Source organism: Camelina sativa, chromosome 1 (genome assembly GCF_030686135.1).
Source record: "Camelina sativa cultivar CO46 ecotype springtype chromosome 1, ASM3068613v1".
Taxonomy (NCBI): domain Eukaryota; kingdom Viridiplantae; phylum Streptophyta; class Magnoliopsida; order Brassicales; family Brassicaceae; genus Camelina; species Camelina sativa.
Genome location: NC_141880.1, coordinates 16,858,513 through 17,002,691, shown reverse-complemented (window position 1 = coordinate 17,002,691; position 144,179 = coordinate 16,858,513). Strand labels below are relative to the sequence as shown.

The 144,179-nt window shown below is 39.3% G+C and overlaps 9 protein-coding genes and 2 non-coding genes across 20 annotated transcripts; 2 read left to right on the top strand and 9 right to left on the bottom strand.

Moving 5' to 3' along the window:
* Positions 1 to 15,379: 15,379 nt before the first annotated feature.
* LOC147950025 (small nucleolar RNA R71) lies at positions 15,380 to 15,486 on the top strand. Its single transcript, XR_015565283.1, has one exon. It is a non-coding gene; the product is annotated as a small nucleolar RNA R71 (small nucleolar RNA).
* A 30,517-nt stretch (positions 15,487 to 46,003) lies between these two features.
* On the bottom strand, positions 46,004 to 46,110 carry LOC147950024 (small nucleolar RNA R71). Its single transcript, XR_015565414.1, has one exon. It is a non-coding gene; the product is annotated as a small nucleolar RNA R71 (small nucleolar RNA).
* A 21,344-nt stretch (positions 46,111 to 67,454) lies between these two features.
* LOC147950023 (glutelin type-A 3-like) lies at positions 67,455 to 68,822 on the bottom strand. The gene is made up of 2 exons (XM_087509174.1): positions 67,852 to 68,822; positions 67,455 to 67,763 (listed from the first exon to the last, which is right to left on the bottom strand). Exons 1-2 carry the CDS (start codon positions 68,238 to 68,240, stop codon positions 67,610 to 67,612), a joined length of 543 nt encoding a protein of 180 aa, XP_087365300.1. The 5' UTR covers positions 68,241 to 68,822; the 3' UTR covers positions 67,455 to 67,609.
* A 6,675-nt stretch (positions 68,823 to 75,497) lies between these two features.
* Positions 75,498 to 75,926, bottom strand: LOC147950022 (uncharacterized). The gene has a single exon (XM_087511942.1). The coding sequence runs from the start codon at positions 75,924 to 75,926 to the stop codon at positions 75,498 to 75,500; it is 429 nt and encodes a 142-aa protein (XP_087368068.1).
* A 7,803-nt stretch (positions 75,927 to 83,729) lies between these two features.
* On the top strand, positions 83,730 to 85,483 carry LOC104793814 (uncharacterized). Its single transcript, XM_010520245.3, has 2 exons — positions 83,730 to 84,017; positions 84,244 to 85,483. The coding sequence occupies exon 2, from the start codon at positions 84,300 to 84,302 to the stop codon at positions 85,386 to 85,388; it is 1,089 nt and encodes a 362-aa protein (XP_010518547.2). The 5' UTR covers positions 83,730 to 84,017; positions 84,244 to 84,299; the 3' UTR covers positions 85,389 to 85,483.
* A 428-nt stretch (positions 85,484 to 85,911) lies between these two features.
* Positions 85,912 to 86,559, bottom strand: LOC147950021 (uncharacterized). Its single transcript, XM_087460232.1, has 2 exons — positions 86,171 to 86,559; positions 85,912 to 86,080 (listed from the first exon to the last, which is right to left on the bottom strand). Exons 1-2 carry the CDS (start codon positions 86,487 to 86,489, stop codon positions 86,022 to 86,024), a joined length of 378 nt encoding a protein of 125 aa, XP_087316358.1. The 5' UTR covers positions 86,490 to 86,559; the 3' UTR covers positions 85,912 to 86,021.
* Positions 86,560 to 87,205: 646 nt separating this feature from the next.
* Positions 87,206 to 89,132, bottom strand: LOC104793798 (uncharacterized). Its single transcript, XM_010520231.3, has one exon. The coding sequence runs from the start codon at positions 88,657 to 88,659 to the stop codon at positions 87,445 to 87,447; it is 1,215 nt and encodes a 404-aa protein (XP_010518533.1). The 5' UTR covers positions 88,660 to 89,132; the 3' UTR covers positions 87,206 to 87,444.
* Positions 89,133 to 89,655: 523 nt separating this feature from the next.
* On the bottom strand, positions 89,656 to 92,407 carry LOC104793777 (serine--glyoxylate aminotransferase). 4 transcript variants are annotated; one of them, XM_010520214.2, is made up of 5 exons: positions 91,759 to 92,407; positions 90,875 to 91,394; positions 90,426 to 90,792; positions 90,041 to 90,251; positions 89,656 to 89,948 (listed from the first exon to the last, which is right to left on the bottom strand). In XM_010520214.2, the coding sequence occupies exons 2-5, from the start codon at positions 91,362 to 91,364 to the stop codon at positions 89,811 to 89,813; spliced, it is 1,206 nt and encodes a 401-aa protein (XP_010518516.1). In that variant the 5' UTR covers positions 91,365 to 91,394; positions 91,759 to 92,407; the 3' UTR covers positions 89,656 to 89,810. The 4 variants fall into 4 exon arrangements, with proteins under 4 accessions (XP_010518516.1, XP_010518509.1, XP_087316347.1 ...); XM_010520207.2 differs by having other exon boundaries at positions 90,875 to 91,399; positions 91,759 to 92,053; XM_087460221.1 differs by having other exon boundaries at positions 90,875 to 91,399; positions 91,672 to 91,773.
* Positions 92,408 to 94,600: 2,193 nt separating this feature from the next.
* Positions 94,601 to 106,601, bottom strand: LOC104709447 (protein CHROMATIN REMODELING 5). Of its 6 annotated transcripts, none has more exons than XR_015562797.1 (31): positions 106,249 to 106,590; positions 104,779 to 105,614; positions 104,568 to 104,635; positions 103,942 to 104,361; positions 103,634 to 103,858; positions 103,443 to 103,526; positions 103,090 to 103,149; positions 102,859 to 102,962; positions 102,638 to 102,689; positions 102,208 to 102,271; positions 101,665 to 101,758; positions 101,492 to 101,579; positions 101,247 to 101,381; positions 100,838 to 101,029; positions 100,683 to 100,750; positions 100,228 to 100,321; positions 100,006 to 100,130; positions 99,865 to 99,928; positions 99,490 to 99,696; positions 98,667 to 98,909; positions 98,474 to 98,584; positions 98,148 to 98,234; positions 97,878 to 98,057; positions 97,487 to 97,567; positions 97,137 to 97,378; positions 96,752 to 96,907; positions 96,477 to 96,654; positions 96,208 to 96,389; positions 95,772 to 96,113; positions 95,578 to 95,671; positions 94,601 to 95,397 (listed from the first exon to the last, which is right to left on the bottom strand). XR_015562797.1 is itself a non-coding variant. In XM_087460197.1 (31 exons), exons 2-31 carry the CDS (start codon positions 105,506 to 105,508, stop codon positions 95,006 to 95,008), a joined length of 5,166 nt encoding a protein of 1,721 aa, XP_087316323.1. In that variant the 5' UTR covers positions 105,509 to 105,614; positions 106,249 to 106,601; the 3' UTR covers positions 94,601 to 95,005. The 6 variants fall into 6 exon arrangements, 4 of the variants coding, with proteins under 4 accessions (XP_087316323.1, XP_087316329.1, XP_087316330.1 ...); XM_087460197.1 differs by having other exon boundaries at positions 97,137 to 97,382; positions 106,249 to 106,601; XM_087460203.1 differs by having other exon boundaries at positions 97,137 to 97,382; positions 103,634 to 103,845.
* Positions 106,602 to 111,477: 4,876 nt separating this feature from the next.
* LOC104747268 (pentatricopeptide repeat-containing protein At2g13420, mitochondrial) lies at positions 111,478 to 113,163 on the bottom strand. The gene has a single exon (XM_087460195.1). It carries the CDS (start codon positions 113,119 to 113,121, stop codon positions 111,598 to 111,600), a length of 1,524 nt encoding a protein of 507 aa, XP_087316321.1. The 5' UTR covers positions 113,122 to 113,163; the 3' UTR covers positions 111,478 to 111,597.
* A 317-nt stretch (positions 113,164 to 113,480) lies between these two features.
* On the bottom strand, positions 113,481 to 118,912 carry LOC104793756 (uncharacterized). Of its 2 annotated transcripts, XM_087460190.1 has the most exons (13): positions 118,551 to 118,912; positions 118,329 to 118,459; positions 118,160 to 118,251; positions 117,672 to 117,785; positions 117,096 to 117,426; positions 116,677 to 116,856; positions 115,834 to 115,914; positions 115,307 to 115,525; positions 115,076 to 115,218; positions 114,633 to 114,799; positions 114,133 to 114,356; positions 113,948 to 114,040; positions 113,481 to 113,862 (listed from the first exon to the last, which is right to left on the bottom strand). In XM_087460190.1, exons 1-13 carry the CDS (start codon positions 118,753 to 118,755, stop codon positions 113,668 to 113,670), a joined length of 2,175 nt encoding a protein of 724 aa, XP_087316316.1. In that variant the 5' UTR covers positions 118,756 to 118,912; the 3' UTR covers positions 113,481 to 113,667. The 2 variants fall into 2 exon arrangements, with proteins under 2 accessions (XP_087316316.1, XP_087316318.1); XM_087460192.1 differs by lacking the exons at positions 118,329 to 118,459; positions 118,551 to 118,912 and having other exon boundaries at positions 117,672 to 117,790.
* Positions 118,913 to 144,179: the final 25,267 nt, after the last annotated feature.

Here is a 144,179-nt window from a genome sequence, read left to right as displayed (position 1 = left end):
GGGTTACTGGAATCTATAATTGATTTTGGTCGTCTGATTACATTTCACATGTGAAATTATTTTAGATATGAAGCTATCATCTTGAAGCTAAGGCAAAACCATAATATATGATAATCATATAATTTTATCAAAAAATATTATAAACACTAAAATTAAATGTATAACTTTAAATATTCAAATGGAAATTTTTTATTTGACTGCTGTTATTAAATTATTTATTTGATTAATACAATCCTCTCTTATTCAGTTAGAAAGGATTTTAAAGTGTTTTTTCGTCTAAAAAACACTATATAATCTTTAATCATAAGATTATTACTTTTTTAAAATATACACTCTTAATATCATCGCAAATATATTAATGTTTATGCAATTAATTTCAATTCTAAACAAGTGCATTAAATTTTGATTAAAATTCCAGTCTATCTATGGTGTTATGATGAGAAATATTTAACTGCTTAAACGATTTTCAAAAAAATGTTAACTGTTTTGAGACAGGTATTTTGAGATTTTTTGATATTTTTGAAAATATTTTGAGAGCTTTTGAAAATTATAATTTCTACTAACAATATAAATTAAACATTCAAATGGAGCCATACCGATCTCACTCTCAGACTCTTAGGTCGCAACCTTCGAGCCATACCGATCGCTCCCAACTCTTCCACTCTTAGGTCGCAACCTTCGAGCCATACCGATCTCACTCTCAGACCAGCGTCTTCGAGGTATTCCGTCTCACTCTTGGACTACAATCCTCAAGATCTCGGTATCAAGGGAACTACTCATCCCCTTAGGATAACATCATCCCCTCTGCCACTCTCGGAGCCCTCAGCCCCTCGAGCTATCGGTATTCAGGGGAATCACCATCCCCTCAGGAGCAACAATCCTTAACGACTATAAACATCTCTCAACACAAAGTACCTCTTGCGGTCCGAGTATAACATTGCAATGTCAAACCTGCCCACTCAACTTCTAATATCCAACTGGATTAACAACCAAGCTGCAAAATATCTGCTCCAACTGCATATATCCACCTATCTGCCTCTCTAGGCTTGATACCTCTCGAAATAATCTCATACCGGTCATCTACAACCGCTTTATCCTCTTATCATAGGATGAAAACTCCTCAACATCCGCAGCCCTCGGCTGCACCCCGCCACATGCGGCACAACTGGAGCCTACACTGGTACCCCTCTCGGTAACTGCTCCGACAGCACGCCAACAGATCCGCCACCTGGGTTCCCAGCACCTCCGGCACGCTCACCGGCTAACCTTCTCTGGTCCCTCCTGATACGCTTGCAACCCTCTGACGTACCTCCTCGTGGAACTCTGGACCACCCACTCTCTGGCCTAGGGACCCGCCCGAACATGACCACAACCACGTCCCCGTCCACGGCCATCAACTCAACACCTTTAACCACTGCACTTCCAAGAACTGAGGCTAACAAGCAATCTTAACATAACACAAAAATACAACAACACAAACTCACCATGGAATCACACTGTAGGCTCAAAGAGGATGTTCTAGGACTCCATGCCACACACAATTGACTAACTCACATGATCAATCAAAGCATGCAAATCCCAAACATCTACAGCACAAAGCCTAGTGAACCCAAACCTAGAACCGTAAGGGCACTGATACCAAACTGAAACGACCCGACCCGTTTTTTTTTTTTTTTTAAATAATAAATAATAAATAATAATATAATAATAAATAAACTACAGCTAGTGGTCCCATACCCACTAGCCACCTAACCACAATCACAATCATCAGCGAAATAACCGATATCAATATCCAATAATATCCAATAGTATAACCAATAAATATGACGTCAACAATATCCAATAATCAAACAACAGGAAACATAGAACCAGCAACCTAGCAATGTTCTACTGACCCAACTATAGCAACCTAGCAATGCCAGACAACATCAAACCGAGTCCCTAGAACATCCTCCTCTTCATTGCCTTGATTCCATGATCACACTTTGCCTTTACCTGCACCACAAACACATATTGCAATGCATGAGTACTTAATAAACACTCAGTAAGGCAATTCTCTCATCTACTGGGTTATACACTCAATAGAGTCATCTCTAATCCTCAAACAACAATCAACAAACAACAAACGACAAACCATGACTCCGCATCGACCGACACTCGCACTGCATCGATCGACGCATGCTCGACATAACACGAAAACCCTAAAGTTTTACGCGCCTTCCTCGCACTTGCATCGACCGACGCAAGATATGCATCGACCGATGCAATGCCAAGCATCGTGTTTTCCCCGAAGCTTCTCGCCAGATCTTCGCTCCTGTAACCACAAGACTCGATCCCAAGCCACAAGAAAGTTTCCTAACGTCCCAAATAACGATCTAACAAGTCTAACAACACACAACAAGCAGATTAAAGAGTTCTCTAGCTTAGATAAGCCATGGTCCTGCACTTACCTTTGCCAAGACGAATCTGAACCTCAAACAAGCAAGAAAACACTTCCAGGAAGCTCCTACAACGATCCCAGCTACAGATCTCTACATGAACAGCCTCAAATCACCCAAAAACCTCAAGAACACTCAAGAACCTTTTCTCTCTTTCGTTTTCTCTCAAAAATGGCCAAATCCGTCGAATGAAACAAAACTCGAGGTAAGGGTTTCCTAACCCAAAAAGCAGAGTTTAACTTAAGTCAAAACGCAGACAATTGAACCTGCATCGACCGATGCACCATCTACATCGACCGATGCAACTCCCAAACCGGGATTACAGTTCACGGGTGTTACATTTCTCCCCCACCAATCTAGATTCGTCCTCGAATCTCGAACAACCATCAGCCAAGGACTCCCGCGCAACCGTGTCCACGGCCCACACTCCCCCGACCGATCTATAGAAGGTCACCTCTAGGCGATAGACTCACGCTCCAGGCATTATTTGCTCTCGACTTTTGGACTTTCCTTTTACTCATACCTAAGTCTGAATGCCATAATGTTGGCTCCTCATCGGGCCTAAACCCGCATACCATAATATATAAGTAAAATCCAATACTCGTCTCTCGGGTCGATATACCAACCATATTCCCAAGCCACAAAGTCTCGGAATATGGCAATTCTAGGAGAACCTAAGTCCCCCAAGAGCCGCGAGCAAACAATTCTGAACACGTCTGAGTCCTATCCCTATCCAGGTTTCTTTCCCGTGGTTCGCGTAAAACATCTCAATGTCCCACCAACCACATATTCCCTCGCTGGAATACGTCATGACCACACAAGGATTATATACATGCCACAAGGGCCAAACAAATGTCCTAAACAGGACCACCACCAAGGCCAAACAATCTGTCCTAAACAGGACCACCACCAAGGCCAAACAATCTGTCCTAAACAGGACCGTCACAAAGACCAAACAATCTGTCCTAAACAGGACCGCCTAAACAGTCACTCTGGCTAAACAGCCCGCCACAAAGGCCATCTGTCCCGAAGGACCGCCTAAATAGGCACTCTGGCTAAACAGCCCGCCACAAAGGCCATCTGTCCCGAAGGACCATCTTTCCCGAAGGACCATCTGTCCTGAAGGACCGTCTAAACAGGCACTCTGGCTAAACAGCCCGCCACAAAGGCCATCTGTCCCGAAGGACCGTCACAAAGACCATCTATCCTGAAGGACCGCCTAAACAGGCACTCTGGCTATACAGCCCGCCACAAAGGCCACACATCTGGCTAAACAGCCCGTCACAAAGGCCACACATCTGGCTAAACAGCCCGCCACAAAGGCCACACAACTAGCTAAACAACCTGCCACAAGGGCCACATAATGTCTAAAAAGACTGCCACACACAGGCACAATGACTCAAAAGTCCACCACGAAGGCCACACAATGTCTTAAAAGACCGCCACGCCCGACACAATGACTCAAAAGTCCGCCACGAAAGCCACACAATGTCTAAAAAGACCGCCACACCCAGGCACAATGACTCAAAAGTCCGCCATGAAGGCCACACTAGTCCCTTCAACGCTCACAACCACTAAAAATGAACAATTCTACCTCCCATAAAACGTTCAATTTTTAGAACTTTCCACTTTTAGAATATTCTATTTCAGGAAACTTTTTCCTCAATACCATCACAGTCCCAAAGGACTCTTATCAAAGGAATCTTCTTCTTCCAAAGTTCCTTGATCCTCCTCCCGAGAACCCTCACTAGTCTCGCCTCCAAAGTCATGTTAGGCTGAAGATCTTCAGGAATATTAGCCAACAACCGATCATCCTCACGGAGACACTTCCTCAACATAGAAACATTGAAGACCTTGTGGAACGCACACATAACCTCAGGCAACTCTAGCCTAAATGCTGACGGTCCCCGCAACATGGCCATCTTGAGGTATATTCTATCTCCTACCTGAAACTCAAGATCTCTCCTCTTCCTATCAGCATAACTCCTTTGCCTATCCTGAGCCTCTTTCATGTTCAGCTTGAGAACCCGAATCTTCTCTGAGGTATCCTGAACAAAATCCGCCCCGAACATGCTTCTCTTTCCTACCTGAGTCCAGCATAATGGTGTACGGCATGGTCTCCCATATAAAGCCTCATAAGGAGCCATCTTAATACTCGCCTGATAGCTATTGTTGTAAGCAAACACTACCAGGTTCAGGTGATCTGCCCAATGGACACTCCAATCCAACATACACATCCTCAGCAAATCCTCCAGCGTCTGGCTCGTCCTCTCTGACTGTCCATCAGTCTGGATATGATAAGCTGTACTCATATGCACCTTAGTGCCCATCTCTGCCTGAAATGCCTTCCTGAACACCGAGGTCAACTTAGAATCCCTATCAGACACAATGCTCGCTGGCGCCCCATGCAATCTGACTATCTCTCTCACATACTTCTTAACCAAGACCGCTGCTCCATCAGTCTTCTTAATGGCCAGAAAATGTGCTGACTTAGTCAACCGGTCCACAATGACCCAAATAGCTACATCCTTCTTCATCCCAACCCAGTGATAGTACCTCTTGAGATCACGGTACATCTTAGTCGCTCCTAGATGAATAGAAAACTTGCTCGCATGAGCCTCTCTCAGAATCTCCTATCTCAACTCCTCATCATTGGGCACACAAATCCGACCGTGCACCAAGATAGTACCATTATCTGAGACCTGATACTCTGAATCCACATCCTTTGAGGCATTCACCAGCCTTAAATCCTTCTCCTGAGCCAACCGCACCCTGCTCAGAAGATCCGCTCTATCAGCCGCCTCTAAACCCAACGGTTTTTGAGAAACCGCACACAAGCTCAATGCACTGATCTCTCCTACCAGAGACTTCATCTCCTGCTCCTGTAGTAACCTGCCGAACCAAAGAAACTCCTGATCTCCGTGGCATCCTGCCGTCTAGGCCAACCCCTGATAGCCTGAATCTTCTCCGGATCTACAGAAACCCCCTCTACAGAACAATGTGACTCAGAAAACCCATCTCACGCTGCCATAGACTATACTTGCTCAACTTAGCAAACAACTTCTGCTCCCGCAGCTTCTCCAGTGCTGCCCTCAAATGTACTACATGCTCCTCAAGACGCTTAGAAAAAAAATACTAGGATATCATTGATGAAAATGATGACAGACACCTCGAGAACTCCTGAAACATACTGTTCCTCAATCTCATAAACGCTGCTGGCGCGTTAGTCAACCCGAAAGACATCACCACAAACTCATAATGCCCATACCTCGTCCTGAAAGCCGTCTTCCTCACATCTGCCTTATCTATTGGTATCTGATGATAACCCGACGCTAGATCTACCTTGAAGAACCAAGTAGCACCCCTCAACTAATCCAATAACTCATCAATCCTGGGAGGAGGGTACTTTTTCTTCACTATAATCCGGTTCAAACCCCGGTAATCGATACACAATCTGAAACTCCCATCCTTCTTCTTCACAAATAACACTGGTATTCCCCACGGTGATACGCTAGGATGAATGAATCCTTGCTCTATAAATCCTATAGTTACTTCCTCAGCTCTACCAAACAAATACTCAAGTATGCCGACATCAACTCGCCGCCAACTGAATATCAACCCTCTTATTCGACCAAGAACCTCTAGTAACTTGCCTCTTAGGAAAACTTCCACAAGATAGCTTATTCCAAAAATAGATTTCCGCTTGGCAATTCTCCACAGAAAATCATCAATACGAGCGTTATAAAACAAACAAGTACCATACGTTCGCATATTCTGATTCACCGCTTCGAATGCCTTGCAGGCCGCTAACTCAAACCACTTGACTTATTTTCCCCCATCAAGCTTACCAAAACCTTGAACCTCTCAACCTTGTCCATCTCCAATGAACTTCATCCACCATCATCGCAACGATTAGTTTATCCTGCCATGAAGGCTTCTCATAAATCTTATATACCTGGCAACCATGCCCTTGCCGGCTCATACCTGCTGCAGCTCTCCTTCCCGGGATTCCATCACCACCGGCCACCCAATCCTAACACATCAGCCACACATTCTTGACCGCACCAGTCATAAAACCGTGGCCCACCGGCCAATCATAATCCTAAAATTCAAGATTAAACCACCATCACTCTCGAGGTCTACATTCCGGTGTTATGTTTATACTCACGTTCTATACATTGCTTGCTCCCAACTCTTCCACTCTTAGGTCGCAACCTTCGAGCCATACCGATCTCACTCTCAGACCAGCATCTTCGAGTTATATTGTCTCACTCTTGGACCACAATCCTCAAGATCTCGGTATTAGGGGAACTACTCATCCCCTCAGGAGAACATCATCCCCTCTGCCACTCTCGGAGCCCTCAGCCCCTCGAGCTATCAGTATTCAGGGGAATCACCATCCCCTCAGGAGCAACAATCCTTAACGACTATAAACATCTCTCAACACAAAGTACCTCATGTGGTCCGAGTATAACAATGCAATGTTACACCTGCCCACTCAACTTCTAATATCCAACTGGATTAACCACCAAGCTGCAAAATATCTGCTCCAACTACATATATCCACCTATCCGCCTCTCTAGGCTCGATACCTCTCGAAATAATCTCATACCAGTCATCTATAACCGCTCCATCCTCTTAACATAGGATGAAAACTCCTCAACATCCGCAGCCCTCGGCTGCCGCCACATGCGGTACAACTGGAGCCTACACTAGTACCCCTCTCGGTAACCGCTCCGACAGCACGCCAACAGATCCGCCAAGCGATCATATGGACCCTAAGCTCCACCTGCGGCAACCCCACACCTGGTTACCCAGCACCTCCGACACGCTCACCGGCTAACCCTCTCTTGTCCCTCCTGATACGCTTGCGACCCTCTGACGTACCTCCTCGTGAAACTCTGGACCACCCACTCTCTGGCCTCGGGACCCTCCTGAACATGACCACAACCACGTCCCCTTCCACGACCATCAACTCAACACCTTTAACCACTGCACTTCCAAGAACAGAGGCTAACAAGCAATCTTAACATAACAAAAAAATACAACAACACAAACTCACCATGGAATCACACTGTATGCTCAAAGAGGATGTTCTAGGACTCCATGCCACACACAATTGACTAACTCACATGATCAATCAAAGCATGCAAATCCCAAACATCTACAGCACAAAGCCTAGTGAACCCAAACCTAGAACCGTAAGGGCAATGATACCAAACTGAAACAACCCGACCCGTTTTTTTTTTAAATAATAAATAATAAATAATAATATAATAATAAATAAACTACAGCTAGTGGTCCCATACCCACTAGCCGCCTAACCACAATCACAATCATCAGCGGAATAACCAATATCAATATCCAATAATATCCAATAGTATAACCAATATATATGACGTCAACAATATCCAATAATCAAACAACAGGAAACATAGAACCAGCAACCTAGCAATGCTCTAATGACCCAACTCTAGCAACCTAGCAATGCCAGACAACATCAAACCGAGTCCCTAGAACATCCTCCACTTCATTGCCTTGATTCCATGATCACACTTTACCTTTACTTGCACCACAAACACATATTGCAATGCATGAGTATTTAATAAACACTCAGTAAGGCAATCCTCCCATCTACTGGGCTATACACACAAGCAATAGAGTCATCTCTAATCCTCAAACAACAATCAACAAACAACAAACCAGGACTCCGCATCGACCGACACCAACATGCATCAACCGACACCAACATGGGGATGCATCGACCGACACAAAGGTTGCATCGAACGATGCAAGTCACATTTGCATCGACCGACACTCACACTGCATTGACCGACGCGTCTCGACATAACACGAAAACCCTAAAGTTTTACGCGCCGTCCTCGCACTTGCATCGACCGACGCAAGATATGCATCGACCGATGCAATGCCAAGCATCATGTTTTCCCCAAAGCTTCTCACCGGATCTTCGTTCCTGCAACCACAAGCCACAAGAAAGCTTCCTAACGTCCCAAATAACGATCTAACAAGTCTAACAACACACAACAAGCAGATTAAAGAGTTCTCTAGCTTAGATAAGCCATGGTCTTGCACTTACTTTTGCCAAGACGAATCTAATGGGTAGACTCTCCATAGAGTATTTATAGGATTCTGTCTTGGATTAGGGTTTGTAAGGTTAGAAATGTCTTTTCTTCTTGAGTGCAGGACAAGGGGCGGCGAAATAGGCTTCTGGACCATGGAGGAGGCTTGGATAGGGCCGCCGTGACGACCGCTGGTCATGCCTTGGACAAAAGCCCATCCGTAGGTCGGTTCTTCTCATGTCGGTTTATAACTTGTCTTGATAAATCGGGCATAACTTTCGGATGAATGCATTGATTGACTTGGTTCTACTTCGAGGAGAAATATGACTCTTCCAGCTTTACATAGACACCAAGCATGACATATTTTGAGTTCTGGAAGCTCTTCAAAAGTTACTCGTACGGTAAAGCTCTGAAACTTTCCTAAAACGTATTTTCCTTCCCTTTTGGTCCAAAGTGCTATAAAACCTGTAAAACCTTGTTGAATCCTGAAATACTTGATAATATACCTTTTATACTTGAAATCTCATCAAAATCTTCCTAAATGCATATGATAACTATAGATAATATGAGTAAATGATGTTATCTTTGGGGCTTGTCCTCAAGCAAATAATCAGAATAAATCATGAAAAAAGAGGTTTTGAAAAATACTGGGAATTCACTTATCTTTGGGGATATTGTCTTTGCACTCTTCATCGCCTTGACATTAGGAACTTGCATTTGTAATCCACCATGAGAGTCATCAACTCTCCTTGATCCAACTTTCCAGAATCTCCCTTGTCATCTCTTTACATAGATTAAGCAATAATAAAAAATGAAATCTTACCAAGGGAAAATCGATCAATGGCTTGCAGACTCTCTTCAAGCCAAGACTTTCTTCATATGATTCCTTTCCTCTCCCTTTCCTCACTTCTCTTTTTTTTTAAATTCAAAGGTGTAGGCGAATACCGGGGTCATCGGTAATTTACCTACCCCTCGCTTCCAAACTTTGTGTGATCATTTGACTCAAGAGTAGAATAATGAGGTCACAGGTAATTTACCTACCTCTCTAAACTTATCAAAATCATCTCATCTTTTATTCTCTTTTTTTTTTTTATAGTATTGAAGGGAAGAGAGAGGGGAACATACTCTTGAAGAAGTGCAATGTCTTGTGTGGCTTGAATGTAGAGATCTAGTCGAATGTATACCAATTCCCAGGGCTTGATAATTAAGTCCGGTTTAGGTCCTATAAAAGTTAGAGACAACGTTAGATCATCTGAATATCCATCAAATAGGGACTTGGGGGATTGTTGAGTCGGCTCACAGTCTTTCCAAACTTTGGTTCTGTTGTCAATAATAATCAAGAGTCATAAGAGTGTTAATCCAAATCAAATAAACCTTTAGAATAATATCATAATCCCCTACTAGTCCAATGTATTAAAATGTCAAAATTATTGATGTAAAAAGTGGAAAAAGATCTCAAGTCAACAAAATAGAAAGTAGCATTAGTATAGGATGAACATCCTTCCCCCCAGACTTAAATCACATCGTCCTCGGTGGAAAAAAAGAAAGAGATGAGGATTAAAAATCATAAGGAAAAGTGTAGGGTTTAAGAACAATGTCACCTTGATGGAATGATGTTTGTGTCAACTCTTAGACATTTTATGGTTGCCCAAAATTTTGTCTTAGAGTTCGGCTATGGTATGAAAATGTGGTGACTAACCATTTTGTACTTCCTTTGGTGGCTTGACATCGAGTGTGAACTAGGCTAAGTTCATTCGAATTCTGTTTTATATATCTCTAAATGCATCCTCCTTGAAACAAAAACCTAAAACCATCAATAATAATGAGAAAATAAAAATAACAAAAATATACTTACTAGCTTGGGTTGCCTCCCAAGAAGCGCTCTTGTTTAACGTCGTTGGCTGTCCATTTATGGTAAACGGTTCACCTTTGTTGTTGAGTAGAATGACGGCTCCGTATGGTTTAACTTCCTTTATTTTAAATGGTCCGGACCACCGAGAACGTAGCTTTCCTGGAAAAAGCTTAAGTTGAGAATTGAAAAGTAAAACCTGATCATTTGGGGCGAATGATTTGGGTATGATCTTCTTGTCGTGGTATGCTTTAGTCCTCTCTTTGTAAATCCTTGCGTTCTCAAAGGCGTTGTGGCAGATTTCATCCAACTCGTTTAATTGAATCAAACATTTCTCGGCTGCGCTTTTTATGTCATAGTTCAACTCCTTTACTGCCCAATGTGCCTTGTACTCCAGTTCAACGGGTAGGTGGCAAGCTTTTCCATAAACAATATGAAAAGGTGTACTAGCTAACGGGGTCTTGAACGCGGTTCTGTATGCCCATAGAGCGTCATCCTGTTTGGTGGACCAATCCTTCCTTGATTTTGATGTAGTCTTTTGTAAGATAGACTTGATCTCTCTGTTTAAAATTTCGACTTGGCCGCTTGTCTGTGGATGATAAGGAGATGCGACTTTGTGGAGAACTCCATTCTTCTTGAAACGGTTAGCAAGGTTTCGATTTATGAAATGCTTACCTCCGTCACTTATCACCACTCTTGGTACTCCGAATCTTGGAAATATAATGGTCTTGAACATCTTGACCACCATGCTTGAGTCATTCGTAGCACTTGCTATAGCTTCCACCCATTTAGAAACGTAATCAACAGCAACAAGAATGTATTCGTAGCCGTTAGAGGTAGGAAAAGGGCCCATGAAATCAATCCCCCATACGTCGAAAACTTCCACTTCAAGTATGAAATTTTGGGGCATCTCATTTCTCTTACTTATATTACCCATCCTCTGGCAAGCGTCACATCTTTTAATGAAACTTTGGGCGTCTTGAAACATGGTTGGCCACCAAAAACCTGCTTGCAAAATCTTAGAAACAGTTTTAAAGGTGGCGAAATGACCTGCATAATAGGAGCCATGGCATCCAAATATAACTCCTTTGACTTCTTCTTCAGAAATGCATCTTCGGAATAAACCATCGGAGCACTTCTGTAAAGATAGGGTTCATCCCAGTAGTATCTCATTACTTCTCGCAAAAACTTCTTTTTTATATAACCATATAATTGTGGTTGCTCAACGTCGGCTGCTAAATAATTATCATAGTGTCTAAACCAAGGTGTATCATAAGCTTGTGAACGTAGTGCTTGTGGTGGTACTGGTTTGTTAGTCATAAAGACAGCTTCAATGACGTAGACATTTTCTTCGGGTAGACTATCGTCTAGAGGCATTGGTTCCTCCATTCCCATTCGTGAAAGATGGTCGGCGACCCCATTCTCTACTCCTTTTCTATCTATAACTTCAATATCAAACTCTTGTAGCAAGAGAATCCACCTTATGAGATGCGGTTTGGCATCTTTCTTAGACATTAGATATCTAATAGCTGCATGGTCGGTGTGAACAATTACCTTTGATCCTACAAGGTATGATCGAAACTTCTCAAAAGCAAACACAATAGCTAGAAGCTCCTTCTCCGTAGTCGCGTAGTTGCATTGTGCTTCATCCAGGGTTCGACTAGCATAATAGATACCATTCAGTTTCTTATCTTTTCTTTGTCCTAGTACAGCTCCTACTGCATAATCACTGGCATCACACATAATTTCAAAGGGTAGCTCCCAATCTGGTTGTTGCACAAACGGAGCTGAGACAAGTGCGTCTTTAATCTTGTGGAATGCATCAAGGCAATCTTTGTCAAACTCAAAGTCCACATCTTCGCAAAGTAGGCGTGTGAGTGGTCTTGCGGTCTTGGAGAAATCTTGAATAAAACGTCTATAAAACCTGACATGTCCAAGGAAACTTCTTATTCCTTTAACATTCTTCGGCGGTTGTAGATTCATCATGACTTTAATCTTTGCTTTACCAACTTCAATTCCCTTCTCAGAAACTCTATGATCGAGAACTATGCCGTCTCTCACCATAAAGTGGCATTTCTCCCAATTAAGAACTAGATGTATTTCCTCACATCTTTGTAGAACTTTTCCGAGATTGGCTAAACATGCTTTGAATGATGAACCGTAGACTGAAAAATCGTCCATGAAGACTTCCATGAAATCCTCAATATATTCCATGAAGATGGACATCATACAGCGTTGGAAAGTAGCCGGAGCATTGCATAGACCAAAGGGCATTCTTCGATAGGCGAACGTTCCACAGGGACAGGTGAATGTCGTCTTCTCTTGATCATCCGGATGGATTGGAATCTGGAAGAAACCTGAATAACCATCTAAAAAACAATATTATTGGTGATTTGCTAACCTTTCTAGCATTTGATCGATGAATGGTAAGGGGAAATGATCCTTTCTGGTTGCAGCGTTAAGCTTCCGGTAGTCAATACACATGCGGTGGCTGGTGATTGTCCTTGTTGCGATCAGTTCGTCGGTCTCGGTTTTAATAACGATCACTCCTCCTTTCTTGGGAACCACGTGAACAGGACTGACCCATGCACTATCTTAAATAGAGTATATAACTCCTGCATCCAAAAGCTTCATGATTTCTTTCTTGACAACTTCCTTAAGGTTTGGGTTCAACCTCCTTTGATGCTCAATAGAATTTTTGGATCCTTCTTCCAAATGGATCCTATGCATACAAAGGTCGGGAGATATTCCAGGAATGTCTTCAAGTGAATAACCTAGTGCTTTCTTATGCTTTCTCAGCTCAGCGAGAAGCATGGCTGTCTCAACATCATTTAAACCAGAGTTAATAATAACAGGGTAAGTAAGAGCTTGCCCAACACAAACATAAAAGAAAAACACCAAAAAGAAAAAAACATTAAACTTATATACAAAGATACCTTAGGGACTTCCTCCATAGTGAGCTTGTTTATAGTCACTAAGCTTGACTTTTGGTGCCTTCTCAGGCTTGGTTTGGAGACCAGAGAGGTGTTGAGGTCCCCCCGGTTCAAATTGATCACCATGAACTTTGTTCTTGGTCAAAACAATCATAACACCTGAATCTTGCTTATTCTTCATCTTGAGGTTTGGCCTTCCTTTCTTAATAGACTTCTTATTGAGTTGCACTTGGAGATCCTTCACCAGATCAGTCAAATCTTGAACGGAATTCTTGAGGTTTTGAACAGCCACCTCATTGTTTGTAACCTTGACCTTGGAGTCCATTTCTTCCTTAAAAGACTCATCAGCTGCTTTATCTTCTATAACAAAGGGTTGGCCTCCAGTGGTGGGTTGGTTTGTTGCATTATTGATATTAAACCTCAAAGTCAACCCATCAGCAATGTCCAGGCTGTTCATACCCTTTTTAACATCAATGACAGCTCCAGCAGTGGCCAAAAATGGTCTTCCTAGGATAATAGGATCATCAAGATCCTGTTCCATCTCTATGATGATGAAATCAGTTGGTATCCTGGCCTTACCTATCTTGACTGGAAAGTTCTCCAGCTTGCCAACAACATCTTTCCTAGCCCCATCAGCAAGACTTATGTAGAGGTTTCTTGGCTTGAACTCTTCATATCCTATCTTCTGTGTTATTGAGAAGGGCATCAGACTAACAAAGGCTCCAAGGTCACACAAACACTTGTTGAATTGCATATAGTTCAGTAAGCATAGTAGGTTGAATGAGCCTGGATCCTCAAGCTTAGTTGGAATCACAGCAGTTCCAATGTCTTCTAAATCTTTCTTGGCATGAATCTTAGCCTTCTGCTTTGATATGTTCGGTAACATGCCTTTATAGAGAGGATATGGTTCATACTGCACCAAAGCTGGTCCTCTGTCCTCTTTCTTCTCCTCAACAGTCACTTCATGTTGAATGGCCATCAATTCCTGCTTCTCAATCTTTTCTTTGAGCTTCCTAATCATTTCTTCCTTAAAACGTCCTGGGCATGGCAAAGGTGGTTTATATGCTGGAGGAATGTACTTTGTGGGCTTATCAGACTCAGAGGGGACCACTCGATCTAGGACTCGATCATGCACTCGATCGAGTGCATGATCATGTGCTTGGTCGAGCACACTGTCGATTTTCTTCTCTGCTTGATCCTCTACATCATTCTGAGCTGAAATTTGTTGAACATCCTCCCCATCTTGAACTTCACTGTCCCCAGTGACATACTCCTCAGTAACAAAGATAGCCTTGGCAGTAAACTCCCTTGGGTTTTGAATTGCTTTTCCAGGTAGTTGATTAGGCTTAGGAGCAGAAGTTGAAGCCATACTGCTTTCCATGAACTTAACCTTTGAGTTTAAGCTCTCAAACTTGATATTGAGGTCATTATAGGTTGAATTTATCCTCTGGTTAACTTCTTTGTGGTTTCCATCTGACCAGTGGCTTGGTTAAGCAACAGCTGCTGCATCAATGCTCTTAAGTCAGGTTCCTGGGCTTGGTTGGTCTGAAACCCTGGTGGGGGACACATTTGACCCTGGTAACCTTGGTTCTAATGTTTAGGCACATAATTGTGCTTCTGCTGTGCTTGTTGTGGTGGATAGACTTGGTCTTGTGGGTTGCCACATTTGTACTCCTATAAGACAAATTGTTTGGCTTGAATTGGTTGTAGGGCTTGAAACCACCTTGGTTCTGCACATAACACAGCTCAACTGCTTCATTCTCCCCATCTTGATTTGTTGTATCTTCCTCACCAAGAAAATGAATGTTCTTCTGTGGACTAAGCATAATCTTGTCTAACTTGTCATTAACTATCTTTAAGTCCTTCTTATACTTCTCATCTCGTGCAGAATCAAAAAACCTTACTATTCTATCATAGTCCTCATTGTAGTTCCCATCAGATTGAGCCAAGTTCTCCACTGGTTCCCAGCCTTCATCTACATGCTTGTTGAGGAAGTTTCCATTTGATGTTGTGTCTAACAACATCCTTATCTTGGGCAGCACTCCTCTGTACAGTGTGCTAAGCAGTGAATCATTACTGAACCCATGGTGTGGACACTGTGTTTGGTAGCCCTTGAACCTCTCCCAAGCCTCACAAAAGGTCTCATTGTTCTTCTGTGCAAAACCTGAAATCTCATTCCTCAATCTGGCTGTTCTGGCATTTGAAAAGTGAAACGACCCAATCCGTTTTTTTTTATACTAATAAATAATAAATATATTAATATAATATAATAATAAAAAAACTAAGCTAGTGATCCCATACCCACTAGCCACCTAACCACAATCACACCAAACAGCGGAAATAATAAAACCAATAAATAACCAATAACCAGTATCAAATAAACCGTAATAATTCCAAAGTCATAAACCATATCTCCAATCAATATAAACCAAAGAACCAGCAATCCTAGACAACATTCTAGGACTCAACTCTAACAACCTAACAAAAGCCAGACAACAACCAAAACGAGCCACTAGAACATCCTTCTCTTCATTGTCATGATCCCACGGTCACAATTTGCCTCTACCTGCATCACAAACACAATGAGATGCGTGAGTATTACAGAAATACTCAGTGAGGCGATCCTCCCATCTACGAGCTATACACACAAGCAAATCAAGAGTAAAACTACAAATAAAATATAACAAACCAACCATTTAAACAGAACAACCAATGACACTTTCACTACACCTACACAAAATAAGTCATACAAACCAATCGCTTAGATAAACTCATGGTCACACACTCACCTTAACAAGTAATTCAGGAAACTAACTACAACCAAATGAGAGGCTCTCCAATATCCAAGAACAACCAAACTCGCTCCTAGAACCAATCACAACAACAAACAAACATTGAAAACAAACTGCCAGAAAAAAAAAACAGAAAAGAACAACCTCACAGGTGAAACCACGAAATCAAAATGAACCGCTAACTTTCTAATCCCTCCGGTGAAAAGAAAGGTCTATACGTCCACAAGCTTCCCACAAAATTTCAGAACGATCAGATTTCAGATAAAACCGCAATCGATCCCGAAACACCCGCTGGTTTCAATCTGCGAAAGAGAAGAAACGCCCAACAAAACTGCCAATATCTCCTATAATATTAACCCAAATTCACTTCTGTAAAAAGGCGAGTGTACGAAAATATCTTAGCCCTACCAAAAATCAATACCTTTCGAAACGATTTGACTAGTCGGATCTTCCTTCTCCCAAACCCTGACAGTTCTGTTTCTCTCTTTACTCTAAGGAAAAAGCTTGATCTTCTTCCCTTTATCCTTTACACCCAATAACCAAGAGTTATCTCTCTTTCTCTCCCTCTCTCTGATGTCAATGTCGACAAAAGCACAAAAGAAGCGAGGAGGCGTGACAATAAAAAAGAGAATTAAGTGTTTTTGGTTTAATTAGATTAAACCAGAATTTAATTAAACCAAAATCAATTAAAAATTTCATCCTTCGGTTTTCTCTACATCCAAATTTTAGAAAGCGGATGTTACAATTCTCCTCCACCAACATAGATTCGTCCTCGAATCTCGAACAACTATCAGCCAAGGACTCCCGTGCAACCGTCTCCACGGTCTGCACTCCTACGACCAATCTAGGAAGGTCACCTCTAGGCGATAGACTCACGCTCCAGGCATTATTTGCTCTCGACTTTTGGACTTTCCTTCACTCATAGGTTTGAACCTTGAGTTTTTATTGGCTCCTCATCAGGCCGAAGCCTACATGCCATAATGTTGGCTCGTCATCGGGCCTAAGCCCGCATGCCATAATATATAAGGAAGTCCAATATTCGTCTCTCGGGTTACCACCCTACAGCGCGTCCCCGGATCATCATCCGAAGTCGATATACCAACCATACTCCAAGCCACAAAGTCTCAGAATATGGCAGTACTAGGAGAACCGAAGTCCCCCAAGAGTCGCGAGCACACAATTATGAACACGTCTGAGTCATATCCCTATCCAGGTTTCCTTCTCGTGGCTCGCGTAGGACAACACAATGTCCTACCAGCCACATATCCCCTCACTGGAATACCTCATGACCACACAAGGATCATATACATGCTGCAACGGCCCCCACTAAGGCCAAACAAATGTCCTAAACAGGACCGCCACCAAGGCCAAAAAAATGTCCTCAACAGGACCGTCACGAAGACCACTCATCCCAAAGGACCGTCACAAAGACCAATTGTCCTGAAGGACCGTCACAAAGACCACTTGTCCCGAAGGACCGCCTCAACAGGCACATCTGGCTAAACAGCCCGCCACAAAGGCCATACAATTGGCTAAACAGCCCGCCACTAAGGCCACACAATGTCTCAAAAGACCACCACACACGGCACAATGACTCAAAAGTCCGCCATGAAGGCCACACAAGCCCCTCCAAGGCTCACAACCACTAAAAATGGACAAATTCTAACTCACATAAAATTTTCCATTTTTAGCACTTTGCACTTTTGGAAACTTCTATTTTAGGAAACTTTCCTCCAAAAACCCCGCCTCACGGAAACTTTGTACCTCGAGCACCACCTCATCTTGTTACTGAGTCGCACAACCAACCACCACAAGGGACCAAGTAAACAAGAGAGATGGGCTGGAATACTCCATTCCTGCTCCAGCCACGAATTACAATTGGAACCAGGCTAGACAAGCTCAAGTCGTTGCTTGCTTCTCATACCACTTCTTAAACCTTGCCTTCATCCTCGCCTCTGGTTCCCAAGTCTGCTCCTCAACACCATCACAGTCCCAAAGGACTCTCATCAAAGGAATCTTCTTCTTCCGAAGTTCCTTTATCCTCCTCCCGAGAACCCTCACTGGTCTCGCCTCCAATGTCATGTTAGGCTGAAGATCTTCAGGAATCTTAGCCAACAACTGATCATCCTCACGGAGACACTTCCGCAACATAGACACATAGAAAACCTTGTGGAACACACACATAACTTAAGACAACTCCAACCTATATGCTACCGGTCCCACCCTCTCAATAACTCTGAACGGACCTATAAACCTCGGACTCAACTTAGTCTCTGTCAATGACCTGTTCAGATCCAGCAACATGGCCATCTTGAGGTACACTCTGTCTCCTACCTGAAACTCAAGATCTCTCCTCCTCTTATCAGCATAACTCCTCTGCCGATCTTGAGCTTCCTTCATGTTCAGCTTGAGAATCTGAATCTTCTCTGAGGTCTCCTGAACAAAATCCGCCCCGAACGTGCTCCTCTCCCCCACCTGAGTCCAGCATAATGGTGTACGGAATGGTCTCCCATACAAAGCCTCATAAGGAGCCATCTTAATACTCACATGATAACTGTTGTTGTAAGAAAACTCTACCAGGTTCAGGTGATCTGCCCAATGGCCACCCCAATCCAACACACACATCCTCAGCAAATCCTCCAGCATCTGGATCGTCCTCTCTGACTGTCCATCAGTCTTGGGATGATAAGCTGTACTCATATGCACCTTAGTGCCCATCTCTGTCTGAAATGCCTTCCAGAACACCGAAGTGAACTTAGAGTCCCTATCAGACACAATACTTGTTGGCACCCCTACAAATTGACTATCTCCTTCACATTCTTCCTAGCGAAGACTGTTGCTCCATCAGTCTTCTTAATGGCCAGAAAATATGCTGACTGAGTCAACCGGTCCACAATGACCCAGATAGCATCAAAAGTCCAAGACAATGGCAATCCTACCACAAAATCCATCGTGATCATATCCCACTTCCACTCTGGAATGGGTAGAGTCATCAGTAACCCGCCTGGAACCTGATGCTCAGCCTTCACTAGCTGACACACATCGTACCTCACGACCCAACTAGCTACATCCTTCTTCATCCCGACCCAGTGATAGTACCTCTTGAGATCATGGTACATCTTAGTCGCTCCTGGATGAATAGAAAACATGCTCGCATGAGCCTCTCCCAAGATCTCCTGCCTCAACTCCTCATCTTTGGGCACACAAATCCGACTGTGCACCAAGATTGTACCATTATCTGAGACCTGATACTCTGAATCCACATCCTTTGAGGCATTCACCAGCCCCAAATCCTCTTCCTGAGCCAACCGCACCCTACTCAGAAGATCTGCTCTATCAACCGCCTCCACACCCAACAATTCCTGAGACACAACACACAAACTCAACGCACCGATCTCTCTTACTAGAGACTCCATCTCCTGCTCCTGAGCCGAAGCTACCCTCTTCCGACTCAGAGCATCTGCAACCAAGTTAGCCTTACCAAGATGATAGGCTATCTCCAAATCATAGTCTGCCACAAGTTACATCCACCGCCTCTGCCTCAAATTCAGCTCAGGCTGAGTGAATATATACTTTAGACTCTTATGATTTGTAAACACCTATACCTTTGCACCATAAAGCTAAGATCTCCAAATCTTCAGGCCAAAGACTACAACACCCATCTCCAAATCATGGGTAGGATAGTTGTCCTCATGCTTTCGCAATTGCCGTGAAGCATAGGCAATCACCTTCCCATGCTGCATCAACACACACCCAAGCTAACTCTAGATGCATCAGTATAAATCACATAGGGTTCTCCCTGCTCAGGCAAAGCCAACACTCGCGTAGTAGTCAACATCTCTTTAAGGCTTGCAATGCCCTTGTCACACTCCTGTGACCTAACAAAAGGAACATCCTTCCCTTACAACTTAGTCAACGGACGTGCTCTGCTCGCAAACCCGTGCACAAACCTCCTGTAGTAACCTGTCAGACCAAGAAAACTCCTGATCTCTGTGGCATTCTGCGGTCTAGGCCAATCCCTGATAGCCTGAATCTTCTCCGGATCTACTGAAACCCCCTCTATAGAAACAATGTGACCAAGAAAACCCATCTCATGCTGCAAAAAACTAAACTTGCTCAACTTAGCAAACAACTTATGCTCCCGCAACTTCTTCAGAATTGCCCGCAAATGCACTGCATGCTCCCCCAGACTCTTGGAATAAACCAGGATATCATCGATAAAAATGATGACAGCCAAGTCTAGAAAACTCCTGAAACACGTTATTCATCAATCTCAGAAACGCTGCTTGTGCGTTAGTCAACCCTAACGACAACGCCACGAACTCATAAACCCATACCTCGTCCTTCTTCTTGACGAACAACACCGATGCTCCCCACAGTGAAGTGATAAGACGAATGAATCCCCTTCTCAACAAATCCTCTGGTTACGTCCTCAGCTATACTAGACTAATAATCAAGTATGCGAACATCACCTCACCACCACCTGAATATTACCAATAAAAAAAACCCTTGAGAACTGATCACCTCATCTATGACCACTCTTCAGGTCATCCATTAAGCATTTCGCCTCTCCGTCATTTCACATCCCCTTTCCGAAAATACTCAAGTCCTAACTATTCATAGAACTTTCTATTTATGGAAACTTTCTTTTTCGGGAAATTCATGTTCTTTCTTTGCAACGACACTTTCCATAAATAGCAAAACTCTAACTCCTTAAACAATTTCCATATTTAGAATCACATAATCCCTTAACCTATTCCTAATCAATATTTCATAAGAACTAATCATCTTATTAAAGCTTCTCCAACAACATTGTCAACAAATCCGCAATACGGTCATCTTGGTCTGAGCAAAACCTGTCACCATACTCACAACACCCGCTGGACCTCCAGCAACACCAGTAAGCACATCGGCCACACAACTAAAATCCAACATTAAACAACCATCAACTCTCGAGGTCCACATTCCATTGTCATGTTTATACTCGCGTCCTAGGCATTGCTTTCTCCAAACTCTTCCACCCTTAGGTCGCAACCTTCGGGCCATATCGTTCTCACTCTCAGACAAACGTCTTTGAGTTATACCATCTCACTCTTGGACTACAATCATCACGATCTCGGTATCAGGAGAACTACTCATCCCCTCAAGGAAACCACCATCCTCTGAGGAGCAACAATCCTTAAAGACTATAAACATCTTCCGACCAAAAGTACTTGTTGTGGTCCGAGTATAACATTTCAATGTTACACCTGCCCACTCAACTTCTAATATCCAACTGGATTACCCACCAAACAGAGAAAATATCTGCTCCAACTACAAATGTCCACCTATCCGCTTCTCTAGGCTCGATACCTCTTGAGAAGAATCTCGCACCGGGGTCTACAACTGCTCCATCCTCCTAACATAAGAAGGAAAGTCATCAACATCCGCAGCCATTGGCTGCACCCCGCCACATGCGGTACAACTGGAGCCTGCACTAGTACCCCTCTCGGTAACCGCTCCAACAGCATGCCAACAGATCCGCCAAGCGATCATCTCGACCCTGGGCTACACCTGCTGCAACCCCACATCTAGGTTCTCAGCACCCCTGGAATGCTCAGCGGCTAACCCCCCTATGGTCCGTCCTGATACGCTTGCGACCCTCTGACGTACCTCCTTGTGAAACTCTGGACCACACACTCGCTAGCCTCAGGACGCGCCCGACCATGACCACGTCCCCATCCACGACCAACAACCCAAACACCTTTAACCACTGCTCCTCCAAGAACAGAGGCTAACAAGCATAGAAACATATCAAAACCACACAAAGAAACATAACATACCGTGGAATCTCATTGAAGGTTCGAAGAGGAAGTTCTAAGACTCCATGCCACACACATTTGACTAACTCACATAATCAATTAAGACATGCAAATCCCAAACATCTACAGCACAAAGCCTAGTGAACCCAAACCTAGAACCGTAAAGGCTATGATACCAAACTGAAACGACCAGACCAATTTTTTTTTAATAATAATTATATTAATATAATATAATAATAAACAACTAAGCTAGTGGTCCCATACCCACTAGCCACCTAACCACGATCACACCAAACAGCGGAAATAATAAAACCAATAAATAACCAATAACCAATATCAAATAAACCGTAATAATTCCAAAGTCATAAACCAAAGATCCAATCAATATAAACCAGAGAACCAGCAATCCTAAACAACATTCTAGGACTCAACTCTAGAAACCTAACAAAAGCCAGACAAAAACCAAAACAAGCAACTAGAACATCCTCCTCTTCATTGCCATGATCCCAAGATCACACTTTGCCTCTACCTGCATCACAAACACAATGAGATGCGTGAGTATTACCTAAAATACTCAGTGAGGCGATCCTCCCATCTACAAGCTCTACACACAAGCAAATCAAGAGTAACACTACAAATAAAATATAACAAACCAACCATTTAAACAGAACAACCAATGACACTTTCACCACACCTACACATCATCACACAAAACAAGTCATACAACCCAATCGCTTAGATAAGATCATGGTCACGCACTCACCTTAACAAGTGATTCAGGAAACTAACTAGAACCAAATGAGAGGCTCTCCAATATCCAAGAACAACCAAACAAACAAACAAACATTGAAAACAAACTGCCAGAAAAAAAACAGAAAATAACAACCTCACAAGTGAAATCACGAAATCAAAACGAACCGCTAACTTTCTAATCCCTTCGGTGAAATGAAAGGTCTAGACGTCCAAAAGCTTCCCACAAAATTTCAGCACGATCAGATCTGAGATGAAACCGCAATCGATCCCGAAACACCCGCTGGTCTCAATCCGCGAATGAGAAGAAACGGCCTACGAAACTGCCAATACCTCCTATAATATTAACCTAAATTCACTTCTGTAAAAAGGCGAGTGTATGAAAATATCTTAGCTACAACGCTACCAAAAATAAATACCTTTCGAAACGATTTGACTAGTCGGATCCTCCTTCTCCCAAACCCTGACAGTTCTGTTTCTCTCTTTACTCTAAGGAAAAAGCTTGATCTTCTTCCCTTGATTTAAGGGTTTTTGGTTTAATTAGATTAAACCAGAATTTAATTAAATAGAAATCAATTAAAAATTCCATCCTTCGGTTTTCTCTACATCCTAATTTTAGAAAGCGGATGTTACAAGAAGAATTTAGCCAAGAAATCCTTCTTACATCCATCCCATGTGGTTATAGCACCTTTTGGAAGTGTCTTCTCCCATAGATGAGCTTTGTCTCCTAGAGAGAATGGAAACAACCTGAACTTGAAGCTATTCTCACTCACACCATTGATATTTGTGAGGCCACAAAGCCTCTCAAATTCATCTAGATGATCCAATGGATCCTCCATTGGCAATCCATGGAATTTATTGGACTGTATCATAGTGATTAGCCCACTTTTAATTTCGAAATTGTTGTTGGCAACTGCAGGAGGTACTATGCCAGCTCTTTGTGTATGTGTATCCTGCTCCAATCTGCCTTGGCCTTTGATTCTGGTGCATTGGTGGATCCATCAAAACCTGTGTTCTTCCTGTTCTTGAAGGATCCTGGTTTTCTGCTGCCTCAAGTCCCTTGGTAGGCGGTTTATATGATCATTGTACTTCTACAGGTTCTGATTTCCTTTTGATCTTGTCTGCATCAACCAACTCGATCACCTGTTCGGACTGACACACGATCGAGTGCTAGCTCGAGCTACTTTTCGACTGACTGAAACTCGGAAACAGACTGAGTTCTAGGTTGGTACTCGATCACTAAGGTGAAAGGCACACGATCGAGTGCTAGCCCGAGTGGATACCTGAAACTCAAAACAACCAACCAAAACAAGAACTTGACAGTGGTGAACAATTAGTAACAGAACTTAATCTTGAATCTTTTTAATCTCAAATGACACAAATAAACACACTAATGGCAACGACGCCAATTGAAACAAGAGCTTTTTCAGGGTTACTTATGTAGTGAATGGATGATGGAATCAAACAAACAATCAATCAAATAACAAAGTAGGCTCCTAGAGATGGATTCATGGGCTGATGTTCAAGCTGTGGCTATCTAAACTGGTCAACAAACCTCAATCAAACATGAGCTATCTCTAGAAAATGATCTTAATGACTCACTAATCCACTCTCATGACAGAAGTGATCAAGTTTAAGTAACATCCTAACCCAATTCTCATTGGTGAAACCATGCTAAACAGGCATTAAGGACCAGACCATTACTTGTCAAAAATCACCTTATACAACCAATCTCTTCGATAAGCATGATAATCTCCAGCATTAGCTTTATCTAACAACCTAAACATTGGTATGATGCAAGGAAGCTTAAGATCTGTTCTTACCCACTCAGATATAAGAGTAGCTTAGAGCACATCTAACCCAGAAGAGATATATTATCAAACAAGCTTAACCAATCTAAGCAACCTTATCCCTAAACTAGCCTAATCCATCTCCAAAATCCTAACTCACTACTGAGATGAACAAATCATGATGATGAAATACTCAAACCCAAAAATTAATGAAATTAACATGACAAGATAGATAAGAGAGAGATCTTTAATTCAATTAAAAGTATCAAACCCAGATTCTCAACACACAGAAAGTTATAAGGATTACAAACTAAGAAAATTCTGGAAAAAGCAAAAACAAAAGTAGATAATGATGCAATAAAGTAAATAAATCCCAAAAGGGGAAAAAACTAAGTTTGCTGACTCTCTCTAACGCCTAAAAAGATATCTTCATTCAAATCGATCTTTGAGGAGTTCGTTATGAATCCGACTCTGTACTCGACCGTGTGCCTGGTCGAGTAGAATGGTCAAGTGCCTTCTTTTCTTTTTCTGATACTTCCCATCCTCCTGTTTAGCTCCATAAATAACACCAAGTCCTTCCTTATCCTTTTAGAGCTCCATAACACCTAATAATACTCTAAATGCACAAATGTATGCAATGCATGCTTGTAAACATCATAAGTGCATATTTGGACAGAAATGGCTATAAAACCTAAGAAATCACTTCTACATGATGCAAAACATGAACTAAACAAGGCCTAAAATATGGTAAAATATATGTACATCACTTTAGCTATTGCACAGGTTTTGGTTTTTGTTTGGTCTTTAGAATTTGATTCATATCAGAATTTTTAAAATTTGTTTTCTTTTTCATATAATACAAGTAATTAAAATAATTATTTTGTTATTTTGGATTATTTAATAAATTATTACAATTTGATAAACAATAAATATGTAATCCAACAATATATATTATTCCAAATTTTGTAAAATATGTTTAATATTCTGAATTTTGTACAATTTTATTGTTTTCTATTTTATGTAATAAATATTTTATTGTGTTGTGATTTTTGATTATTAAAATTTGATAATCACTAAATATTTTTTTTAAATTAATATTTAAACTAGGTTCGAACCCGGAGTTATTTTTTCATAACTTTAAAAAAAATATAATTGTCAAGTGATCAAACCCGTCTAATATGTCTAATTGCAACGTTTATTTTTATTTTTTTACCCGAAAATCTCCATTCCTCGTAATTCACATGAGTAAATAGTATGTCCGCATATGTTCTGCTTGAATTCTTGTTCCCAAAATTATCGTCCCGTATTTTGTCATACATGAATATACTCACACAAAATTCTCATAACCTGATTATTATGGAACTAATTTGAACGATTTCCTGAAATATAATAAATCTGTTGTTCAATCTTTTTTTTTCTTAATATGTCAATTGGGTCAGTTTGGCAACATGGATATTTGATATGATTTTTTAAAAAACCCTTAATTGTATTCCCCAATTAATAGTATAAATTTTCTTCAATTATTGAATGAAATATTCCTTAGTTATACTAATCACAATTTAATGTAAATAATATAGTAAGAGAAGGGCAAATAATAAAATGGGATAGAAAGTATTTTGTATAGGAGATACCAGAAGGTATTTTATTAAGGAGAATTATATTATTAGTTTTTTAAGTAATATATGTTGTCCGTAATTGATGGAGAAATAAAATTACAAAATTGTTTCGTGAGGGGGAAGACTATAATTGGTCATTAGATCTCTTATATAATTGGTCTTAGTTACGGTATTATATCATTGGATTTTATAAATTTTAATTGGTCATTAGATCCCTATATATCTCAGCTATTGGTATAATATTGTTATTTGTTTTCATTTTTATTGGACAAAATTTTCTAAATTTTAAAATTATTGTAGAAACACTATAACTACATATTTATATATAATATTTAACTACATAGTTATCCAATCATTTCAATTGGTGATCATATGTTCTTTTGGGCAAATAGAGTTATTGTTTTTAGCAAAAGAATAAACATTGAACCAGTTTCAAATGATCTTCGATTCTTTCACCATTAAAAATTATTAGAAAGATAACATTATTTATATTTCTGAAAATACGATTTTAAATATATACATTTTTTACATCTCATAATATAGTTATATTACTATATTACAATACATAATGATATTAATTTAATTTTGAAAATATGTAGGGGGTAATATTTATCAATTTTTGAATAATATTTACCAATTTTAGAATTTATAGAAGTCAAATATTGTGTATATAAATAAATTGAATAGCAGTGGTAGTTGACAAATATATATATATATAGTGGCAGTTTTATTTAATTTTATGGAATACTAAGGGTCTATAATAAATTGGCTACGAAGTTCTCTGGCGATGACACGTCAACTTTTTCTCCAGAATGCTTCTCTTTTAATATATAGAGAATGATTGAGCAACCTTCTTTTATTAGGCTCGTATACTAATTTATTAAGAAAAACAAACAAGCTCTGTCACTGGTTGTTGTTATGTGTATAGAGATTGCCCAAGTATCAGGTTGTTGTTATGTGTATAGAGATTGCCCAAGTATCAGGCCATCAAGGCAATATCAAAGTTGGACTACACATGTCCATTCGTTTCAACAAAATCTACACAAGTAAGCTGTAAAGGTGTTTTAAATAGTTTAATTGTAACTTTATTAATTAATATATCTTTGTGATGTACGGAGAAATTCTGTTTTTTTTTTTTTTTTGGTAAATGGATAATAACAAATGATATATTCTTTTCTTTGTCAAAAAAAAATTACGAGATAAGATTGTGAGAAAAAAGATTATGTAAATTTTTATTGTTACTATTTATGAAACGTCCGTGTTCCACAATAATAAAAAAATTGAGTTTTGTCGGGAATTATAATGAAATTGGTTTAATTCTAGTTGATTTATTTAACTAGTTAATTTATTATTTTATATCAAAAAGATGGTTTAATAAATTATTGGTTTAGATGATATTGATTAATTTAATTAAACCGGTATTTAATCGTTGGGATTGTGAGTTGTTTGTGTTGGTGTTCACGTGGGTGTGGTCTATCACGATTAGATAGGTTGGTTTGGGAAGGGTAGTTTTCGAACTAAGCCCAATTATATATGTGATATCTTTTCCTTCTTCACGGTCATGGTCACGTGGGGGGATCGAAAACCCTAAAGGAAGAACTGTTATGCCTCCATCGGGTTAGCCGTAAAAAGGGAGAAAAAGGGGAACACAAGATCTAAAGGGGCTAGGGAGAGATGGCTTTGGAATTATATGTAAAATTGTGAGTTTGATATGAATGAAGACGTTGATTCGTAAGGAGATCAAACCGACATTTAGGTAGTGTTATGTGTTCTCGTTCCCGCGAAGTATTCCAAGCCGTGAGAAGAGGGCTGAGTTTCGGTGGTGGTGTGAGAGGGGAAAGTGATGGCGGTGGTCAAAGTTGTGTAAGGAAGTGAGATAAGTGGTTTAACTGTTTGAGTAAAACGGAGAGAAGGAGAGAAGAACGAGGACGTGAAGGAGAGGATCACTTTGGAGTCATGACGGAGATGAGAGAGAGAGACGCGGCCGAGGTGGGGAAGCCTCTTGTGGGTCTGGAGAGTCATGCTATGGCTGTGGGAAGTTTCTCTAGTGATGGGAAAACAGAACAAAGTGAACAGAGCTGAAGAGGACAAAGAAAGTGAAAGAAGGTTGGAGATAAAACCAGTGTGGAGGAGCCGACTTAGAGGCTCGCCGGCGCCGGATCCTATATTGGTTCGGAAATATAATTATACTGGTGTGTTCTCCATCAATCCAAGAGTCCATAGCATCTAAAATAGCTTCATTGGAAGTTGATCTCGAGGAGTTATGTTCGTTGCTTTCTGGACAAGTAATTCGCTGAAACTGTGAATCCTAGAAACTGTTCCGAGATGGCTCTTTCTAGGCGGCGTTTGGGGCTCAAAAATTTTCTGATCGAGACGAAATTTGGTAGAGAGACTCGTGATAGTACAGGCTTCATATCCAACGGTCAAACTTCGATTTCAACGGTTAGTTTATGAATAATTCGAGAGTTTGTATAAGCTTTTGTATGGATTGAATTGTGTTAAGTTGTGTTGTTGGTTGAACCAACAAACTCGGTTTGAGCTAGAACCTCCGTAAGCTTATGGAGCAAGGTCGTGGTGGTTGCAGAACCAAGTTAGAGCTCAGGAATGTCGGGTTAAAGCTAAGACGGTGAATCGATGGATTCGTCGGAGAAATGTTTATGTGGCTGGACGGAATGAAGTTTTCCAGCCCACCTCTCTTGTTATTCGGTCGCTAGGGGTGGTTGGTTGTGAGACTCAGTAACTAGATGTGGTGGTGTTTGTGATACATGTTTAAGTGGCTTGTTTGGGTGGATCATGAAGTGGCCAGTTGGAGGAGTAATCAGAGTCTACAAATGTAAAATGCTTGCGGAGCTGAAGTACGTTTGTATGATTACTGTTAGTAGCTGCAGAGTATGAGATAATTTGCTATAGCTAGTAAATTTTGGAAGTTTTGTCAGGAGCGGTTGACGCCGGTTGTCTTGTCGGAATTATAGGGTTCCGGTGATATTGTTTTCCGTGTGTGTGGTGTAAGGATTGAGAATCCGGGTGCGGTCGTTTCAGTTTGGTATCAGAGCTTATACGGTCCTAGGAAATGTTCTTGAATGGAAATAGACTTGTCTATGTTGTGGAGACGCAATAAGTGTTAAGGAAAATCACAAGCGTGTTATTGAGGTGATTGATCCATGAGTGATATGGTAGGATAATGTGGAGTAATCCAAGGATGGAGTTCCAAGGAGATAAGTTGGAGACTTACTCTGTCAGGGGAGATTTAATGCGAATGAGAATATTTTTGGAAAGTGATGTTATGAAGCTTCTAGATGGATATCTAGTATTTTCAAGTAAATGGTCTGTACAAGTTGGTCGTAATGGGGGTGGCAACGGAATGCCAGGATGAGAGTTGATTTGTGGTGAAAATTTTGTAAATGTTTAGATGGAGATCTAACATTTAGACTAATGAGTTTTTAAGTTCAAGGAACTTGCATTATTGGCAAAGATTTGGAGAGAATGTTTAGTCAAAACACAGACATTCTAGAGTCAGAATGGACAAGACAGTCCGGATAAGGAAACCGTAAACTCAATGGAGTATTGACGGAAAAATCTAGACGTTGATATAGTGATTCTAGAATCTACTGAGGACAAGTTGTTCTGGAATCTGAGACTGAGAATTTTACTGTGAAATGGTAAAGGCAAATGAGTTGTTAGAAAGTGAAGTGGGGGAGACTTCACAGGAGATGTGTTGACGGAGATGTATAGTTTTGATCTTACATTGTCGGATCATCTGGAACAAAGTAGCCAGATTGAGTAATTCGTATATGGACTAGGGGACTAGTCAGAGAATGCGAATAGTTTAATTGGAACAAGTAGTATAAGTATGGTAGGAGAGTTGAGATCAAAGAGAGCAAGAGATTGGGAGTGAGGTGTTCTCGCCAAAGACTTGTTTGATGATCAAGAGACTTCTCGGAAGTACTTATGACTATGATGACTAGTCAACATGTTCGGGGTCGGGTACCGCCAAGGTTTTCTGGAAGTTGGAAGAACTGCTCATAATCTTAGATAATCATTCTTGACGGGATTATATCGACGGGAACTATGAGAGCTCGCCATGATGTTTCTGTTGTATCGGCTACGGGAACTCAGAGAGTTCATTGAGTTGTGGTTGTTGTCTGCGCGAACCAGGGGAATTCGCCAAAGACACTTATGTGGTAGACGGTTGGTATGTTTTGAGTGAAAGTATGACATGGTGATGTTGTACATGATGCACATGAGGTTGAGAGGGTTCAACCTCAAATTTGGTAATGTAGTTCTAAAAAAATCAGAAGTTCTAGGTAGGAGTTAAAACTTTTCTATTTTTGGAAACTGCATGAATAATTAGCCGAAGTGGCGGGGTTGTTTGTTATATGCTCTTTGTGACATTTTTTTTTTGATCTTTGTGACATTGTGTGACCTTTGGGGTGGGCTTTTTGGCCAATTTGTAGCCATTGTGTGAGGTTATTTAGCCAATTGTGTGGCCTTTGTGGCGGGCTGTTTAGACAATTGTTTGGCCTTTGTGGCGGGTTGTTTAGCCAATTGTGTGGCCTTTGTGGCGGGTTGTTTAGCCAATTGTGTGGCCTTTGTAGCGGGCTGTTTAGCCAATTATAAGGCCTTTGTGGCGGGCGTTTTAGCCAATGTTGCCTGTTTAGGCGGTCCTTCGGGATGTATGGTCTTTGTGACGGTCCTTCGAGATGTGTGGCCTGTTTAGGCGGTCCTTCGGGATGTATGGTTGAAACGACCCGACCTTTTTTTTTTTTAAATAATAATTAATAAATAATAGTAAATAAACTACAACTAGTGGTCTCATACCCACTAGCCACCTAACCACAATCACAATCAACAGCGGAAAACAATCTCAATAAATATCCAACAAATATAAATAACCAGTATTCAACATAACCAATATTAATTCCAAAACATAGACTAAGGATCCAAACAGCATAAACCAGAGAACCAGCAATCCTAAACAACATTCTAGGACTCAACTCTAGCAACCTAACAGAAGACAGACACCCAAGCGAGCCACTAGAACATCCTCCTCTTCATTGCCTTGATTCCACGATCACACTTTGCTTTTACCTGCATCATAAACACAAATTGCAATGCATGAGTATTTTAAAAACACTCAGTAAGGCAATCCTCCCATCTACTGGGCTATACACACAAGCAGTAGAGTCATCTCTAACCATCAAACAACAATCAAGAATCAACAAACGACAAACCAGGACTCTGCATCGACCGACACCAACAAGCATCGACCGACACCACATGGGGATGCATCGACCGACACAGAAGCTGCATCGACCGACACCCAATCTGCATCGACCGACGCATGCTAGACATAACATGAAAACTCTAGAGTTTTACGCACCGTCCTCGCACTTGCATCGAGCGACGCAAGATATTCATCGACCGATGCAATGCCAAGCATCGTGTTTTCCCCGAACCTTCTCACCGGATCTTCGTTCCTGCAACCACAAGACTCGATCCCAAGCCACAAGAAAGCTTCCTAACGTCCCAATTATCCATCTAACAAGTCTAACAACACACAACAAGCAGATTAAAGAGTTCTTTAGCTTAGATAAGCCATGGTCCTACACTTACCTTTGCCAAGACGAAATCTGACCCAAACACAAGGAGAAAACGTTCCTAGGTCGCTCCCACAACGATCCTAGCTACAGATCCCTACAGAAACAGCTTCCAACACCAAGAAATCTCCAAGAACACTCAAGAACACCAAAACTCTTCTTTCTCTCTTTTCTTTTGTCTCAAAGCGGCTAAACACGACTAATGAGACAAAACTCAAGTTAAGGGTTTTCCTAACCCAAAACGCAGCGTTTAACTTAAGCCAAAACGCAGAGAATTGAACATGCATCGACTGATGCACCATCTACATCGACCGATGCAATCCCTAAACCGGGATTCCGGTTCGTGGATGTTACAATTCTTCCCCACCAATCTAGATTCGTCTTCGAATCTCGAACAACCATCAGCCAAGGACTCTCGTGCAACCATCTCCACGGCTCGCACTCGCACTCCTCCGACCAATCTACAGAAGGTCACCTCTAGGCGATAGACTCACGCTCCAAGCGTCATTTGCTCTCGACTTTTGGACTTTCCTTTTTACTTATAGGCCTAAACCTTGAGTTTTTATTGGCTCCTCATCAGACCTAAGTCTGAATGCCATAATGTTGGCTCCTCGTCGGGCCTAAGCCCGCATCCGAAGTCGATATACCAACCATACTCCCAAGTCACAAAGTCTCTGAATATGGCAGTACTAGGAGAACCAAAGTCCCCCAAGAGTCACGAGAAAACAATTCTGAACACGTCTGAGTCCTATCCCTATCCAGGTTTCCTTCCCGTGGCTCGTGTAAAACATCTCAATGTCCTACCAACCACATATCCCCCCACTGAGATACCTCATGACCACACATAGATCATCTCACCGCCACAAGGGCCAAACAAATGTCCTAAACAGGACCGCCACCAAGGCCAAACAAATGTCCTAAACAGGACCGCCACCAAAGCCAAACAAATGTCCTAAAGAGGACCGCCACCAAGGCCAAACAAATGTCCTAAAGAGGACCGCCACCAAGGCCAAAAAAATGTCCTAAACAGGACCGCTACCAAGGCCATCTGTCTCGAAGGACCGCCTAAACAGGCACTCTGGCTAAACAGCCCGCCACAAAGGCCACACATCTGGCTAAACAGCACGCCACAAAGGCCACACAATGTCTCGAAAGACCGCCACTAAGACCACACAATGTCTCGAAAGACCGCCACTAAAGCCACACAAAGTCTCGAAAGACCGCCACTAAGGCCACACAATGACTAAAAAGTCATCCAATAAGGCCACACAAGCCCCTCCACGGCTTCTTCCACTAAAACAGACAAATTTTTAACTCCCAAAAACTTTCCACTTTTACCACTTTCCACCTTTGGAAACTTTCCACTTTAGGAAACTTCTATTTCATGAAAGTTTCCTCCAAAAACTCCGCCTCACGGAAACTTTGTACCCCGAGCACCACCTCATCTTTTTACTTAGTCACACAACCAACCACCCCAAGCACCACCTCATCTTTTTACTTAGTCACACAACCAACCACCCCAAGCGACAAAGTAAACAAGAGAGATGGGCTGGAATACTCCATTCCCGCTCCAGCCACGGATTACAGATGGGACCAGGCTAGACAAGCTCAAGTCGCGGCTTGCTTCTCATACCAGTTCTTAAACCTTGCCTTCATCCTCGCCTCAGCCTCCCAAGTCTGCTCCTCAACACCATCACAATCCCAAAGGACTCTCATCAAAGAAATCTTCTTCTTCCAAAGTTCCTTAATCCTCCTCTCGAGAACCCTCACTGGTCTCGCCTTCAAAGTCATGTTAGGCTGAAGATCCTCGCGAATCTTAGCTAACAACTGATCATCCTCACGGAGAAACTTCCTCAACATGGAAACATGGAAAACCTTATGGAATGCACGCATAACCTCAGGTAACTCCAGTCAATAAGCCACAGGTCCGACACGCTCAATCACTCTGAACGGACCCATATACCTTGGACTCAACTTAGTCTCAGTCAATGACCTGTTTGGACCCCGCAACATGGCCATCTTGAGGTATACTCTATCTCCAGTCTGAAACTCAAGATCTCTCCTCCTCCTATCGGCATAACTCCTTTGCCGATCCTGAGCTTCCTTCATGTTCAGCTTGAGAACCCGAATCTTCTCCGAGGTCTCCTAAACAAAATCTGCCCCGTAAATGCTCCTCTCCCCCACCTGAGTCCAGCATAACGGTGTACGACACGACCTCCCATACAAAGCGTCATAAGGAGCCATGCCAATACTCGCCCGGTAACTGTTATTATAAGCAAACTCTACCAAGCTCAAATGATCTGCTTAATGGCCTCCCCAATCCAACACACACATCATCAGCAAATCCTCCAGCGTCTGAATCGTACTCTCTGACTGTCCATCTGTCTGGGGATGATAAGCTGTACTCATATTCACCATAGTGCCCATCTCTGCCTGAAACGCTCTCCAGAACACCGAAGTGAACTTAGAATCCCTATTGGACACAATGCTCGCTGGCACCCCATGCAACCTGACTATCTCCTTCACATACTTCTTAGCCAAGACCACTGCTCCATCAGTCTTCTTAATGGCCAGAAAATGTGCTGACTTAGTCAACCGGTCCACTATGACCCAAATAGCATCAAACGTCCTAGACACTGGCAAACCTACCACGAAGTCCATAGTAATCATATTCCAGTTCCACTCTGGAATGGGAAGACTCTTTAGTAACCCTCCTGGAACCTGATGCTCCACCTTCACTAGCTGGCACACATCGCACCTCACGACCCAACTAGCTACATCCTTCTTCATCTCGACCCAATGATAGTACCTCTTGAGGTCACGGTACATCTAAGTCGCTCCTGGATGAATAGAAAACTTGCTAGCATGAGCCTCTCTCAGGATCTCCTGCCTCAACTCCTCATCCTTGGGCACACAAACCCGACCGTGCACCAAGATAGTACCATTATCTGAGACTTGATACTCTGATTCAACATCCTTTGAGGCATTCACCAGCCCCAAATCCCCCTCCTGAGCCAACCGAACTCTGCTCAGAAGATCTGTTGTATCAACTACCTCCAAACCCAATGGTTCCTGAGACACAGCACACAAGCTCAACGCACTGATCTCTCCTACCAGAGACTCCATCTCCTGCTCCTGAGCCGAAGCTACCCTCTTCCGACTCAGAGCATTTGCAACCAAGTTAGCCTTACCAGGATGATAGGCTATCTCCAAATCATAATCCGCCACAAGCTCCATCCATCGCCTCTGCCTCAAATTCAGCTCAGGCTGAGTGAATATATACTTCAGGCTCTTATGCTCTGTAAACACCTGCACCTTTGCACCATAAAGATAAGATCTCCAAATCTTCAGGGCAAAAACTACAACACCCATCTCCAAATCATGAGTAGGATAGTTGCCTTCTTGCTTCCGCAACTGCCGCGAAGCATAGGCAATCACCTTCCCATGCTGCATCAGAACACACCCCAACCCAACTCTGGATGCATCTGTATAAACCACATAGGGTTCTCCCTGCTCAGGCAAAGCCAAAACTGGCGCAGTAGTCAACATCTCCTTTAGGCTTGCAAAGCCTTCCTCACACTCCTCTGACCAAACAAAAGGAACATCCTTCCCTGTAAACGTAGTCATAGGACGTGCTCTGCTCGCAAACCCCTGCACGAATCTCTTGTAGTATCCTGCCAACCCAAGAAAACTCCTGATCTCTGTGGCATTCTGCGGTCTAGGCCAATCTTTAATAGCCTGAATATTCTCCGGATATACAGAAACCCCATATGTAGACACAATATGGCCCAGAAAGCCCATCTCCCACTGCCAAAAACTGCACTTGCTCAACTTAGCAAACAACTTCTGTTCCCGCAGCTTCTCCATAATTGCCCTCAAATGGACTGCATGCTCCTCAGGACTCTTAGAATAGACCAGAATATCGTCGATGAAAATGATGACAGATACATCCAGGAACTCCTGAAACACACTGTTCATCAATCTCATAAACGCTGCTGGTGCGTTAGTCAACCCGAAAGGCATCACCACAAACTCATAATACCCATACCTCGTCCTAAATGCAGTCTTCCTCACATCTGCCTCATCTATCGGTATCTGATGATAACCCGACGCCAGATCTACCTTGGAGAACCAAGTAGCACCCCTCAACTGATCCAATAACTCATAAATCCTGGGAAGAGGGTACTTGTTCTTCACAGTGACCCGGTTTAAATCCCTGTAATCAATACACAACCGGAAACTCTCATCCTTCTTCTTGACAAACAACACCGGTGCTCCCCACGGTGATACACTAGGATGAATGAATCCCTTACTCAACAAATCCTCTAGCTGCTTCTTCAGCTCTGCCATCTCTGCTGGAGCCATTCTGTAAGGAGCCTTGGATAATGGCATCGTCCCTGGTTCCAGTTCAATCGTAAAAAGATCAGACCGAGATGGTGGTAATCCCTGCAACGACTAGAACACATTCTCAAACTCCTCTACAACCGGAATACCGCTAACCGTAGACTTCCCTACTGACTCTGGCATAGATATGGTAACCAAATAAGCCTCACGGCCCTTCTCGATCATCTTCCCAGCCTGAATGGACGAGATCACGAGACTCCCCGAAGTCGGTCTCATACCCTGAAAAACCAACTTCCCTCCTGGACGCTCAAACTCCACTCTACCCCGATAGCAGTCCAAATGCACCATATGCCGATGCATCCAATCCATCTCGAGAATAACATCATACAGCTCCACTGGAATGATAAGCAAATCCGCTGGCCATGACTCTCCTGCGATCTGAATATCAACTCCCCTAGCTCGCCCAATAACTCTCAAGAACTTGCCTCCTGCAACTCTGACAACACATGTACGCTCCCCGGGATCCCCTCTTATTCCCGCACTCTCTGCACACTCCGGAGTAAGGAAGCTATAAGAAGCTCCAGAATCAAACATAACGTGGGACTTAAACCCGCCCACCAACAAGGTCCCTACACAAACCTCATGTGTTGAGAACCTAACACTTTATCACAGGAAAACATAAAATCTGAACTTACTAAGAATTCACAAAGTTACAGTACCAGAAATTATACATGTGATCGCCCCAGCACTGGTCCCACCAGTCTCTGTAGTCATGTAAACCCGTGGTGCCTGCTCAATCCGTGCCACCTGCTGCCCTCCACGCTGCACCAGCTGCCCTCCACGCTGCACCTACTGCAACGTTGCCACTGCTACCGGCTGCAACTTGGGACAATAGGGCCTGATGTGCCCTGGCTCCCTGCAATGATAGCACACACAATCTACTGCCATCGGAGCACTGCTCTTTGGACAGCCAGCAACCTTGTGATCCTTGCTTCCACACCCGAAGCAACTCGCACCACTCGGCCTCTGCGTAGCCTCCCACCTCCTCTTGGTTCCCTGCGCAGGCTTACCGCCCTTGCTAGAACCACTCTGCTGCTGAGCTCTACTAGGCTGAACTGCTTGACTAACCGCCACTGACTGTGCCCAGATGTCCTCCTCAATCCCTGCTGCAGTCTCAACCAGCTCTGCATGCGTAGGGCCCTCATACCTCAAAACCTCCTGATTTGAGCCTCTTCAGACTCCATATCCCGACCCCCATACCTCAAAAGTTGACTGAACTCCGAGTCAAGCTCCCGCACTGACCGAGTCCCCTGAGCTAGCTGAAGGAACTGCACCTCCAACCTATCCAGTGCCTCTCTAGGGAAATACTTGCGGTTGAACTCCAAGACGAAGTCAGCCCAAGACATCTCCCTCTGTACTCTCCTGGCTGCCACAAAACTCCACCACAACTGAGCATCACCAGTCAAATGGTGGACCCCAATGTCCATCCAAAACTCCTCAGGACATCTCAGAGTATGGAAGTTACGTTTTACACTCGTCCTCCACGCCTCCGCAGCGGTAGGATCAGTACCTCCCGAAAACCGCTCGGTACGAATACGGCCCATCTCTATCAGCATACTGATATAACGAGAATGGACCCCCACATCGCAGCCACTGGCTGCCGCTCTTCCGCCACCACTAGTGGCACTACCTGAGCCTGAGCTGGTGCCACTGGCGGCAACCGCTCTATCCACTGTGCCAGCAAACCCGCAAGGTCGACACCCGGGACTCCACTAACTGGGACACCTAGACCTGGGGCCCTAACATCACCGGCCACTGGAGCATCAACACCGCCCCCTCCGACCACACTCACGGAATCCCCTGGCCACCCTGCGACTCGCCATCACCCTCTGCTGTCACACTCTGGTCCTCGGTCTCACTAACCACTAGGACTTTGTCCCTACCACGACCACGTCCGCGTCCACGACCACGTCCGCGTCCACGACCACGTCCGCATCCACGACCATGACCAACAACAGCACCATCTCTAGCCATCTGCACTACCATGAACAGACGACTAAGCAAACAATTTGTACTACAACACAGAAACGTAAACTCACCGTGGAATCACATAGTAGGCTCGAAGAGGATGTTCTAGGAATCCATGCCACACACAATTGACTAACTCACATAATTAATCAAACATGCAATCCCAAACATCACAACAGAAACCTAGTGAACCCAAACCTAGAACCGTAAGGGCTTTGATACCAAACTGAAACGACCCGACCCGTTGTTTTTTTAAAATAATAATTAATAAATAATAGTAAATAAACTACAACTAGTGGTCCCATACCCACTAGCCACCTAACCACAATCACAATCAACAGCGGAAAACAATCTCAATAAATATCTAACAAATATATATAACCAATATTCAACATAACCAATATTAATTCCAAAACATAGACTAAAGATCCAAACAGCATAAACCAGAGAACCAGCAATCCTAAACAACATTCTTGGACTCAACTCTAGCAACCTAACATAAGCCAGACACCCAAGCGAACACCTAGAACATCCTCCTCTTCATTGCCTTGATTCCACGATCACACTTTGCCTTTACCTGCATCACAAACACAAATTGCAATGCATGAGTATTTTAAAAACACTCAGTAAGGCAATCCTCCCATCTACTGGGCTATACGCACAAGTAGTAGAGTCATCTCTAACCATCAAACAACAATCAACAATCAACAAACGACAAACCAGGACTCTACGTCGACCGACACCAACAAGCATTGACCGACACCACATGGGGATGCGTCAACCGACACAGAAGCTGCATCGACCAACACCCAATCTGCATCGACCGACGCATGCTTGACATAACACGAAAACCCTAGATTTTTACGCGCCGTCCTCGCACTTGCATTGACCGACGCAAGATATGCATCGACCGATGCAATGCCAAGCATCGTGTTTTCCCTAAAACTTCTCGCCGGATCTTCGTTCCTGCAACCACAAGACTCGATCCCAAGCCACAAGAAAGCTTCCTAACGTCCCAATTATCCATCTAACAAGTCTAACAACACACAACAAGCAGATTAAAGAGTTCTCTAGCTTAGATAAGCCATGGTCCTGCACTTACCTTTGCCAAGACGAAATTCGACCCAAACACAAGGAGAAAACGTTCCTAGGACGCTCCCACAACGATCCCAGCTACAGATCTCTACAAAAACAGCTTCCAACACCAAGAAATCTCCAAGAACACTCAAGAACACCAAAACTCTTCTTTCTCTCTTTTCTTTTGTCTCAAAGCGGCTAAAGACGACTAATGAGACAAAACTTGAGTTAAGGATTTTCTTAACCCAAGACGCAGCATTTAACTTAAGCCAAAACGCAGAGAATTAAACATGCATCGACCGAGGCACCATCTGCATTGACCGATGCAATCCCTAAACCGGGATTCCGGTTCGCGGATGTTACAATGGTCTTCGTGAAGGTCCTACGGAACGTATAGCCTGTTTAGGCGATCCTTCAGGATTTATGGTCTTTGTGACGGTCCTTCGGGACAAGTGGTCTTTGTGACGGTCCTTCGGGATGTGTGACCTTGGTGGCGATCCTTGTTAGGACAATTGTTTGGCCTATGTGGCGGTCATACTTAGGACATTTGTTTGGCCTTGGTGGCGGTCCTTGTTACGACAATTGTTTGGCCTATGTGGCGGTCCTGTTAAGGACATTTTTTTGGCCTTGGTGGCGGTCTGTTTAGACATTGTCGGTCTTTGTGGCGGTCCTGTTTAGGACATTTGTTGGCTTTAGTGGCAGCCCTTGTGGGGATTTTTGGTAGTACGATATTGCGATGTTCTTGCGCGAGCCATGTTTGGCCGTAGGAAATTGCGATATTCTTGCACGAGCCATAGAGGTAGTTCTGGTCAGCATGATACTCGGACGAGCTCAATATTATAATTCTAGAGATATGAGATCTTGAACAACTCATGAGGGGACGGTTAGGTTCCTGAGTACCATTTAGCTTAAAGGACTTTGTGATCTGAGAGCTTAAATGGTATATCGACTTTGGGTGACGATCCGAAGGCACGCTGTTGGGTGGCAACCCGAGAGCAAGATGAGACTTCCTGGATACCGAAGCTTGAAGGCTTAGGCCTGATGGCAAGTCGGTAAGACTCGAAGGCTGAGACCTTAGTGTGGGGGAGATACATGAGTTGAGAGTCATTAATACTATTTGAGACACGGGTTATTAGCTAGATAGAGCCCTCATAGTTTAGTCAGAGGATTTGCAAGCCATAGAGTTGGATGCATGGGAGATCATTGTCTGATGGTTGGTATCACTAAATTCGAGAGGTTGTAAGCTTGTTAGGGGAAGCGAGTTAAGAGGCTTAAATTAGTGGCTTGCAAGGCGTTCGACGCAGTAAATTGGAATATGCGGACGTATTGTACTTGTTTGTTTTATTACGCTCGTATGGATGATTCACTGTGAACAATTATTAAGTGGGAAGCTACCTTGTTTAGCAATCTTGATGAAGTTTCCTTAAAAAAAAAAAAACAAGTTTCACATTTGCTTCATGATGTGGTGGTGTGGTTCGGTCCGTGTTCCAGTTGGGACGAGTGTGTTGTCGGAGTACCACAGTCGAGTAGGTCAGGAGTTCTTACTCGAATCAGGAGAAGTTCTGAGGGTGAGGCTGATGTGGCGTCAGTGTAGGCGGTAAGTAGAATCGAGGTTGTCGGTGGGACAGCAAGTTTTACTCTGGCCCGAGATTATTGGTTTGCGGATTTACTGACAAGGCTATTAGTGAGGAATATGGGTGGACATGTATGGCTTTGCGATGTTATACTCGGATCACGGGAGGTAAATTTGGTCAGGAGGTGCTTATTGACGTGAAGACTTGTTTGCTCTAAGGACATATGGTCCTGAACAACTCTTGAGGAGATGATTAGTTCTCCTGAGGGGACGGTTGTTACCCTCGATAGCTCGAGGGGTTGTGGCCCTGAGACTGGCAGAGGAGATGGTGGTTCTCCTATGGAGATGAATAGTTCTCCTGAGGGGATGAATAGTTTCCCTGATATCGAGATCTCGAGGATTGCGATCTGAGAGTGAGATGGTATGACCCGAAGACGGTGGTCTGAGAGTGAGATCGGTATACCTCGAAGGTGTTGACCTTAGAGTAGATGAGTTGGGAGCAAATATTGTCTTGGACGTGAATATAAGCATAGTGATTAAATGTAGACCTTGAAGGTTGATGGTAGTTCAATCTCAAAACTTGTGTGTGGACCCGTTTGGTTAGGTTTTGGTGTGAACCGTTGCGACGGTGGGAAATGTATTGTAACTGGGAGTGCAGTGTTGTTAGATTCGAGGACGAATCTTTTTGTTAGAGGGGGAGAATTGTAACGCCCGTGTCCCACAATAATAAAAGAATTGAATTTTGTCGGAAATTATAATGAAATTGGTTTAATTCTAGTTGATTTATTTAACTAGTTAATTTATTACTCCCTCCGTTTCAAAATATAAGATGTTTTAGAGAAGTTTTTTGTTTCATAATATAGGATGTGTCCAGGTTTCTATGCAACTTTTAGATTAGTTTAATATTTTATATTATACAGTATTGTTTCTAATTGGTTGAGCTTGTTAAAAGTAAATATTTCTTAATCTGCATGATTTAGTTAAAGCATTCTATATTTTGAAAGAAAGGAGTATTTTATATCAAAAAGGATGGTTTAATAAATTATTGGTTTAGATGATATTGATTAATTTAATTAAACCGGTATTTAATTGTTCGGATTGTGAGTTGTTTGTGTTGGTGTTCACGTGGGTGTGGTCTATCACGATTAGATAGGTTAGTTTGGGAAGGGTAGTTTTCGAACGAAGCCCAATTATATATGTGATATCTTTTCCTTCTTCACGGTCATGGTCACGTGGGGGGATCGAAAACCCTAAAGGAAGAACTGTTATGCCTCCATCGGGGGGAGCCGTAAAAAGGGAAAAAAGGGGAACGCAAGATCTAAAGGGGCTTGGGGGAGATGGCTTTGGAATTATATATAAAATTGTTAGTTTGATATGAATGAGGACGTTGATTCGTAAGGAGATCAAACCGACATTTAGGTAGTGTGATGTGTTTTCGTTCCCATGACGTATTCCAAGCCGTGAGAAGAGGGCTGAGTTTCGGTGGTGGTGTGAGAGGGGAAAGTGATGGCAGTGGTCAAAGTTGTGTAAGGAAGCCTACAGTAAAGCCCAAATTTAACATGGCATCTAGAGTAGGTTGATTATTGGGCCACCGTGTGGATGTTGTTCCCACATATGCCAACGCTTCAGATGGTCATAGGCTTGGGTTTGTGTTAGTGTAAAATATCCTACATCTGAAACATATGAAAAAATTTAAGTAATATATAAAGGATTATGACTAATCCACTCATTGCCAATTGTTTTTTGAGTTGGAAACCCACAGTAAAACCCGAACTTTACATGGTATCTGAGCAGGTTTGCTCCTGAGTTGTCAATTGGTCATCAATTGGTTTTGGATTGCACCAAGGAGACTAGCAACGATAACTTGGTCTTGACGTTGCCAAAGATTGTACTCGGGATTGGGTGTAGTGAGACCGGCACGAAGAACAGTGGAGGCAGGAGCCACCAAGGTGTCATCGAGATAACCTGCGAGGCCATAACCAGCGAGAAAGGCACGGATCTGACGTCTCCACATCAAGAAGTTTAATGTAGTGAGCTTAGTAATGTTTGACATGTTAACATTATGAAGCTGAGTCGCAGAAGCAGTGTTGATGATATCAAATGGAAGTTCAGCCATGGTTTACAAGAACCGTGAAGAAGAGGAAAAGAGCGGCGAGAGAGAAAGAGAGGAGAAAAAAAAATTTAGGTCTAGGACTTTTACTGCTCTGATACCATGTAAGGAAATGTTGATTCCATTGATAAGAGATATTACAATATATATAGGCTTTACATAAGGGTTTTATTCATACTATTTACATATGTATCTTTTAGTATATATGTACTCTCTTTAGGAAGTGAGATAAGTGGTTTAACTGTTTGAGTAAAACGGAGTGAAGTAGAGAAGAACGAGGACGTGAAGGAGAGGATCACTTTGGAGTCATGACGGAGATGAGAGAGAGAGAGACGCGGCAGAGGTGGGGAAGCCTCTTGTGGGTATTGATAGTAATGTTATGACTGTGGAAAGTTTCTCTAGTGATGGGAGAACAGAACAAAGTGAACAGAGCTGAAGAGGAAAAAGAAAGTAAAAGAAGGTTGGAGATAAAAGCAGTGTGTAGGATCCAACTTTAGAGGCTCGCCGGCGCCAGATATTATATTGGTTCGGAAAGATAATTATAATGGCGTGTTTTCCATCAAGCCAAGAGTCCATAGCATCTGAAATAGCTTCATTCGGAGTTGATCTCGAGGAATTATGTTAGTTGCTTCCTGGACAAGTAATTCGCTGAAACTGTGAAATCTGGCTAAGTATGAACCCTAGAAACTGTTCTGAGATGGCTCTTTCTAGGCGGCGTTTGGGGGTTCAAAACTTTTCTGATCGAGACGAAATTTGGTAGAGAGACTCGTGATAGTACGGGCTTCATATCCAACGGTCAAATGATTTATTCGAGTGTTTATATAAGTTTTTGTATGGATTGAATTGTGTTAAGTTGTGTTGTTGGTTGAACCAACAAACTTGGTTTGAGCTAGAACCTCCGTAAGCTTATGGAGCAAGGTCGTGGTGGTTGTAGAACCAAGTTAGAGCTCAGGAATGTTGGGTTAAAGCTAAGACGGTGAATCAATGGATTCGTTAGGGAAATGTTTCCGTGGCTGGACGGATCGAAGTTTTCTAGCCCACCCCTCTTGTTACTCGGTCGCTAGGTGATATGTATATATTTAAAATTCTTTCATCATGCATTTGTTATTCATTTTGTTCTTTTAACTCATTGTTTTGCATTGTTTTTAGTCTCTTTTGCATAATATGCATATCTAGGTAATCTTTGCATTGGTCTTGCATACATCTTGCATATTGGAGTTATTTCAGGTGTTTAGGAAATGTCCAGATTGTTAGAACTGAATGGAGGTTGAGCCATGCGGCTCGACCAAGCATGCTCGGAATGGACTTCATTTGACTCGACCAACATCCAACCTCCTTCGAGCCAACCTCCCCGCACCTCCTTCGAGCCAACCTCCCCGCACCTCCTTCAAGCCGACCACGCTCGAGCCACTTTCACTCACACCGCTTGAGCCACTCTTACTCACATAACTCGAGCCACTCTCGAGTCACCAGTCGAGCCACTGGACGCACACCGACAAAATTGCGCATGTCAGGAAGACGCTCCGTCTCCCACGCTTCAGGATATTCCTGAACCGATGCTCTATCTTGTCATTTTAAGTTTTAGAGATTCACATGTTTTTACTATAAATACATTTTGTTAAGTCTTGGTTTGAGACATCTTTGATCTCGTTTTATTCTTTTCCTTAAGGTTTTACCTAGCCACCTAAAAAAAACGTTCTTAGACTTTGTAATCCAAGATCTTTGAGTTTATTGAGTTTTTGCATTTGATTTCTTCTGCAAAGTTGTTCATCTCATTTTTATCTATCTTATTATGCTTGATTCAATGTTTTCTGAATTCGTATCTTTGATGATGAATTTTGGATCTGAGTAGTGTGATTGTTCTTGAGGATGGGATAAATTAGGTGGAGGATCTTAGTATGTAGGGTGTTTAAGCTTAGATTTGTATGATTCCCTTCTTGAATATTGTTAGAAATATTAGTTTCTCTCTGATCAATTGGAACTAGGTCTTAGACATTTCCACACCTAAAAGGTGTTTGATGAAATGTCTGACCAACTAGTACCAGAGACTTACATTCATAGCCTAAGAGATTAGTTGTCTAGGATGTTTGTTGACGTGAATGAACTTGTTTGTCATGCCATGCTTGATCATGTTTCTCTAGCGAGGCTAGGTTCGGAGTGGTTGAGTCTGAGTAGTTTGCTTGTGGCATGTTAAACACTCTGTACACTAGGATACTCCATCGACATCAATTACTCCCATCCTTAGGACTTCTATATTTCTGATTTTCATTACATCCTGAAATCATTTCTGATCTTGCTATCTAATTCTTGCTTAGACTCGTTTTCTATTTTCATTCATTTTTGCTTCTTGTCATACATTCTCGTTTCTAGTCTTATAGCTCATTTTCGTTTTACATTCTGATCATTCTAGGATTGTTAGATAAAAACACTCTTTTTGAATTGGCTTGACTTGTGAAATCTTGATTTCATCTTGAGTGACTAGCATCATCCCATTTGGATTGACACCTTAAGTACTACAATTACATAAGGTTAATTGAACCTACTAGGACATACAAAAATCCTAGTATCAATTTGGCGTCGTTGCTATTTGGGATTCGTTTTGCTACATTTAAGATTTCACGTTTTGCAATGTTAAGTTATGTTACTATTGTCATTCTGAATACTGACTTAGTTTGGTTGTCTGCTTGTTTGTTTTACATCTCAGGAACCTGTTGATTGCAACCTTGCATTCACACCAGATTAAGAGGAACTCATAATCTCCTTCCTGCTATTGACGACATCAATCGGTTACAAAGACCACGACAGACTCGTCATCTCACTGATCACCCCGCACCAGTCACTATGGAACAGGCTAATAGACCGCAACACATTGGGGCTGGAGATGCACTGAACACTCATACTCAGCGTACCGACATCGTCCCGCCCGCTGTGCAGAACAATAACTTCGAGATCAAAAGTGGTCTGATCTCCATGATCCAAGGGAACAAGTTTCACGGGTTACCTATGGAGGAACCACTCGATCACCTGGACGAGTTTGACCACCTTTGCAGTCTCACCAAGATCAATGGAGTAAGTGAGGATGGTTACAAGTTGCGACTCTTCCCATTCTCCCTGGGAGACAAAGCTCATCAATGGGAGATAAACATTCCCAAGAGAAACATCACCACTTGGGACGACTGCAAGAAAGCCTTCTTGGCCAAGTTCTTCTCCAACTCCAGAACAGCACGTCTCAGGAATGAAATCTCCAGCTTCACTCAGAAAAACTCATAATCATTCTGCGAAGCTTGGGAGCATTTCAAGAGTTATCATAGTCAATGCCCACATCATGGATTCAGCAACGAGTCACTACTGAGCAATCTCTACCGTGGCGTACTTTCGTAAATCCGCATGCTGCTTGACATTGCTTCTAACGGTAACTTCCTGAACAAAGACGTTGATGAAGGATGGCAGCTAGTCGAAAATCTCGCCCAGTCTGATGGCAATTATAACGAGGATTATGACCGCACAGTTAGAGGAGAGTCTGGTTCTGAGGAGAAGTACAAGAGGGACCTTTGGAATATCAATGACAAGCTTGACCGCCTCTTGCTCAGTCAACAGCAAACCATCGACTTCGTCTCTGAGGAAGACCCTTTTCACGTTCAGGATGGGGAGGGTGAGCAGTCTGAAGAAATCAGCTACGTCCAAAATCAAGGTGGATACAAAACAGGTTACAACCCCTACATGACGAACCCCAATTTTTCTTACCGGAGCACCAATGTTGCAAATCCACAGGATCAAGTGTACCCTCCTCAACAACAACAACAACAAGGCCAACAAAAACCTTTTGTGCCTTACACTCAAGGATTCAAGCCTAAACAACAGTTCCATCAGGTTATCACGCTCCTTCCGGACCACCACCAGGATTTTCACCTCAACAAGTTCAAACTACTCAAGCTCCAAATCAAGAAATGAAGCACATGATGCAACAACTTCTTCAAGGTCAAGCTAGTGGTTCTCTGGATACTGCTAAGAAGTTTGTTGAACTCAGTCAGCGGATGGAATGTTCTTACAATGATCTGAATGTCAAGTTTAAAGCTCTTAACTCCAAGATGAAGTATATGGAAGACAAGATTGTTTCTACTTATACCCCAATAATTGGCCAACTACCTGGAAAAGCAGTTTAAAACACACAGGACTATGCTACTATCCATGCCATCACCACCCAAGCTATAGATGTATGGTTCACTGAGGACAATGAGAGTTTAGATGGGGAGGGTGTTCTTCAAGATGAAGTTCAGATAAAGAATCATGTCGAGGTGCTCAAGGATCCAATTAAGTCAGCCAAGCAATCTGATCCTGAAGCTACTAAAGAACCCGCTGCTCCCAAGGATAAACCTGTGAGATTCATTCTTCCACCATACAAGCCACCTCTACCATTTCCAGTGAGGTTTAAGATGCAGCTTACTGAGAAGTATAAAACTCTGTTTGAAAAAAAAGTCAAGGATATTGAACTTAGGATGTCTTTGCTTGATGCATTTGCACTTGTGCCTCAGTATCAAAAGTTTTTAACTGATTTGGTAACATAAAAGACCAAAGATAAGGAGGAGATAGCTAAAGGAGCTCAAGCTAAGGCTCTAGAAGATGAGAGGGGAGTGCATGTCATAGGTGGGGTTATTCATGAATGCAAGGCTGTTATTCAGAAAATGATTATCCCAAAGAAGCTAGAGGACCCTGGTTCTTTCAACTTGCCTTGTTCTCTAGGTCTATTGGCCTTCAAAAAGTGCCTACGTGACCTTGGTTCTTCAATAAGCCTCATGCCACACTCTGTAGCTCAGAGGCTAGGATTCATCAAATACAAGTTATGCAACCTCCGCTTAATATTGGCTGATAGGACTACTAGATTGCCTCATGGTCTACTAGAGAACCTGCCCATCAAAATTGGGCAAGCTGAGATTCCTACTGACTTTGTGGTGTTGGGAATGGATGAAGAGCCTAAAGATGCACTAATCCTGGGAAGACCTTTCTTAGCTACAACTGGAGCAGTTATTGATGTCAAGAAGGGGATGATTGATCTCAATATGGATAAAAACTTCAAGATGAAGTTTGATATCAAGGATTCTAAGAAGAAACCAACTATTGATAGACACACCTTCATGATTAAGAGAAAGATCAGAAAGCTGGGTTTGACATCTTTGAGGGTATGAATGAGGCAGAAACAAGGCTTTTGGTAAACAAGGGTGTGAATGAGGAAACTCTAAGAGGCACTCGAGCGTGTTCCAACTCGAGTGCAGTTGTTGCCCTCCCCAAGCGTCAAGACCTGCTTCCTAAACCTCACCAACCGCAAGAGTCAAGTCCTCTTGCGCTTGACAGTTTGTATGAACTCCAAAATACAGAGATTCTAAGGGATTCAGTGAAAAAGTTAGCAGATATGGTGAATGAGATGAGTGGGCAAATCAAGAAGCTCCAAGGTAAAATGAGAAATACTCCCCTAAGGAAATCAAGGAAGAGGTTTGGGATAATGAAGAAGATCAGTCCATTTATTATTGAACCTGGGCAGAATGTTAAAGAGTATCTGGCTAGACAAGACATTCAAGAGGGGTCTATGAAGCCTCTCTATGATCCTCCCAAAGCATAAGGAGTATGCAAAGTCAAGCTCAAAGACTTTAAACAAGCTCACTTGGGAGAAAGTCCCAAAGGTATCACTGTAAATATTATTTAGGATCTTTGTGTTTTAAATTTTTGTTTTTAGTTTTCTAGTGTTCAGGATTCTGCAGAAGGGAGTATTAGCAACAGAAAAGTAAATGTGAAAGTATCAGTCAAAAGAAGGTGCTTCAACTCGACCTAGAGAGTTCAACCACAGCCGTGCGTTCTCAACCAGACGACTCAACGACCGTCGAACCCACTCTCTCGAGCCACTCACGCTTACAAAGTCCAAGTGACTCTCTCGAGCCATATCCAAACTCCCTCAATCAAGTCGACCTCCCTCTCCTCACGTCGAAGTCCCGCTGTTCTCGCTGTTCTGAACCGACGAATCGAGCCGACCACTGCTCCGCTCGACCAACGTGTTCTCGTCGTCACCTGCTTCGTTAAAGTCAACAACGCCCACTCGACCTCGTCCGGACTTATTCACTCGAGCCGTCTCCATCCCCTACCATCAAACCACTTTGCTGTCACGCTCGAGCCACCCCCATAGTTCTCGCTCGAGCCACTTACACACCAACACAACTCGACCAGTTTCCACTCGACCGACAAGAGATCACTCGAAGCTGCACCACTCGACCAAACCTCCCTTCGACTTGAGACGCCGTTCTTCGACTCAACCGGTTGGCATATCTTAGATTGTTTCACACCACCTGTTCGACGAACTCACTCAAGCAGCTGAGGTCACTCCTACGGATCCAGAACAAGGCGAGGGACAAAGTCAGTATCACGCTCCTCCTTGGGCGAGCTCCAACTCCTTGTTTTACTTCTGAGTTACTCCTACCGTCCCTTTGTATATACCATTTCATTCATGCATTGTTTCTGTTGTGATTCTTAAATTCTTATCTCAAATTTTTCTTACACAGGAGACTGTGTAATTTAAGTTTGGGGGAGGGTTTGAGATGATGTATTTGATATTGTGTTTTGTGATTCTTATTTCACTTTTTGCATCATATCATGTTTGAGTTTGCATCCATCTATCTGCATAGTAAAAAATCAAAAAAAATTTGAAAAAAAAAAATCAAAAACTTCCACAAAAACAGAGTGTTCATGTAGTTTGCACTTGCATATTAAAATTGAGCCTAGTGTTATTCATATAGGGTTGTTGCATTTAGCATAGGGGTTGATGATGATTGTAACCTTGGTAGCATGCTGAATTCAATAGGATATGATCAAGGCCCTTGTTATTAGTTCTTTGATGCTTGTTGATTGAACTTGAAATGTAAGACTGAACCAGGTTTTGAATTCTCGAAATTGCATTCTAGTCTTGATTGAAGCATGTTTTGAATTGACGGCATTCCCTATCTATCTGAACCTAATCCTGATTTGCAATTATCTTGTTATGCATTGAAGTTGAACTCATGGATACCATATACATACTTCGATTGTCTTTCACATTTTTACCACCCTTGTCAATCCAAGTATCTGATTCCCTTCTTTGGAACAGTTCCCTGCACCCTTAACCAACCGTTCTTTCAAGCCAATTGTATTCTTGAGTGTCAGACCTTTTCCGAGTTGAGCTTTTTCGAAAGTGTTAGGTTCTAACCGACAAGAGTAGGATCCTGTGTAGTTTTAGTTCGCATTATCCGGACTAGTAGGACTAGGTGAGAACTCACTTTTGGGTATTGGGTATGGATTTGTGCAGAAAAGTAAAAGATAGAAATTCTTAAGGAGGGGGATGTGTTTTCAAAGTGTACAAGACTAGTTAAGGATTTCGATTGAGCAAAGTAAAAAGAGTTATTGGTTCTGGGCATCAAGTAAAAAGATTAGACAAAGAAAAGAAAGTGAAAACGCTTAAGATGTCTAGAGTCCTCAAAAGTAAAGAAAAGGAACCATAGTGATAATAAAGATTTCCCAATCCGCTAGAATGAAAAGAAGTGAACTCCTCCTAAGACTAAGTGTAAAGAGTTTGAGATGATGTTTCTAATGAAGGGTAGAGATAGGACCAACTTCTGGGTTAGAATGTTAGGGCTGAGTTTCCTTGGAGACCTTTGGGTAGACAGGGCGTTGCTCTTGTACGTATCAGTTGGTTTCAACCTTTAGCCTTCTCTTAAGCTCAACTCCTTTTTGTGAGAGAACCTTGTTATGTATTGATAAAACCACTTGAGAAGAAGACCATCTTTGTCTCTGACCTTTTACCCTAGCCAAATGAGTTCCATGACGTTGTTTAGCCTTATTCACGGTTCTCTGTTAATGAATGTTAAAGGGAATGATTGATAGGATTGCATGCGTAGATTAAAGATCAGAATCATTTCAATAAAGTTTTTAAATAAAGTCCCTTCACCATGCATCATAGAACTAAAAACAAGAAACTTGATTCTAACTATTTTATTCAACATGTTTTAGGTTCTGAGACCCCATTTTCAAACCTCTTTTCCATACTTTGTTCTTGTTATTTACTTGAGGGCAAGCAAAGAATAAGTTTGGGGGAGTTGATATGTATATATTTTACACTCTTTCATCATGCATTTGTTATTCATTTTGTTATCTTAACTCATTGTTTTGCATTGTTTTTAGTCTCTTTTGCATAATATGCATATCTAGGTAGTCTTTGCATTAGTCTTGCATACATCTTGAATATTGGAGTTATTTCAGGTGTTTAGGAGATGTCCAGATTGAATGGAGGTTGAAACATGCGGCTAGACCAAGCATGCCCGGAATGGACGTCATGTGACTCGACCGACATCCGACTTGGACGCGCTCCTAGGAAGAAGCACCAGCATCCCACTTGACCCATCATGCCTGGAATGAATGTCATCAATGCTCGAACCACGCTCCAACATCCACGCTCGAGCCACCACTTGAGCCATCACTCGAGCCACCGGTCGAGGGATTCAGCTTTTGATGTCTTCATGAAATTTGTACAGAATTGAGTCATCTTTCTAATTCCGTTTATTTCAAGCCAATCAGAGGTGTGGTTCAGAAGTTATCATCGTTTTAGTGAATGTGTATACACCTAGCTCGAGCCAACCTCCCCGCACCTCCTTCGAGCCGACCACACTCGAGCCACTTTCACTCACACCGCTCGAGCCACTCATACTCACATCACTCGAGCCACTCTCATGTCACCAATCGAGCCACTTTCGAGTCACCAATCGAGCCACCGCACGCACACCGACAAAATCGCGCATGTCAAGAAGACGCTCCGTCTCACACGCTTCAAGAGATTCCTGAACCGACGCTCTATCTTATCGTTTTAAGTTTTAGGGATTCACATGTTTTTACTATCAATACATTTTGTTAAGTCTTGGTTTGAGACATCTTTGATCTTGTTTTGTTCTTTTCCTTAAGGTTTTACCTAGCTTCCTAAAAAAAACGTTCTTAGACTTTGTAATCCGAGATCTTTGAGTTTATTGAGGTTTTGCATTTGATTTTTTCTGCAAAGTTGTTCATCTCATTTTTATCTATCTTACTATGCTTGATTCAATGTTTTCCAAATTCGTATCTTTGATGATGATTTCCGGATCTGAGTAGTGTGATTGTGCTTGAGGATAGGATAGATTAGGTGGAGGATCTTAGTATGTAGAGTGTTTAAGCTTAGATTCGTATGATTCCCTTATGTACTAGAGTTAGATATACTAGTTTCAATTTGATCAATTGGAACTAGGTCTTAGACATTTCCACACCCAAAAGGTGTTTGATGAAATGTCTGACCAACTAGTACCAGAGACTTACATTCCTAGCCTAAGAGATTAATTTGTGACAACCTGTCCCGAGGACCCCACTAGCCTCACTGCTAGCCACTCCAACAGACCCAAAGCTGGCCCTGCAGGGCATCGATCCTAACCCATCACTGTGGATATCCGAATCCACCAGTAGGTTATTGGTGCGACAGGCTTTCCTCGAACCCTGGTCCCCACCCTTAACAACCTTACCACAAAACAAGCTGTCACCAATTGATCTGCAGCTCTCGAGTTTTGGACTTTCCGTTACTCATAGGCCTAAACCTTGACTTTTTATTGGCTCCTCATCAGACCTAAGTCTGGATGCCATAATGTTGGCTCCTCATCGGGCCTAAACCCGCATGCCATAATATATAAGGAAAAATCTAATACTCGTCTATCCAAGTTTCCTTCCCGTGGCTCGCGTAAAACATCTCAATGTCCCACCAACCACATATCCCCTCACTGGAATACCTCATGACCACACAAGGATCATATACATGCCACAAGGCCAAACAAATGTCCTAAACAGGACCGCCACAAAGGCCAAACAATCTGTCCTAAACAGGACCATCACAAAGACCAAACAATCTGTCCTAAACAAGACCGTCACAAAGACCATCTGTCCCAAAGGACCATCACAAAGACCATCTGTCCCGAAGGACCGTCACGAAGAACATCTGTCTCGAAGGACCGTGAAGACCATATGTCCCGAAGGACCGTCACAAAGACCATCTGTCCCAAAAGACCGCCTAAACAGGCACTCTGGCTAAACAGTCCGCCACAAAGGCCACACAATGTCTCAAAAGACTGCCACACACGGGCACAATGACTCAAAAGTCCGCCACTAAGGCCACACAAGCCTCTCCAAGGCTCTCCACCACTAAAATGGACAAATTCTAACTCATATAAAACTTTCCATTTTTAGCACTTTCCACTTTTGGAAACTTCTATTTCAGAAAAATTTCCCCAAAACCCCGCCTCACGGAAACTTTGTAACCCGAGCACCACTTCATCTTGTTACTGAGTCGCACAACCAACCACCCCAAGCGACCGAGTAAACAAGAGAGATGGGCTGGAATACTCCATTCCCGCTCCAGCCACAGATTACAGATGGGACCAGGCTAGACAAGTTCAAGTCGCGTCTTGCTTCTCGTACCATTTCTTCATCCTCGCCTTCATCCTCGCCTCAAACTCCCAAGTCTGCTCCTCCACACCATCACAGTCCCAAAAGACTCTCATCAAAGGAACCATCTTCTTCCGAAGTTCCTTGATCCTCCTCTCGAGAACCCTCACTGGTCTCGCCTCCAAAGTCATGTTAGGCTGAAGACCTTCAGGAATCTTAGCCAACAACTGATCATCCTCACAAAGACACTTCCGCAACATAGAAATATGGAAAACCTTGTGAAACGCACGCATAACCTCAGGCAACTCCAGCCTATATGCTACCGGTCCCACCCGCTCAACCACTCTGAACGGACCCATAAACCTTGGACTCAAATTAGTCTCTGTCAATGACCTATTCGGACCCCGCGACATGGCCATCTTGAGGTACACTCTTTCTCCTACCTGAAACTCAAGATCTCTCCTCCTCCTATCAGCATAACTCCTCTGCCTATCCTGAGCCTCCTTCATGTTCAGCTTGAGAACCCGAAATCTTCTCTGAGGTCTCCGGAACAAAATCTGCCCCGACAAAGCAAGTCTCCAACTTATCTCCTTGGACCTCCATCCTGGGAATACTCCATAAAACAGTATCCTACTTGATCACTCATGGATCAATCACCTAAACAACACGCTTGTGCTTTTCCTTAACACTTACTGCGTCTCCACGACATAGACAAGTCTATTTCCATTCAAGAACATATCCTAGGACCGTATACGCTCTGATACCAAACTGAAACGACCGCACCCGGATTCCCAATCCATCCACCGGACACACGGGAAACAATCTCACTAGAACCCTATAATTCCGACAAGACAACCGGCGTCAACCGCTTCTGACAAAAGTTCCACAAATACTATCTAGAGCAAATTATCTCATACTCTGCAGCTACTAACAGTAATCATACAAATGTACTTCAGCTCCATAAGCATTTTACATTTATAGACTCTGATTACTGCTCCAACTGGCCACTTCATGATCCACCAAAACAAGCCACTTAAACATGTATCCCAAACACCACATCATCTAGTTACTTAGTCGCACAACCAACCACCCCAAGCGACCGAGTAACAAGTGAGGTGGGCTGGAATACTTCATTCCGTCCAACCACAGAAACATTTCTCCGACTAATCCATCGATTCACCGTCTTAGCTTTAAGCCGACATTCCTGAGCTCTAACTTGGTTCCACAATCACCACGACCTTGCTCCATAAGGTTAAAGAGGTTCTAGCTCAAACCGAGCTTGTTGGTTCAACCAACAACACAACTAACACAATTCAATCCATACAAAAGATTATATTAACACTCGAATAATTCATAAACTAACCGTTGAAATCGAAGTTCCACCGTTGGATATGAAGCCCGTACTATCACGAGTCTCTCTACCAAATTTCGTCTCGATCAGACAAGTTTTGAACCCCCAAACGCCGCCTAGAAAGAGCCATCTCGGAACAGTTTCTAGGGTTCACACTTAGCCAGATTTCACAGTTTCAGCGAATTACTTGTCCAGGAAGCAACAAACATAACTCCTCTAGATCAACTCCGAATGAAGCTATTTCAGATGCTATGGATTCTTGGCTTGATGGAGAACAAGCCGGTATAATCATCTTTCCCAACCATATAGTTTCCGGCGCCGGCGAGCCTCTAAAGTTGGCTCCTCTACACTGCCTTTATCTCCAACCTTCTTTCACTTTCTTTGTCCTCTTCAGCTCTGTTCACTTTGCTCTGTTCTACCACCACTAGAGAAGCTTTCCAGAGCCATAACATGACTATCCATCCCCACAAGAGGCTTCCCCACCTCCGCCGCATCTCTCTCTCTCATCTCCGTCATGACTCCAAAGTTATCCTCTCCTTCACGTCCTCGTGCTTCTCTCCTTCTCTCCGTTTTACTCAAACAGTTAAACCACTTATCTCACTTCCTTACACAACTTTGACCACCGCCATCACTTTTCCCTCTCACACCACCACTGAAACTCAGCCCTCTTCTCACGGTTTGGAATACGTCACGGGAACGAGAACACATCACACTACCTAAATGTCGGTTTGATCTCCTTACGAATCAAAGTCCTCATTCATATCAAACTCACAATTTTACATATACTTCCAAAACCATCTCCCCCAAACCCGTTTAGATCTTACGTTCCCCTTTTTCCTCTCACGCCAACACCACCTCGACCCGTACTCCTCTCACGACCCCTCTCCCCTTTCATCTCTATCGTCACCACAACCCTACACGGAATCACAACAACACGTTGACCACATCTCACTCTCAACCTCCATCTCTTTCTCTTTCGACGTCCCCTAGGGTATACTCCCATCGTCCGTCACGGCCCCCCCAAGCTCCTCGCTCCCTTTTTTTATTAAAAGAGTAAATTAGGGCTTTTTGGTTAAACCATATGATCACATATATAATTGAGCTTGGTTTAATTAACAACTCCTCCTAAACCAATCAGACTAAACCGATTCAACTCAGTTCCCGACATAAACTCAAATCATTTATATATTAATTTTTTTTGGGATACGGGCGTTATGGTAAAAAGCCAAACTTTTTCGTTATTTCTAATGATATTTAGATTTATAGCCAAAAATATTAAGATCATGAATGGAAACAATAATTATACGGTTTTCAAAGTGTGTTTTTCTAAAATTCATTTTATATACCAATCAACATAATTTTGATTCATTTGCGTTTTTAAGATAGAAGAAAAGTAAATCTGATTGCGGTTTCTTAGCTGGGATATTAACCCATGGACCACAATATTTGTTTAACTCTCTATTACCTAGCGTATTTTCAAATACCGCACATCCAAAAGCAAAATCTTTTTAAAAATATTTAATTTATATTAAATAAAAAAAGCTAAACAATCAACACATATTTTAATAAGTAATTATATGCAAAAGAATTTCTTTAATTTAAATTATTAAATCTCATGTATGATTTATTTCATTATTTTTCCTAAGTTAAAAAATAATTACTTTTAGCAAAAAAAACAGATTTATAAAAAATAAGTAAAATAAAAAATCTTATTTATGGTTTGGTTATATCATATATAATGTATAATTTATATTTTAACTAAATTTCAAAAAATGTTAAGGAAATTATAGTTTTCATTACAATAGTCTTTTTTAAAAATGAGAGGTATTTCTTCACTATTTTACTAAATAACATTAACCTAATCAATTCAAAATAAATTTTAGTTTTTACAGTTTCATATCATTGTTTATTTTTCTAAATATATATATATATGTATATAACAAAATATTGTTTTTAAAAGATTTGCTCTGATTTGAGAAGCAACGCTTTGGAGATTTGCTTTGGCAACCATGGTGGCAGATGTAAGTGATTACAATACTTTATTGACTCCAAGTGAAATTCAAAGTTAGATATACACTGATGATGTTCAGTTGGTGTGATCGACAGATGGAAGAAGAAGAAACCATGGGAAATCTGAAACAGCAACTAGTGAAGCTCTTTAAACCATTGGTTGAGGTTGGGAAATTTGAAGATTACCAATGGTAATTGCTTCTTTCCTCCTGAATCAATATATAAAGTATCAATCTTTTTGTGTTTTTTCTTTTCTCATGTGTTGTTTGTTTTGTTTGCAGTAACAATGCAATGGGACTATGGTCTAAATTTAAAGGAAAGGGAACTGAGTTCACTTGTCCTTTAGCTATTGCACAGGTTTTGGTTTTTGTTTGGTCTTTAGAAATTTTGTGTCTTTTTGTTTTGATTCTTATCAGAATTTTTAAAATTTGTTTTCTTTTTAATATAATACAAGTAATTAATATAATTATTTTGTTATTTTGGATTATTTAATAATTTATTAAAATTTGATAAACAATAAATATGTAATCAAACAATATAAATTATTTCGAATTTTGTAAAATATGTTTAATATTCTGAATTTGTAAAATTTTATTTTTTTCTATTTTGTGTAATATAAATTTTATTGGTTTGTCATTTTCGATTATCAAAATTTGATAATTACTAAATATTTTTTTAAAAAAATAATATTTAAATGATTGAGCAACCTTCTTTTGTGTATTCTAGTGGAAATATGATTTTGTTTGAGTTTTAAGTGAGTTACTTTAATTAGTTTAATATTAATTATATAATTAATTTATATTTGAGCAAAAAAATAAAGAATGCAATTTTGTTACTCATAAATCTCGGTCTGATCTACATTTAATAGAATGCAATTGGTAGCCCATTGAGTTGGTTACTCTAGTTTCAACTTCCTACTAAAAGTGCTTGCAAATTTCAGAAAATGAAGGCACATTGAGTTTATATTATTGTACAAAACTGGCCCATTAGTGAATCATTAGTACTACGAAACTCAGGTTAAAAACTCGAACTTAATTGATGTTTAAAAATCAGCCAGGAAGGAACCTGCTTCCCACACATGACAATAGCCCAAGTAACAAACTAATATAATACTTGTTTTAACACCTAAAGAGTAACAAGAGAGATAACCAATAACATGCAGAGCATAATGGTTTGTAGATTGTACATTGTACGTATGTATTAATAAAGAAGACATTAAGTAGCAACAGTTCGATAAAATACTTTCAAAATCCCAAACTCCAATTTAGTTTAATAATCGTAATTTATATTACGACTATGAGATTAGTGGCTAGGTTCGAAGTTATAATATGCTTAGTGACAGTATTCATTCTAGGAAAAGTTGAATCCCAGCTTTTTCAACAACAGATTGTCCCCACCTTGACACTCTAGGTAAAGGTACCTAGTGGGTATATACGAATTCGTACATTACTTTTTGCATTAAAATGTATTAATACTAATCAGAGTATCAGACTGCTTACTGCATCTGCATGTGTTAATTAGTCACTTTTATAAACTTAATTTATACATACAACGTCAATGGTGAAAGTGACTAATTACAACATGTATTATAACATTACAGATAAAACGTTACAACATGTTTTCTAAAAGTTGGATTAATTTGTGTTCATTTAGCCGACCGAGTTTTAAGTTTTAACCCTCCATCTAAAGCTTCATATGGTATAGTAAGTAAGTTACTAACTCTGTTACGTTTCTTTCTTTTATTAAGAAATATTTAATACATCAAATTTAGGGACAAAGAAAAATAAAAAAACAAATAAAGTAAAATAGCATTATAGAAGGTGCAGATTCAAGATTGATCCAAGAAATGCTTTACACACACTCCTTCTCATGAGATAGGACCCGTTCTATCATAATAATATCTCTGCTTTTCCATACAAAGAAAACATTTTAAAATAAAATGATTCGTAACCTTCTTATATAAAACTTGGGCATCTCTAACTCTACTATATTTTAGAATCAAATTTCTATTATAGAGTAACATTTGCTTCAACTCTACTCTATATTTTACTCTAAAATAGAGAAAAAAGATAGGATTGTTCTATATATATAGCAATTCTATTCTCACCTCTATTTCTTTACGTTACCTTTCACTACAACACAAATGCGTATTGATAGCACAGGAGGATAGCACAAGTTAGGATACTGTTATTATAGATGGTTAGCTTTGTTGGGATATTATATTACAGCAGTAAGTTAGTGCTAAACCGTATTTTCACTATGCAGGAAACCAAAATTAAGTTTTGGAGCCCAAAATTCTGCTATGCCGCTATAGGCGCCAATACTTAGTAATATTTGGCAGATTTTTTGCTAAAAAAAAAAATCAGATCTGAGAAAAAAAAAACACGACACTCTTCGTTGTCTCTGACATCTCTCATCTCTCTGTCTCTTCGATTTGTCCGACAGATCCAATTCATTTTGTCACGAAATGTCGCCGGCGATAACCTCGACCTTCGACGGCTTCACTCGTCATCTCCACCATTCAAATTAGGGTTCACTCTTCGATAAATCGATTAGCTTTTCATTCAGCTTCAGTTATTTTCTTTTGTACTTACTTAATTTGTATCTGATTTCAAGGTTCGAAGGCTTCAGTTATCTGCTTTGCCGTTCAGATTAGGGTTCACTGTTCAGCAAGTCGGAAGGTACAAATTTCACCAATATATACCTCGATTAGATTTTCCATCTGCTTGAGTTGGTGTCATTTTTACTTACTAAATTTGTATGTGTGTTCAATCAAGGGATAACGAAGAGGATCTATAACAAAGAGAATCATCTCGTTGAGGCATTTGTTTGTAGAGGTCAGAATCATCTCGTTGAGGCATTTGTTCTTGTGTTTGTTTAACTGCTTGTGGCTTTGAGTTTAAGTTGTTATTCTTCTGTTTGTTACGATTGTTATGTTTTGTGCTTGTTTGATTTCTTTTGGCTGTGAGTTTAATAAACATGTTAAACCTTTTCATTAGGTTTAAACATAAAATGTTGGACAAGGCATGGGTTCATCTTCGGAGGTATGGAGTGTATATATGTAGGACTTGTTTAACTGGGTGCTCTTGGATTATATAAGATGTGTTTATGTTATTTTGCTTTCACACTACTTCAAATATATAGCTGATCCTGCGTATGAGAGAGGTGCATGGAGCTTTGTAACTACGGCAGCTGCGGTGGTAGGAGATGGTGACATGGTAATATATCCATATAGAGACTGTCAAAATTTAGATCGTCATGAACCAAGTATTGTAGTGCATCATCTTGTAACAAAGTGAATGGATGAGGGTTACAAGATGCAGAATGATTGGTTTCATCATGGAAAAGTGAATTCAGAGGCTGAGGATGGAATAAAAACAACTCAATGGAATGAGGAGATTGTTGGGTTATTTAAAGCCGCTGAATATTTAGACGAAGAGCTGGTTAAGATGGTTGACTTCTGCTAGGTTGCTGAGGGTGAGGACAACAAAGAAGCTAAGTTCTTAGCAAGGCTAGCAGATGTGGAGACACCTTTGTATCTAAACTGTGGAGACAACCAATCGAGTCCCTAGAACATCCTCCTCGTCATTGCCTTGATTCCACGATCACACTTTGCATTTACTTGCACCACAAACACGTATTGCAATGCATGAGTATTTAATAAACACTCAGTAAGGCAATCCTCCCATCTACTGGGCTATACACACAAGCAATAGAGACACCTCTAACCATCAACCAACAATCAACAATAACAAACCAGGACTCAGCATCGACCAACACCAACATGCATCGACCGACACCAGTTGGGGGTGCATCGACCGACACAAGGTTGCATCGACCGATGCTAGATACACTTTCATCGACCGACACTCGCACTGCATCGACCGACACATACTCAACATAACATGAAAACCCTAGGTTTTACGCGCCGTCCTCGCACTTGCATCGACTGACGCACAAAGTGCATCGACCAATGCACATGCCGAGCATCATTTTTCCCCGAAGCTTCTCGCCGGATTTTTGTTCCTGCAACCACAAAACTCGATCTCAAGCCACAAGAAAGCTTCCTAACGTCCCAAATAACAATCTAACAAGCCTAAAAACACCTAAATAAGCAGATAAGAGAAATCTCTAGCTTAGATAATACATGGTCCTGCACTTACCTTTGCCAAGACGATTCTGACTCTAAAACGCAAGATCTGCACTCCTAACAAGCTCCTACAACATCCTAAGCCTCAAATCTCACCAGAAAACACCAAAAACTTCCAAGAATCTCCCAAGAACGCTTAAGAACGGTTAAGAACTTTCTCTCTTGTTTTCTCTCAAAAGCGGCCAAATCCGTCGATTGAGACAAAAACACGACTTAAGGGTTTCCTAACCCAAAACGCAGCATTTAACTTAAGTCGAACCGCAGAAAAACAACCTTGCATCGACCGATGCAATCCCCTAAACCGGGATTTCGGTTCGAGGATGTTACAAAGAGAAGGCGTGGACCTACTAGGATAAAACATATAGCCAAGGATCCAGCTAGACGAGAACTAGTTGATTTCACTGAATTTGGTGAACCATGTGGACCAGGTTCAGTGAAGCTGTCATCATACTTGGGTCCATTGGTAAGAGAACACGTTCCTATAATAATCGATGCTGGAGAAAGGTTGGCGAAAACATTAAAACAGTCCTCTGGATATCTATTCAGGTTAATGTTTCTTCAAAATGTGTTTGCGTCTGCTAAATATTCTAAGTTTTTATCTAAAGATTCTAACAATGGTTACTAAATGCAGGCAAGATTTGAATTAGATGAGGAGTATCAAAAGACTGCTGTGTTCAGGCGAATGGGATGTATTTGGAGAGCTTCCAAATCACGTGTAGTAACACAGATCAGGAAGGCCATGACCATGAAGGATAGGATGCAGCTGAAACCGAAGAACATTCACCCGGGAGAGTGGCGTAAATTTGTCAACCATAAAACTAGCTCAGATTTTAAGGCTCTGAGTGGTTCATACAAGGAGAGACGGCAGAAACAGATTCCTCACACAGTTAGCCGTAAAGGAATGGTTCGACTGACTGAAGAAATGGTAAGTATAATTCTTTTTATTCTATTGTGATTTATAAATGAATGGTATACGGTTGATTCTATTTTTTCTATAGAAAAAGAATTCATCTGAACCCAATCAAGTAACAAGGCTGAAAGTGTGGGTCAAGTCACGGACAAAAAAAGATGGGACTCCGGTTAATAACCAGGCTGCTGAAAGGATAGTAAGTGTAGAAGTTTGCTTTCAATTTCTTTCAGTTATATAAAGTCGCTTATGATTACATTTACGAATTTATATTATTGTTGTTCAGAGAACCACAAAGGATGTTGATAGTTGCGCTCCTTCCGCATCAGCACCAACTCTTGGTAAGAACGATACACTCATCAAATATTAGGACCTGATAATCAAGGTCGGTTAAGGGCCATGGTTCGCGGTATGTCTACGACAAAGATAGCTTGTTACCAAGTCAAGTCTGCATATATGAATCAAATGCAAGACAACCAAGCTCACTTAGAAAAGAAGGTTCAAAAGTTAGAGGAAATTATACTGAGAATGAATAACCTGGTAAGCATTTATCACAAGTATCTTATTATGCTTAACTTCTGATTTTTGTAAGGTAAAATATTTGTTTAACATTTACACTGCCATTTTGTAACAAAGAGAAGATGAGCAAGGTGAAACCTCAGCTCCAAGAGTAAGTCACTAATATCTTTTCTTTGTTCCCTTTAAATACTCAATCAAATGACTAAGTACTATTTCTATTTCGCAGAGTGTTAACAAATCAGTACCACCTAAGTGTCTCTTGGTTGATTGGACTGGAACTGAGGAAACTATCGCTGAGGGCCGTCTTCTTTCAGCTGATCCTGAGGAGTATGTGAATGAAATTCCATTAGAACCTAACACTGTGAAAGTGTTGGTGGAATCTGCCATCCCATATGCATTTCTTTGGAGACCTACAACAAACATGACAACTATAGAGGAGACTTTTGGTCATATTATTGCATGGGAGGCAGATAGTTGTGTTGCTGGAGATGAAAAGGTCAGTGACGACGAGGTTGTGCCAAAGGTAATGGTTTCTTAACTATTTCGTTCTTTTGACTTATCTTTGAAATTTTGATGGTAATGATAATGGTATTAGTTAATTTTTTTGCCTCTAAGACTGGGTTGTTAATGTTTTTGTGTTTCACAGAGCCCATATGTAAGTTCGAAGAACAGATGCACTCTGATGGATTGGGTTACAGGTGACAATCCTATTGATGAAGGCCGTTGGCAATCGAGAGACCCTCAATCTATGGTTAATGGTATTCCCATCGGACCAGTTGCTGTGAAAATTTATGTGGATGTGGTATTATCACCTCATGCATTTCCATGGAAGCCTACACTGGACATGAAAAACATGGAGCAGACGTTACATACTTTCGTAGCTTGGCCTGCAAACAGAGTGGTGAATGAAACACACACAGAAGCATCTACCCATAAATTTCCACAAGGTCGAAAGTCTCCTACCAAGAGTTCTTCCATGAATAAGTCATCATCAGTTCCATCAACTTGTATTGGTTGGTTATTTCTCTATTCCGCAGCGGAATGTCGTCAAAGATAATGAGAAATGCAAGCTTCTGGATATTAGCGGAAGTAACAGGGTTGTTGCTGAAGGACGATGGGCTTCAAATGATCAATACCACACTGTCCACTTTGTACCCTTGGGTCCAAATGCAGTTCGAGTTTGGGTAGATGTTGTGAAAATCAACAATGCAGCAGTGTGGAAGACAACTTCTGAAATTAAGACAATGGAAGATGTGCTTGGTACTTCTATTGCATGGCCGGAGAACAGAGTTGTTATGTGCTCCCAAGATTGAAGTCATCTGAAACTTTCCTACTTTTTACTCTCCTTCTCTCCCTATTGACTTAATTATGAATTTCATGGTTTTAGAGCCGGCAATTAGTAAAGGACCAGGACCAGTTGTAGTCAAAGGGCTTGAACCACTTGACCATGTACCTGCACCTGTTCCAGTAGAACCTGAACCACTTGACCTTGTTCCTGCACCAAAACCAATTCATGTAGAACCCGAACCAGGAAAGGAACCTGATTCAGCAGTAGAGGCAGAGCCAGAGTTTGTGGTAGCTGAGAATGCATCTTCTTCATCTAGAAGCCGAGCCGCAGCTGCAAAATTAATAACGAGAGCAATAATCAGTAAAGAGAGTATCTTTTGACCTGCCATTGAACAAGAAAGATAATCAGAGTCAGAGATGCAAAGATTGTTGTTTGAAGCAAATGAATTGTGATGATAGAATCAGATTCTCAAAGCATATATATACATATACAAAGTGAGATCCATAATAGAAGATGGAGTTGATGAAATGGAGCAGGTGATAGCTTTAACACATTATCTAGTGGTTTAGTTTTGGAGAAGAATCATACAAAAATAAGAAAAAATCATAACTTCTCCACAAGATTTGAATATTAATTCATCAAATTTGCTAAGCTGTAAATATAAAACAAACCCAAAGATTAAAGTTTTTTCCATTCCTCTACTCTTTAAACTATAACGAGGATGAAGAAAATGAGTAAAGATCTGATCTTGCCAGGACAAAAAGGTTACTGCTTGAGACATACTCATTCTTACAATACAATATGACTTGCCCAGAAACTGAAAGCATTAAGAACCCAATATGAAAGGTTGTTGTAAACCAAGATCGTTGGTTACAATTTCCCTCTCTCACACATTTCATCGAACACCTTGTATGCACCTTCCACAATCTCCATTACCAAAGCAATCGAATATAATATACGAATCGATACTGAAATTTACAATCTAATCTCGAATGATTCGTCGTTAGTCGTTACAAAACAGTCACTAAACGATCTTTGTGGGATCTGTCGAGTTTGTGATTTTTAGAGGCGTAATATCCCTTCTTCCCCGGTTTAGACAAACCAAACGGTAACCGGACTATCCGAATTTTATTTATTTATTTATTAATTTAGTCGATGAAGATATTAGAAAATATAAATTTATAGTTTTTGTTTGATTAGTTTTGAAAAATATCACTCCATTGGTTTTAAATTAATTATTCTTAATGTTTTAACAAACATGTGAAAAAGTAAAATAAAAATCTGTTTGATTGTTTATTAACGTTTTCCAAAAAAAAATATTTTTCGTGAATACTTCAATACATTAAAACTATAATAATAAAAAAATCTGCATTGAATATATAAACGATAATTATTCTAAAACAAAAATTTTGGTCTTAAAAGAACAGGTAATTTAAATTGGTGGGAGTATAAATTATCACCTTAATAAGTTATGGTTTAATACTTGAATATAGAAGAATTTTGAGAAATACCCTTTTATCTATCAATTTTCAAAAATATCTCTGATTAAATCTGAACATTTACAAAGTTTTATAACATTTATAACATATTTCTGGATAGTAACTATTACTCGGAGTCTTGAACCAAATATTTACAAGGTTTTTAAAGTTTTTTGAAAGGGTTTTGAAGGATATTTATACAGTATTTATAAAACATATATAATTTTTACACACATATAGTTGTAGTTTGTGTATATTTTTATAAGTTTACACACATATTTCGATATATATAATATATATATGATTTTTATTGGCATTCTTAATAAAGGTTTTAAAATGGAGCACTTTTTAAAATGGTTTTGGAGAAAGGGTATTTTTAAAAATTTACTTTGATTATAATTTTAGTTTAATAGGTTCTTTAAGTTATCTTTAAAAAGTTATTTACCAAAGGGAAAATATTATATTCATTCGAAACAAATATATATTATAAACATTTAACTAAAGGTACAAATTTAATTACATAAAGGTTTTTTATAAGTAAATTTTATATTCATTGAATGGAAGTGCAGTTTTATGTATACAAATTACGATATTTTTATTTGATTATTCTATCAAAAAATTATGTAGATTTTGTTTTTTTGAAGATTTTCAAAATTGTACAAAAAAGTTTTTTTATGACTATTTGACTAAATTCATGATTGTATTTGAAAGAACCAATAAATTTACATAGATTTGACTAAATCACTTCTAAATTCTATTGATTTTGAAAAAAAAATTCAAATTTTTTATTATTAAATAACCAAATAAATATTTCAATTTTATAATAGAAGTATAATTTCACATCAGTTGATAGACCTATACATCTGTCAAACTGTTTGTATGGTTTCAATTAAGGACAATTTTGTTAGCCAAGAGTTAATCGGATATATATCTAGAGATTTTGGATAAAATCTTATTCAAGATATATATATATATAGTAACTTTTTAAAATAATTGTAATTTTGCGTATCTAAAATATGATATTTTTTATTTGGTTCTTTTACCAAAACTTATGTGGATTCTTTGTTTTCAGTTTTGAAGATTTTCATATTATAAATAAGAGTTTATTACATTTTCATTCTTACATTATGTTATACATATATATCTGATAATTTTACATAGAGTTAGACCAAATTAGTTTTAATTCTAATGATTTTGGAAGATTTACATTCTTTTTTTATTAACAACTAGATAACACTTCAGTTCTACATGCACGAGACCAAGATTTTTGTTGACAAAAATTATGAGATTTATCAAGTTTTGAGATTAAGAGAGATGAGTGTTATCTTCACTTTATACGGTTGGTTTAAACAATTTGCTTAAACCCTACGAACTGAACCATTTTCTATTTTACTGTTTTTAATTAATTAATAGATATCCATGCTTATATTCTATTTAATACTTGTATAAAGTGTACAACTTTTTGTCACGCTCTGATTTTGATTTGGATCGTGACATCTTGCTTAACTAGTACTATTAAAATATTATAATTTTTTACATTAATAAATAAACTCAAAAAATGCAATTTTATGTATCTAAGATACAATATCAATTCTTATAAACATCACTTAAAATGTATGTTTTTCTAAAACTAACATTTTTAATTTTATTTTCTAAAAATATCATAAAAGTATTTTTTTTACAAAAATACCACAAACCTAAACTAAACTTTCAACATTCAAAACTAATTCCTAAATCCTAACCATGAAAACACTATCCACTAAAAAGTACCTTACATTTAAAATTATTGTGACAAAAAAATTAAAGTTGTCTACCCAAACATTAAAAAAAAAATTATACACCCTTCAAAATCAATTTATGTTTGTGGTATTCTGGAAAAATAAAACCTTTGTGGTATTTTCGAAGAAAAAAATTAATAATAATATTTTTTGGAAAGAAAACTTAAAAATGGTATTTTGAGTAATTCATCATTTTTATTTGATTCTACGTACTACCAAACCTTATGTGAATTCTTTTTTTTTTTTTAAATCAACATTATACACAAAAGTTTGTTACCACATTCTATATCTATCTGATTTTTCTGACTGTTTGACTAAAAAACTTGTTTGTATTTACAACACCTAAACAATTAGATGATACATATATATTGTATAGATTTGACTAAACTACTTCTATATTCTAATGATTTTGAAAAAATAGGGAATCTCAGAAATGTCTTTTTACCATACCACTTTTCAAAAATCACTTTTCAAAAATACTTTTTTTAAAACCTTTATCCAAAGTGATTTTAAAAATTTGAGATGTACTCAAATAAGTGTGTAACTTTATAAAATCATACTCAACGTGTTTAAAAAAATTTTAAAGCTTTATTTCCGTGGGATTTTTTATTCTTTGAGTAAACGTGGAAGAAGATTAAGTATTTCATGTGCACCTGTTCCCACGGACGCCTCATACCTAATAATATTTCTCTGTTTATAAGCATGAAAATGTTTATAATCTCAATAACTTTAGAGAAATATTTTTTCATTTCTTATTTATTTCGAATTGTAAACAAAGAGAGAAAACACCGGTCCATAAAAACCCAAATAAATTAAAAACCATAACACTTGCTTAAACCATAGCAACTAAACCACTAAATTAAATCTTCTTCTTTCATTGTATTTAGTTGGAAGGGGGGAAGAAAATGGCATCAGAGGTCCTTTTAGATCGGAAAGCCTTCTCCACCTCCGGATCCACGTTAAACGCTGCCTGCAAAACCTCCGATGACAAAGCCTTCCACACCGATGTCCTCCCGGCCAAATGTGTGAAAATGGGACTGCCAAAAAAAAAACACCAACAACTATGTAAGTAAAACTTATTTAACCAATAGAAAATGGGAGAAAAAAAATTAAATAAAATCTTACTCGCGAGTAGTCACAATGGAGAACCAAGACAAGCCATCAGAATCAGCAATCTTGGAGACAACAAATAACCTAGGAACAATGAACAAAGCACCAGCTTTCACATGAGTCTCAAGAACTCTCTTCCCATCCGCACGAACAATCTGAACACGACCACTTCCACCAACAATGTAAGTAACTTGAAGAGCCGAGTCACAAGAGAATCCAGGAGAACACAAAGAGTGTCCATCAATTCTCACAAGATCAGCTCCAAACCCAACTTCACCGACCAAAGGAAGATTCTTTGTGTTCAAAACAACAACTCTTCCTCCATTCTTAATGTCAACATCAAGAGGAGCCTCCAAACAATTCAACACAAACCCTTCACGGTCACCATTCTTTGGTGCAGGCATCTTCAAGCTCGCATCAACCTTGACGATTCCATTACCGGTCTGAGAACCAACGAGCTTCTTCACGGTGGTCTCATCAAGATCCCATGCTCGGCCTACAAAATCAGTTGAGAATCCGGTGAAGATTCCATTGGAACCGGTTAGGTAAAAGTCAGTGAACTGTCCTGCTTTGTGACCCTTGTGAGTCTCGCCAAGGAAGAGGACGACTAGCTCAGTGTCTTCATTGTTGAACTACCATGTCACTACACCAAAAGGTAAGGCTATGGAGTCTCCTTTCTTGATTGCTATCACTTTCTCCTCTTTCTCAGGGAGAACGATTCCGGCTGTTCCAGCTCCTGAAAATTGTTACAAGAAAAATATTTAACTTATATGATTATCCACAAATTTATCATATTTCATATATATAAAATAATGCATGATCAATGTATGAAATATGAATTTTAATTCAATGTTAGAATTTATTTTGGATCGTGAAACAAACTATTTTTCTTGATAGTTTCATCATTTTTTCTCCATAGCACTACTACTACAAGTCTACCATCTATTATCTATCATATCATGAATTTTAACCTCATATCTTCTTTCTTTAAAACAATTTTCCAAAACCCCCCATTTATTCTCACTATCCCTTCTTTAATGAAAGGACGAAACTACCCCTCTAACAATTCTTAAATTAAAATTGAAAATACTAGTTGTACCTACCAACCTCCTAGTTGTACCAGTTGCACCCCGCATAATGGGGGATTCAAACCCTGGGTGCACGCGCATGCGCATGGAACTTGCAACCACTGAGCTACTATGTTTTTCATTGAACACTTACTGGTTTAATTATATTTAACTTAAAACAAAGTAATATTGTTTTTTTACCATTAAGGGATTTTGAGAAATTGTTTTGATGAAAAGGGGATATCATATTTTTCCAAATCAAGGTTCAATGGAAGCAAAAAAAAAACAAAACAAAACAAAATAGCACATACGTTACAATTTTATGTAGTCAAATCAAAACCATACTTAAGGATCCTTTTAAGAAACTGATTTATGATACATATTTTATGGACATAAAACAAACAAAATATATTGAAACGTAAAAAAGTAGCACATACGTTACAACTTAAGGTAGTCAAATCATACTTAAGGATCGATCCTTTTAAAAAACTGATTTATGATATATCAGATCTGACTAAATAACTTTATGGATAAAAAATAGCTAGAGTGAAGTGATGAAAAGGAAGATCATGTAACACGAACCTTGAAGAACATAAGCGACCTTGGGTGTAACATCCCTAATTTTATAATTGGTAGTTGGGCCAAATCTTGTTACTTAGTACGGCCCATTAATGATCCATGTGAATTAAACATAAAAAACGACGAGGGTTTATGTGTGGCGAGTATGTGCGTATATTACATTTCCTTCTGCATTTGCCGTCAAAGAGAAATGCAAACCTAAACCCTAAGAGCAGACCACTATTTTGATATGTGAGTCCCTTGTTGTTGATGCCATTTGTTTCGTAAGGAGTTCGTGATGTTGTTGTTGCTGTGATTGTTGGATAATCCCAACTTGAGGAACAAGCTATCTCCTAGGAAGTTGCCAAAAGAGATAGAAATAGAAAAGAGGAAAAGTTCCTAAAATTTTAAGTTGTAATATGTTAATTCTAATAGGTTTAGGAAAAGTTAAACCTATAAAAATAAGAGTCTATGGAGAGGTGTTCCATAAGACTTGAGAGAGAGTTTTCTAAATCAATAATAAGAGAGGTGTTCTTATATTTCAAGTTCTTTTCTTAGATTTGGTATCAGAGCTAAGGTTGTAGCTCCGATCAAAGGTTGTGGAGGAGAAGCTGTTTATAACCAAGTATGGGGGACAAATCAAATCCACCGCCGCGAACCAAGGACCTTGGATCACCGTCCATCCAATGTCCGATGTTAACATCGACAAAGTATATTGTTTGGTCGATGCGCATGAGAATTACACTTCGAGTTAGCGAGGTGTGGGAGACTATTGATCCTGGATCCACCGATCAGAAGATGAACGATGTGGCAACTGCTCCTCTGTTTCAATCCATCCCCGAGTCACTCATCCTGAAAGTTAGAGATCAAGGTTCGGCTAAAACCCTATGCGAAGCCATACGAGCACGTCACCAAGGTGCGAAACGTGTAAAGGAAGCAAGGCTTCAGACTTTACTTGCAGATCTTGATCGGGTGATGATGAATGATACCGACTCCGTTGATGATTTTGCTGGCAAGATCTCAGGCCTAGCATCACAGTCAGCTTCTTTGGGAGAAATCATTGAAGAATCAAAGTTGGTAAAGAAGTTTTTACAAGGACTTCCAAGACACAAATATATTCATATCGTTGCATCGTTGGAACAAGTCTTAGACTTAAAGAAAACCGGATTTGGAGACATAGTTGGTCGTATAAAAGCTTATGAAGAGCTTGTAGGGGAGGAGACCCGGAGGGAAGACCAAGCAAAACTTATGTTTTCTAATTCGAACAATCAAGGAACCTACGGTGGTTATCAAGGAAACAAAGGAGGCTATAACAGAGGAGGTTATGGAAGAAGAGGAAGTAGTCGAGGAGGATATGGTCGGGGTGGATATGGTCGAGCTGGTTTTGGTCGAGCTGGTTTTGGTCGTGGTAACTACAATGGAGATAGTTCTGGCAGAGGCATGGGACGAGGAAGGTTCAATGGCCAGAGTCGTGGAGGAGACACTACAGATCAAGAATCTTCATGTCAAGCGAAAGAAGTTGGCCATCAAGAGACAAATCTGAATGAAACTCATGAAGCTGATGCACTTTACATTCATGAGGTGGTGTTCTTGAATGAGGATATTTGGCATTTTTAGTTTATTTTATTAATTAAAGTAATTATGCTTTTGTAAATAATTTTTTTTGATAAATAAATCATTTCATATTTAATTTAACAATTGTTTTTTTCTGTTTTTTTTTTAAAATAAAATTATAGATAAGTCACGAATTAGTCATAATTATATTCGTGGCAATGAGCCATGAATACTTTAAGTGGCTATTCCGTGATAACTCATAGGTAAATCGTGACTACACAGCTACGAAAAAGCCAGGAAAAAAAGAAGTCACGACTGTGGGGAGTGAGAAGTGTTCTCACCTTCCGAACTGATTTATGTGTGGAGGAGTTTATCACCGTTAGGAGTTCCGAACTGAAAAGGAATGTTTGAATGCTAAAAAATGTCTATTACTGCTTGAGAGCCCAAAAATATCTGATCCCCTCAAAGACTCCCCCCTTTACATATTTATACAGACCAATTAATTACCCAATTAATGCGTAATTAATTTCTTACGATTCTCGCGTCTTAATTAATCCACTTGAATGCTGAAATCTTTGACCAAGCTCGAGCTGCAGGCTGACTAATACGACACCTCTCCGTTCTCTCTTCCTCTCTCTGGGCCTGATGGGCCGACCAGTGCTACACCCTTGGCCCGTTTAGCGTTCCCGGCCCAGGCCCTCTGCCTGTTATCCGAGATGACAAATCGTGGGTACAACAGTTGCCCCCCAAGTCTTCCGAGCTGAGCAATTCGGGGGACTTTTGATCTCCAAGTGATCGATTTTGGGAAACTGAATATTCCCCATATCCCCATGATTTGATCGTGGTGATGATGAGATTTGCCTTCCCGAACAAGCCTTGGGGCCCACCGGGTAGCGTGTAAGCTATAAGAGAGAGGAAAAGCGGTCCGAGACCTTTTGCTTCCCGAGGTAGTCATTACTCGATGGTTCCGTGTATAAAGGTAAACTCACCAAACTTCTCCCTCCTACTCTTAATTCTCAGTTTGCTTTCGTTTTGTCCTGCTTTTCTCTCTTTTCTTCTGTTAGTTTCTTTGCTTTCGCCGGAAAGTTCTTCGACCCCTCTCTATTTCTCACTACTTTTATCCGGAAAACATGTCTCCTCCGAAATCCTCGTTGGGTAAAACCGTAAAACCTTTGATTCCGCTTGTATGGTCCCCATCAACCGTCAATTCTCTCTGCGGAGAATATAGTTGAGTTTAGAGGATCCACCGGGATTCCGCCTGAGATCGAGATCAGGTTCCCAGAAGCTCATGAGTCTCCGGAGAATCCTCCTCCGGGCTACTGTTGCGCGTTCGAGATATTTGTCTCCGCATGCAGACTATGGTCGAGCTTGTAATCAAACTCATCGTAAAGATGATGTTCGAAATGGGCTTCGCTCTCCCCCAGATGTGCCCGAACTTCGTTCGAATCGTAATGTGTCTCCAGACTTTGATTACAAGCTGTCCCTGGCCGACTTTCTTCAGGTTTACAAGGTGAAAACAGGTCGTACCAAGGGAACGCTTTATGTAAGTCCGCTCTCCGGGCTGAAGGTCTTTGATGACCTTCCCGAGAAGGATGAGAAATGGCGGAAGTCTTACTTCTTTTTCCCGGTTAACGAACTCACCGTTGGTTACCTCTCGAGTTCGCACGTGTCGAAGTGGACTTCGAAAATTGGTAGATTGGTGTTCCTTGTTAGGTACAACCTCAATATATATATATATATATATATATATATATATATATATATATATTTTGCTTCTTACCCTTTGTCGTTTCTATCTCAGATTACTTCGAGCGTGGGTTGATTTGCCCTACATTTTGCGAGATTTTCTCGAGGTTCTGCAGCCAGAGCCAGATCGCCTGGGATTCCTTTTCGTGTGAAAGGATTAGGGAGTCCTAAATGAGGCTCAGAGGACGTTCTCTCATTTGCTCCGACCCCATAAGCACTTCGGAGATGAACTATAGAGAAGAAAGGGCTTGCCGACTTGCTGAGAAGGAGGCGAAGCTAAACATGGAGGCAGCTCTTGCCGAGGGCAAAGCTCGCCTTCCTACCAAGAAGTCCAGCTCGTCCGCCCCTGAGGTAGGCGGGACTCCCCGTCCCCTGCTGGCCCTTCCGAGCTCCTCGCAGGTGCCTCCGGACCTTCGACCGATCTGTCCGAACCCCCGTGATTGTCATAGCTGATTCTAGTGACGAGCCACGGGAGATCGCAGCTCCACCCCCCCCCCCCGTCAGCAAGGAAGCCTTTTGGTGAAGTCAGCTCCCAGCAAACTGACTCGTCAAAAAGAGGAAGGAACCCAAGACTTCCTCATCTTCCCGCGAGAAGAGCCGAGCCCGGACTAGTTCGTCGGGGGACGACCGGATTAGGTCCGGCTGGAAAGATGGGGGTCCCTCCTCGGAGAGGAGATCTAGGGAAGTGCCCCCTTCAAAAGAATCTGGAGGCTCCTCCGGGAGGTTACCTTTGAAGGAACTGCGTTCTTCCCCCCGAGGTAACAATAGCCCGAAGTGTTTCAATTTTGTTTTTCAGATGGGTACTGAGTAAAATAAGATTGCTCAAATATTTCAGCTCCCCCTGCGTCCCCAGCTGACCTGATGAGGAGCTATGTCCGAACTCAATCGTGCAAACTTCCTCTGCTTCGCGGACAAAATTGGCGAGGTTAGTGATGCATATACCCCTTTGTTTTTTTTTAATTTACCACCTTCTCCGCTTAACAAGCTGTGATTTTCCCAGCTGATGATCGAGTTTAACTCCTCGGTGGCATCTTACGAGGATCAACTGTTCCCTTCCCCCTCATCTTCAGAGGTGAGCCTTCTTAAAGAGAGAATCGCCAACCTGGAAGCCCAGGTGGCAGAATACTCCAAGCTGGAAGCCGAAAATGCCGACACCGTGGCGAAGGCCGAACAGATCCGGGCTCGGATGAAGAGAGCTGAGGTAGAGGTGCTTGACCTCAGGGTTGCCAATGAGGACCTCCGGGACAAATTGAAGTAGGCGCGGGACCTTTACTTTGAGGCTGCCAAAGATGCGAAGGCGCCAAAGAACAGGCTGCACGAAATCGAGCTCCGTAATCAACTTCTAGAGGCTGCCAACAGCTGCAAAATTGAAAGGGTACGGAGGGAGGAGAAGCAGGCAATGAGGCGAGCTCTTCGCCCCCTGGTTGAGGAAGTGAGGATCACTTTCGAGGAGAGGGAGAAGCTAGCTCCGGCCAATATTCGAGCCGTTGAGATCAGGGCTAACCGGATGCTGGTCGAGGAGATCTCTAGGGGAGAGATCCAAGATATGGAAGCTGAGCTCGGACTTCTGAGAGCTGATGAGGAGGAGGCTGACAGAAAGGTTTCGCAGGTAACTCCCCGTGACCTCGACCTTTCTGCATTTTCAGACCTTTTGACGGATACGCTCGAGCTTTTGTGCGACGAACATCCTTTGAGCGTCACAATCGACGAGTCCGGCACTAATCTCGGACAAATGTCAAAGCAGGGGATGGACGATTTCTTGGCGAATACCAGGTCAGAGGCGGAGCTTGCAAAGATGGGCTTGGTCCTTTCCGAAGCGGCATCAGATCCTCCTCTCCCTACTCAATAGTTTTTATCTCGGGGTTGTTTTGGCACAAGTTGCCCCTCATTTGTTGTTTTTCTTTTTGAACTTATTTCGGAGTTTATTGGTCGTGGTGACCACTCCGTACTCGCGTATTTTGGGACAAAGAATTTTTACCTTCTACGAACTTTGGTTTTAACTGATACGAGCAAAATAAGTGCGAAGTGAGGACTTCAGTTTTGATTAGAGTTCGTGAAATTTAACCTCAGTTTCTAATGATAAATAAAACTGAGTACGAAGTGTGAACTTCGGTTCTAATTAGAATTCACGAAATCAAACCTTAACTTTAAAACTGAATACGAAATGAATACTTCGGTTTAGACTTAAGGTCGTGAAATTAAACCTGAGCTTTAATTTGATAAATAAAGCTGGGTACGAAGTGTGAGTACTTCGGTTAAGACTAGAGTTCGCGAAATTAAACCTCATCTTTAATTTGATAAGTAAAGCTGGGTACGAAGTGTGAGTACTTCGGTTTAGACTAGAGTTCGCGAAATTAAACATCAGCTTCAATTTGATAAGTAAAGTTGGGTACGAAGTGAATACTTCGGTTCAGAATTCGCGAAGTTGAACCTCAGCTTTAATCGATTTCGATTTGCGAAGTCAGACCTCGGTTTTTTTTTTTTTTTTTTTGTGAACCATTGTTCATAAAAAGTTTCGGAAACTTTTCATTTTATTAATATGGATAACTGGACCCGAAGCGGGCTGCCTACGTACCCTTATTGGGATCAAGCTAAACGTAGTTCGATACAATGAAATTAACTGTAAAAGAGTTTAAGATGTAAAGAGTTCCAGGACCTCGGAACTGGTTTTCCCTTCGAATCCTCGAGCTGATAAACGCCATTTCGGACTTCGCGAGTAATTCTGTACGGTCCTTCCTAGTTGATTCCCAGCTTCCCTGCATTGAGCTCCTTGGTGTTTTCGTAGACCTTTCGAAGGACTAGGTCGCTAACCGCCAAGGGCCTGCCTCGGATTTTGGAATTATAATACCAGGCTACTGCGTTCTGGTAGTTCTGGATCCGAACTGAGGTCTGATCCCGACGCTCATTGATTGTATCGAGGGTATCCTGTAAAAATTCCTCATTCTCCTCCGCTCGGGGTGTGTTTAGCGAGGTACGGACTCTAGGAACCTCTATGTCGGCTGGGACTACGGCATCGACTCCGTAAACGAGGGAAAAAGGTGTTTCATTAGTGGCCCGGCGGGGTGTTGTTCGGATTGCCCAAAGAATGCCCTGCAGCTCCTCCGGCCAGCGCCCTTTGCGAGAATTGAGCCGTTTCTTCAAGTTAGCTATTATGACCTTATTCATCGCATCGGCTTGTCCATTACCTTGCGGGTAACAAGGAGTTGACTTATTGAGTCGAATCTTCCATTTCGCACAAAACCCTTTGAACTACGAGGAGATGAACTGCGGACCATTGTCGGTGACAATTTCGTGAGGGACGCCGTAGCGATAGATTATACTTTTTAGCACGAACTGCTCTACTTCTTCACTTGTTACTTTCGCGTAGGCCGCTGCTTCTACCCACTTGGAGAAATAGTCAGTAAGAGCGAGTACGTACTGAACTCCTCCTGGTCCCCGATGTAAAGGGCCAATGATGTCCATGGACCACCTCATGAACGGGTAAGGTGCAGACACCGTCAATAGGAGCTCGGTAGGTTGATGGATTGACGGGGCATGCTTTTGACATTTCTCACAAGTTCGAGAATAGTTTTCGCAGTCTGTAACCATAGTAGGCCAGAAATAGCCTTGCCTTTTGATTTTGAAGGCCAGAGTCCGTCCTCCGGAGTGATTCCCATTGGGACCGTCGTGAACAGCTCGCATCAGCATTGCGGGCTCTTTACCAGCAACACATGTTAGATAGGGACCAGCTACACTTCGGCGTAGGAGTACTCCGTTGTGGATGCAATACCATGCACTGACAATTTTGAGTTTCCTGGCTGCCCATTTGTCGGCTGGGAGTTCCCCTTTTTCCAAGTAAGCCTAGATCGGGCTCCGCCGGTCTCCTGCCTCCCAATTGTTAGTGCTCGTACTGCTCGAAGTGGAGTGCGGGATAATGGCCTGGTCGTCGACTGGTGAGCTCGATGATTCTGGAGTTTGATTTGCTTCTTGCTCGACCGGAGGCATGACGGGAGCTGAGTCCTTCTGTGGCAAAGAATCCGAAGCTGCCTTGCGAGCTGCCTCCTCAGCAGCCAATTGTTTTTTTGTTGCCCGGGTGACTACGTTCGAGCTCTCTAGTCGAATACTAGGAAACTCGATGACTTCGACGGGGATAATTCTTGTCATTGCAGGATCCGAAGTTGACACCAGAGCTGCTAAGGCATCCGTAGCAGAATTTTCAGTTCATGGGATCTTAGTGACTTCAAAATCCTCGAACTTAGTTACTAATTCCCGAGCTGTGGACAAATAAGCCTCCATACGCCCATCCTTAGTCTCGTACGCTCCTAGGAACTGGTTGGTGACCAGCTGCGAATCGCAAAAAGCTCGGAGCTTTCGGACACCAATCCCTACTGCGAGGCGTAAGCCAGTGCGGAAGGACTCATATTCGCCTTCATTGTTTGATGCACTGAAAGCCAAGCGAAATGACTGTTCGATTACTTCTCCAGTAGGAGAAGTGAGACGGACCCCAATTCCTGCTCCCGATCTGGAAGATGCTCCATCTACATGCAATGTCCATGGGACCTCGATATTGTCATTGACCGTAGAGGCTAGTGGGAGTTCGATCAGGATGTCGTATTCACTCAGCTCGACAAACCATTTAGCTAATCTCCGAGACTGACTTGGACTATGCAACACCGTCTGAAGTGGTCGCAGTTTTCTTGCCGAAGTAACTACTGCTAAGCCAATTTTTCCATCATATGATACCTGGACTCTGCCCCAGTAAATGACTTACTGACATAGAAAATTGGTCGTTGCTCCCCCTTTTCTTCCCGAACCAAGACTCCACTTACTGTGCTGTCCAAAACAGCTACGTAAAGGAAAAGTGGCTCTCCGAATTCAGGTTTAGCCAAGACCGGAGGTTCAGACAGGTAAGCTTTCAGCTGAGCGAATGCTTCTTCGCACTTCGTATCCCATAAGAAGTTCTTCCTCCCTTTCCTCAACAACTGGTATAACGGGAGGCACTTGTCTGTAGACCGGGAGATGAAGCGGTTGAGGGCGGCGATCCGTCCGTTAAGACGTTGCACTTCGCGTAAAGTCCTAGAACAACTCATTGACAAGAAAGCGTTAATTTGCCTCGGGTTTGCTTCAATTCCTCGTTCTGTAACGATGTATCCCAGAAACTCCCCTGATGGGACTGCAAAGGTGCACTTCGTGGGGTTAAGCTTCATCCCAAACTGGTTCAAGATGTCGAAGCAAACTTTCAAATCCGCGAGATGCGAGCTAACTTCCATAGACTTTACCAACATGTCGTCAATGTAGACTACCATGGTTTTTCCGAGCTGGTGCTCGAACATTCGGTTTACTAGCCTCTGGTAGGTTGCCCCGGTGTTCTTTAACCCAAAAGGCATCACCTTGTAACAGTAAATCCCACGTTCCGTAATGAATGCAGTTTTATCCTGGTCATCCGGGTTCATAAGGATTTGATTGTAACTGGAGAAGGCATCCATGAAAGACATCAGCTCGTGGCCTGAAGTGGACTCGAATAGCCTGTCGATATGCAGAAGGGGAAAGCTGTCCTTAGGGCACGCCTTATTCAAGTCGGTAAAATCGACGCAAACTCGCGATTTTCCATTCTTCTTCTTGACTACCACTGTGTTCGCGAGCCATTCAGGATAATTTACTTCGCGTATCTGCCCCGCTTTTAGTAAACGTTCCACCTCCTTGTTAACGATTTTAGCTCGCTCAGGACCCAGTTTTCTTCGCTTCTGCTTTATAGGTCTGAATGTCAGGTCAACATTTAGCTCGTGCGAGATTACCTCCGGACTGATACCGGGCATTTCATCTACGGACCACGCAAAGGTGGCCATATTATCTTTCAGAAAGGTTACCAAACTGGCGCGGAGCTTGTCATCCAACCCAGCTCCGATCTTGATTTCCTGATCTGGAAACTTATCGTTGACGAAAATGGGCTCAGTGAGGTCGCCTTTAAATTGCTTCCGAACTGGGTTCTTCGGGACCTCGAGCTGTGGTTGCTATTGAACCAGGAGCTTGTGACTCGCGAGGTAGCAGCTCCTTGCCGTTCTTTGGCTCCCTAGAATCTCTCGAACTCCTTGCGGGGTTGGAAATTTGACGCACTGATGGTACGTCGAGGCTACTGCCTTCATCTGATAGAGCCAAAGTGTTCCCATAATAATGTTATAGGCCGCAGGTCGGTCAAAAACCGTAAATTCCACCGTTTTTAACACTCCTTGAGTGGACACCGGTAGTGTTATTGTGCCCAATGACATCGATGTCTCGCTCGTGAACAAAACCAAAGATGAGGGTGGTCCCACGATGAGCTCTCCCCTGATACCCATTCTAGCAAGCGTCTCGAGGAATATCAAATCTACTAAACTCCCAGTATCTATTAGGATCCGGCACACTTCGTGGTTCGCCACGTTTAGTGATATGACGAATGTATCGTCGTGCGGAGTGTCTAGTTCCTCAGTTTCCTCTTCGGAGAAAGTGACTTCAGGTAGGTCACTTGTTGTGACCTTAGCTCGCTTCGGCTGAGGGCTAGTGAGCTTCCGCTGATGGTCTTTGATTGCAGTGATAAAGTTTCAAAAAAGGCGCGACCCCCCCATTATGACGTCTATTCTTTTCTTGGGGGCTTCGCTCCCGTCTGATTGTTTCGGTTTCTTCGAAGGTGGAGCGTCTTCGTGCACCTTGGGGGTTGTATACTGCTCCAACTCCTCAATTGTTACATTCGACATCTCTCCTGCCACGTACTTTTCTGCGAGAAGGTGCATCAGTTTCTTGCAGTCACAAGTGGAGTGGCTATTGGTTTTGTGGAGCTTGCAGTACGTGTGCTCATCTCGGACCCATTTGTTACTTGGGAGTACTCCACTTTTGGAACGTGGTGAAAATGGAGGTTTGGATGGCGAGCTTTTTGGAGAATTCTTCTTGGGAGATTGATTGACTGCGAATGTGCCAGGTCCGGACTTCGGAGTCGTAGGTGGAGTCTTTTTAGCGGGTGCTTCAAATCGAGGTTTGCCTGCAGGTGAAACTTTATGTTTCAGTGCGGCGGCGGCCTTGTCTTCCTCTGAAAATATCCAGTTCGAAGCCCGGTGTAAGGCGTCCTGAATGGTTGGGAACCGATTTACGGTTAGCTCTTCGCGGAAACGAGATTCGTGCCAGAGGCCATTTTTTAGCGCAGCCAGAGCAGTCGAGTCTGAGAGTCCTGGGATCTGAACCTTGATTTCCTTGAACTTTGTTATATAAGACCGGAGAGACTCTCCGGCATTTTGGCTCAAGTTCCAAATCTGAGCGTCTGTTACCGCAGTTTCGATTAAGCTAGAATACTGCTTAATGAAAGAGGTCGACAGCTCTGTGAAGTTGTTTATGGAGCCGGCTGCTAGAGATGCGAACCAAAGTAAAGCTGGCCTGCAAAACGTCTCTGTGAACAACTTGCAGTATCCAGCGTCTGCTTCATGAGGTTCGAGGTCTACGCGGCTAGCTGTTAACAAGAAAGTCTTAAGATGACTGGTCGGATCTCCCTTTCCCTCGTAGCTCGAGAACTTGATTTTGCCAGTATCTTTGATGCGGACTCGAGCTACTTGGTCGGAGAAAGGAGTTCGCTTTGACTCCTCGATCACTCGGAAAATATCCGGAGCTGAAGTAGTTGCACTGTGCATCACAGACCGCATGTCCTGGATTTCGCTCTGCATGCGGAATATCTCGGGATTGGTGACGTAACCAGGAGTCGAAGTGTTTCCGCCCACAGGGGGAGGAAGACGAACTGGGACTTTGGAGGATCCAGCAATATCGAGCTGAACCAGAGTGTGGCTATCGCCGACCAGCGGTGGCGCTGCTTGAGTACTTAGCTGGGGTGGGAAAGTATTTCCTGGAGTGGAGTTTGCTGCTGCAGGCTGCGTGGTGAGAGGCGGAATGACGCCAGTGAAGTCCAAAGCACGTCGGCGAAGGTTTTGATCGGAAGACAAGAGATCGACCTGATCGGCATATGCGCGGTGAGAGGCTGAGAGGTCGGCTACTGACGTAGTGATTGCCTCCAAACCGGTGGAGACTTGTCCCTCCAGGCTGTCAAAACGCTCGGTGAGAGCAGCCGAGGCTGCTTGCTGGCGGTCGGACTTCTCAGACAAGTCCTGCAAAAGTTTCTGGATAGCCTCCAGAGTTACCTGATTGGAAGAGTCGGTAGCCATAGCGGTGTTTGGATGAAGTGGGTTTGGATATGAGGTCGGAACTAGTAAGAGTATAGGTGATAACTCCCCTCCTTCTAGCGCCAAATGTGGGGAGTGAGAAGTGTTCTCACCTTCCGAACTGATTTATGTGTGGAGGAGCTTATCACCGTTAGGAGTTCCGAACTGAAAGAGAGTGTTTGAATGCTAAAAAATGTCTCTTACTGCTTGAGAGCCCAAAAATATCTGATCCCCTCAAAGACTCCCCCTCTTACATATTTATACAGACCAATTAATTACCCAATTAATGCGTAATTAATTTCACACGATTTTCGCGTCCTAATTAATCCACTTGAATGCTGGAATCTTTGACCGAGTTCGAGCTGCGAGCTGACTAATACGACGCCTCTCCGTTCTCTCTTCCTCTCTCTGGGCCTGATGGACCGACCAGTGCTACATCCTTGGCCCGTTTAGCGTTCCCGGCCCAGGCTCTCTGCTTGTTATCCGAGATGACGAATCGTAGGTACAACAACGACGCAATAACCATGAATTTTTTTAGTGACCATTTGTGACTATTACAACATATAGCCACGAAATTTTAACCTCAGCCACTAAAAGTTTTGTGGTTATACATGTTTTTTTACTAGTGCGTATATAAATGATTCATGTCATGAACTTTGTGAATTTATATTGTTGGTGCATTCAGAATGATAAAAACATGCTGATTGATGAGAAGAAGGAGTTCAGGATTCGACTTGAATCGTTGAGCAGCAAGCAAAACTTCATGACGATATACATCATCTAATTAATTTCCAGAGATACTTAAGCAAGTTTTTTGTTTTGAAATCTATAGTGTATTCTGCATATTGTTTATAGATATTATTAGGCAGTTGTATATAGATATTATTAAGCAAAACTGGTCGGTATATTTGATATACTTAGACGACATCAAGATTTACAGGGAGGAGTTTTCTTCGTTCTCTTTATCTCTTGTTTCTCGGAATACAAATGTAAATGTGGATTTTTTGGCACGCTAAGCGCGTACATCTCCACATCATGTTCTATTTGTAAATACTTTTCTATCTAATTGGTTCATATGAGCTGATCTTTTGTTGTCAAAAAAAAACTTTCATAATTGAAAACTATAAATGTTTTTGTTTCTAGTTTCTTTATGGTAAGACAGAGAAGACACTTATGGTTTCTAAGTATCATATGTATCTTCTCCTTCTTGTAAGGACGACAATAATTAACGCCGATATTGAGAAGATATTGATGCACTGAACCTAGCCATGATTTCCATTATGCCAAAAGTGGTCCATAAAGATGAACAATGTTTTTGTCCTAACCGTTTTGCTTTGCAAACAACATCCATGAAAACTACTATGGTGGAGGCAACATGTTATATCTGACGATGATGCAATAGAAATATTTTGGTGTTGTAGAGGGGTGTATTGAACTGAGGATTTTAGAAGATTTTGAGTTTTTTTACGAATCACTTGTTATTCAACTAATGATTAGTAAATGTCTTCTTAAATCCTATGTTATTGAAAATAGAATTTATGCAAAATCATCTAAAATCATTTATAATCCTTTGTTATTCAAGGAGTGATTTGTAAAACTCATATCAAATCCACTGTTATTGAAAAATTATCACGTTTTAAAAAATAGGATTTTAAAAGAGATTGTAAGAGATTCATATACAGTTTTAGTTGAAAATAAAGACAAACAAAATCCCATAGCTATAGGTGATTATAGATATTTGAGAGAATCAGATTTACCGCTTTGTAATAAATCAGTAAAACAAAGATATTGAGTATTATCCAAAACTATAGATGATTAAAGATATTTATATAGTGAAGAATGACGATCTCATTAGATTGAATAGACATGGGCACATAAACCGAAAATGAACAAACCGAACCGAACCAATAAGAAAAATCTTATTTGGATCGGTTATCCACTAAACCAAATACACAATTAATTTTCTATACATTTGGGTTTAGATTGATATTATTTTTAGGTATATTTCTGGGCCAAAGCCCATTAGCTATAAAAATTTAAATTATAATAGGTTTAAGGGGAAATCGACTCTAAGACACTAAATTTAAGGGTCACAAGCTAACGCCATCTAAGCTATCCCAACTTTGTGATTATAATTTCCGAGTGATATATATAAGGTTAGAATAAGTTTGGATTTTTAAAAAAAAATTGAGAATCAATCTGAATCCGAACGAATCCGAACCGATCCAATCCGAAAAACATTCAGATTTTAAATGGATTCTATACATCTCAATCCGAGAAATTCGAAATCCAAAAAATTTGATCCAATCCAATCCAATCCGAAAATCCGAACATTCAGAGCTAAGATTGAGATTGATTTGAAGAAGGAGAATAACATATTTATTCATCTCTCAGTCAGTAAAGCTCTAATATAAAAATCATCATATAATCAATAACTGATTACATAACTTCCTTAATTTAATTAGTGAATAATATAGATATTTATTATCCTTCTTTTTAAAAATACTAAATATATATTTTTGGATTTATAATTTCCGGTATTTCGATTAACAAAATATGGAAATTTAATTGGTTAAAGAATTTTACACGTGTAAGCTTATTGATATAATTAATAAATTTGGCCAAAACATTTATATGTTAGTGACTAATTTTAAGAACGCAAATTTTATATAATAAAATATAAGAGAATTTTATAAAAGCTTTAAATAAATTTTTTTTTTCAAAATTTGACATCATTTTGGTGTATGTTTTTTTTAAAAAAACTTACTAATCCTCATTAGAAAATGTTCTATTATTAGCTTTGATATATTTTAAGTTTTTTGTTTTTTTTTTTTGTTTTTTTTTTTGCTTCCCTTTACCCTGTGTTTTTATTTCGATAATATCTGTGGCGTAGATTAGAGGGGTTTAGCGGTCGTTTTACATTCTCCCAAATGGTGTGTCTCTCTTTTATAGCGTGAGAGAAGAGAGAGGAGCTGTGACACAAATCGAAATCGAAATCGAATTGAGAGCAGATAGAGATCACGCTTCTGGGGTTCTCCTTTTCTTATCTCATACACTTGAAATTTCGAAATCTGAAGCTCCAGAAATCTCGACAAAAAAAAAGGTATCATTTTTTTCACATTGTTATCTGCGTTTTGTGGGTTTTTTTTTTTTTTTTCTTCTTTTCGTTGTTTGAGATTCTGTATTGGGGTTAAAGGGTTTAGAAATTAGATTATTTTGAATGTTAAAGTTGGAACCTTTGATGTTAGGACAGGGGATGATGATGAGTTACTTTAGTCAGATTTGTTTCATTTTGATCTTTTAATCTGTTGTGTTCTTGTTTTATGCAGAGGGGGAGGGGGAAATAAAAAAAAAGATTATGAGTTGGTGAGTTTCAGAAGCATAGATGACGACGATTCGATCGTTGCGTAAACCACCTTCTATAAAACTTGTGTTTCCAACTCTGATCATACTTTTCTTGACATGTTTGTTTTGTATCTTGACAAATTTGCAAACCATATCGTATCTTTTCCGTCCGCTTTGGGATAAACCGCCGCCACCTTTCAAACGGATACCTCATTACTACGCAGAGAATGTCTCCATGGGACATCTTTGTGAACTCCATGGGTGGACACCTCGGTCAGAGCCTAGGCAAGTCTTTGATGCCATCATTTTCAGCAACGAGCTTGACCTTCTCGAACTCAGATGGCGGGAACTAGAGCCTTACGTTTCAAAGTTTGTGATCTTGGAGTCAAACACTACGTTTACAGGGATCCCGAAGCCTCTTTTCTTCGATTCCAATAGGGAGGGGTTCTCGTTTGCAGAGGGTAAGATAGTACACGGAGTGTTTCCTGGGAGAAAGCGTTACAAGGGGCAGCCGTACGAGGACCCTTTTTTGCTGGAGGGGCAACAGCGTGTTGCGATGAACTGGTTGCTCAGAGAAGCTGGAATCTCTGATGGAGATGCTGTGATCATGTCAGATGCTGACGAGATTCCAAGCCCTCACACTGTGAAGTTTCTACAGTGGTGCGATGGTATACCAGATGCAATGCATCTAGAGATGAAGGAATACATGTACTCCTTCGAGTTCCCGGTTGATTACAGCAGCTGGAGAGCCTCTGCACATCTATATACTAGGAAGTGGACTCAGTACCGCCACTCTCGACAGACTGACTTGATACTATCCGACGCAGGGTGGCATTGCAGCTTCTGTTTCAGACGACTCAGCGATTTCGTTTTCAAGATGAAAGGTTACAGTCATGCAGATAGAGTCAGGCGCAAGGAGTTTTTGGATTATCCGAGGATACAGAGACATATATGTAAAGGTTATGATCTCTTTGATATGCTTCCTGAAAAATACAGTTTCAAAGAGTTGATTAGTAATATCGGACCTATCCAGCGTTCTGCTTCTGCGGTACATCTACCTGCCTTTTTGATTCAGAACGCTGCTCGCTTTCGGTTTCTTCTCCCCGGAGGCTGTATCCGAGAACCCTAGCTGAAGATAATGTACAAAAATAGAGAAGCACTAGTTTCTTGTCACACACCAACTTAATCCGAAACAACGGATAAATAAGAAATAGATCTTTATCCCATCTTGTGTCATTTTTTTTATGTTTGCGCCATCATCATCATTCATCCCACTCTTGTAGCAATATAAAGATAAGCAAATCTGAAAACGACGCACTGGAGACATAGGAGGTAGGTCACATAGCTTATATTGGGAGACTCATTATGAACGTCAAAATCAGAATCAGTAACGCAATTATGAACCTTTCCCATGGCTGAGAGTTAATGTTGAACTTTGCGGACCTAGAAAGATTTGATCCAGTTAGGAATAATATAATACTATATAGTAAGGGTAATAATCTCAATACTGTTAAAAAAATTCAAATAACAAAAATTAACACATGATACGAAGAGTTGTGTTTCTTTATTGTAATATCTTCCTTATGATTTGTAAGAAAATGTTTTGCATAGACTGTAGTAAAATGTTGTTTTTTAAATGTAAATTGTACACATTTTTGTAATTTGTTATATTTTTCTTAACCAAATACATATCAGATTTAGAACATGATTTATCATTAAACTCTCCTTGCAACAAGGTACAAAAAATGAAGAGAAAGAGTCTTTAAGTATCCCATTGTGTTTTTCTGCTCTGAATCTGATGTACCTTCGGGACTTTGTAAACTGAATTATCAAAAGAAATATGAATTAGATGATGAAAAAAACTTGTAAGAAGTGAGAGTTTGAGTAGTGTATATAAATAATGATACTTACTTCCGCAGTAAGATCCAGGGACTAAGAGATCGCCACATGCATGAGAGAGTTTGGAGAGCTTATTTACGTCAAAGTCTTTCAAAAACAGTTTTGTGACGGTTCCGCATATACATTTCATCTTGTTCCTTTGTATACTATCACAACATACTTTTAATGGAAAAACCCAAGGAACGCCAAGCATGAGAGAATCGCCACAATAATCATATTCTTCAGAAATCTCTGTCTGAGTACACGAAGCATCATCAACCTGCAAGGATGTTATTCTAGTTACCAACAATGTTATCGTGAGCATAGAGACTATAGTATAAGCTCTCATCATTTTCTCTATTTTTTTTATTCTCGTATGTGCATTTGTCTTTGGAATATTTATCGATGCTTTGATAAATATATATTGTAAACCCAATGTAAGGAATATTAAATCTCACAATTATAAGGAAAAACAAAAATGGTCAATCATTAGAAAATAATTATTTACTCATTTACCTTTTTTCATAAAGTACCATATTGAGAATTCAATATCATTGAATTTTTTGTTGAAACTTGAAAGTTAGAGAACAAAAAATACAACCCATAAAATTACTTACTCATTTATCGTTTTGGTAAAGTCAACATAAACTTGACATTTAATGTAAGGAGTAAGATTTACAATTACATTAAAAAAATAACCAAATCAATAATATTGTTGCACATTAGCAACATAGAATTAAATATGGTTCAACATATGTACCTAATAGGCAAAGCATTTCACTGAACTTTTATCTTTTATTTTTAAAAACTCTTATAAATCAAGTAAAAAAATCAATTTTGAAACAAAGATTTAGGGTTTATATTCACTACACATTTGAATTTATTTCTCGTACTTGTATGAGATATTGGTGATGCTAGGTCGCATGTACGCGAATGTGAGGTAGGAAATTTAACCACTGGAGAATAAATCAAGCTAGGCGTTTGTTTCATCTCGACCATACAAGATTTTAACATAGTAAATCCAATATCGTTTCATTAAAAAAAAAAAAAAGAATCTACATGTACACCTTTTTCTTAATGAAAAATGATTGACATAAGTATTTAATATTCTTGAAATCATAACGGCTTGAACCAAATTTTTTCATGTTTACTAGAAAATGTAATGGGATAAATAAAAGTACCTTTTTCCCTGGCTTACTAGTATAAATTTCATGATTGAGTAGCAAAATCGACAAGCTTGAAAAATAGAGAAATATAATGAGAAATAAATCATTTAGAATTGAAGGAATATTTGTTGAAGTTTTTATTCACTTCTTTTTCTTCTTCTTCTTGGATGCTTTTTGTCCACTAGAGCCACCACCACAAACAATGGAACACTCAATGCCACAAATGTTACCAAAACAAGAAAACAATCCATTATCTCCTCCTTTCTTGTTGTTCCTCCCACCTTGCTTCGCGAGCGGAGCTCCAACCATCTGAGTATTTCTTGGGACGATTTCATTGGGCTTGTAACTTGATTTAGGGTTGAAGTTAGAGTTTGTTTTGTAGTCAGAACTTGGTTGATAACTTGAACCCACGTCTACAACCACTGGTAGATTGGCTTGCCACCTTTCTAGCTTAGAACGAAGACCCTCAACGCTTCGTTCACCAACACTTATCACAGTACTTTCCGCATCTTTCCCTGTAAGAGCCTTCTCCTTTGCAATTTGGGCAGCAACCACTGAGGCTGAAGGACCCAAATCAGACTCGGTAATAACGATCGGTCTTGACCTCATTGGTGTTCCATATTCGATATTGTTTCTTTTGGGAGTATATGCTGTCTTGTTCCTTGGCCTCATCGGTGTCCCATACACGATTTGTTGCTTTTTTTGCCTCAACAATGTATTTGGTGTTTTCCTCTGGGGCTCGTACACAACCATCTGAGAGTCAGATGAAAACTCATCTTTCTCAAAACCTGAGTTTGTAGTAGAACTCACACGGGATTGTGTCACCTTCCTTGGCGAATCCACCATTGAGCTTGTATCGCTTTTAGACCGTCGAAGCCCTACAGGTTTTGAAGATATGTTTTTCTTGTGAAACAACAAATCTTCTTCAAACAATAGAGGCATGCTTTGGCCCGAGTTATCGATAAGCCCCACCGCAATGTTTAGGAGGCCGTGAGGGCGGCCCGAGGCACGAAGAACCTCTAGGGTAACAAATCTCATAGCTGAAGAAGGGCTGACAAGGTCACTTATTAAGGCTTGTACCGTGCCAACATGAATGTCTTTAAACCAATGTAATGCATAGATCTCTATAACAACTATTGATGTGGCATCGTAGAGTGCTTCCTCATCAAGACGAAACACAAACTTGTCGTTCCATGTAGGGCTTGTTCCACCCGTATTGTCGACTCGAGTCGTCAATTTACGCTCTGGATCAATCCAAGCGATAGCATAGGTCTTCATACACCGTGCCACAGGCGCTAATTCTTGGGCCGAAATAATATTCAGCTCCAAGATTTGACAAGGTGCAAGAAAAGACATTTTAATTTGTTCTTCTTTGCCAAAACTAAAATCTGAGAGAAACAAAAGCAAATGGAGAGGGAAGAAATTTATTTTCGTGGTGGATACAAAGACAGTTCCGTCGTCGTCCTTGGAGGGGACGACGAAGGAAAGCAATGCATGAAGATGAAAATGGAAAAGCAAATTAACAAAGACACCCAAAAATAATAACAAGCAAAAAAAGAATAATTTTTTTTTTTTCGTTTATTTAATTTCTTGTTTTTGGTTTTTGTTATTTTAGAACACCGAATCATTTGCATTACTTTCCGTTGACTACTATTTTCTTTCAATAATCTTCTACCGTTATTTTTAGATCTCTCTGTCCCTATTCTCTTAAATCTTATTCAAGGTTAATTTCTGTTATTTTTCTGAATAATTCTGGAATTTGTAGACATTTGTAATTGTTACAATTAGAGATGTACTTATAAGACAAAATAGAAGTTCTGTGTGGTTCTCTTTGGTGTGTTCTTAGCAAGTAAACGATTGTAAGTAATTATTAAAAAAACATACGGTATGATTGAATGAGAGTGTACTAGGCTACTAGCACATCGAAATGATTACCATTGGTTTGGCTATGGATTTTTTTCTCTTTTTGTATATACAAGGCTATAGCCATGGTTCACTATGTGTCTATGTTATTAGGGATAAAAACGACGTTAAATTTGTTTTTAATTCACAAGGTAAAATCAAATTAGTAACCCAATATTTGTAGAGAAAATGTCTGCAGTGAAGTATTTTGAAGAGAAGGAATATGGATAAGAGAAAATGCATCACTGTTAATCTTCAGAAACAAAGATGTCGCATGTTGGATAGCCAATTTACTCCTACACACACAAACAAATTCCAAAATGTTTTTAACTAGACGAATACCATCTTCCAAGACATTTTAAGACTCATTCTCGGTTCCACTTAAGATCGTAAGAGCATCAATCCCTCATCTCATACCCATAAAAATGAACGTAATGAGACAAAGTTAACTGTGAGTAATAAATAATTTGACCTTTTGTTTAATAAGTTTTGGTGATAGCAAATTAAAAACATAGATAATGTAGTAAAAATATAGGAGAAAAGAGAAAACATGAGAGTTGTTTACATTGAGAGGAAGAGAAGGAGAGAGAGAGAGGAGTAATGGATTAGATTCTAGAGGGAATGAGAGGGATGTGGTTCTGAAGATAAGTAGAAGCAGCTGCAACCCCACTTCCCATTACAACTGGGTACCCAACATCCTTCAGTATCATCTCCACTCCAGCAAGACACCCCAAAAGTTGTAACTACATTTGATTATGTAGTCATGTTTGATTAGAGTTTGATAAATTAAAATTGGATTACACTAAGCTATATATAGCTCATATATAGTGTGTACCTCATTCACGTTTCCAAGGTGTCCAATTCTGAAAACCTTTCCAGCAATTTTGTTGAGACCAAGACCAAGACTTAGGTTGTACCTCTGCCATGCCCTTCTCACAATCTCCGAACCGTCTATATGTGGGGGCACCATTACTGCTGTCACTGTGTTACTTATCCACTCCTCCTTCTGTGTGCAGTTCTTCAGCCCCCATGCTTCCACCGCCAGCCTATGTACATGACCATATTAAACAATCAAACTCTAGTGATAATGTATAAGTAAACTATTAGAGATCACCAATTCGAATACTTGCATGGGAAGAGGATGTATATATATGCATATGTTCTAACCCCTGGTGTGAAGGATTTATGGATCAAAAGCGTGTTACACAGCTAAACTTTACCTGGTGGCCTTTCCAAGACGAGCATGACGGGCGATTATATTCTCAAGTCCTTCCTCAAAGATAAGATCAAGAGCAGCTCTAAGACCGTAGAGGAGTTGAATGGAAGGTGTGTAAGGCCAATAGGTTCCCAGCTTATAAAACTTGAGGTAGTCATTCCAGTCAAAGAATACTTTGAGGGATTTAGAAGTTTTGGTAGCTTCCAAGGCTTTGGGACTGGCGCACACAATACCAAGTCCTGTTGGAAGAGATAAGGCTTTCTGAGAGCCGGTCAATGCCACGTCCACTCCCCACTCATCCATTCGGAAATCAAGAGCACAAATGGACGAGACACCGTCCACAAGCAGCAAAGCCGGGTGCTTGTAGTGATCTGTGTTTACGCTTGAGTTAGTGAGATTTAAAACAGAGAAACACACAGAATACAAAGAGATGATTTGTGAGGAGTTAATAACCAAGGAGGGTTCGGACAGCAGAGATGTCGTTGGTAACTCCGGTAGCTGTCTCGTTGTGGACAATGCAAATGGCTTTGATGGAATGATTCTCGTCTTGTGAGAGCTTTGAGGCTAAGACTTGGAGATTAGCACCTTGTCCCCACTCACTCTCAACCACATCAACATTGAAATTAAGCCTCTTCTGCTGGTCAATCCAAAGCAAGCTAAATTGTCCAATCAGAAACGAAACGATCCTGTCACCAGGAGATAACGTGTTGGTCAAGGCACTCTCCCAAGCACCAGTCCCTGTGGTGGGAAACAGAAACGGTGTCCCAGATGTGGTCTTGAATATCTTCTTCACGTCCTCCAACAGGGTTTTTGTAAGTGCTGGAATGGCCGGTGACCGGTAATCCTCGTTGTTCCGGTTCATCGCCCGGATTACCGGTTCCGGTATGTTCACTGGTCCTGGTACAAACAGATGGTGCCTCCCTGGTCCATACATATAGTCCATTTTTCCCCTTTTCTTTTGAATCCTCCTTCTCTGCACTGTCAAAAGATTACAATCTTCTAAATAAATATAGACAATCTCATCTTTGACCCAAAAAAAATAAGATAGAACCAAAACATGTGGTATACGCAGCATATATGACCATATGGACTATTGCAAATTTGCTACTATCAACTCCAACAAACAATATAACACAATCATGAATCATCCATACATATATAAAATACACCGATCATATCTCATTTAAGCCAACAAATATGTATATGCGTGTTACAAAGAGTTCTAAGAAGTTTCATGGGCAAGATCATACATATAACACAAAAAAGAGTAACAAGCGGAGAAAACTAAGTAGTAACTTTGCAAAATCGGAAAGAGAAAGAGAGAGAGCGAAGTTAACCTCTGAATAACTCCTGAGGGGCCTTTTGGACTCCTTCGTCTTCTCAAACCTCCTCTTTAATATATCTTCTAAAATTTATTATTTGTTTATTTCTTTTACATGTTTGTACGTATTTTATTTTGTAGCTTTGTGTATCCCAATCAAGTAGCTTTGCCTTATTGGAATCTTAGACGCGTGGCAGATAAGAGCAAAGTTAAAAATCTTTGCGCTTACGTATGGCTCACAATGCATTTGTACTACCTTTGCATATTTGCCCTTCTTGTTTCTTTCTTTTGTAGTTTTCCCCCATTAGTTTATTTTGGTCTAGCTTAGTAGTTTATTTGAAAGATGAGAACTCTAGTTTGAGTGATGTTTCCGAAAGACATAATACTAAAAGCTACTTTTGAGCTTACTGAGATTAATTTTCGTACCGAATTTCGTGACTGAAAGGAAAACGTAGTGAGAAAAGGATGAAGTTAACTTTAAAAAATATTCGGGGATAGAAAAAAAGTTATAAAAACACGTAGGGAGGCAATTGTAATAAGGAAAAGTACGTAAGATGAGAGGTGGAAAAGGGAAGAGGGGGAGATAAGGAGATAAAAAGGGAGACAGCCACACAAGTTGGTTTTGCAACAAAGACCACACGACCGAACGCCGAATCCTCGGGCACTTCTTCACTATCTCTCGCTCTCTTGTTTTATGATTTAGGATTATTGCCACTATATGACACACACACAAAAATAAAATACAAAACTATATTTAGCTATTGAATGTAATATGGAGATTTTGTAAAATACAAACTATATTTGGCCAGTCAATTAGGATGTTTGAATATTCGTTTCCATTTAAAAAAAAAAATATTTGGAGTTAAAAATATTGTTAACATATTTTTTAATTATTATTTTTTCTGATTTGTTAACATAGAGTTTTAAACAATTTGGAACACTGTAAAAATGAAAAAAAAAAAAGAGAAGGAATATATTTTTTTTATTGATACATTTGGCTAAGAGGCTTCCTATATAAAAGAGAGGATTACTGAAAAGATATGCAAATAAGTGAATATTCGATGATTTGTGCAACAACATATAACGGAAGAGATATTCGTATCTCCCATATCCGAATGAGTAATTTTACTTCATATCAAAAAAAATTAGAAACTATTTTTGAGCCGAGTGACAAAATTGAATTTAGCTATTCCTTTTAAAGATGATCTTTTTCCATTTAAGTGTTTATATGATGCTTGATTTATCCAGCTAACATTATGTTTATGTGATCATTTGATAATAATTTTTCTATATTAGTTTGAGCCATATCATTTTCTATATTATTTTTTTCCTTGTAATACGTTTTTTTCTTTCTATGTAGACATCTAACACATCATATTGATTCATATTTTTCATTATGTATGCATGTGGTCAATTATTTTGGAGGTAAGTATAATTATTTGGCGCACTAATATTTGTTTACAATTTATTTGGTTTGGTTCAAGGCATTTTTATGTTGTGGCTTCCTATTGTTTTTGCCAATGTTTGAAGATTTGTCTGGGAGGTTGTGGTCGAGTGGTAGGGAGCGGAATTGGGACGCTACAACGTTTCAGGTTCGATTCTTCTGTTGCGCGAAACTAAGTCACATTTTTTTGGACACCTTTACACGGATATAGGTCTATCTAACAGCCCATTTGAATATCCGGAGAAAGGGTCTATCCGTGGGCTGCACCTCCCCAGAAATTAGTCCCGAACCCTCCATAAAGCCTGGGGATTTACTCTGAGTTAGAAAAAAAAAAAAAAAAAGTTTGAAAATTGCTTTGCTTTGCGTACTCGCCTCTTCCTTGCGTCTTGTTTGTGCTATAGAGAAGCTAGTAGGGCTATTGGCTTCTGGTGTATAGTATTGAATAGTTTTATTTTACTCTGAGTTGTTGACTTCGAAGATGAACTTGGTTAGAGGGAGCTTGCACCTTTTGTATTATGGCATGTGAGGTTCTGTTCTGAGAAAGCTTATGGATTGAAACGAAGAAACAATCTCACATAACGCAGGGAGAGTTTGTGATCGATGTTTTGGAGCTTTACAGTTGACGGCTTGGTCTCGGGCCTCCTGCAAAAGGTTTCTATAGCTAGTTAGTAGTCGTATCGAGGTGTCTTAAAATCTGCATCAGCCCTTCTCCTTTTGCAACTCATTCGGGAAGGACAATATAAACGTCATCGCTTCATCTTGTTCCCAAAGCTTCTTGGCTTGGTTGAGTAGATGGACCGCAAACTTAGTTTAATTACCGTATTATGCTTTCATGTTTTAAACCTTTTTTTGCCATGAAACCATATGTATAGGTTTCAATTCTTTGAAGTGTAACCTAAACTTTTTTCATTTTCAATGAAATATTTACAATTGAGCAAAAAAAAAAAAAAATTTGTTTACATATACAAGAATAGCAAATGATTATATTTTCTAGAAGTTCATTTTAATATAACCTTCATTTACGCAATAAAATTTTACTCATACATTTTTTCTTGTTTGATAAATCTTTATTCAATGTCATTTACCCAATTAACTTTACTTTGCAATACCATTTATAATATTAGAGTTAGGAACATCCAACTTAAGAATGGAGGAAATTTCAAATTCCTTCTTTCCAAGAACTTTGGTGCTGATGTTAGCGGGTGAATCGATATTGATTATTGACACAAGATGTGAAGTAATTGTTCCACCACGTAAGCGAGTATTTGCTTTCCACCAGTGTTTCTCTTTTTCTAGTTTTTAAACTTCGAGTCGAATTAAAAGGCATCTGAATATAAATCACTTGTACACAAACAAGTAACAACTATACAAACTATGGCGTATTCTCAATGTAAAGCGTAAGAAACACAGAATATAAGTAAAATAAAATTAACAAAACTGGTAATGTACAATTTGCTCTAGCCCGAATGGGTAACATATATATAGATATAAGGAAATAGAGTTCAGCAACTCGACTACATCCACAACTATTTTATACCTAAGCAAACCACCTGGTAAGTGCTATCTCTTTGTTCAACAACAAACTTATGGCTTTCTCCGGTATATATCATTCCGTCAGCGTCAGCATCAGCTAGTCAGGCATGCCAATCTCCAATATTAGCAACCAAAACTGAACATATTGCTGCTGTGTTTCCGACTTTTTTTTATATGAAAAAAATGAATCTCCCGCGTATCTATGTTGAACTTCTAAATCCATGATAAAACCAGAGTCCAACCGGCAGATGCACCGCATATTGTATTGTACCAGAACAGAGTAAACTTATCTCGGGGGAAATCCAGTTTGACGTGCCCGATGGCTTCTATCCAATGGTCCAGGGCCGAGTATTCCCAGTGAGTTAGAGTTTGTTATCGGTGGTCGCTCAGACTGCACATCGTTTTCTGTTCTTCTTCTCCGTTTCCAGGCTTCAAACTTTGCTGTGTCAATGCCCTTGTATACCTGCTGCGATCCTTGCGAATTCCCTGCTGTTTTGTATTTTTGTTGCCTCTGGAAGTTCCTAGAACCAAAGCCAGCAGATGAGCCATTTAGGTGCGATGGCCCGACCCCTTCCTCTTCTTCTTTCTCCTGCTTCAGTTTGGAGTATATCTGATTGAGTCGATCCCCCGACAAATTTGAGAAAGTTGAAACATAGTTCCACAATCTCATTGTCATTCCTGCATTTTGATTCCCCGTTAATAATACAACCGTGTGCATTAAAATGGTTATCTGAGTAAAAGAGTATTTTGCCACTTAGAGGCTACCAGGGTTTATCCAACTATCACCAACTTTTGATTCCCAAATTTACAAAAAAACAGAAACCTGGCTGCAGAGTAACCAGAGGTTGCATTACTTACTATCTTGCTTATATAAATCTTCTTCGTGTTCTACGACAATTTCATCTATTCTTCGCCCTACAATTTCCAGATATCTCCGGATTTTGAAAAGCACCTGTGTAGTAACATAAGGAAGTTTTGAGAGAGATCAGATAAAGACACATCAAAGTGCCACTGCCACTATCAACGATGGAAGGAGTAACAAAAAATGAAACCTTCTCCTTTGGCAGATCTGCACTCGTGCTTTGCAATCTTTGTAGACGTCCAAGAGTTTTGATTTCATCAGCCAAGACATCTTCACACCATTCCATCCATTTCTGCTCCTTGAACTGCTCGTAAACTTCCTCATCATCAGACATTTCTCCTTCTTCCTTTACCAACGGCTCAGCTTTTTGGGTTTTCTGAGGTCCATCTTTTGTTGATATGGCAGGACCCGATTTTCCTCTTCGGTCTCTGGCAGGCGCTTTAAATTGATTGATAAGATTATCCTTAACCTTTTTGGAATTTTTACGGGATGCTTTTGCGTTTGTATTTTTCCCTCCAGCTGCAGTCAGTTCCTGTGAAAAGTGAATTTCATACTGTTAATCTCTTCTTCAAGGAACGTTATTACAAAATTAATAACTAAGAGAAATCTTAGCAGGTAATATGCACCATTTCCAGAAGTGCAGTGGCACGCTCCTTTAAGTTTGGAGCACGAGGTAGAAAAGTCTCATGGTGTTGAAGTTCAACAGGAGCAATCTTCTTTGCAAGTCCAAGGCTCTCATCTAATCTAATCTTTTCCCAGTTCCCAAAACCATGATAAAGTATTCCCAGAAGCAATCTCGCATCATCAACTGAGAACACCAAATAATAAAAAGAATTTGGATGAAAAGACATAAGACAGATGTTGATATGATAATATTGAATTAGGTTACACATACTCTGATTCCAACCGCAACCCTTGGACCAATTTGAAGGTTTAAGGTATGACAACACCCGGAATTGTGAAATTGGATCATCATATCGACTAATGCGCTTCGATAGGAGTTGCAGCCCTTGCACACGTTTTAATAGTTCGTTCGCTTTTACTGGCACACCAAAGAAATCCAACACAGGACCCTGCAGAGGATAGAAAACAGGAAAAATCCAAGTGAACAACTAGGAAAAGTGGAAAACAAAAGAACCTCCAATTCAGATGGTTTATTTCAGGTTTTACCTTTGGTTCAAAATTTCCTGTTTCAACAGATTCCTTACAACCATCAATTAACGCATCAAACAGCTCAACTTGTGCTTCCTCCGGGGCTGCTTCAACAACACCACCCACCTCTTCTGCAATACATGCAATTTGGTTATGGTTCCCAAACTTCATGACCTGAATTGTAAACCAGATATGTAACAAGCGTCAGTTCAATAACATCATGGTGTAGAAGTAAGTAAATCAGTCAATCAATCTTGGAACTACTCAAACTAAACTTAAAAACTAAACCGAAATCATGAAATCATTGAGGCTGAACAAACTGAAGAGCCTTAAATTTAAATATTTTTCCAGTACTTAGAAAATATGCAGAAAGAAACATTAGATAAGAATAACTTTGACGTACAGTTCGATAAAATCGCTGCGCATCTCTCTTAGGAAGATTTCCATAAGACCAGCCTCTCACTTGAGCTGAAGTCCCCTCTAATATTGGGGTTGAAGGAACAAAAAATTCAGTTTTTCTGCGCTTCTGACTTCTCTCTGTATGCTCCGGAGGCTCAGATCCTTTCTTTTTCCTTCTGCTAGTCCTGTCAGGATGGCTAGGATCCACATAACTCTTTGTACTCCTAGCAGCCCGTGGTGCAAGAGCTTCCTACACAAAGGTAACACAAGTTTAGAAACTGAAATATATTTAATCTGACTATGTGAAAAAACCTATGACATAGGAGGCACTCTTGTAGAAGTTAGCATTTTTACTTCGGCCGTAACCACAGATTCAGGTTTTATCCAGCGACTCCAGAAGGACCCATCATCTTCAGCGTTGCAAAAGTTGGCAACCTAAATGCACAGAGAAGTTAGCAGAGTAAAGAATTTCACCAATAAAATAAAAAGGATTTATCCCCAGAAACGGTTTCGACGACCCCAGAAGGACAAAACAAATACTTAAAGCAGCACTTGAAAGACAATTTTAGTAACTTGATAAAGACCTAGAAGGACCAATCCTGAAGGACAAAGACGTCTACGGGTGCCTAATCGTCGCACCGAGAATTCAGCCTTAGAAGCAAAAGGATAGTCTCGGGCTGCTTTGCATCTATTAGGTTCACCTCAAACTAAAGACAGAAAGAGCGGAAAAAACATTTACACTTGCCTTAAAAGCACCTAACAGCTCGTGTTCTGTTTCACCAATATCCTTTTCCTCAACTTGCTCTGCCCTCTCTAGGATTTCATCAATATCCATACTCAACAGCCGCTTTTTACTTTCCTCATCATTTTTCTCCTCTTTAAAAAGTTCTTCCGCTCCAAATCTCAATATTGCAGAAAGCTCGTTCTAGAATACAAAACATGTGTCAGACTCACAGAAATGAAACCTTTGAAGGAAACAAAACGGCCACGATAAACATTTAAAAGATGCTCTCACCTTGTCAAAATTACTTCCCTTTTTAGTTTCTCGCTTCTCCAGCCTACCCTCAGCATTCAATTTTTGAATAACCAAATGATCAAGTACCTAAAGAATGGTGGACCAAAAAAAGTTACAGCCTGCTATAATAAACCGAAACTAAGATTATTGAACAGCCCCAAAAAAAACAAAAATAACAAATATTGCAACTTAAGAATTGGTGACAGCTCTCTGAAGTGAAATCATTTCATGAAGGTGAGAGGATGCAGAACTAAGGAATTCATTGGTGCTGCTAAAGAATTTATGCAAACATAATCTGAGCATGGATCCGTCTATAACTAGTGTACCATTTTTCTTTTCGCGCGCTCCAGGATCTCTTCTTCAACACTTTTGCTAGTGACAAATCTATAAATGTTCACGACCTCTTGTTGCCCAATTCTGTGCGCTCGACTCATAGCCTGATATATGAGGGTTGGGATTCCATTAATAATTATGAAGAGTAATAATCCAAAAGGTAGCGAATTTTGTTGGAGGCAAAACCTGCAGGTCATTCTGTGGATTCCAATCAGAGTCAAATATAACGACTGTATCAGCAGTAGCAAGATTGATACCCAGTCCACCAGCTCGGGTCGAAAGAAGAAAGCAAAAGTCGTCACTAGCAGGTGCGTTAAAATGATCCATTGCCTGCTGACGCAGTTCTGCCTTAGTACTACCATCTAGTCTCTGGAACTGGAAACCTCTAAGAGACAGGTATTCCGCCAGGATATCTAACATTCTTACCATCTGCAAGGCAAACAGTGCAAAAATAATTAATTCATAAAATTCAAGACATAATTTGTAAGAGGTAACAATGCAAAAGAGCCAAACAACAAGGTGAAAGAGCTTCTAATCCAAAGAGCTCCAGTTTTCCTAAACAAATTTGATCACTTAACAGTTATAGAGAAAGCAACTTCTGTGTAACAGCAACAAAAGAGTCTTATACGTTCCAAATTTGTTTTCCTGGAAGTGCCATTCACACAACAAACTAAGCAGTACAACCAAATATAACGCAATGTACTAATCATATACAAATGATGGACCATAGGTATGATTTTGAGCCATCTGATGAGATATGGAAATAAGCATAACTGAAACAAGTTATCTAAAAAAATCATGATAGGACACATTACAGAAAAGAAAACCACGTACATGTTAATCAAGAGTAAATGTCACTGAATCACAATTGCGGGAAGATAAGCACAAGGTGCAGTATAACACAGTCTAACAAGGGAGCAGCAGGAGAATAGTGGAACTGATATATGACAACATTCATTTCAATAAAGTAAAATATCCACTAGAAAGAATAGAAGTCATTGAACCGCACCTGAGAGAAGATGAGCACACGATGCTTAGTCTCACGCAGTCTAACCAGTAGCTTGTCTAGGATAACTAGCTTTCCGCTGCTTAGAATAATTTTATCCAGCTTAGAGTTATCGTTTATATCACCCCCATATCCATGGTCTGCACTCTCAAATAAGAAAGGATGATTGCAGCATTTCTTCAACTCCACCACGATGTTTAAAAGTGAAACCTGTTGATTGTAACTCAGAGATTGTTAGCTTGACAATTATAATACCTGCAAACTTAAGAAGTTGAATAATCATTAAAGTAATCCACCCAACCTTAAGTGCAGGGGAAAAGGAATAACTATTTCATAACCATAAATATGAGAACCTAGGTGCATCATAAAGTCACCCACCTGATTACCGCGCACCCCTTTATTTAAATCACGGAAGTTGCGCTCCAGTATCCACTTGTAGTACCTAAAACAGAAAAACAGAATATAAGTCACAATATTTAAAGCTACCCAATCAAAAGTGTCAGCTGAAGTTATGCTTACTGTTTCTGAAGAGGGGACATCTCAACTCTTAGTATACGTTCGATTTTTGGAGGCAACGACTTCTCAACATCTTTAATCACTCGTCGTAGAATATGGGGTCTCAATTCTAAATGAAGATTGGCGAGCTAAATTCCAAAAAAGTATAAGCTAGTGGACGACTGAATAATAAATAAACTATACTTCATTAAGGCAGCATACTATTAAGCAACGGACAAAGCTTACTTCAGATTCATTAAATGAGCTAAGGTTCTTGTAGTTTTCAACAAACTCATCCTTATTCTTAAACTTGCCAGGATCAAGAAAGTGGAGCAGAGCCCTGCAAAAAAATATATAATAAGTCGTTTATCATAGTTGCAAAATACAAAGGAATAATAGTAGCATATGATACAAGAAAGCAGTCCATGTATTATGTTAGCAACGAATCATTATGTCAAGAATTTTTTTTTTAAAAAAACCCAATATAAGCTTTGTCAGTAGCATTAAAAACACATCATCAGAATTTTCAAGAGCACGGCTTGTATTAAAAAGGGTGGATCCACATATAATACAAAAATCAACATTGTAAAAGATTATAAGCAAACAAAGACCATAAACTTGCAAGTTTCAGGATTAATATGAATCCGAAATAACAAAAAAAGGTAATCTTCAGAGAAACGCTTAAAAGGGAAGCAACATACCAAAGCTCTTCGACACTATTCTGTAGTGGAGTACCAGTAATTAGCAATTTGTTCTTTGTACTAAATTCCTGAAACAGATAAGATACGCCACTAATTCTGAACAACCGAAATCAGAACCATGAAAATAGATAAAAGTTCTTTAAAAAGTCACATACCAAAAGAGCTGTGTAGAGCTGTGCCTCACTATTTTTCAGTCGATGTGCTTCATCCACCATTAAGTAAATCCACTTAATCTTGGAGAGGAAAGCTTTATCCTTCAGAACTACTTCGTAAGTAGTCAACAGTGCATTGAACTTTATGGGACGGCCTACTTTCTTTTCATTGTAAAATTCGTATTGCTGACATACCTGAAGCCAGTAATTTACCAAAATCAAAATTCTACACCAGAGGGAGAGAGGGATAGAGACGTTTATATGCTAATAATATATCTATTACTATAGAAAAACTGTTGAGTAGGCCAATAAATGAAATAAATAGATAGACAATGGGCATACAAGAGGAACTCTTAACACCCTGAAAATTGTTAGAAGCTATATCATGAACATCATATGTTTTGTTACTCACTTCTCGACTAGCTCGGGTGCCAACATATACTATTATATTCATGCCAGGAAGCCACTTTCTAAATTCTTTAGCCCAGTTAGCTAGAGTTGACAAAGGCACAACAACAAGAAATGGACCTGGGATTTGTTGGGTATTCTGAGAGAAAAAATTAAAAGAAAAAGAAGAGAAATCTTAGCATGAAAAGTGGTAATGCTAAGAAAAAGAAAACTTGAATGCTCGCTGGAAAAAAAAAAAAGAATTCTCACCTGCAAAAACCCAAGCATTGAAACCGACTGAACTGTTTTACCAAGACCCATTTCATCAGCCAAAATGACATTAGTATCATTAAGCCAGCTGGAAAATAAAAGGAAGCGAACCATTAGACCAAGCAGACAAGTAAAGCATCACCAGCAATTAGGAAGGGAGATAAGTGACACACCTGTTGACAAGAAAATTCAAACCCTCCAGCTGATAGTCCCGTAGAGTACCTCCACTTAGCCACTCAGGCTGCTCGTCAAGCTTCCTCAAACTTGCTACACAGAACAGTAACCAAAACTAAGCATTAGAAATAGATTTTTCACCTACCCTATATCTCAGATATAAAGTGGGAACGGAAGCATACTTTGGAATCACATACAAAACAGAGAATTACTACATTCAAAATAAACATAACAAAGTGACAGAGCATAAAAATCAAAGTGATGCCTCTCTTAAGTATTTCGTTAAATTTTCTATTACGCCGGCTCATTCACATTCTTATGTGAATAAATAAAAGACAAAGACGCTGTAGTTTATAATCAATTATAAATGATTATCCCTTTTGGATTGGAGAGACGAAGATGCAGAGACCAGACTAGAAATAACCAGGCAACAAGTTAAGGCGTTTCTCTAATGAAGATTATTATTTTTATATGTTTTCAATATAACGTAAAAACAAAGGAAAACTATAAAACTAATGATTTTATGTAAGTATGTAACAAACCTTTTCCTTTTGTACGCTGCTGTTCTACCATTTTCCCTTGCACTGCAATTGAAACTTCACGAGCCTGAATCATAGATATAAATTACCTCAAGTATTAAAGCAACTTAATTTTTTTATGGATCTGACTCTGCACAAATAGACCCATCTATACACTAGTCTAAATATAATAGATTAGGAATTGACAAGTATAATAGCACTGTTAAATAACCTGCACATTAAACTGACTAAAATAAGTTGCTTAATATTTTGTAAGCATTTGTATTTCCTTCTAGAATATCTGTGTGCTATAAACAAGAAGTAAACTGCACTTGTTGAAGAAGTGACATCAGTCACGTCGTGACTACGAAATTTGAACCCAATATTCTTATTACTACTAATCAGAGGGGAAAAGAACATAGTTGGAGAATTATAACAGAAAATCAAACTCTACCTTGTACTCATCAATAGCAACTTGTGCAAATGCTATATCGACATCCTTCTCCCTAAAAATAAAAAAACAGGAAGAAAATGATACTTGAGGGGTAAATGAATCAATAATTACAAATTCTAGATCATTTATAGAATGCGTCTCAATTTATGGAAACAACACTCAATCACTACAAAAAGAAGGAAATAAGAAACAAGATCCATCCAGAGTGTTAGAGAATATACCAAGTTGCTTCAGCATAAGATAGCCCTTGCCACTTAACTAGATACTCTGGCACAACATCCCCTAAACCATCTTTGCTGATTCGATCTGCAATTATTCTTTCTACCTAAATAACACACATAAATTAGCTCACATCAGGAATATTCCAATATAAATTGCCAAAGCTATAGTTGTAAACAGCAGTGGATAAGATGTGAAATTAGATTGCAAGTCTGATGGATCGAAAACACTACCTGACTATTCTGCTTAATGATGTCCAGATCCATTTCTTTGCTCACGTCATTGACCTCAATCTAAAAGGTGAAAAATATATCAAGTGAAAGAATTTCAGATTTATATACCATGATAACATTTTTGACAAATCTATTTGACATATCCCAATACAGACTATGGCAGCACGTGTTTAATATGATAATGCCAAAAGTACAAACTGAAAAGTATCATCTATCGTGGTAAACATGGTTTCACAAGCGAAATAAGAAATATAACCATGATGAGGAACATCAGGGATGCATCTTATGGCATTCTTCCTTGTACATATAAGGATAATAAAAAGCAGAAAATCTTCCAGACATTCAAACATTACCTCCTCTCGTGAGAGTGCTGTCCTATACCTAATCTCCTCCGTCACTTTCTTCGTATAGTTAAGAACCTTCTTATACCCACTAAGCTGCAAGAGCACAAACATACGCAACAAAGCAAAAAATTAGAAACGAAAATAGTATCATCACAAATAAATGCAAAAGATTGATTAAAAAAGGTGTCGAAAGGATGTACATTTTGGAGATCGCTCAACGTTTTCCACTGACAATGCAAGTGTGATTGGCCTTTCCATTTTATAAGGAATTCCATTTCATTCCAATCTGACTCAGTATCAAACAGTTGGCTAACTAAAACAGGAACTGTTGATTTGTTATTTGTGTGAGCATCTTCACCCATACCCTTCGGCTGATGCCAGAGCACTTTTTCAATAACATCCGGATCCTCCTCTTCAATGTCATCCTAACGAGCACATATCAGACAAAAGGGCAAAACAGAGAATATAAGTTCATTAAATAGCAGGGCAAGGATTCCAAAGATCATACCTTTTGGTTTTTACGATTTCTCCCATCATCCATATCTTCACTGTCTTCACTCTCCACATAAGAGACTTTACGAACTGATCGGGTGGAGCTGCGAACTTCACTACTCTGTCCTATGTTATTGGTTGACCTACCATTGTTTTGTCGGAGAGTTGTGCCTCTTCTGGCTAGGCTTCTAAAACCCTCATCGTTGTTATTATCAGAGTCCTCCTCTGAGCCATCATCTTGATATGACGTTTTCCTCTTTTGTCGATTTGAAGCATGGGATGATTTTCGTTCAAGTCCAGAGCTAGATTTCCGGAAACCTTTACTCTGTTGCCTAACCTTGGGCTTTTTTGTACCATAGTCATCCTCGTAGTCGGAAAGATCGATATCATCATCACTCTCAGGATCTTCATCAGAAACGTCCCAACCTTGGCCATGCTATCAAAAAACAACCCAGTTGTAAGAATTCCCATCAAAACTATAACAAGTTAAAAGGCTAGAACACAACATATTAATGAAAATTATCCTTCCGAATAGTAAACTTAGTTAAGAAATGGCTCAGAAAGTATCTCCATTCTTTTGTTCAGTTTTAGCTTCATTGTGAAGGATACATATCTTAACACAAGAATTGTATGAAGTCAAACCTTTTTCCTTGCACCACCATCATCAACAGCATCATAGGGCTCAAAGTCAGCATCTTCAGGGTCATCCTCTGATGAGAAATAAGATCAAATATGTTACTGAAGTTCAGACCAAGCACATGGCGTGGGAAGTGCTCAGTGGAAAAAGCATAGACACAAGTTCTAACAAACAATGCAGTCAAGCTATTTAGGAGTAAAAATTGAAAGAGTTTACCATCTTCCTCCTCTTCATAGTCTATATCAGCATCACCATTGTGTTCATGATTACTATTACTATAGTGAATGTTTCTGTGAATTGCTCTTGAGGCCCTCGAGTTGCTATGGATAGCAGATCCTGTCTTCGGCAGTGATCTAGAATTTGTGGGATTACTATACCCTTTGTAGTGCACATGGTCACTTTGATTATCTTCATCCTGTTCATAATATTCATCAGACAACATTTCATCTGCAGTGACATCAGCTTGACCACTTTGATGCTTGTTCATTTCAGTATCCTCGTCATTTTCATTTTCAGAATCTAACTTTTCACTACGTTCATTTGAGAGATTATCTTCAGAATGGTAAGCTTCTTTGTAACCGGATTGTGAATCTTTGGCAGGATCAGAGCCCTCTCTCTGTCCCATTGGCTGACAGTCTTTCCAAAAAGTGGAACCCCACCTCCCTGTGACACCCATTCTCCTAGCCGAAGGTTGATAATGGGAATCCACAGGACCAGCTACATCATCAATTGCTGTCTGATTTTGCTGCCTAATACTACATCCTGGTTCTGGGTCACTTTGATACCGTACATCCATGTTCATGTCAAAGCCTCTTTCACTATAGGTACCATCCACATCTTCATTCAAAGGTGAAGTCTGAAAAGTGGCAGCATTTTGCGGCTCCTCATTTTCATCCACAACATTATGTGACACAGTATCGTTAGAGTAGTTTCTAAAGAAGGCCATCTTCTCACATGAAGCCAGCAACTAAAGTAAGCTCTCTCTCTCTCTCTCTCTCTCTCTCTCTCTCTCTGGCTTGCAGTCGGCAACAATCTTCAAGGTCTCAATAGAACTATGAAAGAAAAAGAAAAAAAAGACAAATGAGTTATTAAGCAAAAATGGTTACAATAAAAACGAGACTTGGTTACGATTAGCAGGAAAATAAGAGCAGCAGAGAGAATGTTTAAACTGAAACTAAGAATATCCCAGAATCCGAGGAGCACGTGACATGACATCTGCATCAATGCCAAAACAAAAGCAGATCTAATGGAAGCTGATGTTCAGATAAACAAGGTAAGAAGATGCTGCTCGCCTCCTCTGCAACGAGAAGAAGAAACAGAACAAGGATAAAAAAAAAAATGTCTACGCAATCACTTCAGTAGGAAAGCAAGGTCGAAGACAGATCCACCACGCAAAACACGATTAAAACTCGAAATCGAATACTAAAGCCCTCTAAATCTCGAATTGTCAAATTGAAAAAAGAAAAAAGGTAGATGAACCCTAGAATTAGGTATCCCATTAAAGAGAAGGAGCACAACAAAGGAGTTATAGAGAAGAAGCTTATTTCAAACACACAGTCACATAAGAGATGATAAACTCTCTGAGGCGGAATGAATATATATATATATATATATATATATATTGTTTTTTTCTTCAGAACAAAAACAACTTGATTTGAAAATCAAGCACGGTTATAAGAATCTCACCGGACAATCTAATCTCTTCGAAGCCGAATTCAAAATTACAGAAACTGGAGAAAAAGTTTCGTAAACGTTTCGAGGGATTTTTTTCGCAAGTTTGTATCGGACTCGAGAGAAAACGGATTGTGGTGATGGTAGATCGTAATAGAGAGGACGGAGAGGTCGGCGAGGTAGGTGAAAGACGATCACCGGTGTCCGAGTTTTTTTTTTGGATGGATCGTCGGCTGCGAGAAGAAGAGAGGTCTCGGGAGGATTTTGAAGTGAGAGAGAGAAAGCGTATATTTTTGTGTTTGGGGAAACAGAGAGATTGGGTTATCGGACGATTAATAATATTTTGTTTTTTTCTCTAATCAATCCTCATTTTATTTTCCTTTTTTATATAATTATATATATGGACTGCTCTTTATTCTTTCTTTTTTTTATTTTCTAATTTAGGGTTAGGGTGAAACTTTTAACTTTGGAGAAATTGTAATTTAAAAGGTTAAAATTATATGAATTAGAATACATATGTTCATCACCCCCTTACTCGAATTGATGTATGGGAATTTGGATGGAGAAACAAATTCAGCTCTATCCTATTTGGAATGGCGCTTTGGTGGAGATTGAAGTGGAAGTGTCGTTATGTTTTTAGTACGAATAGTAATATCAAGATAGAAGACAGCTTGTCAAAGATCTAGTATTAGTGGCTAACTTGGCGCAACGAGGTCCGAGGGCAAACCTAGTGAGAGTGGAACAGATGGTATCGTACGTGAAGTATCACAAGGCAGGGGTGGATGAAACTTAACACCGATGGGGCATCCCATGGGAACTCGGGAATGGCTACGGCCAAGGGTGTGATGCGGGATGCTTCCTGGGTTTGAGGAGTAGGTTTTAAACTAAACTTAAGGATATGCTCGGCATCGATAGCAGAAGTATGAGTGTTTACTATGGTATATATATAGCCTGGAGTTTGAGGTGGATTCGGAAATAATGGTGAGGTTTCTTAAGATAGAGATTAGTAACGCTCATATGTTGTTGTTCCTCGTATGGTTGTGTCATAGCTTCATATCAAGGGACTGAATAATTTTTGTTTCTCACGTATAATCGTTTGGTCGACAGATTAGCAATCTGTGATTTTTCTTTACACTAAAGTTTATTTGTTAGAAAAAAATTCTAGTTGTGTTTGCTCCAATTTTGTCAAAAGATGTCAGGGGTGCTTTGCTCCCAAGTAAGTTTGTACTTACTTTTCTGTTCTTTAATAATATGTATGGGAGGCTTGATCTCCCTATTTTCTACCATAAAGAATTGTTCATATAGTCGCACCAAGAAAGTTAAACGAAAAATATATAGTCAAAATACATTTTCGGAAATTTTTTGATGATTCTGTTTAATAGTTTAATTTAACATGTGAATTTAGGTTATAAATAAAGTATATAAAATATAAATTTGATTTAAGTTGAATGGAAAACACAATCCAACTCAATGAAATATCCAACTTAAATCCAATTTTTTTTAAAAAAAACAAGGTTAACACAATTTTATTAACCCAGAGTAAAAAAAGAAACAATTCAACTTATTTATTGTGTTTCTGTTTTTTTAATTAATTACAACCTACACGAAAAAACTTTTAATTAAATCAAAGGCGTTGACTCCATTTTAATTAAATCAAAGGCGTTGACTCCATTTACTCTACGAAATCAAGTAAGGTCTTGTTCGTGTTTGTGTCGCTGGTGACACAAACCAGCGACAGTGACCTAACAATGTTTGTTGACCAGAGCCGATGACCAACGATCGCAATTTTCAATCGCTAAAAATTTCAGTAGTTATCAGTGATCAGTCAGTGTGATTGGTCGATAGATCTAACGACATAGAAACGAACAACATAGCAATAAAAATACATACTCTCTCCTTTCCTTATTAATCCTTTTGCTAGAAAAAAAATTGTTTCAAAAAGATGTATCTTTTAAGTTATCAATGCACTTTTTAATAGTTGCTAATGATAAATTGTAAATCTCAAGAAAATAACTAAATACTATTGATATAGAGTTATAGAAAATTGTAAATCATGACAAAATGAAGCAACTATAATGAAATTTTAATGTGTTTTTTAATATATGTGAAAAGACTAAAAATGGATTAAATTAGCAGTATAAGAATTATTTATTAAAAATAGATAAATTGAATTAAATAAATATAATATAATTTAATGTAATTAAATATAATAAAAATATTAAATAAATGAAGTAAAAAAAACTAAACTAAATCTAATTAAATTCATTGCTAATTAAATTAACTTAGATTCAAATAAATCAACTATAAATAAATGAAATTTATACAAATATAAAGTAAATAAAATAAAAAGAAAAATTTTAAATTAATTGTTTTTAAACCTGTATTTTAAATTAATTATTGTTAGAAATATTATTCAACATTTTTGTAAAAATATAATGATTTGTCTTGACGATAGAAAAGCGAACAACACAACGACTAGGATACAAACAACATATGTTATTGCTACCCATTGTCGTTGGATCCAACGGCAAACAAACGAACATGACCTAAAAAGAAGCACTTTTCGTTAAAGTTTACTTCAATATATTTTCGTACGTTTGAATCAAAACAAAATAAGCAATCTTGATTTGGTTATAAGGTTTTGTGGGAATATATTGTTCTTAAAATTTGTTTGTTTCGCATACAAGCTAAAATCTACATCCAAAGCACATTTTATTTTATCCTATATAACCAGAGTTAACCGATTTTAACCGGAAAAACCTAAAAAAATTGTTCAATTTAGAAAAATTCCATTCACGAAAATAAACCAAATCGATTAAGTTTAGTGATTACTGAAAAACAATCAAAAACTCCAAGTCGGTTTTGCTTTGGTTAAAGGAACGTGCAGGACTAGTAACTACCATGGGTTCATGGATTTAAGGAAGCTTCTTAAGTTTCGACCATTAGCCAAAAAGATTATCAAAATGGAGGTTCACAATGATGAATCAATATTTGTTCTACTCGGATTTATGATCAGTATTTGGTGCAAATGGCTGCATGCAAATGAACGATTAAAAAAATTTGGTTTGCAAAAAAAAGTGAATATATAGCATTCAACTCATTCTTTTGTAAAATATGAGATGAACAAATTTTTATTATAATATCTTCATTGTCCCCAATGTTTTGTTGAATGAGTTGTGTTGGGTATAATTTTAACCATATAATTACAAGTTGCATAAGTATACTAAAATGGACTACAAATGAAATAAATAAAAAGAACAATACGGAACGGAATAAATAATTTTTTAGGAATGAAAGAAAAAGATGCAGAGAATGAAAAAAATAATAAATGGTAACTACAGTAACAATATATTTAAAAATATATTAGTTCTATAAATCAAATTTCAATGAAAATACTAATACTATAACTAATTTTAATGTATATGTTATGAATTGTACATTTGATTTTTTTTTTTAATGTGAATTAAACTTTATATATGTCATGTAAAATATTAATAAATAATATTGACCTACAATAAAATTTTAAGAGTAATCTAAAATATTTTTTAGTTTTTATTTATGATATAAACATCTCTTGAATTTATTCTACTATTCATACAAATTTTAAATAAATCCTTAAGATTAAGTTAACATGAAATTCATATCAAAACTATTCTTCTGTTAATATATTGTGAAAATATGAAATTATTATATTATGAAATTGAAATATTATTATTTATTAATAAACATAATTTTTTAAAATTTGTTTTTATTTTAAAATTTGTTTCTTTTTTCGTTTCATTTGTTCTTCATCAATGGATTCTCTATTAATGGTTTTGTCACCTATGAAAGAACAGATAATAATGTATCTGTAATTGACATTTCTGATTACATACATATACTAGATGACAACATTAATGCCCGGTGATCAATTTGTCGATTTTATGAAAGCCTTCTACGGTTACTAAAGAAGCCGGTAAGTTGATGCGTTCTAATTTGGAGATTTTGTATATGAAAGCTGATCCATGCATGTGTTCTTATAATTGTTTCTGATAATATAGTTGATCTCCTGGAAAATTAGGATTACGATTAGCGTTGAGGCCTTGAGGGATACGGCACTTCGCTTCCTCGTCTTGATACCCATAGAGCTAGCGTTAAAAAATCATTTCAAAGCACGTGGAGAAGTTCATCATGTTAAGGTTTGCAGAGACCCTGCAAACGATGGCTGTCCAGAGGTTTGTGGCTTCTCCTTTACCAGTTGTGAAGTCGCTCAAGCTAAATAGTGCCTAGCTAGGTAACAACTTGGTTCTTGTTTTTTAAAACAGGTCTTCTATTGTTGGCACTTAGTGGAAGCTACATGGGAGGAAGGAAATTAGCTCTTCAGGTTTTACCAGGAGAATTCAGAAAAGGTGGTAGTACTGATGAACTGGCTGCTACTAGGGTCGCACACTTTCGCTGACACGAGTAAATTATATAGGTTCTTTTCTTTCGTTTCTTTTTTTTTTGGGAAGACTTGTATCTGTAATTTGATGATATATATATATATATATATATATATATATGTGCAATTTAACTATCACGGTAGACATGGCATTTCTGTTACTGGATATGAACCTTCGCTTCCGGATGATGATGTCAAGAGCGTTTTGATGAACCATTTCTCTTCATGTGGAATGATCACTGATGTTTTTGTTGTCAAAAGGTTTGTTTGTGGCTTCTTCCTCCAATTATTTGTGTATTTTTGTTTCTCAACTTGCTTATTTCTTTTCCTCTTTGTTGCAGCCGGGCTTTAATTTACTTCTACGGACTAGGTGCAGTACATAATGCGGTGAAACTTTGTCGAACTAAAGTGGGAGAATGGAAACTAGTTGCTAAACCCTTGCCAATGCCGCAACCGAAATAAAACTACTATGACAGCGACGGCTTCCCTTGTCCTCCGATACTTGGAATGTGCTAAGGCATAAAGACGTGGAGAAGGCTTGGGCTTCGTCGTTCTGGTTCAAGGGTGCAACACCTCGAAATGCGTTTAACTTGTGGGTTTCCCAGCTGGATAGACTGCCCCACACGATCGAGATTAGTTGCCCCAACAGATTTATCCGTTGTGTTGCTTGTGTCAAGAATTTACAGAAGCAAGAGATCATCTTCTGCTGGCTTGTGATTTCAATGTTGTCATCTAGAACCTAGCTCTCCAAAGACTGAAGTTGACATCGAGTGGTTTTAGAAGTTGGAATGAATTAATCACGTAGACCCAGAAGAGGAAAGACGTACACGGTAACATCCTCCTATTAAAACTAAAGAAACTCAAATCTTTTTTTTTTACTACAAAATGAGAAAGACAAGAAATCAGATTATGACTCAAATGTCTTTTACATTTGCCAGTATACTTCATCTCTTGTAAGGCTCAAAAGGATATCTCTGAAACTCAGAGCCAAATGTAATAGATTCCTCGTCGAGTTTCTTCTTCAACCTCCTCCAAGTCCTCATCTTATTAGACTGTATTAATCCTTTATACAATGTCTCAAACGTTAGCTTTTGTGGCAAGTAACCCTTCTCTATCATCTCCACAAAAAACCCACAAGCCTCCTTCCATTTCTCCTTACTACACAACCCATGAATCAATGACGTATACGAGTCCAAATCCGGACCAGTTTCACTTGCCTTCAGATCATCCCATATCTCTTTCACAGTCTCCATCTTCCCCAAATTGATAAACGTCCCCAACAATACATTATACGTCTGCGTACTTGGTTTACAAAATCCGTTCTTCATCTTCCTATACAGATTCATTGCCCCATTAGCATCTTTCCTCCCTTTGTATTCTTTGAAAAAACAATTGTATGTCGCAGAAGACGGGCTTATCCCAGTTTCCACCATTGTTTCAAGCAACTCTTCCGCTTCCTCCAACCTCCCGCAAGAACAGAGACATTTAACAACCGAAGTGTATGTTTCAATCGTCGGACTAATCCCTTTCGCCTTCATCAGCTTCAACTTATCCAACGTCAGCTCAGACTTATGAGCTCGGCTATACATATGAAGCACGATGGAAAAACTCGTAACATCAGGCTCAATCCCCCTCTGACGCATTTCATCGAACACCTTCTCTGCATTCCTCACATTCCTCTCAAACCTTTCTTCCGGATGCAAACTCGCCGTCCGACAAATCCCATTGAGCAAAACATTATACGTGACAACGTTCGGTTCAATCCTAGACTCAATCATCTCCGCTAAAAACTTCTCCGCCATATCAATCCTCCTAAGCTTACACCAACCAGCAATCAAAATCGTATAAATCTTCTCATCACACCCAAACTCTTCTTTCCTTTCATTAAAAACCCCAACAGCCATCTTCGTGTAACCGTATTTACAAAGCGTATCGAGAAGAAACCCGAACTCGACAACACCGAAACGACGGTTCTCTAGGAAACAGGGCGCGTCGTCGAAAGCACGAACCGCTTGACGCGTAAGCCCCGCGGCGATTAACCGTTTGGTTAGGATTAGAAACGTCTCAGGAGAGGTTTGATCCATCTCCACGATGAGTTGTCGAACGACGTCGAATTGACGAACGCGTCCGAGGATATCGATGATGAGATTGAAGGAGGTTGGTGTTGGTGTTGAAGGAGAAGGTAAGGAGCGTAGATATTGGAAGAAAGAGAGGGCGATTTTGGAATTGTGACGGAGACGGAGGAGGGTTTGGTGGATTAGGTCGGGAGAGAGTGAGATGCCGTTGAGCTGTAGAGATGATTCCATGAAGTGGAATGGGTTGTGATTTGTTATAAGCATTTGGGAGATTAATTCGGCGTCGGAGGAGGGTTCGAGTTTTGGTAGATTGAGAGTGAAACCGTCGGAGGAGAGGGTGGAGAGACGGCGGCGGAGTTGAAACGCCGGTGAGATTTGCTTCAGCAGCATCATTTTGGCGACTGTGTTGTACTCTGTTAACAAAATTTACAGATTATGCCATGAACCGTTTTGTGGAGATCTTTTAACAAGTTGGGTCGGGTATTTTTAAGATTATGAATTCGGGTTGGGTTTATTGAGTTGGGCTGAACCCTCCAGTGCTTGGCCCATTTAACTCCAAAATTAATCGCTCGAAGGTGAAGGGGTTGTGTAGGCTAGAGATAGGAAACAACAAAACTAGAAAAAAGTACTGAAGTAATGAAAGAGTTCAAATTTAAAATTTAAATTTTCATCATCTTCCATTAACAATTTTCATACAAGTTCTTCCTCTTTAATCTTTTTTCGTGCCCTTTATTTTATAAGTACGTTGATAATGATGAGGAATTTGAACCGTATAAGCAGAAAGAATCATACAAAAAAAATCAGCCATGAGGTTACACAAAAGTAAAATAAGTAAATCTTTTTTTGGCCATTCGAGAGAATGGCGGTAGATCAAAATCATTATCAAGGTTGTACAATCTTGGAGAGTTGTTGATGCTAACCTGTACAACTTCTTCTTAATCACTCATTAACCATATGCTCTCTATCTTCTACCAATTGTGGACTTGATTCTGCCAACGCATGCTCTAGTATTTTTCCTCTCTTTACCTCTTGAGTTCTCCTTCGGTTTGATTCTAGTGTTATGAGCAAAGCTGTTATGTCAGCAGGACTGACTCCGCCTACTCTACTTGCCTGCCCGATTGTCTCTGGTCTCACCTGAATTTATAATCGTTCACATCATAAGAAGATAAGCTATATATAAACCACACTCATTCTACTAAAAAAACTACTTTAAACACACCTTTGAAAGTTTTTCACGCCCTTCATGAGATAGAGTTGTCAGCGAATAGTAATCCAAATCCGCTGGAAGTCGTCTATGTTGTTGGTGGACCATCTATTAAGGATGCATTTTTTTAATTCATGTCCATATCTCCAAGCAGGCAAGGAGTATGTATTTAAAGGAGCAATGCAGCAGACAGAACATACCTGCTGGAGTTGGTTTTGCTGGCGCACAATGAAACCTTCATATTTTATATCGATCTCTACACACTCTTTTTCCATTCTAGATAATGTTTCATTTCCAAAGCCATGCTTCTCAAGAAGCTTGTAGTGGACATGAGGTTTCTTTAGTAGACTCTCTAGTGTTGCAGATTCTTTGACTGGCTGAGAAGACACGTTAGAAACTTCAGCAGCCAAATCACCTCCTGCAACTGCAAGCAATACACATCATCAACTTATGCAATATATTCAGTTTTGCCAATCTTCGTACGTTTGCTTAAAGAGAGAGATAGTGAGCTCCATGTGTTACTACAGTCGGTACAAAAAAGTCGGGGAATTTTGTCAAATTTCTTGTGCGTAAATACTCTCATTCCACATAGCTTTTCTAAAGAACTATCCCTTGTTAAAATGGATGCAAGGATCGACAGCATAAACTCGTTCTAACAATAAAACTTAGCTGGTTGGGGGGAATGGAATAGGTAGACAACCTGAAATCTTAACAGTTTTCAGTCTCTTCTTCTCTTCTGAAATCTTTGCTTGCTTCTCTTGGTACAACTTCCATCGCCTATCATCTATCAATCCAAGTTCACGCCCTAGAGGTGTGAGTCGACTATCCGCATTATCGAATCGAAGAAGAAGACGATGTTCTGAACGGCTGTCATTGAGAAAAAGAAAACATATATGACTATCCTGCAGTGTGAACATACATACGTACTAATCAAGAACTTTAGTGGTAATAGACTATATAAGTACAAGACTAAAAATGTTCATGTGAACAGAAAAATAAAAAAGGAAGTTTTAAAAGTCAACCCCATAGAACAGTATATCAAGAAAAGTTAAGATCACATTAAGTTTAAATGAAAACTTCAGAAACATATAAAGAATGGAGGAGATATTAGGATTATGAGCAAGAAAATGAAATGGAACTTACCTTGTTAGCATGCGGTATGGCTCTCTGAGATCCTTTGTGACTAAATCGTCAATCAATGTACCTATATAACTGCTTTCCCTCTCAAGTACAATGTGTTTCTTACCATCCGAGTGTCTGGCAGCATTGATTCCAGATAAAATACCCTAATATGAAATAAATAACAGAGATTGGTTCCACCATATTTACAACGCCCATCATTAAGGAAATCGAAATCTCGTACAGATCAGTCACCTGTGCGGCAGCCTCTTCATAACCAGTTGTGCCATTGATCTGACCAGAGAAAAAAAGACCTTCAATTTTCTTCGTCATAAGGGACCTAGAACACTGATGAGCTGGTAAATAATCATACTCAACAGCATAGGCAGGCCTAAGCATGGAGCAATTTTCAAGTCCTGGCAAGCTTCTTAGAAGCGGTAGCTGGAGATTCTCTGGCAGGCCAGTTGAAAATCCCTATGGAATTACCAACCAATGAAAATGATAGTTATAACAAAACGACGCCTTGAAAGACTTAATAAATAGCAACCAAGCTAAGATATATTTGCTCTAGTCTTGAAAACTCGACTTACAAAACCTCACATTAAACTACTGAGCAGTAAAGAACTTCAGGCTTGCTCTAACTATACGAAAAGAAAATTACTGGAAAAGCACATGTTGTAGATATTAACATTTAGAGACAAACTAGGTTCCTTTCTCATCCTTAGGCTTCACTGCCGAAGACAATAACAACTAAAGAAATCATAATTAAGGTAAGCATTAACCTGCACATAGATCTCAGGAACGTCTCGGCCCTCTGGTTCGAGGAATATTTGATGGGACTCTTTGTCTTTGAACCTAACAATCTGAAACAAAATAAGAACTTTAGGACTAGCAAAGTCATATAAGAATTTATAAAGTTCATCCAAAGCAGTTTACGAGGAAGAGTTCAACAAATTCTATGTGCACTGTAGAAACAGAAAATGCAAGATTGATTTTCGGAACTAGAAGAATCACCGTCAAGAAAAGAGAATATAAAGGACCTTCAGGACTTTGCAAATGAAAATTAACAAAAATGTAGAGCAATTTACAGGACATCAGCATATGTAATTTGCTATTGTGACATCATCCACGGTAGAAACAAAGAAATAGTAAAGAACTGAGAAATTTTTTGGATTACTGCTTTATTTACTCCTTGAGAAATGACTTACACTTACTGAACCAAGTAAATAAAATCCAAGGAACCAATGGGTTTGTTCTAGAGAACCTAAAATCTCCCAATGTCTGTACAAAGGCCTCAAAACAAACCAAACATTCAACAGTCCCACTGATCTGTTCCATCCCCTATTGATTACTCATGCTTCCAAGGCTTTCACTATTTTGCTATCCATTATGTAGCAGCTGAACTCTCGTCTACTTATAAAGACTTACTAATATATGTTTGCATGTTGGATCAGGAACAAGTCTTAGAATTACTTTTGTGTAGCAAATTTGATTTTCATGGTCCTGCTCACGGTTAGATTCCAGTATTTGGCTCAAACATTACCAACTGTATCAACTATGTCTAATGTAACTTCCCCTTGGTCCAAGACAGAGATAATACAAAGCAAAAGACGTAAAGAATTTACCTTGTCCTCAATGGAAGGGCAATACCTAGGCCCTTTTGCTTCAACCCATCCACCATAAGTTGGGGTCTCATGCAAATTATCTTGGATTAATTGGTGTGTTAAGTTTGTCGTGCGAGTTAGGTAGCAGCACATTTGCTCTCTCTCGATATGAAATTCTGGGTCAAAACTAAACCAGCTGACCTGGGAAAAGAAAATTAGGTTTCAGCGTCTTAAATTAAAAAGGAGAGAAAGAAATGAAATACTGTTCCACTGGTGAGAAAATTATTTTTAAAGCGCCCAATGAATTTGATCAAACTGATCTCGGAAGAAAGTTTAAAAGACTTTTGTGTGCTGGCTACTCGCCGACTGAGATGCTTTAAACCATGTAACCATGCAATATTGATCCTGAATAGCCTAATTTTATAATTGCATAGTGATACCTCTTCGTCTCCATGTTGAGCCTCCAAATTCGAAAAGTCTATAGTCCGGCGATCCACACGCGCTGGAGTACCAGTCTTTAAGCGATCTGTTTCAAATCCCAGTTTTTGCAAATTCTCTGTCAATCCTTGTGAAGCTGACTCGCCAGCTCTTCCAGCTGGCATAGACTTTTTACCGACCCAAATCTTCCCACTCATAAAGGTTCCAGTGGTGAGAATAACGGAAGGTGCATAAAAGTTCATCCCAAAAAATGTGGCTACGCCTTTCACATTGTCATTCTTCCCAACTAGGATATCTGTTACCATTGCCTCTCTAATACAGAGATTTTCAGTGCTGGCATACCAAGGAAATTTTACAGTTATTATTAGCCAGAATAGAAGAAATCAGAAATAATTGTGAATAAGAAACTTATAGACCTTCAAATTCAAGATTGTATTCTTGCCATAACTTGTTATGAGTAAGTTCTAAATTTTCGGCATCTTATGTCTGCTTAACAATTAATTTTGAAAGCATACCCCAATAGTCAAATTTGTGACCCCAAAAAGATCTGTAAACAACAGGCAAAAACTTCAGCTAACCTTTCCACTATCTTTTTCATCTCCATGGCATATTCTCTTTTGTCTGTCTGAGCACGTAACGATCTTACAGCAGGGCCCCTTGAGACATTTAGAATACGCTTCTGTAAATAACATCTGCACTGTTAAGATACAACATCAGCGGTAAAAATTTGAACACACATCATAAGGTGTTCAGCGACAGTGACAAATAAGAAACAGTATCTGTAATTCTATTTACACCTATAAGGGCCTGTATAGTATAGGAAAATGAGACACGACCACTGCTCGAGAAGATAAGTGAAACCACATCAGAGACATTTCACTGAGACAGAGTCATAAACATTCAATTTGATATCCTTCTCAAAACTCTGATACAAGTCAAACAAATTCGTTTGATTAAAACAATCCTCTAAAGCTAATCCCCAAACCTCACCTAGGACGATATAAAGCATATGCGTATCCATACAGAGCTAAGAGTTTCACTGAGAAAAGAAATTAGAAACAATTACCTATCAGCAACTTTCCCAATATCACCACCAAGTGCATCAACTTCATGTACCAATTGTGATTTTGCTGGTCCGCCTACTGCTGGATTACAAGGCTTCACAGGTAACAAACAATATATCTCAGCATAATTCTAACAAGTATGTACACACAATTACGATTCAAATTCCGAACCTGCCAAGCTATTCGATCGAGGTTCAATGTGAGAAGCAGAGTACTAGCACCCAATCGAGCAGAGGCTAACGCCGCTTCGCACCCAGCATGTCCCGCACCAACCACAATAACGTCGTAGGTCGAATCAGCACCTACAAATTACTACTACCCGTCTAAGCAAATGTACAAAACTGGATAAGTCCGCCTAAAAATTGGAGATGATGAGAGTGAAGTGGTTGTAACCTGAACAAGAACTGAAGCTTGCGGCGTAGGTACGGCTAAGGAAGAGTTGGCGAGGGCGGATGTTGCGGCGGAGGAAGATGCAGAGACGAGGAGAGCGAAAAGGTAAGGAGGAAAAAGAACGAGAGGGGACAATACAAGGGAAGCCGCCGTAGAGATGGCGAAGACTGACTGAGGCGGAGGCGGAGGCGGTGACTGCGGCTCTCATCTCAAGGCGGAGGCTGCGACTTGTGGACGAGTGTCAGAGAGCGGACCAAAGGGGTTTGTGGTAAAATTGATCTTTAACTTCTTCTTTTTTTTTTTCTTTCAGAAATGATCTTTAACTTATTATTAAGAACTAGTATACATTCAAGAGATATATTTACAAAACTATATGCTGCTGCTGGTTATTTTTAAAATTTAATATATATAAATACTAATAATTTTAATTTTTTTATTAAATTTAGATTTATCAATTATAATATTTTAAACATTTTAAAGGTTTAAAATTTACTACACAAAGTTAAATTAAGAAGTTCAACTAAAAATCCGAATTAAACTCGTAATATACCGTAGAACTATATTTGTGTGTTCAATATACACATATAGTAAATTTACCGTATATAGTAGATTTTTAAATTTTAAGAAGTTTAAAATATATAACTGATATAGCTAAGCTTAATAAAAAGTTTGAAATTATAAATATTTAGAAATATTAAAATTTTTAAATAACACAGACAAGTTATATTACATGACGAGTTCTATATATGACACGATGATTTTAAATCAAGAATAATAAAATTCAATATCATTAATTAATTGTGGAACATTATATTTATATAATGTTCAAAATGTTTATATAAAGATATATATATATATATATATATATGCATATTCAAAATATTTTAATTTTGTTTCGTCACAAGAATAGTAGAGAAAGTTAATTAAAGCTGTTTGGATATGGATTTAAACAATTAATGGCATTCAATACTAATAGTTTCTATAACATATTTAATTCTCAAAACACTCTACAAAAATACTAGTATAGATAAAATTCGTATTATGTATTACTAATCGAGTTATCCATATGCGTCTAGAGTCGTGCCTACGTTAGGCAATATGAAGCCTTCGCCTCCGGCCCCATCTTTAGAAAAACATTCAATAACTTATTAGATTACTTTTAGTGTAATTCTAAGAGAATATCTTACTTCACGGGGGCACGAGATAGGTTGTCCCGGGGTGAAACCTCAGACAGGGAATCTACAGTCCAATATGCATATTCCATGTTGGTTGTAGATCCTTCTTTTAAGCAGAGTACGACATGGTTTTATCACCGCGTATGGCGTGTTGTTGCGCCAGAGAGGGTCAGGGTTCTCCTCTGGCTGGTTGCTAATCAACTAACTATGACCAATCTTCATAGAGGTATCGTCGCCATATGAGTAATACGAATGTTTGTCAGATATGTAATGGGGGGGGGGGTGAAGAGACCATAATGCATGTGCTAAGAGATTGTCCTTCTGTTGGTGGCCTTTGGATATGTGTTGTACCCAGTCGGATAAGGTAGGCTTTCTTCAAAGGTTCGGTCCTTGAATGGTTGTATGCAAATTTGGGATTTGATGATGGATCAGCAGAGGGTGCTTGGTAATTGTTGTTTGCCGTGGGATTGTGGTGGATTTGGAAATGGCGGGGTGGGTCTATCTTCGGGGAGGTTAGTCGCTGTCAGGATAAAGTGTTTGTGAGAGGTTTAGCGTAGGAAGTTCGTAAAGCGCATATGTTGGCTCGTGATGGAGTTGGGAAACCTTCGCGTGTTGAACGAATGATAGCTTGGAAACCTCTTGCACAAGAATGGATGAACCTAAACATGGACGGGGCGTCGCATGGCAATCCGAGGTTGGCTACAACATGTGGTGTAATACGAGACTTTACTGGGTGTTGGCGTGGTGGATTTGTACTAAATATTGGGATATGCTTGGCCCTGTTAGCAGAATTATGGGGTGTCTACTACGGTTTATATATAGCTTGGGGGAAAAACATTCAGAAGCTAGAGTTGGAGGTGAACTCGGAGTTAGTAGGCGGGTTTCTATTGACAGGGGTTAGTGATTCTCATCCTTTGTCATTTCTGGTACGCTTGTGCCATGACTTTTTATCAAGGGACTGGTTTAGCCCGGATTTTTCATGTGTATAGAGAAGCTAATCGTATGGCTGATGGGTTAGCTAACTATGCGTTTAATTTACAGTTAGGTTTTCAATTGTTGGATTCTAAATTGAATAAATGCTTCAATACTTTTTTTAATAAATTGATTAAATGCTTCTGTACTTTTTTTTCTTCATTAACTTTTAAACGTGATGTTTTATAAACTGAGTTACTGATTTTTTTGTTTGAAGTTAGTAATTTAGTTAGTAATAAAAAAGGAAAATATTGAACTAAATTCAGGGGGGTATATTCAACTTGACATATTGTAACGCCCTGACCGATACCTCTTAGTGGGCCCCATGTCTAATCCCTGTTCATAGGCCCACCTTCTTTAATGGGTCTCACGTCCTCTCACTAGGCCCGTGAGCCCATCAATATCCGACGGCCAGTTTTCTACGTCCGAGGGGCTTTAAAGAATTGTTACTGTCCCTACAAGTCAGCACATGATCTTTCTCTGTGTTTTGGCCTCACTCGCACAGTTCTGGCAGTAACTTCCCGGAAGGTCACCCATCCTGAGACTACTCAAGAATACACACGCTTAACTGTGAAGTTCTCTCAGGCCCCTTGACCGAAAAGATAAGTGCACTTTGGTGACATATGTGGCCAAATCAATCCTTTTAAACCTCTCTGCAAAAATCTGAAACTGGGGTGTCACACATTTTAAGAATTTATACCACATATCATATCAACTTCCCTAAAATCTATTAAAATTCTAAATTTCCTAAATTCCATAAAACTTTCAAAATCATGGTTTCAATACACCCCCCCCCCCCCCCTCAATTTGTGATACAAAGTCACTTAATAACTCAAATTAGGGGGGTGTATTCTACTTGACATTTTAAGTGATTTGTGTAAAATTTACAAATCGTATGTTTTTTAATCATAGATTTTAAAAAGTCTATTAAAATTCAGTGTTATTGAACTGATGATTTAAAAATCTACTTTAAATTCCACTGTTATTCAAAACAGTTTGTGGATTTAAATATTAATGAGTTTTAGGGATTCTGGAGAATTTGAGTGGATTTGTTTAGTTAAAAATACAGAAATCCAAATCTCATAGTTTTAGGTGGGATTTTTTTTTGTTAAAGGGTTTTCTTAATTAAAGTACTAAAAGTATACAAAGAGCAATATAGAACCATTACAACCAGAAAGGAAAAAAAGAACTAGTATAACTAATACTAAAAAGACCAAGGATCCAAAAAAGGAACCTTGAAAATAAACTTAAACTCTTCCAACTATCGGTGAACCAACACAACCTTAGGAAATCCAGAAATGAACAATGGTAATCCCACATTTTAAGCCTAGCTGAGTCATTTCTTTACACTTATCCTCCATGGTAGAAAGAATGATCTTTGTAAGTGCAACTGGAGATAGCGAGATACCATCATGAAACCGTTGATTTCTCTCTCGCCATAGTTCATAGATCGTACCTTGCCATCCGTGAAGGAGAGAAAGTTTTTTGTGCTTTGAAACTGAAGACCTTAGCAGCCAAAGGAGGATCTGATCCCATAAAACCGGAGAAGTGGAAATCTGAAGCTTATTCGTTATCAAAACCTCAGCAGAGAATGTACAGTTAAAAACGAATGATTTCGTGATTCATGGCCTAACCCACAAAGGAGACAGTCTAACTCACATCATAACCCCAAGTAGACAAACGATCAAGAGTAGGATTATGATTGAGAATAAACAACCAAGTGGTTATAGCATGTCTTGGGATGGCAGCTCTGTGCCAAACAAGCGGAGCCCAAGATTTGTTAGATTTTGAAATCCTAACAGCATTCCAGACAATTTTTCGAAGAGAAATACGTGTAAGTTATACCATCAACAGCCCAAACCGGAGTATCATTTGAAGTAGACATGGTAATGGTAGAGATAAAAGAGTGGAGAAGAACTTGTCTCTCTGATCTAGCATTAGGGAGAGACCAACCATCTTCAATTCTCAATTCAGCCACAGTTGAAAGCAGAGGGATCCCTAAAAGACTGGGACCATCCAAATCTAGAAAATGGTAGAGAGAACCAAAAGGAGTCCATGGATCCCACCAAAAGAAGGTAGAATCACCATTGCCGATATTGATGCTTAAAAAATTATGAGCTTTGGGACGGAGCTTAAGTAATTTTCTAAAATCCCAAGAGTAAGCAACATTATTCTCGTTGAGCGCCCACAGAGGAGATTTAGAAAAATACTTACTTCTATTCCATGCCACCCACAAAGAACCAGCTCTAAAAAACAGCATCCATATATGTTTCAAGGCACAAGTCTCATTCCAACTACTAATGTTCCTTAAACCAAGACCACCCTCTAGTTTAATGAAGCATATGTCATACCACGACACTTTGGCGCCCGAGGGAACATCGATCTTGCCTCTCCATAGAAAAGAGCTGCTGAGGCTATTGATCCTCTTTATAACTTGTTTCGAAGGAAGAAAGCACTAGTCCAAAAACCAATAATGCCCGAAATAACAGTAGAGATAAGTGTTAACCTTCCTGCCAAACTTAGAAACTTGTGAGTCCATGAGTTTAATTTCTGTCTTATTTGAGACAGCAAGGGATCACAAACTCTTACCAAAAGTTTTCTCGAACATAAAGGAAGGCCCAAGTACCTGACTAGAAGTGAGACGTGCTTCAGATTGAATAGTCAATGTAGCCTTTCCAAACTACTCTCACTTAAACCGGAACAAAACATGGAGGTCTTCTCAATATTCATTCCCAGTCTAGACATTTCCTCAAATTCTGAGAGGTCTAACATAACTCCTCTCAAAGATTGCTCAGAGCCTTCTAGGGAGATTAATAAATCATCCGCAAAACAAAGCAGTAGAAGAAGGTTCTTTCAATTATCATCCGGATTTAGGTGAGATTTGAAAGAATTTTATCATAAATCATATCAAATTCCTTAAAATCTATCAAAATTCCAAATTTCCTAAATCCCATAAAATCCCCTAAAATTATGGTTTCAATACACCCCCATTAGTTTATGATGGGTAACATTTTTTATCTATTTATGAGTTATGTCCATTACTCAATTTAACTCAATGATAATTCATGTAACCAATCGAAACCTTTATTAAATATAGGTTTAAAATATGTATATAGTTGATGTTTTGATTATTTACTCACAAATAGTTATAAAATATTGATTTTTAAAAAAAAAATCTTATATATAAAATGAAAACTATGTTTCAAAAATAAGATTTTACTTGTATTCTATCTTTTTTGTTAATTAGATTTGGTAATTATTATTTCGAGTTTTTTTTAGGATATCGCCTTCGGCCTCCATTTCTCTAGGCACGGCTCTGTGACTGCGCCAAAACGTTAATATAGTATTAATTATCAATTATGTGGTCTAAGTAAAAGATTCAATTAATTTGAAAAGGTATAAAAAAAAAACTTTAAACTAAACAATATAAATGTAAAATAATGTGTTCATTTGTTTCATATAAGAAAAAGATGAAATCTTATATTGTAATGGTCATCTTTTCGCTGTCAAAACATTCAAGACTTATAAACATATTACAGATTTAATCAAAAAATCTTTAAAGAAATGGTATATTTGCTAATATGAATTGATATTTGATAACAGAATTTTCACCCAGGGTATCAATTCTCTATGCATCTGTAGTACAAAGGGTTATCAATCCAAATGGTTGTGATGCTAACATATAAGATATGAGCAGAACAAAGCAAGTCAAGCCAAGCAATAGTTGGGATTTTCTAACAATCTAAAGTAAGCAAAAATAAATAAAAGAACAAGAACCACACGACCTAAGCAATCGATGCAAGCATTCAGGTACATGATCGGGTGGGTTTATCGGATCAAGTAGACTAAGATGAACAGCTCGAGGGTATACACGAAGATGGTGATAGAGTACCAGTTCGGGTAAGGGGTCGAGTTATTGAATAAAACTAAACAATCAAGGTGCGAAAGCTCATAAGGATGGGGTAATTGACTCATAAGTGTTCCTGACCAATTTGGGATGTCCTACATGTCTCAAGAAAATATTCCCTAGACAATGAATCTCTTAAATCTTGCTAAAACACTCTCGTGATAGAAATAATCAACCTTGGTCACTCCCCTACCCAACTCTCGTTGGAGAAACGTGACCAAGCATGCATTACAAACTGATTCATTATTGTCAGTAAACTCCTTACACATCTAATCTCTTAGGCTAAGTGAGTAAATCTCTAGCATTGATTGATTCAAGCATTTCAACAACATCTCTTGATGGCAAAACACCCAAGATCTACTCCCAACCTCTCGATCTGAAAATAGCATTAAGAACATCAATCTAGAAGGAAAGTTATATAAATTAAACATTCAAGCTAAGACATCATAACCAATCAAGAACACATATTTGTCTATCCCATCTCTAGAAACTTTATTTCACTACTCAAATCTCATGATAGAAAGCATAAAAACACAAATGAATGAAGATTGCATTGTATTGAAAATAAGATAAAAGTAATGAAGTACAGAATTGAAACTAAAAAGAATAGCAAAAACAACAGAAATCGAATCCTAATAAAGTAGAAAAAGTGTTTGAGTGTTCAATCTCTCTCTCAAAAGCTCTCGCCCTCTGGTTTGAGTGTCTGCGGCGTGCTAGGGAGAGGAAGAAGAGGGGGGTTTATATATGGAAACCCTTTTAACCTAGCTGCTCAGTCCTGCCCGAGGGTCTGATCGAGGTGGTGCACGAGGATCTAGTCAGGTAGTTCCTTGGTTAGGTCTTCAGGTTGTTCTTCCTGCTCTTAGATCCCCTTTAATCGGGTTGACGTTCGGACTGTTCTTCTTGCACAATTGCTCCTTCGGGTACATGCTTGAGTTTGACCTCGTTTTCCCCATTTTTGGCTCTAAAGCATCTGTTTTCATCCAAAATGCACAAATGCAACAATGCAGCACCCTAAATGGCCTAAATGCAATTTCCTACAATAAAATACCTAAAAATGCTAAGGTTAGGGTATATAATATAAAATAAGAACAAAAAAGGGTGTCTAAAACATGTAAATTAGAGAGTTATCAATAAATAGTTTCAAATGTATCATGATGTGTATACCATAGATAACAAAATTTAAAATTTAATATACTTTGATATACAACGCCTAGTTTTGGTGTAGCCGCTATATTTCGATTCATCCTATTTTTCGTCGCAGAGATTTTCATTCCAGTTGGACTTTGCCAAATGCCAATAGTTCAATCGGTAACTCTCATGCAAATTCTAAAAGTTGTCGGGTTGAGTGGAATTTGAGAGGTCTAATATTTTTTTATATTACTAACCAAGTTATGTATTGGCCCAAAGACTAATACTAATATTATGCGGTCTAAATGAAATGCCCAATAATATTTAGATACCTAGCTAGGAAAACCCTAAAAAAAAGATATATAAACTTAAAATATGTGTTTGTTTGATTCATCTAAGTAAAATATGGCATCTTATCTTGTGATAGTCATCTTGTCGTCGTCAAGAACGTCTCAGATTTGTTAAGAATTCTAAATCCGATCATGACATTCATAACAGATTTGAAGGTTTCCTCAATAATCTCAAATTCATAAACTTGTTAACCGATAGATAGTTTTTTTTTCTTTTTCTTTTTCATATAATGTTTTGTATTTTTTTCATTTGTTAAACTGAATTATGATGAGAGTTATTTAATCATTGATTAACATATTCTCCACAAACTCATAGAGGAGGTTATTGGTTCTATGATTTTAATGGATTTGGAAATCCAAACAAAAATCATATATTATTCAATCATTGATTTTAAAATACTTATCAAAATTAGGTGTTATTGGTTCTATGATTTACAAATACTTGTTAAAATCCCATGTTATTTATTTAATGATTTGTTTTTGAATTTCAAAATCCACAGTATATTTTAAATGGATTTGAATGGATTTGAATGTGTAAAACAGAAGGGTTAAAATCCAAGGATAAAACATGTTATTTCAAAATCCATATGTTTTGATTTCTAGAATTTACAATTCCATATGAATTTAGAAATCACCTCTCCAATAACAGCCCCTAGATTCATTGTGTACTTATCCATAATTTTTCAAATCTATGCAAGTTTTAGATATTTGATTTTTATAATTTTTGTATTAAATAATTTTCTCTAATTCATATATTTCCAGTCCGAGATCTCGATTTTTATTTTAGTTAAATCGAGATAATTTATGTATTGAACATGATAATCATCAGAAACATTTTAGTTTTGTAAACAATTCCAAATCTAAATGCGCAGTTTATGAAAGATTTAAAGGTATCTTCGATAATCTTGAATTCATATAATAATTAATCTTGAATTCAATGCAGTCAATGATGAAGAGGTGGAAGGTAGTTCTGTTGATCAGTTGGTGGGGGAGTTTCCTGAGATTTTTGTAGAGCCAACCGAGTTACCACCATTCAGAGATCAACATGATCACAAAATTAAGTTGATGGAGGGGTCCAATCCGGTAAACCAACGTCCCTATCGTTATACAATACATCAAAAAAATGAATTTGATAAGATTGTAGAAGACATGGTTTCTGGTGGTACTATACAGATTAGTTCTAGTCCATACGCATCTCCTGTGGTTTTAGTGAAGAAGAAGGACGGGTCGTGGAGGTTGTGTGTTGATTACAGAGAGCTAAATGGTATGACGATTAAGGATCAATTCCCTATACCTCTGATCGAAGATTTGATTGAAGAAATGGGGGGTTCAAAGATTTATTCTAAGATTGATCTTCGAGCAGGTTACCATCAAGTTAGAATGGATCCAAATGATTTTCATAAGACGGCTTTTAAGACGCATAGTGACCATTATGAGTACTTGGTGATGCCATTTGGTCTTACTAATGCACCTGCAACATTCCAGAGTTTGATGAACTCTGTTTTCAAGCCGTTCTTGAGGAAGTTTGTGCTGGTATTTTTTGATGACATATTAATATACAGTGCAAATCTGGAGGAGCATATTGAGCATCTAAGAAGAGTGTTTGAGCTAATGCAACACAACAAGTTATATGCCAAAATAAGTAAGTGTGCTTTTGCGGTGAAAAGGGTGGAATATTTGGGACATTTCATTAGTGCATATGGCATATCAACTGATCTTGTTAAGGTTAAGGCAGTCGAAGAATGGCCTATACCGAAGACTCATAAGCAATTGCGTGGATTTCTGGGTTTAGCAGGCTATTACCGCCAGTTTGTGAAGAACTTTGGGATTATTGCTCGTCCTCTTCACGCATTAACTCGTACGGATTCTTTTGTCTGGTCTGAGGAAGCACAACTTGCTTTTGAGTAACTTAAACTAGCTTTGTGTGAGGCTCCAATTTTAGCTTTGCCATTATTTGACAAGAAATTTGTTGTGGAAACTGATGCTTGTGGCCATGGTATAGGAGCAGTGTTGATATAGGAAGGTCATCCCTTGGCGTACATTAGTAGACAACTGAAGGGAAAGCAGCTTCACCTATCAATTTATGAGAAAGAATTGTTGGCTGTTATATTTGCTGTCAGGAAGTGGAGGCATTATTTGTTGTCTGGTTATTTAATTATTAAAATAGATCAGAGGAGTCTCAAGTACTTGTTGGAACAGAGGTTGAATACTCCAATTCAACAACAGTGGCTGCCTAAATTACTTGAATTCGATTATGAAATTCAATATAAGGAGGGAAAAGAAAACTTGGTGGCTGATGCATTATCCAGAGTGGATGGATCAGAAGTGTTGCATATGTCTATGTTAGTGATGGAGTGTGATTTGATGAAGATGATTCAGGAAGGGTATGACTCTGATGCAGCTTTAAAGGCTATTATAGAGATTCTTAAGAAATATCCAGCAGCTAAGAAGAATTACTCTTGGAGTCAGAACGTTTTGCGTAGGAAGAGCAAAATTGTGATTCCCTCGGATGCTACATTGAAGGATACTATTCTACAATGGCTGCATTGTTCTGGAGTGGGTGGTCATTCAGGAAGGGAGGTGACTCATCAATGGGTGAAGGATCTATTTTACTGGAAGGGCATGGTTAAAGATATTCAAGCTTATATCAGGAGTTGCTGTACTTGTCAGCAATGTAAAAGTGATAACACTGCATATCCTGGTCTTCTACAGCCATTGCCAATACCAGATGCAGTTTGGAGTGAAGTGTCGATGGACTTTATTGAAGGATTACCTGTTTCTGCTGGGAAATCGGTGATCATGGTGGTAGTGGATCGTTTGAGTAAGGCTGCTCATTTGATCTCTTTGGCTCATTCTTACAGTGCCTTGTCAGTCGCACAAGCTTACTTGGACAATGTTTTCAAGCTCCATGGATGTCCTACTTCTATTCTCAGTGACAGGGACACTGTTTTCGCGAGTGAGTTTTAGCGTGAGTTCTTTATCTTGTAGGGTGTGACTCTCAAAATGTCAAGTGCTTATCATTCCCAAAGTGACGGTCAAACAGAAGTGGTGAATCGATGTCTTGAGGGGTATTTGCGTTGCAGGTGTCATGATCAGCCACACATGTGGAGTAAATGGCTTGCGTTGGCAGAGTATTGGTATAATACCAATTATCACACATCTAGTCGGATGACACCATTTGAGATTGTGTATGGTCGGGTACCTCCAGTTCATCTGCCTTATTTTCCTGGAGAATCGAAGGTTGCTATGGTTGCAAGGTCTTTGCAAGAGAGGGAGAACATGTTGATGCTGCTTAAATTCCATCTTTTGCGAGCACAACATCGTATGAAGCAATTAGCAGATCGAAGTCGTTTTGAGCATGAGTTTTCTATTGGTGATTTTGTCTATGTGAAGCTGCAGCCTTACAGACAGAACTCGGTGGTTATGAGGGCGAATCAAAAGTTAGCTCCGAAATACTAGGGACCGTATAAGATCTTGGACAAGTGTGGTGCGGTGGCTTATCGTTTAGAGTTACCCTTGGGTTCTCAAATCCATCCTGTATTCCATGTTTCTCAGCTCAGGGTGTTAGTAGGTAATGTTTCTACTACAACTCAATTGCCGACTGTTATGCCTGATGTGTTTAGGAAGGAACCTGCTAAAATTCTGGAGAGGAAGATGGTGAACCTCCAAGGTCGAGCTGTGACTAAGGTGTTGGTCCAGTGGGTTCACGAACCGGAGGAGGAGGCAACTTGGGAGTTTCTCTTTGATCTTTAGAGGGTATTCCTTGAGTTTGACGCTTGGTCAAGGTTCTGTAGAAGGGGGAAGATGTATTGCAGAACCAAGCGTGTGAGTTCTCACGTGTGAAAGCGCAAGTTGAATAATGACATATCAGAGGTGGACGCGTGGCAAGATGGGAAAGGCGGATTCAAATGTGGTCGTTGGATGATATTTAGCTAGCTCCTTCCTCATTTCTGTATCATACTGAATCATTTGTAAAATTCTCTTAAAAACTAAAAATACTTTGTTCTCTGGCTGGGTTTCTCTCATCTCGAGAGCTGGCTGATTCAATTTTGTGTTTCTTGTGAACATTGGATTGATTTGTTCGTTGGGTGATATTGAATCGAAGAAGTTTGTGTTTGATTGTGGAGTTTATTGTATTATCTTCTAATTTTTGATGTCAAAAAAACAAAAGTTTCTTCTGATTCTTTTGACCAAGACGATGTGCTCAATTCCTTCCCAAAGCAACGATACTCTCATTTTTTACTCAGAAATGAGTTTTTAATTGGGATTTTGGGGCCAATTGTGAGAGTACTCTGAAGAGTATTCTCCACTAAAGATGGTCTGAGGATTCCAATTACAACAAAACCAATAAAAAAAAACATGTTAAGAAATACATCACAATCTCATCTTACATACATGATATCTCTACTTTAAGATTGCAGTTACATAGGTATATTGTCTTTCCATGTTTGATAACTAATGAGTAATTGAGTATGCATAATTATTTAAACTCTCTGTTGATAGTGGTCCTGCACCAATTCCTATGAGACATTCGTATTGTGTCTCAAATTTTAGAGGTCCATTTTGCTGAATTTCTTTTTAAAAATACTTAATACTTTTTTTTTTAAATAATTAAATGATTATTTAACTCGTGTTAACACAAACTTAATAATATTTTATTAATTTCAACATGTTCTTTTTATAACTAATCTACTATATAACCACATTATATAGTATTTTAGAATTTTTTAATTTTACATATTCGTAATAATTAAAAAATTTATTAAGTTTATAGATGTTAATTATAATATTCGTAATAATTGTTTTTTTCTTTGCTTATGAAGGATTCAGATATAGAATATCTTCAAAACACAACCTAATGTATGGTTAAATATATGATATAATAGTTTCTATTTTCATATTGATTGTTGTTATTTTTTTAATTGAAATGAAATGTAAAATAATTAGGAAACAAAATCTGGAGTAATGTTAGTTTTGGAAATTTTTTAGGGGTTAATGTTGTAAATAAATTTTTAAATAAACAAAACTAAAAGGACATAACACAAAATGTACTTCAAAAATGTTAATATAGATTAAAAGTAATAATGGATATATAGTTAGTAAAAGGCCCCATAAATATTTTAAAAGACTCCAAAATTAGCAAACAAAAACTTAAAACTAGCAAAACTGCCTTATAATTGATAGAAGAGGCCTCATAATTAATAAAACAGGCCTCATATTAGATAAAAGTGAAAACTAACAATTCTACCACATTTCTTACTAAATCTTAACACAACTACAACATTTGCAAATACATTTTCCTGGCTACCACAAATATAATTGAAGAAGACTATAATGTCCTTTCCCACCAAATACATTTCGCAATAATTTATTGAAAATGTATATTTAATTGAAAAAATAGATGAGAACAGAAACATAAACAATGGAGAAATATTCACATCCTTCTTTTGTGGAACATGTGATTTTTCTAATTTTTTTAGTTTTTCTAAGTTATAATATATGGTAAATTAAGTTTCTTTATTGATTTTACATGTTCTGATTTGCTACAAGAAAATCCCTTCTTCTATTTGAACTCCGTACAAACCAGCAGACCCAGAGCATCTCTCTGCGACACCGCAATGGCCAAGCACCAAACCTCCCAACTATAATTTCGGATCGAAAAGAGAATAACAACTAAGAAAGGAAGCCAGACTAGAAGGGCTCCCTCTGGCGTCGGAAAGACACACTGGAAAGTAAACAAATTCATATCTAAAGTTAACCGGAAAGAAAGAGAGGAAAAAGGGCTTGTTTTACGTGTTTTTTTCTTCTCGTTAATTAACTTTATTTGTTTTTGTGGACCACTTTTTATAATTATTCACCAAATGGTTATCATTTGGAGGCTGACTCGTAAACAATTTTACTAAATGGACTAGTTTGAAATTCTCCTAATTTGTCCATTTAGAACACTTGTTTAATTATTAAATTTATAGAAAAGTTTATAGCTTCAGAACCTTTCTAAGAAAAATTCCGTTTAAAGTACAAGTTTTGTTTATAACTTGTCCACTAGTCAATATACTTGAAAAATTAACAAGTTCAAGCAAATAGACAAGTTCATACTTCCCAGTTTGTCCATAGAACATACTTTGTCCACAAGACAAATTTTGTCCATTACGTTATGCTACTTCACCAGATCTATAAGTCAAGAAACATAGAATTTATGTGTCCCTCAAATAAATTTAATTTACAAAATTTATTTTATGTTGGTCCACTATTAATACATCCACTTCTGTGTCATTAAAATGACACTATATTCTCAAATCTCACGCCCTTTAACTGAAGGGTATATTGGTCATCTTATCCCAACATTAAAACTCAAATGTGGTAGTTTTCAAAAAAAAATTTGGTATTTGGAAAAATGTTTTAAGAGAATGTGGTACAATGAACAAAAATCCCTTTAATAAAATAGTCAAAACAAATCCACAATAATAGTAAAAAAAAAATATCTTATTTACCAAAAAAAACTCCATAAAATTAACCAAAAAGTTCTCATAACTAAAAAGATTCTCTAAATTTTAGAAAAATTAATACAAAAAATTATAAAGGGTTCATTATTAGTAAAAAAATTAGCATTTTTTTACTTTCTAAAAAGGCCGTATTAGGCAGTAAAAATTACCGGATCGACAATGATTGTGGCATATGGGTAAGTAATAATTCTGAATGATAAGGTTTTTCCAGAACTCACAACCAAAAACTTTTAACAAAGATAGAAGAATACCATTTTCAAATAACATGCATGAAAATGTTTCCAACTCTCTTTCTTAAATTCTTATTAAGAACATGATATCAAAACTAAAGATTTAAGTATTATTAGTAATTGGAAAACATATAACTGAAAAATTTATTAATTATTAAGGATTGGGAAAAAATATCGGATGTGTTTGTGTCTTAGTTCCACTAAACAACAGATATCCCCTTTAAGTAAGATTTTCTTTGTAATCCTTTTTCTCCCGAACCCTGACGATTCCGCTTTCTTCTTAATCTCCTTCACACCACATCACACTTCTCTCTTTTTCTCTTTCTCTTTATTTCTCTCTTGTAGGAAACGAAGAGCACCAACCCATAGTAGAGAAGGAGAGGCGTCCAAGCCTTTACAAGGTCACTTAGGATTCCCAAAAACGGTCCTAAACCAAGATAATTAAAGCCAAACCGACCATTGGTTTAATCAATAAATCGACCAACTTAATAAACCAACAAGAATTAAACCGATTCCACTTTAATTCCTGATATAAACTCCAAAATTTCATTATTTTCTGGGACATAGGCGTTACAATAAGGATATGTGATTTGATCCTCTTGTTTATCTATGTTAGCTTTTGATGGGGTTGTGGTTGTGTGAGTTTGGTTTAGTTCCCTCCTCGGGTTTTGTCTATTGAAGGCAATCTAATGGTGGGTCCTCTTTGATGCTCATGTTTGTTTCCTCTATCCAGCGCCAAAATATTCTATGTAAATGCTCGTCGGGATATATACTTTTTGTGATGAGTTTTCATATCTGTTGTTTGTGAGCTTTCGATATTTGCCTTTGTCCTATTTCTTTAAGGTTCTTCTTTTATGTCCGCCCTTTGGGATCTCTGTCTCTGGAGGTTTACATCTACCTGCTAGCTTTGGTTTCGGAAGGATCTTGTTCCTTTCCGTGATGTATAATTCAACCGTATGTTATCAATAAATCATTTAGACATATAGTTGTAATTTTACGTACTGCCGAAAACTGCTGAGAAACTTTCATTTATTTTTTATTTGATCGTTTAATATGTACTTTACATTAAAAACGTACTTATTCAATTCATTTATGTAATTTTCAAGTATTAATTCTTTTCTCAATTATATTATGTGTCATTCATGATTTATCAATTATTCAATATAATAAAGGGCAATTGTCATGGATACCATCATTTTTAGTTTTTGGGTCAAAAATACCACAAGGCCCAATAATTTTCATTTCTAACATTTATAATTAAAACATCTGACGAAAATACCCTCACATTTCTCAAACCCTCGTTTGCGTCTCTTCTCTCTCCAGACGAAAAGATCTGATCATCGGACTCTCGTCGCCTCGCCGGTTTAAATCGCCGGCAAATCTCGCCGGGTTCTCATCGGATTCTCGTCGTCTCTCCATTTCGGGAATACTTTCATTCGACTCGCCATTTCGGGAATCGCGACGCCTTAAAGACACATAATTCAAGTTCTCCAAGAGATCTGATTCAACAAACTCGACACGACTCGCTTCGTCTCGTCAAGGCTGTAGTTAAAGGTAGCCACCATTCTCTCGGATTTTGTTTTAGGATTATTTTTCTTGACTTGATGTGTGTCTAATTTTGATTTTGTTAAACCCTAAATCAATTCGATGCAAAATTAAGTACGATTCTTGTGGGTTTCAATTAAATTCTTGTTGTTTTTGAGTTTTTGTGGATTTCATGAAACAATATCTTGAAATTGTTGTGGGTTGTAGATTATTTCAGTTTTTAGGTTTCATTGCTTTTATGATTTTGATTGTGTTATTCTCGGTTCGAAAATGATAGACCATTTTTGAGTGTGTTATTCAAGAAGGATTGAATAAAAATAATGGAGAAAATAGATAATTCATGATGAATTACACTTATATGATTTTGAGTATGTATTCACCTAAACAATTTCGGTGAAAAAATCAGTAGAATCTTATGATTTTCTAGTAAGAAAAATATTCTAAATTGTGGGTTACAATGTTGATGATAATCATGGCCAAGAGTGGGTTGATGTAACAAAAGGGGATGATAGTTTTGTTGAGTACAATGGCGATGCCAGATTCTGATGCTAGTTTTTTAAAATTCATGAAAGCATCTATATAATTTAGGATCACTTTTTGACAAGATATGTGTTTCTTCTCTTACCCTTCTTTTATTTGTTGCAGAATATGGGTGTGTGTGTGATTTTAAATTCCTTAAATCCAAAAAAAACTAAACAAATTGGCTTTCGTTCTGTTCGTTAAACAATGGGGATAATAGACTTGGGTTTTATTTAGTTGTCACTCTTTGACTAGCTACTATGAATTTCTGTTTTTTTTTTTGTGTAATTTTGTGTGTGATTATGATGGCTTTCCTGACATGTTCTGTGTTTTATGCAGATTATGGGTGATTCTTTCCCTACAGATATCAAGCTTCCTGAACTCTGTTTCAACATAGGAGAGGAACCGAGATCAGACGTGAAGATTAACCAGTTTACAAACTACGATAGCATCACAAAAGTGAAGAGCATCCTCTCAGTTGTAGAGTATGAGAGGATCAAGAATTCCTTCCTAGGACCTGTTTTGAAGATTATCAACAGAGGACTGATGATGTCAGGGAAGATGGTGCACTATTTTTTGAGCAGGAGTTTAAAAGTATCAAAGAAAAATGAACTATGGCTGCATTTTGGAGGACAACCTATGGGATTCTCAATAAGAGAATTTCATATGGTCACTGGATTGAAATGCAGTGAATGGGGGAGGTGATGAAGATCAACGGCAGAATCGTTATAACTGGGCTAACGCTGAAGATGCTCACACATACGAAGATATTTTGGATATTCTACGAGAAACTGATCCAGAGGCAGCAGATGAAAGGTACTCTCTTGCGATGCTGATCCTTATTGAATGCATCTTTATGCAGAGGTACAAAGGTAACAGGCTTCCCGCAAAAAACATTAAGAGAGCTCAACATCTAGATGTCTTGGCTAATTATCCGTGGGGGAAGGATGCATATAATATTCTGATCACATCAGTAAAGAAGAATGTCCCTTCAAATCTGAAGAAGTATAATTATGACTTACATGGATATTCGTTGGCATTGCACCTTTGGATCCTTGAATCAGTTCCTATGTTGAAGTCATCTTTCAGCACATTGAGTGTGCTTGAACGACCAACAGCATATTTGTGTGAAAAATACACACATACAGTTAATCCGTCGATTGCTCAAGTGGAGAACATTGAAGCATCAAACCATGTAAGTTATATTATCTTTAATTTCAAGAAGGACTAATACTAATTTAGGACTGTCTCACTAAACATCGATTGTTTTTGTGCAGCTTAAGGTTATTCACATATTACCATCAATACTAGATAATGCAGAAGATACAGTCTTCTTGGAAGACACTCCTGACCAAGATTTGAATTTGTTGGTAATTGTGTTGAACAAGGGCTACAAACTGAAATTTGAAGACTGGCAAAACAAAGCACTAGATTTTGGGGAAGTGATGGAAGACATTGCCATCAGACCATATCAATTTCATAACAAGCAGACCCTAAAGCCACCTTCGTCTGGAGTTTCACTAATGGAGAGACTAGACCAACTGTGCAACATTGTTAAAGATGGATTCAAAGATATCAATTGCAGATTATCGAAAATAGAGGAGAGTCTGGAAAGATATAAAACCTACCAGTACAGACGATCAAGTAAAACATATTTTTTTTTTCAACATTCCACCTTCCTCTTTAAGAAAATTTTGTCATGCATGTAACTGCTAACCGTTTTCATTTTGTGTTGTAGGATCTACACCAAGATAGTAGAATGCCTCCATTTCCCAGTTCTCCATGCACTGAACAAAATACAGAGAATGTGACTTAGGTTTCTGACTATCAGATTCCTAAAGAGGTAAATAATTGGTTTCTTACTTGTAAATTGAATTTTAGGGAAAGTAGACTTAATCATGTACTAAAGCTTCCTAAAAACAATTTGTATTTGCAGAGTGGTGATGGGATCCGTCCGACTAACAGTTCTCCAATTGCAAACCCTCCATTCCCTAGTTCTCAATACGCTGAACAAAATACAGAGCATGTGACTCAGGTTTATGACTATCAGATTCCTAAGGAGGTAATAAGAGTTTGTTTCTTACCTGTATTTTCAATATTAGGGAAAGTATTCATAATTATGCACTAAAGCTTCCTAAAAACGATTTATATTTGCAGTGTGGTGATGGGATCCGTCCATCAAACAGGTCTCCCACTGAACAAAAAACAGTGCACGTGGCTCAGACTTCTGAGGAGGTAAGAATTGTTTTTGTACTTGTATTTTGAATGTTAGGGAAAGTATTCTTAATCAATATACTAAAAGCTTCTAATGTTTTTTTAAGCTACGATTGATGCAAGAAGTTGAAGTTAGGTATGAGAACAAAAGGAGCAAAGGAAGAGTGCAAGCAATTTTTGAAACAGGAATCAATGTCTTGATGGACAAATCAAAGAAAGAAGAATTTTTTGGAAAAGGACAAATACGGTTCTTGCATAGAGAGAAGGAAGGTGAACCAAATCCAGAAGTTTTAACTGCTGAGGTAAATGAAATGATACTTAGAACTTTTTAAAAATATTCTAACACATTATATTGACAAATGAAATAATTCATTTCCAGTTCTTTACTCCAACCGAAACCCAAATGGAGGAGTTAACTGAAAAGCTCAATTTAACAAATGAGGAAATGACCCAAACTGAGGAGATGACCCAAAAGCTCGATTCAGCTGTTGATGTAAGATTTATTATACAACTTTTTCCTGTTATTTAATTTTATAGGAAAGTCTTCTTAAGCTAATAAAGGTTCCTAAAACTTTTTTTGCTTGTAGGGTGATGAAGAGAACCTTCCTCAGGTAGGTGATGACGAAGAAGATGACAATCAAAGTCATCATGCGGATGAAGGTGAGAATCTAAATGCTGGTCTTGATAAAGAAGAAGATGAAGACCAAAGTCATCATGTACCAGAAAGAGAAAGCCCAAATGATGGTGATGATGAAAAAGAAGACAAACAGAATCCACAAGAGAAGGTATAGCATCACAATGAATTTTAATAAGGCAAACAGAATCAACAACACCATCTGTTTTTAACTTTCTCATATGTTTTTATGTTACAAAAGGACATCAAAGATAAATCATGTGACGAGGGACCATCATTCGATCTTAAGTGTTTTAATTCACCTGAGGTTTGTCAATTTAATTCACTTTTTGTTTGTTTTGTATATATCATTGTTGATTTTTGTAAAAAGTACAAAGAAAACATTCATAAACACGTTTCTTTGTTACATCTTGATTTCAGGAAAAAAAGAGAAAGTTGGATAAGAAAATAATATTGTTATTCCAAGAAAGAAGCAAAGAGTTGATGGTGATGGTGAGAAGCAAGAAGTTGATAGTGATGGTGAGAAGCATGTTCCAAGGAGAAGCAATCGACTCACAACTCCATCATTTTCAACCATTACTCCATATAAAGCACCAAGAAACCCTGCCACATCTGCTATTCATCCAAAGTTCAACCCTTTCCTGTCTCCAACTTTCCATGAAATTGAAGAATTAAATTCTTGGAAGAGCTCAAAGATCAGACCAGGGTTAGTGTGATATTTTAACAATTCTCATCAAATTTTAAAAGTAACTTTTTATCCAAGTATAAGAGGATGTTTTTTGATAATTTCAGGGTGATAACGGATACAGAACCATTAACCTCACATTGGTTAAATTTGCTGGGGAGACCAGATATGAATTTGCAAGAAACGGTATTGTTCACAAATTTTGTTTCGGTTTCTTTTGTGTTGGCTGGACTCATGAATGCTATCCTAAAAATCTTTTTCTTCTTTTAAATGTAGCATATTGATGCAGCTCTGGAATTACTTTGGTTGAGAAGAAACCAGGATCCCATTTATTTCCACAACAAGAGATTTCCGAAAATAACCTTTGTGAGGCCAGACTTCTTTTCAAAATTGAAAGCTGCATACTTCAATTTCAAGAAGGATAACTTTAAATCACAGTATGTGTTTCCAGAAGAAGTCACTGATATTGTGAGTGGGAAATTGCATTCTGTTTGTCTTCCTACTAAGAAGTGGAAGGATCTCGATGGAGTTTATGGTATTGCCTATAACTCTACATACAAACAGTTCATTGGTATGGAAATAAGCTTCAAGTTCAGGAAGATTACTGTTTTTGATTGTCGAACTAATGAGAGTAAAGGAGACTTGGTGAAAACTCATGTTATACCATTTGCAGGTAAGAACTTATTTGATTATAATGTGATTCTTATGTTGAAGATATATATCTGATAATTATTTGTGTGTATTGTAGAGATGATACCTTATCTCTTAGGCACTGAAAGAAACAGAGAAACAGTTGATGTGACTCCATTTAAAGTCCTGGGCCCTAAAAGGTTCTTACGTCGCATTAATATTGATGCAAACTGTGGATTATTCATTCTTAAAATGGTGGAATGTCACTCAATGGGCGTCGAAGAGATGATGAGTAGACTTCAAGAAGAGCTTTCAGAAGATATAAGATCCAAGTTATGTTTTGATATCTACCATGATATCATACTTAAGAAGATTGAGATGTTTAGAGGTTGATTTTTGTTATCAGATGGTAGACTCTTCTATGGATTTATAAATTTGCAATGGATTTATTGGAATCATATGTTATGTGTTTTGGGATTATGATTTAAATGTTAAAGATACTTAGTTAATGGTGTGTTCTATGAAACTTTTTTAATTTTGAATGGTATTTGTACAGATTAGGGAAAGGATGAAAGTTATTTAGGAAGGATTTAGGTAAAATCAGGATGGCATTCCTCAAAAAAGAGAAAAAAAATCAAGATGGCATTTCTCAAATGCTCATCTTGGGGGATCGAACCATCGACGACGAGGATTTTCAAGTGGGAGAGTAACCAGTAGGCCAAAGCCTATTATTCAAGAAATAGATATAAACATAATAATATATCTTGAAATATTAAGGAAGGGTTTACAAAAAATCAGGATGGCATTCCTAAAATTGTTAAAGATATTTAGTTAATGGTGTGTTTTGTGAAACTTTTTTAATTTTGAATGTTATTTGTAATTTAGGAAGGATTTAGGTAAAATCAGGATGACATTCCTCAAAAAAGAGAAAAATTAAGATGGCATTTCTCAAATGCGCATCTTGGCGCATTGAAACCTCGAAGTCGAGAATTTTCAAGTGGGAGAGTAACCAATAGGCCAAAGCCTGTTATTCGAGAAATATATATAAACATAATAATATAACCTGAAATATTCAGGAAGGGTTTACAAAAAATCAGGATGGCATTCCTAAAATTGCGGGGATGGAACCCAAGAGGTTTGAACACCCGAAGTGGAGGACTTTGAAGTGGGAGAGTAACCAGTAGGCCAAAGTCTGTTATTCGAATATTGTTTCATAACATTAGTTAATATAATTAAATAATTATGAAGGGATTAGAAAAAATCAAGATGGTATTTCTCAAATGCGCATCTTGGGGGATCAAACCCTCGAAGTCGAGGATTTTCAAATGGGAGAATAACCAGTAGGCCAAAGCCTGTTATTCGAGAAATAGGTATAAACATAATAATATAACCTGAAATATTCAGGAAGGGTTTACAAAAAATCAGGATGGCATTCCTAAAAATGCGAGGATGGAACCAAGGAGGTTCGAACCCTCGATGTGGAGGACTTTCAAGTGGGAGAGTAACCAGTAGGCCAACGCCTGTTATTCGAGAATTAGGTATAAAGATTATAATATATCCTGAAATATTCAGGAAGGGATTACAAAAAATCAGGATGGCATTCCTCAAATGCGCATCGAGGAGGTTCGAACCCGAGACTTTGTTAATTTACAAGTGGGAGAGTAACCAGTAAACCATAGCCTATTATTTAGAGAAATAATTAAAAACTTTGTGTAACATCCGCGAACCGGTAACTGCAATTTTGGTCTGAGTGTCGATCGACACCATGGGTTCGAGGGAGTGAGACCAACTTCGGGGAGTCTCGTGATCTCGGCTATGCAGGCCGGGAGGATGATCGAGAAGGGACGTGAAGCCTATTATGTTACAATCTCGATGTCGGAGTCTGTGGGGAGTCTTCTGTCAGAGGTATTCGGGTTGTGGAGGAGTTTGAGGATGTGTTCCAGTCATTGCAGGGGTTACTACCATCTCGGTCTGATCCCTTCACGATAGAGTTGGAACCGGGGACAACGCCATTGTCTAAGGCGCCCTACAGGATGTATCCAGCAGAGATGGCGGAGCTTAAGAGGCAGTTGGAGGATTAATTGAGTAAGGGCTTTATCCGTCCTAGTTGTTCACCGTAGGGAGCACCGGTGCTGTTCGTTAAGAAGAAGGACGGGAGTTTTCGGTTGTGTATCGACTACCGAGGTTTGAACTGGGTCACTGTGAAGAACAAGTACCCTTTCCCGAGGATTGATGAGTTGTTGGATCAGTTGAGGGGTGCTACTTGGTTCTCCAAGATTGACTTGGCATCGGGTTATCATCAGATTCCGATACATGAGGTAGATGTGAGGAAGAGTGCCTTCAGGACAAGATACGGGCATTATGAGTTTCTGGATGTGTCAGTCATCATTTTCATCGACGACATCCTGGTATTTTCCAAGAGTCTTGAGGAGCATACAGTACATCTGAGAGCAGTTCTGGAGAAGCTGCGGGAGCAGAAGTTGTTTGCTAAGCTGAGTAAGTGCAGTTTCTGGCAGCATGAGATGGGGTTCCTAGGCCACATTGTTTCGGCAGAGGCAGTTTCAGTGGATCCCGAGAAGATTCAGGCCATTAGTGAGTGGCCGAGGCCTCAAAGTGCCATTGAGATTCGGAGTTTTCTGGGCTTAGCAGGTTACTACAGGAGGTTTGTTCCAGGATTTGCGAGTATGGCACAGCCGATGACTAAGCTTACAGGGAAGGATGTCCCATTTGTGTGGTCATTAGAGTGTGAGGCGAGTTTTGTAACTCTCAAGCAGATGTTAAATACCACTCCGGTGTTAGCACTGCCTGAGCAGAACGAGCCCTATGTTGTGTATACAGATGCTTCTAGAGTGGGGTTGGGTTGTGTGCTTATGCAGCTGGGGAAGGTTATAGCTTACGCTTCGCGGCAGTTGCAGAAGCACGAGGCTAATTACCCTACTCATGATCTGGAGATGGCCGCAGTGATTTTTGCTCTGAAGATTTGGAGGTCTTATCTGTATGGCGGGAATGTACAGGTATTTACAGATCACAAGAGTTTGAAGTATATTTTCACTCAGCCGAAGCTGAATTGGAGAAAGAGGCGTTGGATGGAGCTAGTAGCGGATTATGATCTAGACATAGCTTACCATCGTGGTAAGGCTAATCTAGTTGCAGATGCCTTGAGTCGGAAGCGGGCGGCTTCGGCTCAGGAGCAGGATATGGAGGTATTGATAGGTGAGATTAGTGCATTGAGTTTGTGTGCTATCTCACAGGAGCCTTTGGGTTTGGAGGCAGCTGATCGAGCGGATTTGCTGAGTAGAGTGCGGTTAGCTCAGGAGAGTGATGAGGGATTGCTGAGTGCCTCTAAGGCTGCAGGTTCGAAGTATCAGGTCTCTGCTAATGGTACTATCCTTGTGCATGGTCGGGTTTGTATGCCCAAGGGTGAGGATTTGAGGCAGGAGATACTGAGAGAGGCTCATTCGAGCAAGTTCTCTGTTCATCCGGGAGCGACCAAGATGTATCGTGACCTCAAGCGGTATTATCACTGGGTCGGATTGAAGAAGGACGTAGCCGATTGGGTTGCAAAGTGTGACACCTGTCAGCTAGTTAAGGCGGAACATCAGGTTCCTGGTGGTTTATTGCAGAGTTGCCCATTCCAGAGTGGAAATGGGATTTGATCACGATGAATTTCGTGGTGGGATTACATGTGTCGAGGACGTTTGATGCGATTTGGGTCATTGTGGACCGTTTGACTAAGTCTGCCAACTTCCTAACCATCAAGAAGACTGATGGAGTAGCAGTTTTGGCCAGGAAGTACGTGATAGGGATAGTCAGATTGGATGGTGTGCCTGCTAGTATTGTTTTTGATAGAGATTCCAAGTTCACTTCGGTGTTCTGGAAGGTGTTTCAGGCAGAGATGGACACGAAGGTGCATATGAGTACAACCTACCATCCTCAGACGGACGGTCAGTTAGAGAGGACGATCCAGATTTTGGAGGATTTACTGAGGATGTGTGTGTTGGATTAGGGTGGTCATTGGGCAGATCATCTGAGCTTGGTAGAGTTTGCTTACAACAACAACTACTAGGCGAGTATTGGGATGGCTCCTTATGAGGCATTGTAGGGGAGGCCTTGTCGTACACCGTTATGCTGGACATAGGTGGGGGAGAGGAGTATTTATGGTGCGGATTTTGTTCAGGAGACCTCGGAAAAGATTCAGGTTCTGAGGCTGAACATGAAAGAGGCTCAGGATCGGCAGAAGAGCTATGCTGATAAGAGGAGGAAGGATCTTGAGTTTCAGGTTGGTGATAGAGTGTTCCTCAAGATGGCTATGTTGCGGGGTCCGAACAGGTCATTGTCAGAGACTAAGTTGAGTCTGAGGTACATGGGTCCGTTCAGAGTGGTTGAGCGGGTGGGACCAGTGGCATACCGGCTGGAGTTGCCTGAGGTTATGCGTGCGTTCCACAAGGTATTTCATGTGTCGATGCTGAGGGAGTGTCTTCACAAGGGTGATCGGTTGTTGGCTAAGATTTCTGAGGATCTTCAGCCCAACATGACCTTGGAGGCGAGACCATTGAGGGTGCTCGAGAGGAGAGCCAAGGAACTTCGGAAGAAGAAGATTCCTTTGATGAGAGTCATGTGGGACTGTGATGGAGTAGAGGAGCAGACTTGGGAGCCCGAGGCGAGGATGAAGGCAAGGTTTAAGAAGTGGTTTGAGAAGCAGGCCGCGACTTGAGCTTGTCTAGCCGGGTCCAAGTTGTAGTCCGTGGCTGGAGCGGGTACGGAGTATTCTAGCCCATCTCTCTTAATACTTGGTCGCTTAGGGGTGGTTGGTTGTGCGACTAAGTACCAAGATGAGGTGGTGTTCGGGATGCGGGTTAATCGATTGGATCGTGATATCTTATTTTTCTTATGTATTTTCGTTAGGGTTGTAACAATTATGACATTTTTTAGATTAATAAGATGAGTATTTTTCTTTATTTTTGACTGTTATTGTCATGGGAAAAAGAGAAATAGCTCGGGTTTCTATTTTTGGAATGTTTCCATAAATAGGAAGTTTCCACAGAAAGGAAGTTTTCTGAGTTAAAAAATTTCTAAAAAGGGAAATTTTGTGGAAAGTGTTAAGGTAGATCTAGTCGGGAGATACTTGAGGGCATCAGAC

Excerpts from the sequence above, each read along its gene's own strand:
- LOC147950023 (XM_087509174.1), bottom strand. The coding sequence starts at position 68,240 with ATGCCTGCACCAAAGAATGGTGACCGTGAAGGGTTTGTGTTGAATTGT. Across the intron at positions 67,764-67,851 it reads TCCATTGTGACTACTCGCGA|TCCCATTTTCACACATTTGG; the intron begins GTAAGATTTTAT and ends TTTTTTTGGCAG.
- LOC147950022 (XM_087511942.1), bottom strand. The coding sequence starts at position 75,926 with ATGAATAAGGTCATAATAGCTAACTTGAAGAAACGGCTCAATTCTCGC.
- LOC104793814 (XM_010520245.3), top strand. The coding sequence starts at position 84,300 with ATGACGACGATTCGATCGTTGCGTAAACCACCTTCTATAAAACTTGTG.
- LOC147950021 (XM_087460232.1), bottom strand. The coding sequence starts at position 86,489 with ATGATGAGAGCTTATACTATAGTCTCTATGCTCACGATAACATTGTTG. Across the intron at positions 86,081-86,170 it reads CCCTGGATCTTACTGCGGAA|TTTACAAAGTCCCGAAGGTA; the intron begins GTAAGTATCATT and ends TTGATAATTCAG.
- LOC104793798 (XM_010520231.3), bottom strand. The coding sequence starts at position 88,659 with ATGTCTTTTCTTGCACCTTGTCAAATCTTGGAGCTGAATATTATTTCG.
- LOC104793777 (XM_087460207.1), bottom strand. The coding sequence starts at position 91,597 with ATGATCGGTGTATTTTATATAT. Across the intron at positions 90,793-90,874 it reads TGCTGTCCGAACCCTCCTTG|ATCACTACAAGCACCCGGCT; the intron begins GTTATTAACTCC and ends GCGTAAACACAG. Across the intron at positions 89,949-90,040 it reads ACCTTGGAAACGTGAATGAG|TTACAACTTTTGGGGTGTCT; the intron begins GTACACACTATA and ends AATCAAATGTAG.
- LOC104709447 (XM_087460197.1), bottom strand. The coding sequence starts at position 105,508 with ATGGCCTTCTTTAGAAACTACTCTAACGATACTGTGTCACATAATGTT. Across the intron at positions 97,568-97,877 it reads AGCTGTTAGGTGCTTTTAAG|GTTGCCAACTTTTGCAACGC; the intron begins GCAAGTGTAAAT and ends CTGTGCATTTAG. Across the intron at positions 95,398-95,577 it reads AGATTTATATAAGCAAGATA|GAATGACAATGAGATTGTGG; the intron begins GTAAGTAATGCA and ends ATCAAAATGCAG.
- LOC104747268 (XM_087460195.1), bottom strand. The coding sequence starts at position 113,121 with ATGATGCTGCTGAAGCAAATCTCACCGGCGTTTCAACTCCGCCGCCGT.
- LOC104793756 (XM_087460190.1), bottom strand. The coding sequence starts at position 118,755 with ATGAGAGCCGCAGTCACCGCCTCCGCCTCCGCCTCAGTCAGTCTTCGC. Across the intron at positions 118,252-118,328 it reads TCGATCGAATAGCTTGGCAG|CCTTGTAATCCAGCAGTAGG; the intron begins GTTCGGAATTTG and ends TTACCTGTGAAG. Across the intron at positions 117,427-117,671 it reads ATGAAAAAGATAGTGGAAAG|CACTGAAAATCTCTGTATTA; the intron begins GTTAGCTGAAGT and ends TTGGTATGCCAG.